This window comes from Macrobrachium nipponense, chromosome 35 (assembly GCF_015104395.2).
Source record: "Macrobrachium nipponense isolate FS-2020 chromosome 35, ASM1510439v2, whole genome shotgun sequence".
In the NCBI taxonomy this organism is placed as follows: Eukaryota; Metazoa; Arthropoda; class Malacostraca; order Decapoda; family Palaemonidae; genus Macrobrachium; species Macrobrachium nipponense.
In genome coordinates, this window is record NC_061096.1 from 35,687,665 (window position 1) to 35,827,389 (window position 139,725).

The 139,725-nt window shown below is 40.7% G+C and overlaps 5 protein-coding genes across 10 annotated transcripts in view; 3 read left to right on the forward strand and 2 right to left on the reverse strand.

The window, feature by feature from the left end:
- Nucleotides 1-14,232: 14,232 nt before the first annotated feature.
- LOC135208613 (venom protease-like) lies at nt 14,233-22,742 on the forward strand. Of its 3 annotated transcripts, XM_064240981.1 has the most exons (5): nt 18,348-19,218; nt 19,456-19,588; nt 20,283-20,423; nt 21,224-21,385; nt 21,719-22,742. In XM_064240981.1, exons 1-5 carry the CDS (start codon nt 19,156-19,158, stop codon nt 22,540-22,542), a joined length of 1,323 nt encoding a protein of 440 aa, XP_064097051.1. In that variant the 5' UTR covers nt 18,348-19,155; the 3' UTR covers nt 22,543-22,742. The 3 variants fall into 3 exon arrangements, with proteins under 3 accessions (XP_064097053.1, XP_064097052.1, XP_064097051.1); XM_064240983.1 differs by lacking the exons at nt 18,348-19,218; nt 19,456-19,588 and adding an exon at nt 14,233-14,306; XM_064240982.1 differs by lacking the exon at nt 21,224-21,385 and having other exon boundaries at nt 18,347-19,218.
- A 19,680-nt stretch (nt 22,743-42,422) lies between these two features.
- On the reverse strand, nt 42,423-56,992 carry LOC135208611 (protein CutA homolog). 4 transcript variants are annotated; one of them, XM_064240978.1, is made up of 6 exons: nt 56,909-56,992; nt 46,988-47,142; nt 45,154-45,213; nt 44,568-44,613; nt 44,257-44,349; nt 42,423-42,508 (listed from the first exon to the last, which is right to left on the reverse strand). In XM_064240978.1, exons 2-6 carry the CDS (start codon nt 47,131-47,133, stop codon nt 42,437-42,439), a joined length of 417 nt encoding a protein of 138 aa, XP_064097048.1. In that variant the 5' UTR covers nt 47,134-47,142; nt 56,909-56,992; the 3' UTR covers nt 42,423-42,436. The 4 variants fall into 4 exon arrangements, with proteins under 4 accessions (XP_064097048.1, XP_064097050.1, XP_064097049.1 ...); XM_064240980.1 differs by lacking the exon at nt 56,909-56,992 and adding an exon at nt 56,794-56,902; XM_064240979.1 differs by lacking the exon at nt 56,909-56,992 and adding an exon at nt 56,788-56,902.
- A 5,940-nt stretch (nt 56,993-62,932) lies between these two features.
- On the reverse strand, nt 62,933-121,416 carry LOC135208614 (splicing factor U2AF 50 kDa subunit-like). The gene is made up of 10 exons (XM_064240984.1): nt 121,115-121,416; nt 114,718-114,829; nt 114,434-114,585; nt 113,815-114,095; nt 79,440-79,530; nt 78,405-78,506; nt 76,742-76,830; nt 65,189-65,311; nt 63,664-63,843; nt 62,933-63,436 (listed from the first exon to the last, which is right to left on the reverse strand). Exons 1-10 carry the CDS (start codon nt 121,149-121,151, stop codon nt 63,161-63,163), a joined length of 1,443 nt encoding a protein of 480 aa, XP_064097054.1. The 5' UTR covers nt 121,152-121,416; the 3' UTR covers nt 62,933-63,160.
- A 1,668-nt stretch (nt 121,417-123,084) lies between these two features.
- On the forward strand, nt 123,085-131,218 carry LOC135208615 (cleavage and polyadenylation specificity factor subunit 4-like). The gene is made up of 6 exons (XM_064240986.1): nt 123,085-123,336; nt 124,397-124,600; nt 125,259-125,448; nt 125,557-125,707; nt 128,068-128,181; nt 130,996-131,218. Exons 1-6 carry the CDS (start codon nt 123,234-123,236, stop codon nt 131,065-131,067), a joined length of 834 nt encoding a protein of 277 aa, XP_064097056.1. The 5' UTR covers nt 123,085-123,233; the 3' UTR covers nt 131,068-131,218.
- A 4,465-nt stretch (nt 131,219-135,683) lies between these two features.
- The window catches only part of LOC135208616 (GTP-binding protein 2-like), a 34,526-nt gene continuing 30,484 nt past the window's right edge, over nt 135,684-139,725 (forward strand). The window contains exon 1 of the mRNA XM_064240988.1: nt 135,684-135,875. The gene's annotated coding sequence lies outside the window, so the exon portion shown is untranslated. The remainder of the gene's footprint in view (nt 135,876-139,725) is intronic.

Genomic DNA, 139,725 nt, shown 5'->3' on the forward strand with positions numbered 1-139,725 from the left:
TTAGGGTTTCTGCTCGAAGTGTTTATTGTTTTTGCTTAGCTGCTGCTGACCCTGTTTTCGTTCGAAGTTGTTTAGTGTTTTTTGTTTATCGCTGTTGACTCTTGCTTTGTTCAGTTTGTAACAGTTCGCGCTCCGACCCAGATATTCAATGCTCGCGATCTCTTGGGTTAAGGAATTTTTCTTGTTTCGATAACGGTTTTAACAACAGGCACGGATGTTTCTATATCTTTTAGTCTAATTAGTGGTTCTTTGCAGTATGGTGCGGGATTGCGGGATAATGCGTCAGCTATGATAATTGCTTTCCCAGGTAGATATCTTATCTTGGCTCCAAAGACCTGAATGATCATTTGTCACCGAGTTCCTTCCTTTTGGACTGTGATTAAAGCCTTTGAAAAAATCGGTAAAGGACTCATGTTCAGTAAGGACTTTATCAGGATAGCCATAGATTATGAACTTAAAATGTACTAGTGAGTTAAAGATACCTAGCCCTTCCTTGCCTATTACTGCATATTTACTTTCAGAGGGCTTTAGTTTACGTGAATAAAAAAGCTATAGGAAAGAACTGTTTATCATATTACTGAAGTAGTACCCCTCTTACCCCTTGGTCTGAGGCGTCTGTTGCAATAAAAAAAAATTCCTTATTTAAATCAGGGATTTTTAAGTTAGGTGAGCTGCATTATTCCGCTTTAAGATATCGAACGCCTGTTGATGCCTTTTAGACCATAATAAATCTACACTCTTCTTTGTAAGATCTGTTAAAGGAGCTGTCATGATTGAAGAGTTACATATTTACATACGATTGTAATACCCACTACAGCGCCAAAGTGCTGTATCCCCCTTTACGTTAATAGGTACCGGAAAGTTATGAATAGCCGACACCTTATCATGGACTACTTTAAGACCTTGACTAGACACATAAAACGTAAATAAACATGTTCGGTTTTTTAAAAACTCATATTTAGATATTTTGCTCTGAGATTATTTGTCTTTGGCTCTCTGTAGCAACTAGCTCTGGTTACTAATTCACTATAGTATTTTCTTTATTGAGTTGATATTATTGCTGTTTACTTCATATTAATATTTGAAATTTTTGTAAATCATTTATTTATCATACAAAAAAAAACATACATCTATGTAAGAGAGAGAGAATTATTATTTTTATTGTGATATTTAATCATCTTGAACATACTAATACAGTATTAATCAATATTGATATTTGAAAATTAGTAAATAATTTTTTGTATCATAAAAAATTTTGTCATGAAGATAACATAAAAATACACTAATTAATTAATATTTATCGTCGGAAAAAAACACGAATAGGCGAATTTCCCTCAAATAATGGGTAGATACGGTCCAGAGAAAAATCTGCGAATACGGGGATTGACTGTACATACATATATGTAATACGTAATACTACCGAACTTGTGCGAATTCATAGGCATGCAAACTTTAAAACTGGAACTTCACTAATTGTCATAGATGAGTTTTTCCACATGCAAAAAATTTCCGAATCCTCAAGAAACCCTGAAAAAGTATATATTTATGCAAAAAAAGTTTTATGTTACTTATAAGTTTTCAAGATTGTATATGTAAGTTGAATAACATTAAATAATAAAAATAATATAATCTCTCTCTCTCTCTCTCTCTCAAATAGTATATATCCTTTAATGAATAAAAAACAGCAAAATATAAGTGAAACATTATTTTACTTATAGAATCCACTTACACTATGCTTGACTTCATGTAAAAACCACAGTTTCTCCTCTCTCTCAAACAATGTACATATCCTTTAATAAAAAACAAAAGCAAAATATCAATGAAACATTATTTCACTTACAGAATCCATTTATACTGTGCATAGACTTGCTTGTAAAAACCAGTTCTATATATATATATATATATATATATATATATATATATATATATATATATATATATATATGTGTGTGTGTGTGTGTGTGTGTGTGTGTGTGTATATATATATATATATATATATATATATATTATATATATATATATATATATATATATATATATATATATATATATATAGTGTGTGTGTGTGTGTGTGTGTGTGAATATATATGTTTGTGCATAATTCATCAAAAAACCACCAAACCATACAAAATCAGAAAAATTGATTAGTACACAGAAAATGGAAACTTGGTTGTGGATGGAACATCATTCTTTGTAACAAACGAGTTTAAATATGATTTGTAACAGCATGTCTACGTGACATAGAGGTACAGTGGCTCTTGGGACAGTCATTGATTGTTTGAACTTTTCCTCAGTGCCACATTTGTTTTAAATTTAAAATAACCAACTAATAGCTCCGCATAAAATCCCTTTAGTTTATTGCCATGGATATGAGAAATTGATGATTGGTTTGTGGATCTTATAAAGGAATCCTATGTTTTCTACTCTGATTAGAGAAATTGTTGGCTTTGGAACTTTGTAAATCATCTGTTTCCTGTATACGTGTATATATATGTTATAATATATGTATATATATATATATATATATATATAGATATATATATATATATATATATATATTTTAGGGCTGTTGCCTTGTATGATAAGGCGCCCTATGAGGTAATGTTAGACTTGCAATAATCTTACGCTAAGTCGGTTGGTATTGCACTTCCATATTCAATGGAGTGTCTTGGGGTTTGTAGATCACTACGAAGTCGGTATTATCTTCTTTGGTTATGAAGTCGATGTGTTTAAACTCATGATGATTCAGTGAGGCGGTGAGGATCTAGTAGAAACCACGAAGTACAAAAATACTTATATTCTCTGAATTTACATGGTGAAGATCAGGTATGATTGTACAAGTCTTCTAATGACGATAGCTTGATCGCTTCTGCCAATGATGATGGCTAATTCTGTTCTCTCTACATGATAGAGCTTAGGTAAAGAGGTACAGGTCTTCTAATGACGATAGCTAACTCTCTTCTGCCTCTACTACCATCTCCGTTACCAGTCATAAAGGAACAGACAGTAGCTTGAACATATGAACATACAATCAGATGACATAGTTACATACGAACACACAATCAAAATGAGGCACGGCTACAGATCACGTAGGCCGTTTGAATTATAGGTCGCGGTAGTTGTCTCAAGCAGGGAACTTGGACTAAAGTTTATAAACAATTGAATGACTACAGGTGACGGCATGTTATCTTAGCCTACTTTATTGTATACGCCATCTTTAGCGTCTCTAGTCTGATCACATTCCTGCAAGCAATCTGGTTGACCTCTTTAGTTTTAGTCTTTTATATATATGGGACTAACATTCCATATTTTTATTATGTAAACACTTACATTAGCTCGAGTCAGCTACCAAACTAAAAAAACTACTGAAATGTTACTCAAACTTGACTTGCATTTGACTTATAGGAGGTGTGATACAGACACTATGTGAATATATATATATATATATATATATATATATATATATATATATATATTATATATATATATATAAGTAAATAAATAAACAAAAAATTCATGGTGTACATGAATTGATTCAAGTAATAAAATACAAAACAATGATATTGGTAAAATAATAGTGATCACGTGATATATAATGATACAGTTTTTTCACTTCATCTCATTAAGATACATATGCTACAGAAAATACTAATGTACTCTGACAATTGCATAGAATGAAGATTAACATGATAAAAATCATATTTTAACTGATAAAAATTTCATATATGAATTGATAAAATTATTAATGTTTATGCTGATTGATTCGTTGATTTTTATGCTAAATGTTATATATCTGATTCATTAATCCATATACTAACTCATATATAACTGCAGATATTGGTAAGATAAAAGGTAACAGATTGATTATAGGCTACCTATTTGTTTATACATATGTATAGGTGGATTCATATAATTATGATTAATATATGGGCACACTTTAAATAGATTCCTATTGCGTACACGCAAAGATATATTTCGATTCTGTTATTTATGATCATTTATATATAGATTCCTAGTGCGTACACGCAAAAAATATATTTCGATTCTGTTATTTATGATCATTTATATATATAGGATACATGACCGAGGTTATACTACTTCACATTCAACTAGCTTTCGAACAACTTTTCGTCCATTACACAGTTCCAGACAACCACCTATAGCCAAATGAAACAGCCAATTTCAATGGTTAAAACAAGGGGAAAATTTGCCTGGGCGGGTCCAACGTTCTATTTTGCGCTCATACTTATTCTCTGCATCCTAAGCTACACGATTACGTTCGCGATGAATAAAATCATCCCCAGCATGAGTCCTTCGCCAGCAAAGTAGAGTTGAATATCCTTCGGGTCGTAATTTGTCGGAAGTATGTCCCTTTTGTAGTCGATTTCCGACAGCCGCCGGAGCGTTCCGCATTAAAACAAGATTAACGACGAGATACGGTGTCGGTCAAAGAAGTCCATGATGGTGCTTATTCCTTTCACATTGTAGGCGGTTTGTTTACTTCGGACTGCCCGTCATCCGCAGCGACGAACGATTTTTTTAAGTTGCGATGTGAACTCTCGTACTGCAGGATACTGTAACAGGTTCCATTAATCAGCCTGCAAGTGAAATTATACTTGTCACAAGGGCAAAGTAAATTCAGACGACATCCAAATACAGGGGAGGGGAGAGAGCCATTAAGACCAGACTTAACCCACATGAATTCGCTGATTTTTTATGGAATTCAAAGGAGCAGCTGTACAAACTTTTTTATCCATGCATTAACAATGAGTGAACCTATCCAGTGGTCTCATGAGGACTGTAAAAATATCCATAAATTAATAAAAAAATAATAAAAAAAAACAGATATCAATACGAATCCCAAGGAAAATTCGATATTAATGGTAGTAAGTACTAAGACAAAGAAGTGGAAACGGAGCTATTTGTAAGATTGCCAGGCAACATAAGAGTCAAAGAGAATATTAATCATGATTCTGTATTTCTCTATGCTAACTGAAATTAAGTTGTGATAAAATCTGATCCTATGTGCCCCTAACAAAAGTTTCATATTCAATTTTCTCGCGCGCATCCTCTGAGGTTAATTTTTAAACTTTATTAATAGGCTAGAGATGCAACGAAAGAACCCACTATGTAACTAATTTCTATATAAACTTTGGGTTTTTTCAAGAAAATGTGACATTTTTCCCATGATGTGATTTACTTGGATTGTAATAAGCTATTTTGCAAGTAAATTTTTTTATATAAATGTCTTGATACTTCTAAATGTCTGTTTACCAATGTCATAAACTAAATTATCGACTCTAATTGTCTATGAGGTTCAGATAAAATTAATTCATTTTGTTGTTATAGAAATTCTGTTTGCTTATTTTATTTATTCATTTTAAAATGATTGCGATTCCTTAACCAAGTTTGCATTGCAATGCGGATAAGAATAGATTATGGCTATGTATGTCATCATGTGAAGTTCATGAGCTAAGCATTCCTCTCTCCAGTCAATCTGCTTCGCAAGCGGAGACGGCACACACAGATGAAGCCTGTGTAAGCAGATTATTGAGGTTAAAAGGAACAAATGCTGATACGGCAATGATGACGTCGTCACTTGGCAGGAGATTGCTCTCAGCCAGCTAAGAGTTACGTTACTTGCTGTAATAAATACGACTTTAGGATAAATTTTTTTTGTTTTTTGTTTTTTAATAGTCGACCCACACGAAAAGAATGTCTGAAAAAAAAACAGTACCAAAATTGAACAATATATTAGTTTCATGTTGGATATCTGCATGATTGTAAATAAATGTAATACTGTTAAATTAGATATTCCTTATTCAAACTAATGAAAAGGGTTTCCATACAAATTTTATATATACTATTTGCCCTGTATAAGATTCATATAGGATTATTCCATAGATAACATTTTCACTTCTAGACTTCTGACTTTAAAATCTCTTTTATTTTATTTTATTTTATTTATTTTATTTATTTATTTATTTTTTTGACTACGAATATAAATCACCGGGACAGACAATATGTCAGTAGGTTTTGATATGTGTTTGAACTTTTAGCTTATTTGTCATTACTAAAGCGTTAAGTTAGAGTTCAAATCTTTACGCATATATATTTGGATATTTAATTAACCTATGGTTACGTTTTTGCTTATTGATTTTATCGTGATTCCTTTTTTGTTATAATTTGTAACCCTTCCGACTTCTTACGGAGTGTATTATATTGACTCCACTTGCATCCATATTTATTTTATTTTTTATATTTATTTATTTATATATTTATATATATTTGATAAATTAATGGTAGGCTTGAATATGTGGAAAAGTGTTTCTAGCGGCGTACCATATAAGGCTACTTGCGGTATCATTTCTACAGATACGAGATATGAATGATAAAGGTATTTAAAACCGCGAGAACCGCTATAATCCATTCGGATCCAAAATCACGAGTTGTAACTCGTAAGACATTGACACTTTCTTATTTATCTCTTATTCTACCAAATCGATTGACTCTTGGCGATAAAAATATATTATTGGTTTTCTTAATGGATAGGAATTCACACAACGTGTTAAGGAGATTATTATTGATTTACACCACCCGAGTCAGATTATCATGTGTTGAATTCCATGTTTACTGATTTAGCACTCATAAATATTCCTAACGCACTCAATTGCGGTGTTTGTTTTTAGTGCTATTAATTCTATACGTGTCAAGGAACTATTAACACTAAGAAGTGTTATTCCCTCTGTCAGACTCGTAATTCTGTTAATAATTCTACGTATATTCTTTCAAGGATTGATTTGGCACAGGATAGGCCCCTAAACTGACAGGTGTCTTATTGTATCCCTTGTTTTCATGACACGTGTTACAATTAGTTATGTGTTTTTTTATATCTGTAAGCATTGTAGGCCAGTAAAATAGTGATTTGGCTTTCTGTGACATAATAGGGAACCCTGGATGACGGAATGCAACCAGTTTAGGACGATTGGTATGAAAGAGATTATTACTACTACCTGGTCGTTAGTCATCTGCTGTGTTCTTCGGGTTTCCTCGTTACGGACCCACATATAATATTACATTGATTACATTATTCTGATACACATACTTTAAATATACTTTTGCTTTAGGGTTTCTGCTCGAAGTGTTTATTGTTTTTGCTTAGCTGCTGCTGACCCTGTTTTCGTTCGAAGTGTTTATTGTTTTGTTTATCGCTGTTGACTCTTGCTTTGTTCAGTTTGTAACAGTTCGGCGCTCCGACCCAGATATTCAATGCTCGCGATCTCTTGGGTTAAGGAATTTTCTTGTTTCGATACGGTTTTAACAACAGGCACGGATGTTTCTATATCTTTTAGTCTAATTAGTGGTTCTTTGCAGTATGGTGCGGGATTGCGGGATACAATGCGTCAGCTATGATAATTGCTTTTCCCAGGTAGATATCTTATCTTGGCTCCAAAGACCTGAATGATCATTTGTCACCGAGTTCCTTTTGGACTGTGATTAAAGCCTTTGAAAAACTCGGTAAAGGACTCATGTTCAGTAAGGACTTTATCAGGATAGCCATAGATTATGAACTTAAAATGTACTAGTGAGTTAAAGATACCTAGCCCTTCCTTGCCTATTACTGCATATTTACTTTCAGAGGGCTTTAGTTTACGTGAATAAAAAGCTATAGGAAAGAACTGTTTATCATATTACTGAAGTAGTACCCTCTTACCCCTTGGTCTGAGGCGTCTGTTGCAATAAAAAAAAATTCCTTATTTAAATCAGGGATTTTTAAGTTAGGTGAGCTGCATTATTCCGCTTTTAAGATATCGAACGCCTGTTGATGCCTTTTTAGACCATAATAAATCTACACTCTTCTTTGTAAGATCTGTTAAAGGAGCTGTCATGATTGAAGAGTTACATATTTACATACGATTGTAATACCCACTACAGCGCCAAAGTGCTGTATCCCCCTTTTACGTTAACAGGTACCGAAAGTTATGAATAGCCGACACCTTATCATGGACTACTTTAAGACCTTGACTAGACACATAAAACCTAAATAAACATGTTCGGTTTTTAAAAACTCACATTTAGATATTTTACTCTGAGATTATTTGTCTTTGTCTCTGTAGCACTAGCTCTGGTTTATGTGAATGTACTTCTAAGGTATTAGAAAAGATTATAAGACCAACCATATAAGCATGTAGGGTATCCCCTAAAAGTCTCCAAACACTATATTGTAATTGGGGCGCAACGTAAGCCGGAGGCATACGTAAAAAATTGATAATGTCCCCTGAGTGTGCTGAAAACGGTGTATGGAGTACAATCACTTAGGTAATGTATCAGGTAAAAGCTTTTAAGTAAGTCCAAGCTGGTGAAAAATTTATTCTAACCTAACAGAGATAAGATGTCGTCGGTACATGGCACTGGAAACTATCGGGAGTCGTTTCCTTGTTTAAGCGACAGAAATGTACGCAGATACGCCAAGTCCGATCTTTTATGGCATGACGTTTTTGAGTGGGAAAATTATATGGGCTATTTGATTTCCTAATGGCTCCTATTACTAACATATTTCAACTTCGTCATTTATCTCTATTTTGAAATTGCATTGAGAGTCTATACGAAGGTACGTATATAGCTTTATGTTTGTCCTTAGACCGTATTTTGTGTTAAATTACATCCATTTTTTTTTTTTTTCCCAGAGATCACTCCGCTAGTGGAGAAAACTTCGTGGTATTCAGATAAAAGATAAAAAAAAGTTTCTGCTGAATCACCTCTGCTTGAATGACTTTACGGATATTACTTTAGATAGAGTATAAGGGAGATTCATCTACGACTGATTGGGCGTGATTAAAAATTAGCAACAATAAAAAATGCGATATTTATAACTTCCGTATCCACGATATGTATACGTTTGTGGATCACTAGATTTAACTTGTTGCTGCTAGTCAACCGTGTCTAGGGCTTTGTTCGCGGAAATCGTTACATTTCAGAGTGTCGGGAAGGATTAAGATTTCATTTCCCAGCAAGGTCTTTTTACACGCACTAAGACATTCGAGGGTGCATGCTTCTCGAGATTTTGCGTGCAAACTGCGACTGCGGTTGTGGGAGAATTCTGTTGGGTCATTTGAACAATGTTACGATTTATGAGACAAATGTATAGTTCCTCTATATAAGTTATTATTTGATTAACTGTCTCTTTTTTGTTCAAACGGATTTTAATATGTTTGAAGGTTTATGGGATTTTCCTTTGATAAACACGCCTTATTTTGCAGGATGTAAGATAATATTTTGTATACCCCTAGATGGATCTTACAATTACACTAGATACAGATCAATGTTTTTTATAACTATAGAGGTATCTGTAAGCGCTCGCTTATCCGGACTTCTCATTAGGGAAGTTCGAAAAACAGACGGTGAGTCCGTAAATAAAGGATATTACGTGGACTAAAGGCATAAAACAAGATATTCTAATTTTTACGGCGCGTACAGTCGGGCTTAACCCACCAGTATTTATAATAACTTAATGTATTAAAAAAAACGAAAACCTGCTCTGATTACTTGATACGGTAGTGTGATTCATAGGAAAAATCCTTTTTAATTCAAAAAGATATTGGCATGTAAGATTCAACATCGCTTTTCCCCACTCTGCTAGAGTCGCTTATTGTGTGGAATTTGCTATGCTTTGAACACTTCGGCAGCTTTGACTGACCTTGACCGTCTGACTATATGACACAGTAACCGAGTTTGCTTTGTTTGATTCTGATATTTAGGGCTACTGTTTACCATCGGCAATGTATTATGTGTTTTTAGCATTCTGTTGTTGGTTACGGATAAAGCAACGAACGTATGAATGACGAACTATTAGGAACTGAGCGATTACTATTAAGACAAGTTATCTCTACTGCGTTCAATAATAACTGTTTGTACTTGCTGTTGTTTACTTCATTCTTTGCTAAAATTTGAAATAGTGAAGATATCCTGGTCAGCGCATTTAGCCTAATGAAAGTTTTTTTTACAGACATGTTATTCCTTGCAATCCAGCCGTATTTTTAAAGTTAAGTTGAGTCATTGAGGTTCGATATTTTATATAACTCAAAAAACTCAAGGCTAAAACTGCGATTGGGACTTGCAAAGGAGCATTTATTGTCATGACCCGAAATAGTGTTACCTCTAATTTATCTAGATTTGTATGGGTGTTCCACTTGTTTTTGTGTGTTTTCTAATCGCTACGGTGCCTAACGACCCTATCCATGCATCTGTATAAATACAGACGTCCACTGCGTAAACGCATATTCACTGTTTAATATGATTTGTTACGTAAGGGATTAATAATCACCCAAAATGATAAAATTAACATAGTATATGATTATGATATTTCAGTAGAACTTCTGGAAACAGACACTCAAAGATAAAAACTCGCAGTAGCGAAATCTCAATGATGTAGATAATTTCTGTAAAAAGTAAGATTAAGAATGTCTCGTAACTTCAGCCACAGGAATAACGAATTCGACCTGCAAAGGAAACACTCAGTTACTCCAAATGAATAAAAAATTGTACTTAGCTTGCTTTTGTGGGAAGTCACGGTGTTCCAATAACGATGTGCCCTTGGCCCTCCTCTTTAGCGGATGACCTGGTTTGGCTTGAGTTTTCCCCGTGCGCGTTGTTTCGATGATTCGACCCTTGAAGATCCGATGCTGCAGACGCGTTCGGTTTGTTTCTTGAAGTGCCGGAAACGCTCACTAACGATGTTTTCTTGAATGATTCTAATGAGAGACGAAGCTTGCGTTGCCGTAGGAAAAAGGACACGTCGGGTTTGTTTCTTGAAGTTATTCACTAAACGATGAGACTAAGTTGCTTGAAGAATCTGTTGCTTTCGTCGTCGTTGAAGAGTTCTTATATGATACTTCATTATTCTGGTTTTTCTTCGGAGAAGTTGTAGAGTTCTTCTGGTCCACTGCCACCACTTTTAGGGCTGTTGCCTTGAATAATAAGGCGCCCTATGAGGTAATGTTAGACTTGCGATAATCTTACGCTAAGTCGGTTGGTATTGCACTTCCATATTCAATGGAGTGTCTTGGGGTTTGTAGATCACTTACGAAGTCGGTATTATCTTCTTTGGTTATGAAGTCGATGTGTTAAACTCATGATGATTCAGTGAGGAGGTGAGGATCTAGTAGAAACCACGAAGTACAAAAATACTTATATTCTCTGAATTTACATGGTGAAGATCAGGTATGATTGTACAAGTCTTCTAATGACGATAGCTTGATCGCTTCTGCCAATGATGATGGCTAATTCTATTCTCTCTACATGATAGAGCTTAGGTAAAGAGGTACAGGTCTTCTAATGACGATAGCTAACTCTCTTCTGCCTCTACTACCATCTCCGTTACCAGTCATAAAGGAACAGACAGTAGCTTGAACATATGAACATACAATCAGATGACATAGTTACATACGAACACACAATCAAAATGAGACACGCTACAGATCACGTAGGCCGTTTGAATTATAGGTCGCGGTAGTTGTCTCAAGCAGGGAGCTTGGACTAAAGTTTATAAACAATTGAATGACTACAGGTGACGGCATGTTATCTTAGCCTACTTTATTGTATACGTCATCTTTAGCGTCTCTAGTCTGATCACATTCCTGCAAGCAATCTGGTTGACCTCTTTAGTTTTAGTCTTTTATATATATGGACTAACATTCCATATTTTTATTATGTAAACACTTACATATATATATATATATATATATATATATATATATATATATATATATATGTATGTATGTATGAGTGGTACCTCGACATACGAAAGGCTCAACTTACGAAAAATTCGAGTTACAAAAGCAAATATGAAGATTTTTTTGGCTCTACATACGAAAATAGTTCAAGTTACGAAAGGTTGTTGCTGTAAAGTCCCGAGATTCGCCCGGACCACTGAGAACAATTTTAAAACTCACACGCCGCCAACTGAGTAGACTCGCCACTTCCTCCCACTCTCCCATTGGTTCCTGATGCTAGTCAGTGCCATAAGATCCTGCTCTCCTATTGGTCAGCATCCACCCCATGTGCTCTGTGTATTCTATTGGTAAAAGGATGCTGTAAATTGAAAAACTTATTTATACAATACATTTAATAAAAAAAAAACATTAGGTAAAGATAGAGTAAAGAATAGAAATGAATGGTTATTGTACTGTTTGGTAGTTTCAGTAGTTGAAGAGAGAGAATGAAAATTTGATTACTGTACGTACTGTGTGCTAGGTGAAAGTGGTTGCGTGGCGATTGTTCGGTACTCGTAACTGCTGAATGTAAACAGAAGGTTGGAAGCTTTTTTTGTTTTTGTTTGATTGTTTATTATAGTTAATGGTTACTTAATAATTATTTGAAATGAGTACATGCAATACATTTAATTTAAAAAATTGTGAATTAGATATCATAATATATGAAATAAATCAGACTGCTATCATCGAAGCCAACAAATATTTTCTAGAATTCTTCTTCTGTTTTAATATTATGTTTCATTATAGCTGTCAGTAACTCGGTATCTCCATTAGGTAAAGATAGAATAAAGAATAGAAATGAATGGTTATTATACTGTTTGGTAGTTTCATTAGTTGAAGAGAATTAATGAAAATTTATGACTTACTGTGTGCTAGGAAAAGTGGTTGCTTGGCAATCATTCGGTACTTGTAAGTGCTGAATGTAAACAAAAGGTTGGAATTCTTTTTTTTTTTGTTATAGTTAATGATTAATTAATAATAATTTGAAATGAGTACATAATGATTATTTATACATTTTATTGGCATATTCTAAGCTTTTAGCTTCTTATGTTTAGATGTCAGAATCATAGACTAGGCTACAGTAGCAACTGCTAACATGGGCTAGGCTTATTGCTAAGGGATATATGCTAAAGTCCTAATAAATGCAGTAAAAATGGGGTTGAACATTACATGCAGTTGAATATTACTCAAGTATGTACAGTATTTTGCCTTTTTGGAGTCATATTTCTTGCATCGGATCGGCGTCGTAACCCTAGAACATGTGTTGTAAGCCTGGAAATATAATTTACTGGGGTGTTTTTGTGGGGCTTGGAACGAATTAGGCAATTTACATGTAAAATGATGCGTTTCAAGATACAAAAAGCTCATGTTACGAAGGCTGCCTCGGAACGGATTAATTTTGTGTATGTCGAGGTACCACTATATAAATATATATTATATATATATATATTATATATATATATATATATATATAATATATATAGATATATTTATATATATATATACACAGTGAACTCCCTGTATTTGTGTTCTCTGGATCCGTGGATTCATGCATTCACGGATTTCTCTCTGGAAAATTTTCACCTATTCATTCGTGGAAAATTCGCCTTTTAGTGGTATTTTTTCTATGAGAAATATCCACAAATCCCCTTTTTTTTTATCATCATAAAATGCACTCTTTGTGATGAAACTATTTAAAAAACTAAGTATGTAAAATTTTAGTGGGTTTTTGTGGAGTTTAAACTAAAAGAAAGTAGTCTGTTTTAAGAGTTTTTATAAGGGTTCCAACTATTCGCATCTAACTATTCGCGGAGGTGTCTGGTACGCATTCCCATGAATACGGGACCAACTATATAAACTATATATATATATATATATATATATATATATATATATATATATATATATATATATATATATATATATATATATATATATATATATATATCTATATATATATATATATATATATATCTATATATATATATATATATATACGTATATATATATATCTAGTAGAATCTACTTGTCATTTTTACCAGATACCTTAATAATTGTAATATCCACAATGCCCTCTTAACTTCTCAGATTATTTGCTCTTTTATGGATATGCTTGCCACTACAAAGCCTTGAGAATCAACCAAAGAAATATGAAGAAATCATGATGTCTGGTAGTGGGAAACAAACTTACGATACCATAATCACGACAAGGTTACCCTGCCGACCTTATTATCATTATTATTATTTATTCACAATCTAGCATAAAACTGTTTTTGTAAGTGTGACAGCACCTCAAGTACAAACGACGAACTAGGCGATCTTTTCAACTTGAAGTCAAGCATCTGTACAAACGTCATCATGAGGAGGCGGAGCTTTCTCATTCACTTGGCCAATCAGAGAGCACGAAGCAGCGAAGCACGAAGATTAATTATTGTGCTAAATTTATTGAGGTAAGTCCAATAAATAAGTAGTTATCAGTGTCGAAGGGTGGATTTGTCGTTATTAGATGTTGCTGCAAATTCTGGTAATCACAAGGTAGGTCCTATAAGTCAGTGTTCCTGTTAGTAACCAAAATCCTTCTGAGTAATTACATTTGTGTAATGAAATTATAGATCAATAGCATGAGGATACTGATATTATAGGCTTTTCTTTTTTTTTCCTTATTTTCTGTAATGTAATTATAGATCAATAGCATGAGGCTAATTAATATTATAGGGATTTTGTTAAGAAATTCAGTCTCGTGAGGAACAATCTGTTATAAAAAAAATCCACAATTATTTATTAAAGTATATTACTATGTAAAGAAACATAGACTTTCGAACATCTGAACCGTGTTTTAACCTCTTCACTGATGAGGAACACCGCTCAGGTGTTCGAAAGTCTTGATTTCTTTACATAGTAATATACTTAATTATGTAATTGCGGATTTTTTTATAACATTGTAGGTATTTCTTTTTTTCCTTATTTTTTGTTTAGGGACAAGAGATTTATTATTAGAGTAGGCAGGGTCTTATTTATTGTGTAAATAGGTGCAGTCTTTATATAGGCCTACCTCCGTCCAAATGCGGACTTTTCACACGGACTTTTGTTCGTTTCGTTAATGTATTCATGAAGGTGTAAAAATTTGGTATTCGTTGGGCATTTTCTTTGTTGCCCTAGGCCTATAATTCATTTATTTCAATCTTAATAAGAACCCTTTCAACAACAGTTTTGTTTGATATTAATACCAACTGAAGATCAGTCTTTGCCCTATCAGTGGAAAAGGAGATAAATCCTAAATAGGACATTCTAAAGTGCCTTACTGACTCTCCTTACTATCTATCATTCTGCTACACAAATGTGCATACAAAAATAAATAAAGCCACATAATTTCAAATCACTTCTTTTAGCAATCCGTTTATCCTAGACATCATGAAGCAGACAAGTAAGATCTAAATTGAGTTTAATTCTTTACCTTATGAGTGACCTGAAGATATTATTATTATTTATTTATTTATTTATTTATTTATTTATTTTTATTTATTTTTGCTCTATCACAGTCCTCCAATTCGACTGGGTGGTATTTATAGTGTGGGGTTCCGGGTTGCATCCTGCCTCCTTAGGAGTCCATCACTTTTCTTACTATGTGTGCCGTTTCTAGGATCACACTCTTCTGCATGAGGCCCGGAGCTACTTCAGCCTCTAGTTTTTCTAGATTCCTTTTCAGGGATCTTGGGATCGTGCCTAGTGCTCCTATGATTATGGGTATGATTTCCACTGGCATATCCCATATCCTTCTTATTTCTATTTTCAGATCTTGATACTTATCCATTTTTTCCCTCTCTTTCTCTTCAACTCTGGTGTCCCATGGTATTGCGACATCAATGAGTGATACTTTCTTCTTGACTTTGTCAATCAACGTCACATCTGGTCTGTTTGCACGTATCACCCTATCCGTCCTGATACCATAGTCCCAGAAGATCTTTGCGTGATCGTTTTCTATCACTCCCTCAGGTTGGTGCTCGCACCACTTATTACTGCAAGATAGCTGATGTTTCTTGCACAGGCTCCAGTGGAGGGCTTTTGCCACTGAATCATGCCTCTTTTTGTACTGGTTCTGTGCAAGTGCTGGGCATTCGCTTGCTATGTGGTTTATGGTTTCATTTTTCGTATTGCACTTCCTACATATGGGAGAGATGTTATTTCCGTCTATCGTTCTTTGAACACATCTGGTTCTTAGGGCCTGATCTTGTGCCGCTGTTATCATTCCTTCAGTTTCCTTCTTTAGCTCTCCCCTCTGTAGCCACTGCCATGTGTCATCGCTGGCTAGTTCTTTAGTGTGTCTCATGTATTGTCCGTGCATTGGTTTGTTGGGCCAGTCCTCTGTTCTGTCTGTCATTCTCCTGTCTCTGTATATTTCTGGGTCTTCGTCTACTTTTATTAGTCCTTCTTCCCATGCACTCTTTAGCCACTCGTCTTCACTGGTTTTCAGATATTGCCCCAGTGCTCTGTTCTCGGTGTTGACGCAGTCCTCTATACTTAGTAGTCCTCTCCCTCCTTCCTTTCGTGTTATGTATAGTCTGTCCGTATTTGCTCTTGGGTGTAGTGCTTTGTGTATTGTCATATGTTTCCTGGTTTTCTGATCTATGCTGCGGAGTTCTGCCTTCGTCCATTCCACTATTCCTGCGCTGTATCTGATTACTGGCACTGCCCATGTGTTTATGGCTTTTATCATATTTCCTCCATTGAGTTTTGACTTGAGTATCGCCTTGAGTCTCTGCATATATTCTTTCCTGATCGTGTCCTTCATCTCTTGGTGTTTTATATCCCCTCCTTCCATTATTCCCAGGTATTTGTATCCTGTCTCATCTATGTGTTTGATGTTGCTTCCATCTGGTAGCTTTATCCCTTCAGTTCTCGTTACTTTGCCTTTTTGTATGTTGACTAAGGCGCATTTTCTATTCCAAACTCCATCCTGATGTCCCCAGATACAATCCTTACAGTCTGGATTAGGGTATCTATTTCCTTGATGCTCTTACCATACAGCTTGATGTCGTCCATGAACATCAGATGGTTGATTCTGTTGCCTCTTTTCTTGAGTTGGTACCCGGCATCCATCTTCTGTAGTACTTTTGTCATGGGAATCATGGCTACTACGAAGAGTAGTGGGGACAGTGAGTCGCCCTGGAAGATCCCTCTCCTTATATTAACCTCTGCTAATCTTATTCCAGAGCTTGTAAGTATTGTATTCCAGTTGCGCATTGTATTTTTGAGGAAGCTGATGGTGTTTTCCTCTGCCCCATATATTTTCAGGCATTCTATTATTATTATTATTATTATTATTATTATTATAGTGTCTAGTTATGTATGATCCCTCTGTGTTCTCAAAACCACTGTTTCACTTTCATTGTACAGTGTGCTGCAAATGATGCCATTATTAATCAAATTACTGAGCAGTATTAAAGCACTTTTACTGTCTTATAATTGTGAACTATTCGTTGTCAATTTATGTAGTATGTAATTTTTATTATTATATATGAATACTGTATATGATGGTGTCAAGTTGAAAAAAAATTATCAGTTTGAATATAATGGTACATTTTTTTTTATACTCTCGTAATCTATACGTTTGTACTGTACCTATTATATCTTCCGTGGATCTGTAGATGACCTTGAGCCAAACCCACGCATGATAGTGAGAGTGCGGTCACCATTTAGCACAGTGTGCCACGCAGAAAGACGTGAATCTATTTCAGCACATGTGCACCTGTGAAATATTATATATATATTATATATATATTATATTATTAATATTATATATATATACGTATATATATATATATCTATATATTATTATATATATATATATATATATACGATTAATATAGATATATACTATATATATATAATATATATACATTATATACATATATATGTATTTATGTATGTATGTATGAACAGCAAAGGCACAGGAAAATCTGACATTTGTGAAGAGCTTTAGCAAACGAATGATAATAATGAGAGTTCTTCCTAAACTTAACGAAATCTCGTCGCTTTATGAAATATTATGGAAAGTAAAGTTTCATTACTGTTAACTGGTGTAGGTACTAACTAGGAAGTAATATTATGTATATATATATATATATATATATATATATATAGATATATATATATATATACACACACACAATATATAATATATATATATATATATATATATATATATATATATATATATATATATATAATAATGCGGAAATGGCAGAAAACAGATAGACTTAGGATCAGGTGTCATTTTTCTGATCGATATGACCAGGTTATCATTTCACCAGGCGAGAAATAATCAATCACTCATGGTGTACGTGATTTTGTTGGTCAGTAATTTTTCTCCGGTGATCTCTCTCTTTTTTTCGTATTTCTTTATTCTTCCCGCGACTGGAGCTACTTTCACTCAGAGGGGAATGTTTATTATATATATATATATATATATATATATATATATATATATATATATATATATATATATATATATATATTGTATGTCTATATATGGAAAAATAATTTGTCCAGCCATGGTCTTCGGTAAGTAGGTTAGCTAGAGTTGAACAATAATGCTCTCATTATTCTGTAGATGACACGAGGTATCTTACTCTATGATGAAAAAGGCTTCGTATCATATGATATTTTCCCAAATTGTAAGTAGAGAACCACCGTCAACTGTAAGCCTATGAACTAAGTATTCTCTGAGGAAATAACTTTTCCAGCCATTCAGTATGCGTCTTTGCGACGCTTTGCTGTCGGTTTGTGCGCTTGTATTATATTCTCCCTTAGAAATGTTACATAATAATAATAATAAAAACTGCTAAAGGTTCCACGTGTTGATTATGCTACCTACGCAATCGATACGTGTGACGGGTCTCCTATTGAGTGAAGCCGGTCACGTTCCTGATCAGCGCACATGGTAATCAGTTTTGACAATATATTTCCCGTAGTAAGTGATATACGGTAATGGTAGCTTTTGTAGAACAGGTGCACAACACCTGCTGGAAGTGAAGTAAATCATTCTTCAGATATACCGGATATCTAGATAAATACCGTTACGGTAACTTAACTCACTCTACGGTTAATGTACTTGCTCTGAAGTGCCAGTTTCACTCTGCTTGCTGCTTACAGTGCGGTGCAAGACGAGACTCTCCGCATCCTTCACAAGGCACTCGATTTGAAGTCCTGAAATAAGCTCAAAACCCGAGAGAGGTTGCGGATAGAATAACGACTTATTTTCCCAACTTTTTGGTAGAATTTTAACTATCCATTGCTCGTTAAAATTCTGTATAAATATTAATCTTTACAAAGACAGGCGTACAAGAAATTATCTTGGTAAAGTTCATTAGCGCAGAATCTACTAATGAAGTTTTTTACGATTTTATCATTAGTAGCAACGTTGGCTGTTGCGCGGGTCTCTTCACAGGTAAAGAACGTCATTTTCTTCAACTCTGCAACTATTTGTTGTTTAGATACCATCTCCTGAAATAACGTCGGATATACTATGTGTGTGTGTTTTTTTTTTTTTTTTCTTTCTTTTAACTGAAACTTGTTTTCCATGCGTTCAGATCTTGTAAACAACTTCCTCACAGTTAGAGTTCGACAAAGGAAACTTACATGAAAGGACTATCATCTCAGTAGTCTCATAATCTTCTCTCTGCAGAACTTGCAATGCAAGAGGAGAGGAGGTGCTTGCGTTGTCCAGAGATCTGTACTACAGAGAAGCTGCAGAAAGCTTCCTTATGACTGCGGGAACACGACTGCCATTTGCTGCCGGAATACCAAGAAATATAGAGGTTCAGTGAGAAAACCTGCTACCATTTTATTAGTTTCATAAGATTAGTTCACTGGCGTCGCTGTCGCGAAATATATATGTAAGCATACAAACATTCGTGGTCTAGAGGCTGCTACGTGAACCTTGCCAGCCGGAAAGACCAAGTTGCCTTTGTGTGGTGCACTGTAGATGTTACTAAAATGGAAGTCATTATTTGTCTTGTTACACCAATATATAATTTTAACTATAGACGTTTCCAGGGCGAATGAGTAAAAAAAATTATTTAGATATATGACACGTGCAATCAATATACTGGGTTAATGAAAGCATTTTTCATTCGTATACCTCTTAACATATTCATAGTGATTTTATTATTTCACTCATTCGGATGTACGAAATGCGCAAAAATAATTAAAAAGGAAGAATTTCCAATTAAGAGTAGAAAGTCACCTAAAGTAGATGAATATAAAACCAGACATACATACATATTGCTATATATATATATATATATATATATATATATATATATATATATATTATACACACACACACACATATATATTATATATTCTATATATATATATATATATATATATACATATATATATATATATATATATATATATTATATATATATATCTATATCTATATATATATATATATCTATATATATATATATATAATTCTTGTTATTAAATCACGATCCGGATCCTCAGGAGAAAGAAGAAAGTGTAAAAGATCGCCAAAATGCTTAAAGGAAAGTGGCACCTGCCTGCAATGGATGGACGTCAGCACCTGCACCACAGTCACCGTAGATAATCTCTGTCGTGGGAAGTCCTGCACCTGTTGCCTCGGAGGTATTTCTTTAAGTGATATTACCCCTTCTGTCTTTTTGTTGTTAGATTTTTTTAGTTTAAAGATGCAGCTTTTTTAACTTTTAACAGCGAGGACTTATTTATGTAGGAAATCACTAAACCAAATGTAGGTACCATTTTTAAATGTAGACTGTTGCATTTTTTTTTTTTTTTAGTTTAAATTTAACTGTAAACAGTTAGTTAGTTATAATTTTTAATTCTTGATAGTTTGTGCCTTATCCGTTTTTCTTTGTAGATTTAAACCAGGCAAAGGGGTCATACATCTATCTCATTTCTTCACTAAATTAGGGAAACAGTTTGTAGTTTACCATCTACTTCATTTCTTTCTTGTTTTATACTATATACCAGTAATTCTTAGGCTTATAGCGGTACCTACAGGCAGACTTAGAAAGATGTAGTGTTACTGAAAAAGGCTTTGCAAAGAAAACCACAAAGATTGTCTAATCCTCTTAGGAAGAAACTGAAAATACGTAGAAACTTCTTAATAACTGTTTCTTTTATATATAAATATAATATCTAGGTATACTGCTGTGGCCTGTGAGACATATCCATGGGACTTTCTATGGACTTTCACCTTAGATCTGTAAGGTGAAGGTAGGGTCACACACTGCAAGTTTTCTCAAAATGTTAGCATTTTTTTCCTCGTGAGCTGAGGAATATTCCAACGATTAGTCAAACTTTCCACTCTTAAAAAAGCCCAACGTCCTACTGATGTTTTGTCTATATGAAAGAGAGAGAGAGGGGGAATGCTTGCAGATATAAAACGACTCCTCTTCTTTTAGACAACAGACAGTGTGGAAGCTCTGCGAGCTGCACACAACAAGGGGGCTTTTGTACAAAGAAGAATAAGAGAAATAAATATTGCTCTCTGGGAACCGTTGACGAGACCTTATGTTCTGGTAAAAAATGTGTATGCTGTATTGTCAAGTCGCCAGGAACACTAGGTCGGTACCTGGTGAAGTAATTGTTTTTTAATGTTAGTTTTGTTGGCAGAAGTCATTTCAATACTGTCCGTCTCATGTTATCACTTTCGTTAATATGAACATTTCCATAGACCCAATGCAAAGCACATCTAGACCGAGATATGTAGATAAACATAATGAATATAAATAACTCCATGTCCTCATATTTTGTAAATACACGAAAGAAGGTGGGATAAGATAATGTGTTAGATAATAATTGTATTCATCTGTCGGAAAGTATAAGATGCTTTATGAACTAAGTGCGTCGCATTAGTGCAAACCATTCTCTAACTACTTGTGCATTATTCACTGCAGCACCGGCTCCGACTACCGACTGCTCATGTGGGCGGGCTAATGAAGGTGTGCGTATTGTCGGTGGTGAGGACGTTTCTACCCCGAACAAATATCCATGGATGGTAGGCCTCAAGTTTTCGGATGGGTTTAATGGGTACTCGTGTGGTGCAACCCTAATCAATAATCGTTACGCCCTTACAGCTGCTCACTGCCTTTACGATCCTATCTCCAGTAAACCCGTTAAAGCTAAGGAGATGCAGGTGGGCCTAGCCGACCATCAACAACTCTCAACGAACGATGACATTCCTGGAGTTACTAGACTCGTCAAAGTAGACAGCTATATCGTTCATCCGGAATACAGTATCAAAGGTTATGGAGAAGACATTGCTCTAGTCAAACTGAAAGAACCCGTAGATCTCACAGCCTACAAAGAGATCAAGCCAGCGTGTCTGCCAAAGGATGACAGCAACACTTACGAAGGATATAATGGTATTGTAGCGGGATGGGGAGTGCAGGATTACAATGATGGGTCTTCGTACCCGGATGTTCTCATGGAGGTCAGTGTCCCTATCTTGGACACTAAATGCAATGGTTATAACCCCTCATTTAAAATCACCAAGAAGATGATGTGTGCGGGGTATAAAAAAGGTGGTAAAGATGCTTGTAGTGGAGACTCGGGTGGACCCATGGTCGTGAATGAAAATGGCATCTACACTTTAGTAGGAATTGTTTCCCTTGGAGAGGGATGTGCCGAGCCAAACGCGCCAGGTATATACACAAGGGTCTCCAAATATCTGGACTGGATTGCTCAAAATACAAATGATGCCAGCTATTGCTCTCTGTAAGGATAATCACTGATGGCGGGAGAATTCTGTGTAGTCTTGGGACAGTTTCCTCAGGGCACTAGAATTAGTTTCTTTCTCTTTATTCCTTCAATTGTAATAATGATAATGGTTATTTTTGGTGTACATTTGATGTTGTCATTGATAAGAAAGCATTAGGCATAGCTTTACTTTGATCAATAAAACTGAATTATTAATCTTGATATTCCTTTATTTGCGTTTAAGCATTTACCAAAACCATAAAAATTTAAATATTTATATAAAGGCGCTATTTACATCAAATTCTTTATTTTTATAAGGGCTGTGTTTGTAGAAAGCTCTTTCAATCAGGCTGAACTGTACAATAAGCATATAGCTAGTAGTGAAAAAGCAACAGCTACCTATTAGAATGGAAACATAACTTAGTTTTACTTTCTATCAAAGGCAAGCTTGGAGAAATTAGCATAACAGCTAATTTCCTATATCTGTTTGAGAGTAAGATTAATGATCTTGCCTACCCAAGAGATCCCATCTCCATTTTTGTTTTGATTGTATCATCACTTTTACTCATTTACCAAACGACTCTTACAATCAAACGTAAGGGCACCTTTGAATTTTGTCCACCTGCTCAGCATTTCAAGTGACCTCCAGCCCTCGACCTTAAAGTTGGGTAGTTGAACTGTGAACTATCCCTTAGATAAGGATTTCATCTGATCTGTGATGTGGACGGAGAACTATAGCATGATAAGCCCTTGTCCATAGATCCTATGTCTTTTATGTCTCACTTTGATGTTTGTGATAATGGTAATCAAAATAATAAATTGGTCTGGAGCCTGGGCCAGTCACTCAATCAGTCATACACAAGGATAATGGATGTGAAGTCTGAGAACACTGGCACCATGATGCAGAGGAAGAGCGATCAGTGCACATCGAAGTCTCCGGGTGTTATAGGGAAAAGAGATAATTATTTTTTTAGTAACAGTTATAGCTATGCACGTATCTGGAATTTGAGGTACATGTGTGGGGAAAAATAAAAATTGGTCTGTACCATGGGTATGGTTTGTGGGGTTTTCATGCAGTACCTATTTGTTTGTACAAAGCATTTGCCCTACTAGGTCTGTTTTTGGTTTCCACCATAGGCTGTCTAGCATACCTACATGGGTTAACCAGTGGGACACTACTGTTTTGGGGTGGGGGGCAGATGAATCCCTAAACATGAATTGTACCCGTTTAAATGGTAAAAACTGCTTAAATCATGAGACAAGTGTTTAGGCAAATAGTAGCTACTTGCATAAAACTTTTCCTCAGACTCCCAATGCAATCTGACCTAGTGTACCAAAAGTAGCCTAATAAAGTAAAATTCGGGAATGCATTGTAGTCTAACCTAATGTAGGGCACCAACTTTACCATACTGAGGTGACAACTTGACTTTGAACACCACTGGTAAAGAAAAATTCCTTATTCACCATAATATGACAATTTGTCCAAAATTGCATTTTTCCTAACTATACAAACCTGAGGTCCTTTTACAATAGGAAGGTACTAGCGGCAGCTGGATAGGTCGTAAGCTTTCGAACAAGGGGTTCGGTAGTTAACTGCTTGTCCGACAGGCGCGCGCGCGCGACTGGTAGGTAAACAAATCACTTTTGCTTTTGGCCCAAGCAAAAACTGCAGAGTGAGGGGTGGCATGAGGTGGGGCTATGTGTAAAAGGACCTCAGGTTTGTATAGTTAGGAAAAATGCAATTTTGGACAAATTGTCATTTGTTCCGACACGGCATACAAACCTTCGGTCCTTTTACAATAGGAAGACTCACTTCTTGGTGGGTGGAATCTGAGTCTTTTGTGAACAGACTGGTGTTCGCCCAACCTTGGAAGCCTCCCTGGTCGTAAGAGCGAGGGAGGGATCCAAGCCTCTGTCCGATTGATCGGGGTGTGCACCGCAGGATCAATGGTCAGACCTCTGGACCAAGTACTAAGAGAAGGACAAGCGTATCTCTTCGTACCAGCAAACAAGAACAAGTTCCTATTTGCAAGAGGCAACAACGTTATGGTTTGTCTCTTGTTGGCATCCACTTCCCCCCCCTTGTAGGAGGAAGTGGTGGATATTCGCTCCCATCCCTAGTGAAAGGGTATGATGGGGCTCTGTCGAGTAAGCTCACCGGCATCTCGGTCCTTATCCAGCAAGGTGATGACCGTATCCCTCTACCCACAGGGTAGAGGGGGAGAAAAAGATAGGAAGAGAAGCCAGTCACTCTCTCATTCACTTATCTATTCTTACAGTCACACTAGGACTCGATGCTGTTCAGCCTGCTAGGGTCTGGGTTAGCTAGACAACGTGTTGAGCAGCCACCACGGGTCCTAAGGAAAACGATCCAAGGACCTGTGGGCAATATCCAAAAGGTAGAAGGAGGTGCCAGTGGTCTGGTTGTCCCCTGCCTTCAGTACCTGCGCCACGGAGAAGTTCTTGTGTAACTCGAGGGAGTGTACTTCTAGGTCATCTTGGTGCTGACGAAGTCTTCAACACTCCGCCTGGGATGTCGAGTTTCTTCAGAAAGCGCGGTCGCGCTTTCACAGGACAAAGCAGCATCTCCTTCGCATCAAAGGCGGTGAAGTCCATTAGGGAGGGGACTGTGAAGGACTCTAACCGATCGTCAGGGAACCGAAGGGTTCAGAGTCTTCGCTACGAATTCGGTACGAAATCGAGCGTCACGAATCCCCATCCCCTGGATGCTTGACTTCGCAGGCAAAGTCATGCAACTACCTCAGAGGAAAAGAAGGGAATTGTCGTATGACCTATCCCTCTTCTTCGACTTCGTGGGGATGTCCTGTACCCATACTGGTCTATCCGTCTGCAGCGAAGTTGTTGTTCTCGGTAGTGGATAGGACACCGACACTCAATGGTGGGTGTCGATGGTATGGGTACTGTGACAAGCCGTTAGGACGAAGAAAAGATTGTTATGGAACAACCGAACTAAGTCCACAGCGAAGTTCGTAACAGACTTGGGCGCTCTGACAGCTGCCTACTGACTGCGTTCGGTAGGAGGCAAGTTGTCCAAGCACCCGAGCAAGTCACGTGACCTTCGCCTTAACAGGGTTATGCCAAGAGACTAAACAAATAATTTGTTCGTCACCGATGCCCAGAAGGCAGGTGATGACTCTCTTAAGGCATGTGCCCAACAGGCGAAAGTCAATTGCCTTCTAGAGACCGAGGTCCTTGATGGCAAGATATCTCATAGTTATAGTTGATTCTTCGAGGGTAAGGAGAAACAACACTATGTGACGTTGAAGACGAAGGTGTACAGAAAATGCAACCTACGTCTTCACAGCTGAACCGAGAGAAGGATTCTCAAGATTCTGAACCTGTGCTACAAAGACTGAGAACGCTAACCGCTATTGATTGCTGTCCGGTGAGGATCGTAGTTGCAATAAAAGCGGAGCGCTTCCAGTAATGAAGACAGGGAACTACTGCCTGAAGAACTGCTTCTCATGGGCTGAACATTTGGAAGTAGAGCTGTCAGGTCGGAGAGTAGGCGATGTCTTCTGACATATCTGTATTCGGGGCGAGCAATGAAAATTGCACACCTACGAATACGAGATATTTTGAAGACAAACTCAGATGTCTGCAAAAATCATTCGCATTATCGCAGTGCGATGCAGCGGTTGACTAGTACAGACTTCTGTTACCGTGCGGTAAACAGAAAGATGAAAGAGTCCAAGAGATATCTCTGTTGAAAATTCTCGCAATGTCGAAGGCGATGAAATCGAGCGTCACAGCAGTAGATGGTCCTTCATTATTGCGAGAATCCCCGTTAATCAGAGACCTAAGTCCATGATTGTTGGGCAGAGATACGGTTCGGTAGTCAATCCAACCAGGGGAGAGAGAGACGTAACCGACCGTGCATCTCCGAGACCTAGCTGATACTGAGCCGCTATCAGGCAGTTCAATACGCAGTAGCTCTCGGTGACTCGTCATCCTGAGTTGCCAGGTAATCCATTATTCCACGAAGGAATGCGTTCGGCTAGAACCATCGAGCATAAAGAATACGCTCGAGCAATTATATTTAACCGAAACGGATTTCGGTAAATACAAAAGCTGATTTGGTGTTGTCATGACAATACCAAGTATCTAAAATCGAAACTGATAACTGCTGGGAGGTTGCAGGCAACCCCGAGTTGCAGTTCAATTAAGATACAATTCGTCTCGGTCACAAACCGTAGAGTTAACTACGGTATGCGCCTACCCCACGGACAATTCAACTGTTAAAGAATCATGTCGCGAGGGTAATATACGTAGTATATTTGTAGGTTCTGTACCACGACCTCCATCCTAAATTCTTTTCCCCTCGAGGAAAGAGAATAAGGATTGGAGATCGACCGCCGTTCGTTCTCTAGTCAAGAGAGTGAAGGAGAAGTCTTTCCCAAAGGAAAGCTTCAATGGTGAACAGAATACCGAAGACGATAGTTCAAGCCAAACTGGAAGTTCCCGTCCGTTCTTCTCTATTCCAGGTTAAGGCGCCTACTGTGAGATACTCTTCTTTCAGCAGCGGTCTTCTTCCAAATGCTAGAATTACAGGAATTCGAGCATAAGCGAGGTTCCCGATTATCGTGTAACAATTATCGGGGATTCTCGCTCACTTTGGACCGTGGTCTCGCCTAAGTGTTTGGAGATCATAAAAAACTCGAACACTCTGAGTGCGCTAGAAATTCCGTAGAATTCTAAGCACTCTGCGAAACCCCCCACCGAATTCGTCAGACGATATCGGCTGGTGGTCCTCTCGATTCCCGTAGAAATCGAGAAAGGGGCAGGATCCCTCCTCAATGACCGGTGGGGCTTACGTCAGGTAGGACCCGAAGGTCCCCCCGGTAGCGCAGCCCCTAACGTGGGATCTTACAGGGAAATCTCTGTAGGATCCCTCCCCTTTCCCTCGTAGCCGTAAGGAGAGAGGAATGGGGGAGGAATTGGATACTGGCTCGCCTTCCAGCGGATCTAGCAGTTGGAGAAGAAAAGGAGCAGCCATCGCCTTACGGCGATGGCCTCTCAGAGCCTGGGAAAACGTATCGTCAGGAGAAAACGTTTTCCCGAGGAGGGTTACGAACTCATACTGTAGGTACGTGTCTGCCGCCACTGTGAACGTCGTCTGGGTGGGGCTGATCGACACCTGACAGGAGAGAGCCGATACCGCTCCGACTCATTCCAGTCCTCGTCGAGGTCGAAACCTCAGGAGGACCGAAGGGGTATTTAAATACGGTGTCCGAAGACACGTATATAAAACGCCTCTGTCGCAGTAGAGGAGGTGAAGTAGCTTGTTCGACCGTCCAGAACTGAGAGCCTTCTTGTCCGGAGACGAGAGACTACCTGGTTCAACACAGTCGGCAAGCTCCGATCGCGGCAGACCCACCGTCGATTTGGGTTCCCTCTCGGGCCCCAAAACGACTCGAGCCGAGACGTGGCTCTGCTGGTGGGAGCGGCGATCCTTCCCCGAGGTCATTGTGCTGACGAATCAGCGCCGTAACCTCGGCAAAGTTCCTCTGGATCTCGGAAGTCACAGCATCTTAGAGTGGGACCCGTTAAGCCCTTCGAACAAGAGCATATTCCGAGAACCTTCCTCCTAAGAAGGGGGAACAGCGACAGCCCTCTCGGTCTTTTCCCCATCCACTTGCGCATACCGTCCTGGCTGGTCCAAGAACCGTGCCTGGCACTAGGGCACTGTGGTGGGATCATGAGGGGCGCACCCCTCACGATCACTCCTCAATACCTCGCTAAACCTCCCGGTTGGGTAACCCGAGGAGGTTGAAGGTACGGGAGAGGCAGACCTGACGCTCCCTCTTTGCTCGCTGGCAGAACCAGCAGGCTTTGAGGGCTGCAGGCGATCGTCAACCCGCGGTGGCGATCGAGCTGCAGGCCTGGTCGAACCGTCTCGCTGTGGAGAACGGCTGGACTGAGACACAGCGGCCCCGATCTCGAGTGTCAGAAGAGCTGGTGCTGGTTGCCGTACCCGGTCGCTTTCTGTGAGAGCGACGGTCAGGCGACCTGCAGGCTCCACTGTCACAGTGAGACCGGTGCTTGTCCTCACGGCACGTCACGTCGCTGGTTCCAGCCGTGGCTGGCACCGGCGAACGGGAGGACCTCTTCCCAGCCTCAGCCCGTGGTCGGTCGTGGACCGTCACGTCCCCGGGTAGCCAGCTGTTCGCCGCGAGAGTGAGAGCTGGTCTGGTGAGAGTCGCATGAGCGGCTGTCACCAGTCTTCCGCCCCGTGCCGTGAACCTGACGCTGAGCGGACTCAGAGGTCTGGTTCCTGGCTGCACGGTCGCTGGTAGGCGACCGTACACTCGGTACCTCCCGCGAATCGAGAGGCCGAGACTGGACCCTGATGCAGTGGCAGAACCACTGACACCAGGCGAGGAAGTACCGGTGTTAGCCGGTACCCCTCTGGTCCCCGTAGTCTTCTTCCTTGCGGAAAAAGAGAGGGCGGGCCCCGCTCCCGAAGGAGCAGGAGGACCAGCGGAGGAACCCTCCCGTCCCACCGAGTGAGACGGGTCCCGAGAAGCTCCCGAGGGAGAACTTCTTAGGAGGGAGGAGGCAACCTTCTTCTTCCTCGGCTGTGAAGCTTAGAAGTCGAAGGGGAAGAGAGGCGCAGCCGACGACGATGAAGAAGATGAAGACGACGACGACGACACCTTCCTCCTCTTCTTCGTCAGCTTCCTCAGGACAGACGTAAGATCTGCTATCCAGGGCGGAGCCGGGGCTGCTGTAGCCGAAGCCACAGGGCCCGGACGCACCTGTACAGACAGACCAAAGTCTGGGGTAGTACCACACGAACAGGGACGACGACAGCAGGTATGGGCATCTCAGGAACAGCAGGCACAGCCAGCACAGCATCGGTAGGGACAGCCAGCGCAGCAACGGCAGGGACAGCCAGCGCAGCAACGGCAGGGACAGCCAGCGCAGCAACTGCATGGACAGTCAGCCCAGAATCGGCAGGTACGGCAGGCAGCACCGGAAACACAGGAAGTGGAGCAGCAGCCAGCAACATCCTGGTACCGGCGGCAGGTCCAGGGGCGCGCTCTAGGGCAGCGGAAGTGTGGTCGCTGCAGCGCGGCAACCACGAGCGCGGCGGCACGCCCCCCTCTCGGTACGGCGAACGGCACTTCACAGCGCTGTAGGCAAGACTGTTACCACGTGAGGCGAGTACACCAGGTGAGGAGGGACGTCGTCACCTGGTTGCGTGGTCACCACTCCATGGGTGACCGCAGTAGGCCCAGACAAGAACCGCAGCCCCTGGACACTAGCACGCCCTGCAAATGGAAGGACGCCCATACCTCACCAAGGTCCACCCTCGTGGCAGTAGCACCTGCGGAAATAACAGTAGTAGCGATTAGTGGGGGGGAAGTCCCCTCGCGCGGGGGGGTGAGCCCTCTCCGAACGAGTGGAAGACCCCTAATACAATTGTACATCGGGCACCGAGCGCCCTCCCCCGCGCTCGACGGATCGGGCGAGGAGAAGAACGCCGATAACCTCCCCCCCCCAAGGGGAAGAGCCATCTGTGGGAACTGAGCGGGGGGGGGGTTCTCGTTCCCCACCCCCGCACAGTACCCATGTACCCAACAACAATATAAGAGCCCGAGAGCAATCGTGCCATCGGCCCGAATGCAAGGGCATAAGGATCAATTCCCTGACTGAGCGGAACTTGAACCAAATAAATATTGATGCAATCAATAATAAGGAATAAAATGAAAAAGCATCTTGCAAAACGATTCACTTCACAATGAATAAGGGCTCGGATCGAGCGCATTTGCGCCCTCGGTACCGAGCGCAAGGGTGAAAGGATTCATTCCTTACCTTTATGGATCAAGGTTTCTGGAAACCTTGATCCATAATGAATTGATGCAATCAACAAATATATGAAATGAAAAGATACTGCGCTTGCGATTCACTTCATACAAATAAAAAGGGGAAGGATCAATTCCCGGGAATAGCGGAAACATTGATCCCAGTAAACAATGCAATCTCAATAAAAAATGAAAATGAAAAAGAACTGCACTTGCGATTTCACTTCATTCAAAATAAAAAGGGGGAAGGATCAATTTCCGGGTAAGCTCGGAAACTGATCCAAAATGAGTATTGCTACAATCAAAATAATATATGAAAATGAAAAAGAATACTGTACTTGCGATTCCACTTCCATACTGAATAAGTTTCCGTGCCGAGCGCATTCGTTCGGCAACGGGCATACAGGTCAAAAAAATTAAAAAAATATAAATGAAAAGAGCAATTACTTCGATTTCATCTACACCTTCCAACCCAATATACGCTCGGAGCGAGCGCTCCCGCCCTCGGCACCGAGCATACACAATACGAGGATCATTTCTGGGAAAATGAATTCCCGCACTTACGCCCTTCAGTCCCGGCACTCGGGTAATCGGAGGGCGTGGTGAAACCAAGATCCTTTAATTCACAATTGAATTCAATGAAATGATTGTACTTACAATTCAGTTTCACTAGATAAATAGAAAAAGAAAAACACAATCATGCGAAAGCAACGACGATGAAGCGGGCAGAGAGCGATGATACACGTCCACACGCCAGCAGGCCGAAAGCAAAAGTGATTTGTTTACCTACCAGTCGCGCCGCGCGCGTGCCTGTCGGACAAGCAGTTAACTACCGACCCCTTGTTCGAAAGCTTACGACCTATCCAGCTGCCGCTAGTACCTTCCTATTGTAAAAGGACCGAAGGTTTGTATGCCGTGTCGGAACAAATTGAAAGCTTTCCTTCATTTATTGAAATCAGCCTTGTGAGTGTATGTTATTAACTTCAAAAAAACCAGCCCAACTCATCAGCTTTAGGCTAGATCCACCCAGTTGTTAAAAAACTAAAATGTTAAACTGCTAAATATGCATTAAAATAGCCTAGTTTATTGGTTCTTGAATGATGATTAAATATATTGGTCTTTACCTAGTTCATTAAGCTCCAGGTATGGATGTATGGTACCAAGTTCATCCACTAAACCTGTGATGCTATGCTTTGCATGCAAGTTGAGAAAGGTGTAGCAGCCAATGAAAAAGGAGTGTGGGAGCAGGGCGTCTTTGGTTGGCTGAGCTGTTGGTGACTGGCTTGTTGGGAATGAAATACATTATGTAGGATTTTCATGTATTAGGATAGCAGAAGTGAAGGGATGGATCAAGTTTGTTTTGCGATGGTTCTGTCGTGTGGTAGGGATGAGGGATGTTAGGTCATGTAGAAATACTGGAAGATGATAGGTTATTGAAAAGTGTACAGTTTGATAGTTTTGTGAAGGGGAGACCTAGAAAAGATTGGATTGATGATGTGAAAAAGGTATTGGTAAGAGTCATGGTAGCCCATTTGGTTTTGCCAGGACTTAAGTGTGGTAGTCCTGAGTTTGAGTTCAAGTCCAGTTTATATAACATGATATTGTTATGATACAATAAAGTTTTATACATACTTACCTGGCAGATATATACTTAGCTATTTAACTCCGTCGTCCGACAGAAATTCGAATTTCGCGCACACGCTACCTGTAGGTCAGGTGATCTACTTACCTGCCGCCCTGGGTGGCAGGACTAGGAACCATCCCCATGTTCTATCATATTTTTCTATACCGCCTGTCTCCTGAGGGGAGGTAGGGTGGGTATAATTTTGTATATATCGTGCCAGGTAAGTATGTATAAAACTTTATTGTATCATAACAATATCATTTTTGTACATTTAACTTACCTGTCAGATATATACTTAGCTGATTCACACCATTGGAGGTGGGAAAGAGACAGCTAAATATAGAATCAAACAGGAATCACAACTATCGTTGTAGGTAATATACTAAATAAAACCTTGGTTCCTACCTGTTTTAGACTGAAGACTTCATGAATACAATCCAGGAGTCTAGACAGTCTCAAGAGCCTCAGCGAGATATTGATCTATGGCTAAGAGTTCTTGTGGTTCTGCCAAAGGGGGTCTTACCCGCTTACTTGGTAGATCCTGGAAGGACTACGTCAATGGGTGCTTATCCACTTAACTTGACAAGACCTTATACAAGGAGCACAACATCGATCCCGATCACCTCAACCTATCCATGTTAGTTCTAAGATTGCAAGAAGTTATCCCCTAACCTCTTGCAAACGACCACAAACTCGAAACACAACCATTCGTACAGTAAAGTCAAAAATAAAAATAAAATTTAAAAAAAATGTTTGTACAATCTAGTCAGTAAGACGTCTCTTGATTCCCCCCCACTGATCCAAGCTCGGATCCGCTCCGGAGTGCGCCAGCAAGCATACTAATCAGCAGAAAAAACCAACAACTCGTCTCACAAGGTAGATCTATGTACTATCAAAATTTTGAACAAATACAAATTTTTCTAAGGATCGTTATGTGCTCCCAGCCCCAGCACTGTAATCGGCTGATACAAAAAGGACCAGAGAGAAAGACTTTTCATATGTTACTTTACGTCCTTGAGATAGTGCGATGCGAACACTGAATTACACCTCCAGTAAGTCGCATCCAACAATGTCTTTTAAAGACATGTTCTTCTGAAATACTAATGAAGTGCTACCGCTCTAACCTCATGAGCCTTCACTCGGAGAGTCCTGAAAGAGTCTTCAGTGCAGTCATTATGAGCATCCGTAATAATGCTCCTCACAAAGAATGCTAATGCATTTTTTGACATGGGTCTACTAGGATCCCTAACTGCGCACACAGGCTTTGTTTACATCCGTTAGTTCATTCTTCTTCTTTAAATAGAACTTCAAAGCTCTAACCGGACATAAAGATCTTTCTAATTCCTCTCCTACTAGATTTGAAAGTCCTTTAACTTCAAAACTCTTTGGCCAGGGTTTAGAGGGGTTCTCGTTCTTGGCCAGAAACAGAGTTGGCTGGAAAGAACAATAATTGCCCGCATCACTCTTAAATCCTACTCGAGAATCTAGAGCGTGTATTTCACTAATTCTCTTCGCAGTCGCTAACGACAACAAAAAATACATTTTTTTTTGGGGCTCGTTAGATCTCTAAACGACGCGTTGAGAGGAGGTTCAAATCTACTAGATGATAGAAATCTCAAAACTACATCTAGGTTCCAGTTCGGAAGTGCAGGAGGAAAAGGTTTTTGAGGTTTCAAAAGATCTAATAAGATCGTGGAGGTCTTTATCTTCTGCAATTCTCAACCTCTGTTTCGAAATACGGCCGAAAGCATACTTCGATAACCTTTAATGGTAGAAACTGATAATTTTGATTCTTCCCTAAGGAAAATCAAGAAATCAGCTATGTTGGTCACAGAGGTATCGGAAGAGGACAGTTTATTCTTCTTACACCATCTTCTAAATACATCCCATTTTGATTGGTAGACCCGAATAGTTGAAGATCTCCGGGCTCTAGCAATTGCTTTTGAAGCTTTGCTTGAAAAGCCTCTCGCTCTGACAAGTCTTTCGATAGTCGAAAGGCAGTCAGAGCGAGAGCGGGGAGGTTTTGATGGTACCGCTCGAAATGGGGTTTGTTGTTTGAGAAGATCTCTCCTGTGTGGAAGAGATCTTGGGAAGTCCCACTGTCCATTCCTGTACCTCTGTGAACCAATCTTGAGACGGCCAAAAGGGAGCGATGAGTGTTAGTCTCGTCCCTCTTGATGCCGCAAACTTTCTTAACACTACTCCTAACATTTTGAAGGGGGGAAAGGCGTAGGCATCTATGCCTGACCAGTCCAGTAGCATGGCGTCCACCGCTATCGCTCTCGGGTCTTCCACTAAGGAGCAAAAGTTCTCTATCCTTCTGGATAGGTAGGTGGCGAATAGGTCTATATGTGGACTGCCCCACAGGGACCACAGAGCTTGACACACCTGAATGTGAAGGGTCCATTCTGTGGGGAGAACTTGGTTTAACCTGCTTAGCCTGTCTGCTCTGATGTTCTTCTCTCCTTTCACGAATCTTGTGAGAAGAGTCACTTTCTTTTCTTTTGCCCAATACAACAGCTCTTTTGTTATATGGAACAGAGAAAGAGAGTGAGTTCCCCCTTGTTTCTTGATATAGGCCAACGCTGTGGTGTTGTCCGAGTTGACCTGTACCACTTGACCTAACACCTGTGTCTCGAAGGCTTTTAGAGCTAGAACGAACGGCATAAAGTTCTTTGGAGTTTATATGCCAGTCTAGCTGATCCTTCCTCCATTGGCCTGATATTTCTTTTGTCCCTAGAGTCGCTCCCCATCCCTTCTCTGAAGCGTCTGAGAACAAGATTAGGTTTGGGTTCCGAACTTCTAGAGACAAGCCCTCGTTCTTTTCTAAGGGAAAAATCCACCACTTCAGATGATTTCTTTACTTCCAGAGGAATACTGAAAGTGTCCGAAAGCTGTCCGTTCTTCCAACTCCAAATTCTTCTTAAGAAGAATTGAAGAGGGCGAAGGTGGAGTCTTCCTAGCGAAATGAACTGTTCTAGTGAGGAAAGGGTTCCCAGAAGACTTAACCACTCCCTCACCGAACTCCGTTCTTTCTCTAGAAGCTCGAGATTTTTTGTAATCCCCGAGCAATCCTTTCCTGGGACGGAAAAGCCCGAAAACCCCGAGAATCCATCCGAATCCCCAAATAGACTAAGTTCTGACTGGATCATCTGCGATTTCTCGAGGTTCACGAGTAATCCTAACGTCTTTGCTAGGTTCAAAGTAGAACTGTAGGTCCTCCAAACAACCCCGTTTCTCTACTTGGCCCGGATTAGCCACATCGTCGAGATACATTGAGATGTGAACCCTTCTAAATGAAGCCATTTGGGCCACGTTCCGCATCAGATACGTAAATACCTGGAGGGGTCGGTCGATAGGCCGAAGCACAAGGCCCATGAATTGGAGATTTTGTCTTGAACAACAAATCTTAGATATTTTCTTGACGATGGGTGAATCGGAACATGAAAGTAAGCATCCTGAAGGTCCAGGGATACCATCCAATCTCCCTGACGTAGGGAAGACAGAACTGAAGCTGAAGTCTCCATGGAGAACTTCTTTTTCTCCACGTACCTGTTCAGGACGATTACATCTAGGCGGTCTCCATCCCCCCGAAGCCTTTGGAACCAAGAAAAGGCGGTTGTAAAACCCCGGGGAGAAAGGATCTTGCACTAGCTCTAATTGCATTCTTGTCCCTCATCGACACCACCGTCTGAAGTAGAGTCTCGTTCAGTCCAGGGTCCTTGTAACTCGTCGACAAATCCTTTGGAGATGTTGCCAAAGGAGGTCTGTCTACGAAGGGAATGATGTACCCCTTCTGTAGGACAGACAGAGTCCAGGGATCTGCTTCTCTTACGGACCCAGGCATCCAGAAAGTATTGAAGTCTGGCCCCTACCTGTGCTTGGAGGACATGGCTGCTATTTGCTCTTTTTAAAAGAGCGGAAGGAAGAAACCTCCCTCGCTTGTCGAAGGGTCTTCTCTCCGAAGTTGATCGAGGTTGAAGGGGCTCCACGAAAGGGCACCACTGGAGTCCGAGCCACCTTCTTCTGAGTCTTAACTGCAGGTCTACTTTTCTTTGTAGATTGTACAAGAGGTCCTGCGTAGCCTTTTCCGACAAGATCTCGCCAAACATCCTTCACTAAAGATGAAGGAAACAGATGTTCTGACCGAGGTGCGAATAATAGAGCGGACCTCTGAGAAGGGGAAACTCTTTCGTCAGAAAGGAACTGTAAAGAGATCTTTTTCTTTTTAACATTCCAGATGCCAAAAAGAGCCGCTAACTCACCAGAACCCAATCTTGCACATCCTTATCCATGCAAGATAGGACACTGTGCAAAGTTTCTGGATCTAGAAAAATCTGGCTCACTCGTCTTCTTAGCCAGCACCCCCCAAGAGACCATCCAAGAAGTTGAACACCTCTAAGACGTGAAAAATTCCCTTAAGGTGCTGATCTAATTCCGACATACTCCATGACGCCTTTGCTGAATTGAGAGACTGTCTTCTCACAGACTCTACAAGACTCGAGAAATCTGAATCTGCCGATGAAGGAGCATCATCCCATCGCCTCTTCTGTCTTATACCAAATGCCTCTTTTCCCGTCAGTTTGGAGGGAGGAGAGCAATAAACCGTTCTCAAAGTTTCCTTTTTAGATAAAAGCCACGAATCTAAGACTGGAGGGCTTTCTTCATAGAGATCGCCGGTTTCATCTTTAAGAAAGCCGAGGATTTCGGGGTTTTTGTGCTCGAAAACAGAGATCTCGGCGAAGGAGGAGCTGCAGGACTAAGAGAATCCGCAAACTCCTCTAGAAGTAACGAGGCTAAAACTTTATAATTGGAAAGTCCCTCGTTAGTTGAAACTTCTTCCTCAGAATCTTCCAGTTCCAGGTTAGAAGGAGATCGCTCTTTCCTGACTGATTCTCTATCAGGAGAAGCCGCTCCCGTGGGAGGCGTCCTGCTTCTTGCTGGCGTCAACCGCTTAGGAGCCGTCGATCGCGCTTGCCTGACGACTCTCTCCTGAGAGGCGTCCTGCTTCTTGTTGACGTCTCGCGCCTCGAAGCGTCCTTGGCTCTTGCCTCGGCCTCGCTCCTGGGAGGCGTCATGCTTCTTGGCTGGGCGTCAACCGCTTTTTGGAGCGTCCTGACGCTTGCCTGACGACTCTCTCCTGAGAGGTGTCCTGCTTTTTGTTGACGTCTCGCGCCTCGTAGCGTCCTGGCTCTTGCCTGGAGCCTCGCTCCTGGGAGGCGTCCTGCTTCTGGTTGGCGTGACGCGCCTATCTTGACGCGCGAGCCTGGCTGACGTTTCACGTCTCGCAAACTCGACGCTCTTGTCTGGCGTCTCGTGCCTGCGTTTGACAGGAGAACGGATCCTGCTCGGCCTATGCAAGGCTGATGAATCCGATTCCAAATCAGAGGAAGACAAAATACTATGGCGAGTCTGAAACCTTGATAGCCTAGACTTCTTAATAGGCAGGAAATCGTCTTTCCTTCTGGGAGGGTCTTTATACAGAACTCCCACAAGAGAAGTGATGGAATCCTGCATAGTGCGAAGGATTCTTTAGTCTCTTCATTATTGTCTACCCTCGGTTGTTTAATTACTGGATGGTCCTCCTCTTGAAAACGCTCAGGACTAGAAGTAATCCTGGTTCATCCAAACGTCTTTTTTTTAAGGGGGCGAGAAAGATCCGCCGATCTCCACCCTCTTTTAGGTGAGGAATTCTCCGAGGAGGAGAAACACTCACGCAGAACGCTTTTTTCTGTAACGTTCTCTGGCATTCTGTGGCGATACAGAAAATGCCGAAGGGACGTCTGACTGTTGGGGATCCTCCACAACCTCCTTACGGCTTTCGACATTCCTTCTCCTCTGGGCTTGGGACCTTGAAAGAGGTCTAGGCCTGGGAGCGTTGTGAAGACAACCAGACGCCCCCTCCACTGCACTGGGGACACTTATATCACTATCCACAGCACTATAATCACACTGCTTACCTTCATAGGCCGCCGCCATTTTGGTTTCCTTTTCCGAAGGGCGGCTTTAAGATTCGCTATCTCAGATGCCGAATCTGTGTGTTCTAATAAAGGAGCAGGTACATTAGATGGGGCAGTAAAAGGAGAAGAGGGTATAATATTACTAATAACCCCGCTAGAACTAGATAAAGGTTTGGAAGAAGACCTCCTCACCCTGTTTCTTTCTAACTTCTTCACGTATGAGGTTAGAGATTTCCATTCTTCCTCACTCAAATCCTTGCATTCATTACAAGTATTACCAAAAGAACATTCATACATCCTGCATTTCTTGCAAATAGTATGAGGTCAATCGATGCCTTCGGCATCCTAACTTTACAACCCACATTCACACACATTCCTCACCACATTTCCAGAATCAGACATCATGTTGAACAATCCAAATCAAATTCCAAAAACGGTCCACAATCGCGTATGCCAGTACATCAATGCAAATACGTCACCGAGAAGTCCAAACGAAGATCAATTGCGATGCAAAATACGAATCCAGCGAGATACCCACAACGATGTTGCCAGTATGGCCGACAGAAAAAATATGATAGAACATGGGGATGGTTCCTAGTCCTGGCGCCACCCAGCGGCAGGTAAGTAGATCACCTGACTTACAGGTAGCGTGTGCGCGAAATTCGAATTTCTGTCGGACGACGGAGTCAAATAGCTAAGTATATATCTGACAGGTAAGTTAAATGTATAAAATTTATAATTGGAAAGTCCCTCGTTAGTTGAAACTTCTTCCTCAGAAATCTCTTCCAGTTCCAGGTTAGAAGGAGATCGCTCTTTCCTGACTGATTCTCTATCAGGAGAAGCCGCTCCCGTGGGAGGCGTCCTGCTTCTTGCTGGCGTCAACCGCTTAGGAGCGTCCTCGCGCTTGCCTGACGACTCTCTCCTGAGAGGCGTCCTGCTTCTTGTTGACGTCTCGCGCCTCGAAGCGTCCTTGCTCTTGCCTCGTGCCTCGCTCCTGGGAGGCGTCATGCTTCTGGCTGGCGTCAACCGCTTTGGAGCGTACCTGACGCTTGCCTGACGACTCTCTCCTGAGAGGTGTCCTGCTTTTGTTGACGTCTCGCGCCTCGTAGCGTCCTGGCTCTTGCCTGGAGCCTCGCTCCTGGGAGGCGTCCTTCTTCTGTTGGCTTGACGCGCCTATCTTGACGCTCGCGCCTGGCTGACGTTTCACGTCTCGCAAACTCGACGCTCTTGTCTGGCGTCTCGTGCCTGCGTTTGACAGGAGAACTGGATCCTGCTCGGCCTATGCAAGGCTGATGAATCCGATTCCAAATCAGAGGAAGACAAAAATACTATGGCGAGTCTGAACCCTCGATAGCCTAGACTTCTTAATAGGCAGGAAATCGTCTTTCCTTCTGGAGGGGTCTTTATCAGAACTCCCACAAGAGAAGTGATGGAATCCTGCATAGTGCGAAGGATTCTTTTAGTCTCTTCATTATTGTCTACCCTCGGTTGTTTAATTACTGGATGGTCCTCCTCTTGAAAACGCTCAGGACTAGAAGTAATCCTGGTTCATCCAAACGTCTTTTAAGGGGGCGAGAAAGATCCGCCGATCTCCACCCTCTTTTAGCGGTGAGGAATTCTCCGAGAGAGAAACACTCGAGCAGAACGCTTTTTCTGTAACGTTCTCTGGCATTCTTTGGCGATACAGAAAATGCCGAAGGGACGTCTGACTGTTGGGGATCCTCCACAACCTCCTTACGGCTTTCGACATTCCTTCTCCTCTGGGCTTGGGACCTTGAAAGAGGTCTAGGCCTGGGAGCGTTGTGAAGACAACCAGACGCCCCCTCCACTGCACTGGGGACACTTATATCACTATCCACAGCACTATAATCACACTGCTTACCTTCATAGGCCGCCATTTTGGTTTCCATTTTCCGAAGGGTGGCTTTAAGATTCGCTATCTCAGATGCCGAATCTGTGTGTTCTAATAAAGGAGCAGGTACATTAGATGGGCGCAGTGAAAAGGAGAAGAGGTATAATATTACTAATAACCCCGCTAGAACTAGATAAAGGTTTGGAAGAAGACCTCCTCACCCTGTTTCTTTCTAACTTCTTCACGTATGAGGTTAGAGATTTCCATTCTTCCTCACTCAAATCCTTGCATTCATTACAAGTATTACCAAAAGAACATTCATACATCCTGCATTTCTTGCAAATAGTATGAGGATCAATCGATGGCTTTCGGCCTCTCCTCAACTTTACAAACCCACATTCCACCACACATTTCAACCAAATTCAAGAATCAGACATCATGTTGAACAATCCAAATCAAATTCCAAAAACGGTCCACAATCGCGTATGCCAGTACAATCAATGCAAATACGTCACCGAGAAGTCCAAACGAAGATCAATTGCGATGCAAAATACGAATCAGCCGGAGATACCCACAACGATGTTGGCTAGTATGGCCGACAGAAAAAATATGATAGAACATGGGGATGGTTCCTAGTCCTGCCACCCAGCGGCAGGTAAGTAGATCACCTGACCTACAGGTAGCGTCTGCGCGCGAAATTCGAATTTTCGTTTTCTGTCGGACGACGAGTTAAATAGCTAAGTATATATCTGACAGGTAAGTTAAATGTATAAAAATGATAGATTTTACTGGGAAAAAAGGTCTTCTGGTCCTTTTTAGCTAGGAGGTGGGAATTTTGGGGAAACCATATGTCTACCTGCAGACATGTGGCTTGGGTGGGAGGGAGGAACTTGGCCTTAAAGAAGTGTGAGAATGCACACAATGAAGGTGGATGACACAGTTTATATAGGGGGTTTGTTGTGAAGTGTACATATCTATATTATAATTTTCTCAAGCACCTTCAATTACACTAACTATCACTTCTATCTGTATTTTTAATCATTTCTAGGGGGAGGGGAAGGTTATTAAAGCTATATGCCGAAGTAATTTGTCCTTGGAATATTACTTTAATATTTGAGGTGGTAATTATTATTGTCTCCCCCTCTTATATTAGGATTAAATCTAAAGACAGTTCATTGTATTACTGACCCAACTCTCGCCTCAGCTTTGACCTTTTCCTCTCCACCATTAGGTACAGGGTGGCTTCTCCCTCTCTCTTTAGATCAGTTCCATTGAGCTGGAGGAAGAATTCCTCTTCCTTTTAGGCAGTCTCATGACATCTGACAGACCATCTCTCCCCACTTCTACTTTACAAAAATTTGTAACCCTTAAATTACAATGTAGCTTAGTTTCATTCATTTTGCTGCAAAACATTGCAATTCTCCACTTGCTTCCATTTGTCCCAACTCTGAAAACTTCACTCTTAAGGCTGTTTATGTTTTTATATCCTAAAACCATAACTAATATTGGCCTTTGCATTTATGAAAAAGTATACATACTTTTAAAGATGTATGCATTATGTTTTTAAACCTGAGGCAAGGTTGCTTTAGCATCATGCTTCATTCTACTCCATTTTCGTTGGAGTCTTTGATTAAATATTTCACCCTATTTTTCATAGGCATTTAAGTGTGTCACCCAACCATATACTATACATTATTGTCTGTTAATAATTTTGCCATTTATATAGATCTTCAAATCGATCTTAAAAGTCCAACAGTGCAACTAATTCACATGATATTCCAATTGCATCGGTAACCAATGCCTCATGTTTAAAAAAGTAGACATAAACAGCACTTTGTATTAATTTTCCCTAGTTACATTAAGCTGTAAGGTAATCATCATTATCATGTGCTTAAACCATATCTTTCTTAACTCAAAATCTGAATTTTCAGTTTTTGTAAATGTGTAACAACTTCAAAAGTCTAGGGAAAACCAATTTAAAAAAAAAAAATTTTTAATCAAGTGACATTTATATATAAATACTGTTTGGTTGAAAGAGTAAATTATCATCCTTCAAATGGTGTGATATCCTACTCTCAAAAATACCATAAACATGTTTTTCAGTACTGTAGACAAAAATTTTTTTAAAGACAATACTGTACAATGGTATATAAAAAGATGGAAAATTGTTCAATGATTTACATACTACAATTCATTTCCCAAGAGATTTTTCTGGGAACAATAATGTCTAGGTAAATATTTACCTCTAAAACTTCATTAAATGGGGGAAAAAATGGAAGCAATACATACATATTTAAGCACTAGTCTTTCCATGTAATTATAAGATATCACAAGAATGGAAAGAAACTATTAAGGTAACACTTCAAGGTTTAAACTAGTACAGTGCTCAAGTATTATGCAAGATGGACATTGGGAAAGAACACAGTACTTCGACACCTAGATTATTCATAAGACTCAAATAATTAACAAATCATTTAAATCAGTGAATGTTAAGGGAAATACAGAGGTTTATAACCAAAAGCATGACAAACATATACTTTCCTTTCATACCTAAGAGAATCAGATATCAAACCTGGTGGCATCACAAGTTTTTAGCAGCTTTTATAAATGTAACAGGTCACTCTCAAAACAAAGAAAAAATGTTCGATAGTTTAATCAGATGACTTTTTCTCTGGTACAATTTCACTAATCCAGTCAAGATATGGCTGATTACCTTGTGCAATCTGAAAAGAATTAATGTATCATTACAAAACAATCATTATATCTGCTATAATGCTATATTGAACCAATAAGGCATTCCCTGTGATCCATATTTTCATTTACCAATTTATAACATTACATAATCTCCAAAAACACAATTGCCATATTCTCCAATAAATGGGGCAAGATTTTTTCTGCAAAATCAGTGAAAATAACCTTTTGCCATTTATGGTCAAGCCAGTGTTAGGTCTAGCCTTAGAAGAGAGTTGCTGATAAACTATCAAACACCACCTCTAATAAATTTATTTCATAATCACTTTACTGTGTTTGTATAACATTAAATACCATTAGTATCTTTGATATACAGAAAAGGATTTATGTCAACTAAACCCCAAATAAGTCTGGGGCCAAACGTACATTTACATAAACCTAAAAAAAACATTTGAAACTAAAAAGCAGGGCATTGTCAGCAAAAAGAAACCATCTGAAACTTTAAACAAAACATTCAATTACCTTGCAAGTAACTGAACAGCATGTGAAACGGTACCAGGGAAAATACACAGAGTAATGGAGTAGCATAACCCTACTGTCTGTATCTGAGTTCATGCATAAAATTAGGCTCGATGACAGACTAATCACAAGTATGGTACTATATACAATGATTGCCAAGAGCACAAGCATTAAGGGCATATGCTCCCAACAGCTTGGGAATCACCCTTATCAGGAAATGGGACTGCAGCAAACACTGGCAGTAGCTGCATAGGCTGCAACAGGAACAGAGATACGTACTGTGGTACCGAGCTGCTTCAAAGAGCATCAGTAAACTGGGCACAGTATGCACCCTACACGAGAATGACACGGATAATGGAATTTGGTTGCAGAAGGCACCATGCAGCATTGTTAGGTGGACAACAGGCTAGGCCAGACACTGGTAAGTTTCCTGGAATTCTTCTTATTTGGTATCGGAAAGAACAACACTGGACACAGGTTAAGCCAAGCATATGCTGCTCCCAAAAAAGGATGCAGTTGTACTGGACACAGAAAGCCAAGCACTTGAAAACAGACACCACAGGAGCACAACACTTCTGAACAGGATTGCCACACCTTATACTACTAAATTCCCTCAGTGGTGTAAAGAGTTACAGTGAGAGTTACTGCCCATAGAAAGTTCCAGCCATAATTCACAAGCAAACCTGAAGCCGTTCCACTGCCCAAAAGACCAAGCTGCAAAATGACTGGACCCAATGAATGAATGAACAAGGATGGTAATAATTGGTCCCAATGAATGAATTCCAAGGATGGTCGAGTACAGATTGTGCAGACACAGCAGACAGAGTGATAGGCAGACTACTAACACTGATAGGGTATAAAGATACAGGCCTCAGCATCCTTGCTCTCTTTTGACCACATACACTACCATCTGTTAGATTTCATGTCTATTTTTTGCAGGCTTCAGTCCATCCACTTGATTCACTCCACTGACCTTGACGGTCACAGTGTTGGCCGTTTTCCAATTTAGATATTCTGACACAACATATTGTATTATGGCAAGTAACCAAAAGAGAAGCCATAATTAAAACTAAGAGTCAAGAGGAGGGAGCACAAGTAAAAAATAATAGACATAGAGATTTGAGAGATTTGGGGGTATTATCCCATTTGTGGAGATATTTCATCCAGAGGGATATTACCAAAAAATAAGAGATACGTACTCTGTTTTCAAAAGAAAATTACAAAAATTGTGGAAAAACCATTTAACTAGTACCATACTTACAGGACTTGATATAACTTCACACACATCATATGGGTGATTTTCTTTTACAAATTTTGTCAGCTCTTCTAATCTAGATGTTCTTGTCTTGATCATCTGAGAGAAATATAAGAGAATAATAATTATTCTTGTTCTAATGAAGGCTGAAAAAATGAGAGATAAGAATGAATAACTACAAAGAATTGTATATAAATATCAACATTGAAGTAAAACTACCTTATGGTCTAAAGTACTGAAATAACCTAATCCTCTGGGTACACCTAAGTGCATACACAGATGACATTAATACAGGTACTATCTTAAATGTAGCTCACCATTAAAACCTCAGGATCCTCATTAATTTCTTCCTTCCATTCATATCTGTAAAAGAAAAATCAGCTCTTTCAATACTACTATTGTTATTACTCAAAATGATTCAGCATCCACATGGAACAACAGAATAAAATGCTATATGCACATATATGGTAACGAGAAAAAGGATAGAAGAAAGTAAGAGAGGAATTTCAAAGAAATAGATACTTATGCTATGAAAAAGACACAAGAACTACCCGTAAATAATTAATTCCAGCAAAATTTGAAATGTGTTGGAAAATGGGAGCCCTGTAACCAAAAGTAACATATACAAAAAAATTTAGTTCCAGAACATACCACAAGGTGCATTCTAAGTGGTAATAACCTGCAATTTTTCTTTTGAATTGAGACAGTATCTAGTGATCATGGGGATCACATATGAGGGTTAATTGCAGTGTAAATAATGGGTTAGTTGTAAAACAGTTTCATATGATCACTGATATTTGGCAAAGCAAATGTTTCTGCCACTTGGTAAGAATTCTGAATGATATTATCAAGATCAGCTACATAAAAAAAAAAACAAGAGTAACAAAATCATCTAGTACTTACACAGATACAATGTTTGGGATGATATTAACACAAGCTGCCAACTTGTTTTTAACAAGGCCCCTGCAATTAAGATGAAAACATTAAAATACACACCATAGAACTACAGCACCAAACTACAAAAGGGTACATTGTAATACCCAAAATAAAGGCACTTAAATTGCAATTGTTTCTAGCATCCAATATGATTGCCATTTATCTTACAACTCTATAAAGTGGGGGAGATTATCACAATGTAGCATCAAATTTATTGTCTTGACGCATTCAGTTTATAGAGGTTTGTCTAATTTTTTCATGTTCATTATGTCAGCCAATCGGGGGTGTATAATCTGGCCAAAGGACAGTATGCACTTGTTTTACAAGGGTAGGAATAAAGTACTTGAAGGTTTTGTGCAGAGACCTTTCACTGTGACCATGTGTAGGTGCCTGCCTCTACATGTGATATGGGCTGACAAAAAAAATAATAAATAAAAAATTGAAGTAGAGTAACTGTACAAGCCAAACAAAGTGGAATCAATAACTTTTAACCCCCGCAAGACGCGGTAAATTTGAATGGCGGGTGGTACGTACGTAGCTAAAACTGATACACTGATCCGCAAGGCTGAACCTTTCTATATGAAATGGACACCTTTTAAATTGTATTATTCCCTTCTCTATATTTTTTCTAAATTTTCCTTTATTATCCAAAATTTGGTCAATATTCTCAGCGTTAGTGAAGACAAATTTTGTATCCTAATTTCATAAATTACTGCTTGATCAATTTACGTAAACTCAATGCTATAATATTCCAAATTTACTTGTCATTCAGGGGAAAGCAAAAGCAGATGGATATACAACATTTTTAGAACATTTTTAGAGTATAATTCATAACTACTCAACACACTGGAACTCAACTCAAAACACCTCTGAACGTATGTGAAATATGCCTTGTTCAGTAACACAGCACAAACAAGTATTGGTATATGTACGTATATGAACGTGAGTGCATGCACATGTTCATTTATATATCTTCATGTGATACAGTATACTAAACAAAAGGAAAAATATATATACATCCGTAAGTCGGTACTTACTCTTAGTTCTTATGATATGAAGCAAAGCACAAAGCCCAACATCACATTTTTGGCATTCCCAAGTAGAGTGTACGTTTTTATTCAATATCAGCATGTAATAATTACGAAAAATAAGAATTATGATAAAGATTATCACTTGAAACCAAGACGCCAACCATGATATCTCAACGTTCATTCGAAAAAATATTAGCTTTTGCTACGAATTCACTTATACGATACACAAATTATTCCATTACCGGTAATTCCTGTTATCACTTAAAACTTGTATTATCATTCTATCATGTCTTTATCCCATATTAACCTGTAATAATTATAAAAATAATGATAAAAGATAGTAGTTATCGAGAGCCGGTCATGGAACACTCAAAAGTATTGATACGGCATCATAGAGCACGTTACTGGTGTAAGAAATCTGTCTCTGAAAGTATTGGCACACGGTTCAAATCGGGCCACTAAAGTGCCTCAGCTTTGGGAGTTGGAAAGCCTCGTCTTTTGGGGGTTAACTACTATGCTGTGATAATAATTTAATAGTTTTGCCTTTATACAGCATAAATGTATAGTCCTATACAGAAACGTGTTCTAAATACAACATGCTGTTAAATATAAGTGAGGGTAAACATGATACAACAACAACCGGTTATATTGTTACACTAGACAAACAAAAATATCTACTTACAAATCCTTCGTAGAACCTAACCTATTGAAAGTGAAGGCCATCTTACACTTTACATGTTTATGAAAACAAATCTAAAGAGAAGTCTTACCCAGCAATTTTCTTGGCAACTTCTGTATTTGGTGCAGTAACAAATGCCATGGAGTGAGTCCCTGAAACATATGAAGAGGAAGAAGCCATGCTGGAGAGAAGTCTTCGAGTCACAGAAAATACCAAGGGTACAAAGACACCAACCATAAATAATACCTGTAAGTAGAAGAGGCTGATTTACAATTTTTTTTTTTTGTCAGCTGTCAATCATTTTTTTAATGGTAATGCATTTGGAACCAGAAAATCCATCAAAGAACAATGACAGGCTGATTGACTGATACAACAAAATTATCCTTAAATGTAAAGATTAATCATCAGCCTAGGATTCCATCCCAAACTATTTATTGTCCTGAAAGATGCAGTCTGGTTTGCAGAAGCCTAGGAATTTGATCATTTCTTTGTTTACCTCCCATGATTCCTTGTTTATTCTGCCTACACTTGTATTGTGCAGTGTTCATGATGCTTTACCTGTCACTTCCTCCTTTCTATTTGTAAATGAGACATCAGAGAACCAACTTATGGAATTATTTAACTGCAACAGAAGTTCTGGTAACTTTTCCTTACAAAAAGTAAACTAGGTTACTCTATAAATACATCCAGGCTGGTTTCCTACACAATACACTATCCCTTCAAAATGTTACCCGACAAGGATCTTTTAATTTTGTGTTAAAGGAATTTTTGTGCTTCTGGATTAAAATTTTCTTAATAGTTAAATGCTTTCCACAATAAAGGTTTTTCTTTAGGACTTAAAAACCCATACTGAAGGCTATCTGTACCACATATGAGGGGATTTTCAGTTCTTATTTTCTTCTAGCAATGCAACTGAGTGGGACTAGCTGATCCAGTCTTGGCCACTTGTTGATCCAGCCTCCAAAAAAGTACTTTAACACCTCCTGACACCGGAGATGGGCACCAGTCATGAGTCATCGGTGGTGGGAGCGACACCATGAGACCTCTACTCTTCTTTCAAAGTAAGCAAAGTACTTTTTCAGAGGGTGGATCAACAAGCGGGCAAGACTGGATCAGCTAGTCCACTCGGTTGTTTCCCCTATACTATAAAAGTTATAATGTAGTAAGTCAGTTAAGAAAATACCAGAATGGGTTTCCCCTTAGCATAAAGGTCTCACAGGAGGCCTACACAACTACCCTCCATCCGACTAATGGTGTTTCTTATAATGTAGTAAGTCAGTTAAGAAAATACCAGAATGGGTTCCCCTTAGCATAAAGGTCTCACAGGCCTACACACTACCTCCATCCAATAAGTGTTTCTTAATAATGTAGGTAAGAACTGTTCATATTTCATCATGACTAAACGATTAGCCTAAATGGTATGGTTATTGTACATAGGTCATCATGGTTCAAACATCCCAATTCCATCACCATCATTTGAATAAGAAAAAAATTCATAGGGTAAAAAACTGCATGGTACAGGGGTGGACCATGTACGATCAATGTGTACAACCCCAAAAAATGACAATTTGTCGAAAATTGCATTTTTCCTAACTATACAAACCTGAGGTCCTTTAACAATAGGAAGTAGCTAGCGGCAGCTGGAACGGTCGTAAGCTTCGAACAAGGGGAGAACGGTAGTTAACTGCTTGTCCGACAGTCGCCGCGCCGCGCGACTGGGAGGTAAACAAATCACTTTTGCTTTTGGCCCATGACAAAATACGCAGAGTGAGGGGTGGCATGAGGAGGGACTATATGTAAAGGACCTCAGGTTTGTATAGTAGGAAAAATGCAATTTTCGACAAATTGTCATTTGTTCCGATACGTAATACAAACCATCGGTCCTTTAACAATAGGAAGACTCACTTCTTGGTGGGAGGAATCTGAGTCTTTTGATGAACAGACTGGTGTTCGTCCATCCCTGGAATGCCTCCCTGGTCGTAAGAGCGAGGGAGGGATCCAAGCCTCTGTCCGATTGATCGGGGTGTGCACCGCAGGATCAATGGTCAGACCTCTGGGCCGAGTACTAAAGAGAGAGGCAAGCGTATCTCTTCGTACCCAGCAAGCAAGAACTTGTTCCTGTTTGCAAGAGGCAACATAAAGTATGGGTTTGTCCTCAAGGCTGGCATCCACTTCCTCCCCTTGTTGGAGGAAGTGGTGGATGATACGCTCCTATCCCTAGTGAAAGGGATAGGATGGGGCTCTGTGAGTAGCTCACCTGCATCTTGTCCTTATCCAGCAGGTGGGGTGACGACCGTGTCACTCTAACCCAGGTAGAGGGGAAAGAAAAAAAGATGGGAAGAGGAGCCAGTCACACTCTCATTCACCATCCATTCTTACGGTCACACCAGGACTCGATGCTGTTCAGCCTGCGAGGGTCTGGGTTCGCTACACAAAGTGTTGAGCAGCCACCACGGGTCACCCAAGGAAAAAGATCCAAGGACCTGTTGGGCAATATCCCGAAGGTAGAAGGAAGGGCATTGGTCTGGTTGGACCAGACCCTGCCTTCAGTACCTGCGCCAAGGAGAAGTTCTTGTGGACAAGGCAGCATCTCCTTCGCATCGAAGGCGGTGAAGTCCATTGGGAGGGAGGGGATTGTGAACGACTCGAACCAATCGTCAGGGACCGAAGGGTTCTGAGTCTTCGCTACGAAGTTCGGTACGAAATCGAGCGTCACGGATCCCCATCCCCTGGGTGCCTGACTTCGCAGGAGAAGTCATGCAGTTCCTCAGAGGAAAAGAAGGAAATAGTCGCATGACCTATCCCTCTTCTCTACTTCGGTGATGTCCAGTACCCATACTGGTCTGTCCGTTAGCAACGAAGTCTCTCGCATCCTCCTATCCCCATGCAGCGAAGTTCTCGGTAGTGGATATGGACACCGACACTCCATGGTGGGTGTCAATGGTATGGGTACTGTGACAAGCTATTAAAACGAAGTAATGGTTGCTGTGTAACAACCGAACTAAGTCAACAGCGTAATTCGTAACTGACTCGGGCGCTCTGACAGCTTGCCGACCGACTGCGTTCGGTAGAGGCAAGTTGTCAAAGCATCCGAGTAAGTCACGTGACCTTCGCCTTTGTTTAAAAGGGTTATGCGAGAGACCAAACCAATGATGTATTTGTTTGTCACCATTGACCGGACAGCGAGGTGATGAGTTCTCTTAAGGCATGTACCCAACAGGCGAAAGTCAATTGCCTTCTAGAGACCGAGGTCCCTGAAGGTAAAACATCTCATGTTTGTTGAATCTCAGCTAAGGAGAAAACCCAAAACAACACTATGTACCGTTGAAGACGAAGGTAGATATTGAATGCAACCTACGTCTTCACATATGAATCGAGAGAAGGATCTCAAGATTCATAACCTGTGCTTACAAATGACTGCAAAACGCTACCCCGCTCTATTTCATTGCTGTCCGGTGAGAAGTCCGTAGTTTGCAATGAAAGCGGGGCGTTCTTCAGTAATGAAAACACAGGTGAAAGCCGCCTGAAGAACTGCTTCTCATGGGCTGACATTTGGAGGTAGAGCTGTCAGGTCGGAGAGTAGGCGATGTCTTCTGACACATCTTGTAATTCGGGTTGAACAATGAACAATTGTACACCTACGAATACGAGATATTTTGAAGACAAACTCAGATGTCTGCAAAATCATTCGCATTATCGCAGTGCGATGCAGCGGAGACTTGTACAGACTTCTGTTACCGTGCGGTAAACAGAAAGATGAAAGAGTCCAAGAGATATCTCTGTTGAAAAATTCTCGCAATGTCGAAGGCGATGGAATCTAGCGTCACCGCAGTAGATGGTCCTTCATTATTGCGAGAATCCCCGTTAATCAGAGACCTAAGTCCATGATTGTTAGGCAGAGATACGGTTCGGTAGTCAATCAAGCAGGGGAGAGAGAGACATACATGACCGTGAATCTCGGAGGCCCAGCTGATACTGAGCTGCTTAATCGGCAGTTCAATACGCAGTGGTTGAGCCTGCTGACTCGTCATCCTGAGTGCCAGGTATCCATTATTCCACGAAGGAATGCGTTCGGCTAGAACTACCGAGCATAAAAGATATGGCTCGGGCAATTATATTTAGGCGAAACGAATTTCGGTAAATATAAAAGTTGAAATGGTGTTGTCGTTGAACAAAACCATAAGTATATAAAATTGAAACTGAAAACTCCTGGGAGGTTGCAGGCAACCCCGAGTTGCAGTTCAATTATATACTTCTCGTCTAAGTCGCAATCCGTAGAATAACTAGGATATGCGCCGACCCCCTCGGACAATTCAACTGCTTAGCAGAATCAGGTCCGCGAGGTTAATATACGTAGTATATTTGTAGGATTCTGAACAACGATCTCCATCCTAAATTCTTTCCTTCAAGAAAACAAAATAAGGATTGGAGATCGACCACCTTCGTTCTCTATCAAAGAGTGAAGGAGAAGTCTTCCTCGAAGGAAAGCTTCAATGGTGAACAGAATACTAAGACGATAGTTCAAGCCAAACTGGATATTCCCCGTCCGATCTCCTCTATTCCAGGTTGGTCGCCTACTGTGAGATAGTTTCTTTCAGCAGCAGTCTTCTTCACAATGCTAGAAATTCCAGAAGGATTCGAGCATAGGCGAGGTTCCCGATTATCGTGTAACATATCGGGTGGGGATTCTCGTCTCGCTCACTTTGGACCGTGGTCTCGCGTAAGTGTTTGAAGATCGTAAAAACTCGAACACTCTGAATGCGCTAGAAATTCCGTAGAATTCTTTAAGCAGTCTGCGAAACCCCCACCGAATTCGTCAAACGATATCGGCTGGTGGTCCTCTCGATTCCCTAGGAAATCGAGAATGGAGCAGGATTCCTCCTCAACGACCGGGGCTTACGTCAGGTAGGACCCGAAGGTCCCCCCGGTAGCGCAGTCCCGAACGTGGATCCTACAAAGAAATCTCTGTAGGATCCTTCCCCTTTCCCTCGTAGCCGTAAGGAGAGAGGGAATGGGGAAGGAATTGGATACTCGCTCGCCTTCCCAGTGGAACTAGCAGTTGGAGAAGAGTAGGAGCAGCCATCGCCTTGCGGCGATGGCCTCTCAGAGTCTGGGAAAACGTATCGTCAGGAGAAAACGTTTTCCCGCGGAGGGTTACGAACTCTCACTGTAGGTAATGGGTCTGCCGCCACTGTGAACGTCGTCTGGGTGGGGCTGATCGACACCTGACAGGAGGAGAGCCGATACCGTCCTCCGACTCATTCCAGTCCTCGTCGAGGTCGAAACCTCTCAGGAGGACCGAAGGAGTATTTAAATACGGTGTCCGAAGACACTAGAAAACGCCGCTGTCGCAGTAGAGGAGGTGGAAGTAGCTTGATCGACCGCCAGAACTGAGAGAGCCTTCTTGTCCGGAGACGAGACACTGGTTCGAGACAGAATCGGCAAGCTCCGATCGCGGCAGACCCACCGTCGGTTTGGGTTCCCCCTCTCGGGCCCCGAAACGACTCGAGCAGAGACGTGGGCTGCTGCTGGTGGTGGGAGCCGGCAATCCTTCCGCAGGGTCATTATGCTGACGAATCAGGCTTAATGACTTCTGCAAATTCCTCTGTATCTCGGGAGTAACCCGCGTCTTGCGGAGTAGGACCGTCCAGTCCCTCCAACAAGAACAGATCCCTAGATACTCCTCCTTCAGGAAGAGGAAGAGCGGTCAGACCCCTGACGGTCGCCTCCAGCTAATTGCGCGTATGTCCTGGTCGGTCCTAGAACCGTGGCCTGGTCCATACGGCGTCATAGCGGGGTCGCGAGCGGCGCACCTCTCGCGATCACTCATAGGTACCTCGCTCCTCCCGGCGTAGCCCGAGGAGGTTGAAGGTACAGGAGAGGCAGACCTGACGCTCCCCCCTAGCTCGCTGGCTAGGACCAGCGTGCTTGGAGGGCTGCTGCTGATCGTCAACCCGCGGTGGCGATCGAGCAGCATGCCTAGCCTTGCCGCTCGCCTTGAGGCGAGAGGCTTGGCTGAGAACGTCGACGCTGATCTCAGCGTCAGGCGAGCTGTTGCTGGTTTACCGTCTCCGCCGCCCGGTCCGATGGGAGCGGCGTCAGGTGACCTGCTAGGCTCGCTGTCACGGTGAGACCGGCGAGCGTCCTCTCGGCGCGTCGAGCCGCTGGTACCAGCCGTGGCTGGTACCGACGGCCGCGGGGACCCCTTCCTCGCCTCAACCCGTTATGGGAGAGGCAGACCTGACGCTCCCCCCACGCTCGCTGCCAGGACCACGTGCGTGGAGGGCTGCTGCTGATCGTCAACCCGCGGTGACGGTCGAGCAGCCAGGCCTAGCCTTACCGCTCGCCTGGGCGATTGGCTCGGCTGAGAACGTCGAGACCGATCTCTAGCGTCAGGCGAGCTGCCGCTGGTCACCGTCTCCGCCCGGTCCCATCGGGAGCGGCGGACGGGTGACCTGCTAGGCTCTGTGTCGCGTCGAGACCGGCCAGCGTCCTCTCGGCGCGTCGAGTCGCTGGTACCAGCCGTGGCTGGTACCGGCGGCCCGCGGGGACTCCTTCCTCGCCTCAACCCGTGGCTGATCAGCGACGTCACGTTAGCCCGAGCAGCCAGTTGATCGCTGCGAGAGCGTCCACTGGCCTGGCGAGAGTCGTGTGCACGACTCTCGCCAGTCTTCTGCTCCGCGCCGCTGTCTTGACGGCGAGCGAGCTCGGGCGTTCAAAAACTTTGGCTGGACGGTCTTCTTGGAAGAGCGTCCACTCGGTGCTTCTCGGCGAACGAGAAGCGGCCGAGACGGAACCTGGTTTAGCGGCAGACCCGCTAGCACCAGGTGAGGACGCACCAGCCGAGGCTGGTGCCCTCTGGTCCCCGTCGACTTCTTCTTTGCAGAAGAAGCGACGGGCCCCGTTCCCGAAGGAACAGGAGGACCAGCAGAAGAGCTCCCCAGCTCGCCTGAGCGAGCCGGGCCCTTAGAAGATCCCGAAGGAGTCTTCTTAGGGGGGAAGGAGGCAACCTTCTTCTTCTTCGGCTGTTTGGCCTTAGAAGTCGAAGGGGAAGGAAGGAGAGGCAGCGGACGACGAAGAGACGACGACGACCTACCTTCTTCCTCTTCCCTCTTCTTCTTCGCCAGGCTCCGCAGGACAGACGTCAGGTCTTTCCATCCGGAGGGAGCCGGGGCAGTTGCCGAAAAGCAACAGGGCCCGACTGCACCTGTCCGGAAAGACCTGAGACTGTGACAGCATCACCAACAGCAGGAACAACAGGAACAGGTCCAGGAACCGCAGGAACATCTGAAAGTGAATGAGCAGCAGGCACCTGATCTGAAAGGGAATGAGCGGCTGGGACAGCAACAGGTACGGCAGGCACGGCAGGTACCACAGGAGAGACAGGCGTCCTGTCGGCAGCTACACCGTCATCCTCGGCACTGGCGGCAGGTCCAGGGGGGTACTCTTTGGGCAGCGGCAGTCCGGGGTCGGCAATACAAAGAACCCAGGTGGCGGTGGCACCGTCCTGATTGGCACGGCAGGAATTGGTTCTGGATTGCAGCCGTGGGTGTTACCGACATGACATTGTGTGTACACCAGGTGCGGTGACATCTCATATGCTGGTGTCGAGATTGTGGTTGTTGTAGTGGTTACCGTATCATGAGTTGACCACTGCCGACCCCGCCAACCGCTGAATCAACCCCTGCAGTCCCAGCGACTCTCACACCTGTCCCAGGTCGTCCTCGCTGATGGCAAACCTGGCGGAAGCAACAGTCGGGTTAATTAGAGGGGCTTCCTCGCGCCTGGGGGGAGAGAAACCCCACCCAGAGCGGACGGAAGACCCCGAGTACAACTGGACGTCCGTTACCAAAGGAGTCACTGGGACTTCCGATGACTTCTTGTGTCCTCGTACAGCACCCACTGCGCCTCTGACGAATGGCAACAAAACGTTACACAGGGCTCGTTGCGGGAGCACTCTCGCCCCCGACAACGAGTACAAACCTCGTGAGGATCTACATCTACATTCAAGGTCGTCTCCCACGGATGTAGCACCTGCGGTAACATAGATTGATTAGTAAGAGGGGTTCCCTCACGCACGGGGGGAAGACATGCCCCACCCGAACGCAAGGAAGCCCCCCACATACAAAATACAATGAAGAAGCTGAGCGGGGGGCAGGAAGGAAGACGAAGAATCGGCTACCAACTTCCTGGCAGACCTTCGCTTCCCCCACCCCCGCACAGCAGTGAAAGTAATGAAAATGAAACAGAATAAAACGGCCCTTGCGATTTCACTTCATAGAACTAAAAGGATCAATTCCGCCCTTAAGAAACGGAAATGATCCCAATAATATATGCATCAATTATAATGAAAATGAAACAGAATACTGCACTTGCATTTCAATTCACAAAGGATCGTAAAAGATCAATTCCCGGGTAAGAACGGAAACTTGATCCAATAATATGATGCTATCAATAAAATATATATGAAAATGAAACAGAATACTGCACTTGCGATTTTCATTCACATAAAAAATCGTAAGGATCAATTCCTTCCCGGGTAAGAACGAAAATTGATCCAGATTAAATTCATGCAATCAATAAATGAAAATGAAAAGAATATTGCAATTGCGAATCCACTTTCATGCATTCTATATACCAAAATTAAAAGTTCGTGCCGAGCGCACTCACACTCTCGGTAACGAACGCACAGGGGCAAAAATATAATGAAAAAAGTACTTACATTTTTCAATTACACCCTTCGCCCAAATACATGACTCGGCGCGAGCGCGCCCGCCCCTCGGCACCGAGACATAATTCAAGGGTTCATAATTAAGTAATGAAAAATGAAAACAGTGTACTTACAGTTTCATTTTCAAGTCAAACAAACCATTAGTAGAAACACAATATAAACAAAGCATACGACGATGAAGCGGGCAGAGAGCGATGACGAACACGTCCTTCACACCCGCGGCCGAAAGCAAAAGTGGTTTGTTTACCTCCCAGTCGCGCGGCGCGCGACTGTCGGACAAGCAGTTAACTACGTTCTCCCCTTGTTCGAAGCTTACGACCGTTCCAGCTGCCGCTAGCTACTTCCTATGTTAAAGGACCGATGGTTTGTATTACGTATCGGAACAAAAGTACATTATAACGCATCCTGACATCGGAGATGGGCATCAGTCGCGACTTCTTGTTGGTGAGAAACGGAGCTAAAGACCTCTACTCTGGTGTCAGGACACGTTATAATGTACTTTTCTTGGGGTTGTACACATTGAACATACATGGTCCACCCCTGTACCATGCGGTTTTTTACCCTATCTAACCAATTTCGGAGTAGAATGCAGAGTATGGGGTCACAAAGTACATGGGGGTGAAGGCCCTCCAAGTAGAGGTTAGGTAAAAGTACCTAGGTAAGTCTGGTTAGGTCATATTCTGACAGTGTCGTCTACTGTGCCACCAACTCCTTACTCAGCATTCACTCCTGGTTAGGTCTGGGCACGCGCCCAAGGTTAGGTTAGGTAAGTTAAATATAGCTAGGAAACAATGAACAATTGATGTCATTGCAAATATTTAATAACGTTGTACTTGATTGTATGTTAGCCTAGGTTAAATATGGCATAATCCTCCCATACTAGTAGTTGTAGCCTAGCTAGGGTCTTCATAAAGAATGCTTACATTAACCTAACAAACTTCTAAGGTCAACAAAATTAAACATAGCATTCGTGGGTTAATGACTAAGTCATCACCTAGCAGAGCTGAGTTGTCATTTTCATTAGAGTAAAATCCTCATTCTCTAAGGTTTAAAACAGGCCACCGTAGCTTCAGACAAGTCTGACATTCCGTGACTTTAAATAGAAAGCAATTAATACCTTCCACTGCATTAATAATGTTTCAATACCACACGTTTTTAACCGTTACAAATTGTTCAGAGTGTAGTGTGGCATTCCTTCTTGATGTATACTACGTGGACAGTAGTTTGTTATTGTTTTCATTTGCCAAAACCATAACTAAATTATAGCGGCAAGTTCATTACCTGTGTTGACGGACTGGGATCCGTTAGACTAGTATTATTATAAAAGACAACTAAACAAAACAGCAGTTAGAGCAAACAGGGTCTTTGCATTATATATATATATATATATATATATATATATATATATATATATATATATATATATATATATATATATATATATATATATATATATATATATATATATATATATATATATATATATATATGTGTGTGTGTGTTGTGTTCACACATTATTTTTCAGTAACCAAACGTATTGAAGTTATATTTTTTGTTATTCGCACTTTTTTTTTATTGGACTGACTGCATAATTTTTTTTTATAATTCTGAAAGTAAAGCTTCGAAAATTGACAACTCAAAGTTAATTCGTATGGATGTAGCAGGGTAATTACATACTTATCCCGTGAATTACTTTTTATTCTTATTCCAAGGTATAAAATGTAGTTTAGCAATTCTACCACCAAACTGTTGATACCATTAGTGAATTTCTTTGGTTGTAGTTTTGTTACCTGTATAACAATAAAACAAAAAACTTATGCGGTATATATATATATATATATATATATATATATATATATATATATATATATATATATATATATATACACAGTGGGTTGTACGAAGAGGTTGCTAAAAGTGAGAATAGATTCTCACAGGGGCTTAAGTTTTAGAACGGGCAGCAGATTAAAAAACCCGAACAGTCAAATATCAGGAACCACTAAATTGTGTAAAATACACATTAATGGTAAGGATTTTACTATTATAGGCCAAATACAAAATGAACGACCTAACAACCTTAGAATCCATTATGATAAAATAGATAGTTCCGTCCTTAAATACGCAATCCTCCTCTGTTCAGTTGTTCATCGCCTAGAGTGCTTGTTTATATAATTTTTTTTACATTCTCTCGGTCACTGCCCATCCTTTGCTAGCTAGGATAAGGTACAGAATACCCTTACTATTCTAGTGTTATTTATTTTTTAACCTTTTTTAATTTATTTTATATATAATTTTTGTATGTTTCTTCTGTAATTTTAAAAATAATTTTAATGTAACTTTACTGTACATAATTTTAGCACTAAGTGTTTTTTTCTGTTTTAAGTTATTAAAAAAAAATTAAATGTTCTACATGCTGATGTTCATTGAATTTTTAAATATTGCGTAATTTTTATGAATTGTGCAGTGCGTAGTTTTAATGTTCCTGTGTTTATCTTTAATAATATAACCTTGAGAATGCGACTATGTGCCGTGAAACGTCGGCAAAATAAATGTACCTGAGTACGATACCTTTCCCTATGGTTCCCCTGAGAGCTGCAGCTCCGTCTTCTAAGGTTACTCATCTTCCAGGTGTGTCGGATTCTAGGTACTAATCTCTTTATAATCCCCATCTGTCAGTTATACGACCTTTCTTGTATTGTATTGTCAATTCCTCATGTTAAAGTCAGTTCATCTGCTTAAAGGACGTTTGAACGTCGAAAGATCTTGTGGATACTCCGTTTTTTTATTCTTCCTCGTGGCTTATACCTTTATTTATGGATTTATCATGTTCCAAACTTTCGTGATTCAGTTATACATACTACTCATACATACATACATACATACTACATACATACATACATACACACACCACACACATATATATATATATATATATATATATATATATATATATATATATATATATATATATATATATATATAATAATGCACTCTCTCTCTCTCTCTCTCTCTCTCTCTCTCTCTCTCTCTCACGGGAACAATAGCGTGTTACAAAATGTAGAGTATATGATTTTAATCGAGTACGTAGTATACCTCTGCTCTGGATTGTGAAAAGCTACTGCAAATATCTTGAAATTTAAATTATTGGTCGAGTTCAGAACATCAACTGCCTGTAATGCAATTTTGGCACATGAAAAAATATCCTCATCAATTGTATGTAGATAAGTATTCCCCTAACTTGCTGTATATTTTGCTGCCGTATATATTTCAACGGTCAAGTTGAATAGTTACTATAAGAACCCTGCTCAAACAAGCCACTCATCCCAAAAATTTCCCGTGAACTTTGTCTTTTCTTTTCTACACCCCATATGCCGGTGAGTGGTTTGAACAGTTGGGAAGAACAGGAGATGCTTTTACAACAAAATGTCCAATGCCATTTCTCTTTTCCAGTTAGTGTCGATGATTTGCCAAAAGGACTATATGAATGACCTTAATACATCGAAAGAACACCGCCATCTTCTCCATGGGAGTCTATTTGGGAACAGGCTTTGGCTGATTCGGACCATGTACTGGCTCATTCGGACCTTTATCCAAGCTTATTCGGACCTTAATCTGATCGGCCGATTCGGACCCTGGGCTATAATTCAAGGTGCTTTCATATTTTTTTTAGTTCCTTGATATTAACGGCATAAACACACATTTTATAGTACATATATACACGACACTATAAACAATGCCGAAAACTTAACTTCAAGTTTACTATTAACTTCAAGTTTACTAATTGTTTTTTTCTTGGGCTATGGCTGATTACTAATGTATGATTGCCCTAATCAAATCTGAAACTGTAAACTAAACTGAAAAAGTATTAAAATACTATAACTCAAAGCAGTAACTTTCGGCAGCGGGGAGACTGATGGACGGACTGACAGAAAATTATGAGAATATGAGGTTACATAAAAATATTAAGTTTATGTAAACTAAGGGTAGTAAAATTAAAATAATTAAACCATTAAAAAGAATTAAAACTCAAAAACAAATACATTAAGATACAAAACTGAGTATGAAAGTAAAATAAAATAACAGGTGTATATAAAACAAAAGGACTAAAGAACACCCTAAAGCAGACGTATGCATACTCTCTCTCTCTCTCTGTGAAAGGCAGCAGAATCGCTGCCGAAAGCTATTTTGAATTTTAGTATCATTGACATTAATGTGGTTATCATTTTTTCTCGTTTTTGCAACTCACCACTGAGTTGCTTATTCTGCATTACATTACATATCATGACCCTTAGGTGCGGGATGGCTACATATCACCCTGCTAGCAAAATAAGGACTGCTAAGCACCAGCAGTTACACATAGTTTATTTTATTTTATTTTTACAAAAACTAGAGAATTGTCATCCTTTTTAAAGGATTATGGACCATCTATATTTAATTTCTCATATTCATAATTTTGTGCATATATATGAAATCTAAAGGGGGTGCAGCAGTTCCAGTGCCTACTGACGAGCCGCCACTGTGTATATATGCATTTACATATTTAGCATTGTTTTATAATATTGTTTCAATGTTTGTAATCCATAATCAATCCAATGTCTATTATCAAAATATATTGGGTAAGCAATGGAAATCCAATCCTCTCACGTTTCTAGGACCATTTATTTCGTACAATCATATTTCTCTAAATTCTTAAATAGTTCATGCAAAAATTAAACTAAAAATAGATCCCAAATTAACCCAAATTCGTCCGAAATAGTTCCATGATTTACACTGGCGCATATATGTGCACATTTCTTCAGTAGCTGAATTTCCTTTCATTATAGTCCTCCCAGTTTCATGAAACGCCCTTGAAGTTCCTTGACAGCTTTCTCTGATGTCTCTTTAATTTGCCCTCTTTAACAAGCTTCACCTGATTCAGTATTTCCTTTGCCTCTAAGTATAGTAAAGATATAAGTGAATAAAATGCGGTTACTTTTTTTTTTTTGCTTTTTTGTTCAGCTTACGATGCCACCCTCCACATCGGTGTTTTCCTAATACTGTGCAACAAACACTGATCAGTTCTCCATTTTCCACACCTGACTCTGCAACCACGTCTGGTCAACATATTCTATAAACTCCCTAAAGCCCGCCAATAACGTTCAGTTAAGCCTGCACAGTCCAATTAATTGTGCAGTTAAAACTGCGCAGGCATAACAACATTAGTGCTTTTTAGTGGTGGGGTTAACTGGCCCAATACACCCACCTTGCCTGAAAGTTCATCAAAGGTTTCCCTAATATCATTGTTATACCTATATTGAATTATTTGTATGGGTCCGAATTAGCCTAAACAATTGTCCGAATCAGCCGAAGCAAATGGTCCGAATTAGCCAAGACTAAGGTCCGAATCTGATCGAATCACATCTTACCCTGCTCCGATGAATTGGCACCAGTGTTAGTGTGGAATAAGTTTGATAGGACAAAGCTTTACAGGACTGCAGCCTTCTCCACCATGGTTATATTGGGGGGGGGGGGGTGGGGGGGAGGCAAACTAGGAAAGATACTGAGAATCCTAACCCCATAACTAGCCCAACCCTGGAATCCTTGGGCAAGCCCTAAAGCTTAGTGTCTCCCTTGAGTTATAAATTAGAATATCCAATTTAGAATCCCTCAGGTCCAACCAATTTAGGATGGTTAACAATCTTAACCTAATTCCAACTGATAGCTTCAAAAATTTACTCCAATTTCGTAATGGTAGGTATCTATATTCAATTGAAGGTAACAGGTTGGGGAGCTTACACCACACAGGTAAGTAAAGTATGGCAGAAAGTTAGAAGAGAGCGAATGAAATGTGTAATAGGAACCAGTTTGGGTCTGATGACCAGGACTGTATTTGTCATGATTGTTATTGGTTGACACAAAGTTTTTGGTTAATCTAAGTAATTGAGACACGCCCGGTATTCAGCGAGGAATTGCAGTTTCCTATAGTACTTTAGTTGCTTATTAACATTAGTTTTTGGGGGCCGGCTGTAATTAACCTCTGAACTCCATATTACAGTAAGGGGGACCCGATGGGAACAGCTTCCCAGAGGATGTCTTGCAGTTGGAACTTCAGAAGTTCAAGCAAAGGCAGTCCCTGTTTATCGGTGGGAGTTCTGTTCCGATGGGCTTGATGACAAGCAAAAATCTCCATTAACGAAAATCAGCGATCTATGATGCCTGTGGGACCGATAACTTGTTTTTGGCACTGACAACCAGTTAACGGCCCATCTGTTATGTAGAATCGGCGCCATAACTATTATCAGCACCAATAACCAGAAACTGGCATATTATGGCGCCGAAAATCACCAATTTTATGGCGCTGGACAAGTGCCATTAATCTAGTAAATGGGTCTGCTGATAATCAGAAACTGCCTTGCATTTAATAAATTATCTATTTGACTATTTTGTCTTTTCTTCCGTATTTATGTACTTGCTTCTTCCTAATGAAAACCATATTCTTTAGAAGCTCGATTCTCAAAGTAAATGGCCCTTCTTAGGTTGTTCCATACGAATAGGTTTTATATACTGAATATGCCATGCTCCTCCTGTTGTCGATTTTAAGATTTTCAGAAGCCCATCATAGAATGTGCTTCATCAAAACATCTCACTTCAACCATACATTATCTCATGTTTCAAGTTCCTTTGTTTTCAAATTTACAGCGGTTTTCGCTTGCTGTTATTTGATATTATTTATGACATGACGGGGTGTTTATAGGTGTAGGTTGGTTTTTTGTCAATTATTTCAAGTTTAGTTGCTTTTTAACTAGTTGCATTTTGGAACCAGTTATTGACTTTATGCAGGATATAGTACTTATATGCACATTACGTATTGGCTTAATTTTATGATAAAATTAGAGGGTTATATTTAATTTCAAAACAAAGTTATGCTCCAATCAAGTCTGCTTATTAAATGAAAACAGCCACAGTAGGACACATACAATACCTACCAGAGTATGTATATTAGTTCTCAAGCCATTTCCATAAAATTACTTCTGGCTACTCCATCCCTTTAGGGATAATGTAAGCATTCCTTTTCCCTTAGTTGGCCAGTTTATATAAATAAGAAACTGGAATGTCATATGACAAAGGTAATGGAAGAATGCAACAAAGGAACCAAAGGGGTTCTCAAACCCCTTAGGCTGTTGCAAGTCCAGAGGCCCATTGGGAGACCTATTATGAGCTTTTAAATTTTGAAACCAGCATTATTAAAGTACAGTTTTTAATATTCCAGTATAAAGCTTATGAATTTTGTACATTTACGTTTACATATGGAATAAATCAAATGAGGCTTAGTGTGTTTTTATTTCCCAGAGAAATTAATACAATTACAATTTCATGGGTTAATTTTAATAAGCAAATGGACAATTACAAATTTCACAAAGCATGATTTGACTTAAATTTTATTTCCAGCACTAAAAGTATGAGTCTACTTTAAGTCCAATCACTCATTGATAACTCCTCTCTGTCTGATATTATTGTGTACAATGGTGGCAAAAGACAAACTAAAATCTTAATTTAAAAATCACGTCGATGGTACCTATCTGGATCAAAGTAAGAGGTCACTACCACTCTATTAGCAAATTTCCTTCCAGTAAGGTTCTGCTGTGCCTTCTGACAATCTAAAACAGAGTTGAATTCAACAAAGACCTTTCCCACACCAGGGACCTCAACCCCCTCTACAGGCCGAGGAATCTCGACAGAACGAACAATGCCATACCGACTACACTCTTCCCGGATATCCTCCTGAATGTCTTCATACTCTTCATCATCTTTAAGTTCTTCTGGTAGTACCTGAAATGAGTTTAAAGAATCTTACAATGCTCTTGGGGAAAACGATTCGTATTCCAGCAGTAAAAAGACAAAAATTACCATTTATGTATAGCTTTAATTCCAAAACTAAAACCTTTATGAATGAAATCCAGAGGTTTTCTGGATATGAAAACACATGTCAAAACATATTGACCCTGAATTTTAATACTATTTTTTTTTCTCTCCATCTCTCCAGGAACCATACTTACCATGTTCATAAGGCATAACACCTCAGTAGCAGGACCTGTACCACTCTGAAGTTGTAAACCTGGTACTTGAATCTGCACAGGAGCTTGTGCCATGGCATTTGCATTCTTAGCACCTACACTAGCTCGTTGTACAACCAGTTTTTTATCACCTAGCTGCATTCCATTCAAGCCATGAATGGCCTGGAAAGAAAAAAAAAAAATTAAAGATAAAATCCATCTAAAATAAGAAGTACTATACTTGGTTCTACATGTGAATTTTCCTGTCAATCTATAGTACATTATAAAAAAATAAGAAACTGTCGGCTGTATCAATACTTTTATATACATACAGGCCTTCTTAACTTAGGGCATTCTTGAACTGTGTCCATCTGCAGTTGTGATCGACAGAATTTTACTGAGCAAATTAAAAACTAAAACTGATATTACAAGGAACCCTTATATCATCAAGAGTTAAAAGTCGATATTAGTTTTTGGTTTTATGGTGCTTTTACATTGCATGGAACCAGTGGTTATTCAGCAACGGGACCAACTGCTTTATGACACTTCCGAACCACGTCGAGAGTGAACTTCTATCACCAGAAATACACATCTCTCACTCCTCAATGGAATGGCCAAGAATCGAACCGCGACCGAGGTGGGACGCCAACACCATACCAACCATGCCACTGAGGCGCTCAGAGTCAGTGTTAACTGATGTAGACCATTCCCGTTTAAGTCATTTTTGGCGCAAAGTCTAATGAAAATTTATGATCTTCAGATCCTGAGAGACAGAAGGCTAGACTGCAGAAAACCCAGACCACCAGTCATAGTCTTCCAAAACAATTTACTTTAAAAAAACATTGGGTTCAAATGCATTTTGCGTTGGTGTTCCTGTATTAACAGTACTTATCTAAAATCTACTAAAACTTCATTCCTCAAAAAAATCAATAGATGCTATTAAGTACTGTAATGCAATCTAGTAATAACTCTAGGTAATAGATAGAGGTTGGGCAGCAAGAGGGAAGATAAGTGGAAATAAGGTTACAAAGTGAAGGCAGCTAGGACTGGATGGGACAAAGTTAAAAACCTTTATTAGTGCCTCCGTACACCGTGCATAATGGACTGATGGCACCAAACCCCTTTTGTGGGGGAATTGTTGATCTGTCCCTAACCTGAGATCTATAAAGAGAACTTTTTAAAGTGTGGTTTTAACTTCAGCCTTCATACGAGTCCGATATGTGCTTTTCGTTTAGTGAATCAAAAAACTGCAATTTGTGCTTTTCATTTAATGAATAAAGAAAACCATACTCATATAAGCTCTCACTTAATTATATACAGTATATGATTAAATTTCACTCCCAATCATATACTCTCTGCACATAAAACAATTTTGTTTTTACTCATATATTTAATTTCAAAATCTGGAATGTTGAATAATGAAATTATTTCAAAACCTTTAATGTTACTTAAATAATGAACTTACTAACTAACTGAGTGGAACCAATTAAGGAACCAAATAATGAAATACAAGACCATACTCACTAACCTGATCTGTAAGACTGACATCAACATATTCACAAAAGGCATAGCCCTTGGACAATCCAGTTGCAGAGTCTTTCACTAAATTAAATGCTCGTAGTTGACCAAAGGACATCAGCAGCTCCTTCACCTGAAATGATTGCACCCACACACACAATATATTAATCAAGTTTTTATTTCACTTAAATTTTTGCTTCCAAATCTAATTCCAAACCAAATTAAAAACAAAATATAAAAAAGTATGAATCTTGGAGAAGTATACAAGTATATATAAAAATAAATACTAAATAGGGGGACAGAGGAAAGTTTGCATTTAGCATAGTAACCACAACTTTCGAGGTATATGATTTTCATCAGCACGATAGCAGATGCATCAAACTTACCGTAGGCGTTTACCTTGATAAGAGGCTTCAGTGGAAAATCATAAAAACTACTATAAATTGCCATAAAAAATCAATGCTAGTTAAAACACAACATATCCTACTTCAGAAAATCTGGAATCATTGCTAAAAACTATCAAGCACCAAATAAGAGAATTTAAGATACAAAAGAGAGAGAGATTGTACACGGGTTTAATACATTAGTTCACCAAAGACACTCCAACGAAGGCAATAAACCACCTGAAAACCTTTCTAGATACACAACATAGCTTGACTTGGATACAAAGCTAAATATCTTTACACTCGGAGGCCTCGCATATATCTTCCTGCCAAATTAAATGCAAAAACAAGACACCAGTAATAGTATATATATATATATATATATATATATATATTATATATATATATATATAATATATATAACAATACTGAGTAAAATGCAAAAACTGCTTCAAGATGTTATCCTTCTAAACACAAAAACAGTGCATTTGAAATAGTACTTTGTAACTATGTTATATGCTTACCTGCTGTATAATTAACACCACCACCTTTTAGGGGTTAAACAGAAATAATCAACGCTAATAATCAATACTGAATATTAGATCCGATTATTTCTTCCAATCAACTCCCTTTCCTACCTACAATTAAAAGTTTCCACTGATGACCAAGTTTAAACATCATGACTTGCAGCATTGATAAATTATCAAGATAATCAGTCATTGTGGACATTAACTCCTACCGATTTGCATCTAAATTCCAGTTATCTTGGTGTCATGATTTAGATAAAAAACTGAATTAAGAATTTCATATAGCACTTCCTAAACTTCGTCCCAACAACTTTTAACACAAACCTTACTTTACATAACTTGCCAGGCACTTAATTCTAGTAGAAAGACGAAGATTAATCAACTGAAAACGTTTTGACTTGTAAAAAGTTAGGAAGATGGGGTTCTTTTAAAAGGAACAATAGCAGTTTAACCAGACCACTGAGTCAAAACACTTGACTATCATAGAATCATAGAAATCGCCTCAAGGATTTGCCTTTGTAAAACTATCAATTGAATTCTTAAAAACTTTGGAAAAAAAAAAATCCCAAAAGACAGTCTAGAGAGAATGTCAATCAATGTATATTACATATTTGTGGACCTTTTTGCTTAACAGGTTCCAACGAAAGTTACTGACGAAATTCTGGTGTAAGGATATTTTACTATAAAATAATGCACGTCGCTTTTTCATATATCATTGGGGTGGACATAGTGGAAGAAATGGTATATTTAGTGTCAAGGAGCTAAAAGTCTAGAAGTTCTGTCAATGAACAACTTTTTAGGACAACATCCCTCTAGTCAAATCATTTTAACACCACATAGTTATGAGATCTGGTTGAAGGAGAAAAGGTGGTGTACCACTCAATCTTGAACTAGATTAACAACACTCATCTTAAAATGCCCCAATACACATGATATATATTTACTCTGAAGTTTGCAAGAGTGATTTTGTAGTAGATCAACAATCTATTGCTTTATATAAAAGAATACTACTACTTTATTTAGTTCAGTCAATTTACTTTTGCTTTTCTTATATAACATGAGCATTCAACTAAGATGCATCAAGACTCAACCTCGGAGTAAGACAATCTGACTTACGGTATTAGGGGGTCTCTTTTTTTTAATTCAACTAAATAATATTTTTAATAAAACAATGACTCTTTTACTCCCAGTATGTTGGTACATGTGCATACAGATGACCCGTGGGGTCTAAGTAGCAAAGATGCATTTTCTATGGTGAGAGCAGCAGCAACAGAACAGAGAAGTCAAGAGGTGGGCAATGAAGGTAAAGTAATGGGTTTGCCCTGAAATCATGATTTCATTTGTAGATGTTTAATAGATGTTTAATAAGTCACTGTATCGTCAATGTAGCTATATGTAACCATACTGGTCTAAAACTAGACCACCACTATAAAGAAATGCCTGAGGAAACAACGATGGCTATTCCTGATACACACAACCTAAACATTCGAGTCAAGCTTCACAGCAAACAACTAACATACAATACGGAGTAGGAATTTAGCAACTTGTAAATAACACCTTCTAAATGAATTATTATTCACAAGATGAACCCTATCCATATGGAACAAGCCCACCGGGGCCAATGATTCAAGCTTCCAAAGTATATGGTGTTCATACAAAATAAGCAACGTAAGGTAATGGGAAATACAGAGAGAGATCAGTTAACAAACAGCAAAGGTAGCAAGGAATCTCTGACTTCACTCCTACAAAAGAATGTTCTATATACCTAAAACTTGAGCTTCTACAAGCAGTCTCTGGTTATCAGCGGGGGTTCCATTCTTGGTGGGATGCTGATAAGTGAAAACTACCATTCACCGAACCTAAGCAATTTATGGCGTTTATGGTGCCAAGTTTCAGTTTATGGCACCGATAACTGGTGAATGGTGCCTCTGTTAGGACTGTTATGGTGCAATAACTATAACTATGATCAGCACCTTAGGGCGCCAATAGCCGAAAATCAATCGGTTATGGCATCATAACTTGCCGTTTTTTTTGGTGCTCAACAAACACCATAAAACTAGATCGCCATTAACTGGGGACTGCCTGAATTCTGCTTTATCCCAAACAGGGGAGAGGAAAAAAATCTAGGAGAACGAATGATCATTCTTGACCTCAAAACAAAGAGGAACAGTGACAAGAGTTGTACAACAATTCTGAAATCTTGTTGAATGGAATTTGAGAAGTATGGTTAACAATTAAAACTCATTTTCTTCTTGACTCACTCCCTAGCTGGAGTCTGTAAAAACAAATTAAAGTACAAACAATAAATCCCAGGTTTGGTATGGGTATGGGTGACTTTACTAGAAATTTTGCGACAAATACTAAAGGAAAAGCCATCTTAAAAAGAAAACTGGCATGACAAGCTTGAAAAAAGCTCCAAATGAAAAGCCATCTTAAAAGGAAAACTGGCAAGACAAGCTTGAAAAAAGCTCCATATGTATTCATCATCACGCTCTTTTAAAATCAAAAGATGATGAATCATTAAATACTTTAAACAAACTGTTGAGTTCATTTATTTAGCCAAGGATGAAAAGTGAATAAAACTAAGGAATTAAAAGTCAACAGAAAATTGTGATCGAAAGGAGCCGATATACAAAAGTAGACCAGTCAGCTGATGAGAACCTGGCAGAACCATTTCCATACGTTCCTACCTATCAGGATTAACAGATTGTCGTCGTCTTTACACTAGGATTGAGTGTCTACACTGGGAGTCATGTAGAAGAAATGGGTTTGTGATGGAAGTTCCTACAAAGAAATTTAAAAAGACCACAGTCTTGTGAATGAGGGAAAGTTGAACAGTTACATGTACAAAGAGACCAAAGGGGAATGGATGGGAAATAAAAAGGCATAAAACATTGTCACTGCGGTCCAGAGACTGCAACCCTTTGATACTATCTATCATGTGATGGGCATGGAACATAAGCACTATCCTTCTCTGTATTCTTGAAAGTTAATACCTCACTAGACATTTATGCAAAAGAAAATGCATCACCCGAATTGTGATACTGCAAAATGCTATGTTCAAAAATTGTTAATAAAAAAAGGTACTGTGTACTATCAGAAGGAAAATATTCTTGGTGTTAAAATAAAAAAATAAAAATATCGGCTACTCCCTACAGTTCAACTCTTACTTGCTAAATGAAGCACAATAACCAATAAATGATTTTTAACTAAATGGTATTAAGAGCATGTCAATGTTCAAACAACACATTTAACATAAAACAGAAAATTCATGCAGTTGGAATACCATGCTAAAATATATAATCTAATTATAAGCAAGTTTATAAAAAAGGAATATTCCAAAAAAACATTCAAGAAAGTTGAATTAAGCAGTTCTCAAAATTTGACAGAAGGCAGATCCTATCTAAGAGCCTAAGCTATCACATGAAACTGTGATCTCATCCACACTATAACAGTGTTGTCAATTTATCCAATATCATCTGGAGAAAGGAAGTGTACAACATTAAGTAAAAATACACATCACTCAGAAACATGAAAATTTAAATTCAACTAAAGTCTTTTCACAGGAAAGTCCTATATACTAATAACAGAAACCAGTTTAAATATGTAAAATTCTCAATTTATGCTGGGAACAGTGACCCTGACTGCAAAGCAACAGATATAACTGGGAAGTTTGGTAATAACATATGTAAATAAAATTGTAAATTTAAAACCCTTCAGTACTAGAATTTTCAAGTTTAAACAAAGTAAGGAATCTGGCTGATTTTTGTTATTGGCATTTTCAGTATCAAGTGACTAGCAGAAATAAGACAAAAGCTGGTATATGTAGATGGTTATACATATCCCACTCCAGTTTTATTTTTTTATTTTACTGGATGACACAGCTTGCTATGTGATATGTCAGCAATCATGCAAGATATATTATGTTACATCAGGCAACAGATGACAAAGACGGAGTTCTGCCTGTATGCAAAAACCCTAACTTAAACTAAACCATCAACCCACAATTTTTGGTATAAGAACGTAACCAAAATCCTAATGCTAGAAATATTAGGATTTGAATGAATCCCGAAAAAAAAAACTATTAGGATTTGAATGAATCCCGAAAAAAAACTAATCTATTGTGTTTGACTCGGAAACAATAAGTCAAGCAACAATTATGCTAACTTTAAACTGAAAAAAAATTCATCAATTAAACAACTGTTCTTATGACTAATTCAACATATTTCATTACAAATTACCAACTACAGATAAAGGTACTTTAACATATTCTAACCCTAAGGAGCTATTGTACCCCCAAGAACTTTTTCCATTCAACATATAAATTTAATACTCAATGGGTTGCTCTAAACTTTTACAGACACATGAGAGCCAAAGATTATACAAAGAATAAAAACTCTAGACCAACAATCAGAAATAAATGAATGAATTATGAAATGAGCCAAGCACGTGGGTACTTCCAGACATTCAGCTCTCAGGAGGGAGTGGAGTTGTTGCAGATAAAAAGACAAGAAATATTGATAAAGTATAAAAGATATAGAGGTGAAACTGGGAAAACCCAATATTGTGGTAAGAATTCACAACTGAGGGACTGGACAGTAAAATGGAAGGAAGGACGTAGGAATGGATGTAAAAGACTAAACAACTAGTTCAGCTGGGGGCCAAAGGGTGGTACAAATACCACCCAGTTATGCCTACTAGTGTACTTTGTGGTATGCCCTAATGACACTGAACCTCTTAAGACCCTTTGAAAATTATCTTATAACTACCAAGTACCACATTCACTGCCATAGTCTTATTTTTTTTACATATAAAATAAAGATCCTCTCAAGACATACCAATCAAATAGATATGTATGGATACAGTATACGCCCTTTCTAGATAAGTCTGCTCAAGACTAGCAATCAGCTTTTGAACAAGAAAATACTTTCATTATAAGACAAGTTGAGTTCAATTATTTAGTTTCTGCTAGTTCATTTCAAGCATGCTAAAATTTTTTTTTTCAACTACCGAGATGCACTGCCTTACTTAATTAAAAATATTTACAAAGTATAGCTAAAACTAATTTCCAAGGGGGAAGTGGAGGAGGAGGATGAATTGTAATGATCTGCATACTACGACAAAATTTCTGCATTGGATGGTTACTCATTTTGAGAAGAAAGAAGAAGAAGAAGAAGAAGAAGAAGAAGAAGAAGAAGAAGAAGAAGAAGAAGAAGTAAGAAGAAGAAGAAGAAGAAGAAGAAGAAAAAAAAAAAAAGTGCCAGCCCCGAACTCTGCCTACAAACCTAGCTGCCCTCTGCAAGCACATTACTCTAAATAATTATATTTATTTACACCAGCAGTTAAATGAATGTGGTAGTATTGTCAAAAATTACCCCAACCCAATGAGGAACCATGAATGATTCATCTTTGCCAGCAGTTAAGTGAAGATGGCATAATATAGATCAAACAGACGGGCTACCAACCTTTGGTCAAGAAACAAGGACACATCAACAGGACCACATCTGGCAGAACTACAGGGAAATTTTTCTGCAGATTTCCCTAGTTTTGAGACAGGCTTTCTGTGACTGGTACCCAGACAAAACAGACGGTGGCTGCCTTCCAACATTGAGGCAGATGAGGTTGAAAGGTTAAGATCCAGAACAAAACACTGAGTATAAGCTTCTCCAGGGATACTTAAATGTTCATTTCTTATGAAAGGTGGACTTAACTTTAGGATGTCTCCAAGTTTAACTGTAGCTTTAAAGACCAACACAATGCCAGAAGGATAGTTAGATGCCAAGACTACCCAGTCACCGAAGTAGTACCAGAGATGAAGACCTAGACTATATGCATAAGCAGCCACAGACATCAAAGTCCTGGGGAAGACCTACAGGGTTGTGTAAAAGAGTGATGCAGAGGGCCCAGAACTTAAAAACGCCAGTCTCTGCCATATGAAGACCACTGAATAAGGATGTAAAAGTATGCTTCCCACAAGTCCACAGAAGTAAGGAAAATTCCCTTGTGTTCATACCTCCAGATATCTATGACTGGTCTCCAAACTGTCTTCACTATTCCCTTCTCCAACACAAGTCATTTTTTCATCTACATCAAGCCTCTTGGAGTTGGATAAGTATGGTATAAAATCTACAAAGAAATTCAGCAGTGGCAGTCAGGCATTGAAGAAAGGAAGATGATAACCATCTTGAAGAACTTGACTGTAGATACAACAGCGCATTTTGACGATAAAATGCCTGAGAAGGTATCTGCAGATATCTTGTGAGCATGATGCTTGTAAGCTCCCTTTGGAAATGAAGAAACCACTACTCAACAGTCTTATTATCAACCCCTGGGGATTTTAAAATGTGAATCTTACCTAATAAGGACATACGGAGCTGCAATCATGCTCACTCCACTGAGCTTTCACAAGTACACTGGAGCATAACGAAAGTCACTACTACAAATCTGCACAAATCCAACAGCAGAAAATGTCACAAAATGAGCAAAAATTCCTAAAACTAAGAATGATAGGAGTATAAACCTTAAAGAGGGTGAACAATTACAAGAACAAAAGAAGCACAGCAGTAAACTATACTAAGAAACAAAAATGGAACACTAACAGTAACCCTTTACTGAGAAAAGGCAAGAGAAACTGCTGTGTAATACCTAAAAATTACAATTCTGAATTCTTAAAACTGAAACTTAATCCAGAGGAATTTCCAAGAATCTTATAAAAGATATATAGCGACAATTGGTAACAAGCAACCTGAGGGATAACTAGAAATAAAAGACTAATCAAGTCTCAATTCACTACAAGCTAATGCCAGAATGATGGAAAAGTAAAATGTATAGTAGTGAATGGATGAATGACTGAAATCTATGGCATATCACACTAATGCAAAAAATGCTAGTCATAGAAGAGGGCCTCGGAATAAGTCTTCTAATAAATGAACCAAGAGGATGAAAGGAGTGGGGGCTACTTTCTGAATTTAACAAGTTTGTACAATTGGAGATCTGTTTGGGACTATTTATATGCATTACTAATGAGAGATCATACTTATCCACAATAACTTTTGTGTAAATTATACATAGCTAATAATCTGCATTAATGATACAACAAAGTATCAGTAACTAATAGGTACTTTTAATGCCCAACATTACTTACAATCTGCAATGCACAGGTCAAAATGTAATACTTTTAAGCATTTTTAATTAGGATTAAAAATTTAATTGGCGACTTTAACAAATGATAATGCAGACAAAAAATTATATTAAAACATTTAACAAATTGACTATAAGAAAAATTATTTGCAAGTGGAACCTCAGAAAATCAACATCATACTATCCAATATATTTAAAACAGCACTTCGTAAGATTTTTAACTCGCAATTTTAGGAAGAGCCATTCAACTCTGATCCTAAGTACACAATATTCAACTACGAATATGGGTCATTCATTGATAGAAGAGAAAAGATTTAGGAAAGGATGATGATGACAGTCAAGTAGAACCTAGACGAAAAGTAAGTGTTCAAGTCTCATAAAATAAACACACTAGTGTAAGCTACATGAAAACCCCAACCAGTGTGAAGAACCATGGGCATGGGACTGGCTACCCAAGCCAAAAAACCAGTAGTAGAAGTCTGGTTAGAATAGCAATGGGTGACCTTAAGCCCCTAAAAGCCAACAATATGAATGAGAATGAGTGAGTGTACAACCCTCAAAACCTTTTCCTCTGGTGAAATGACAATAAATATCCGATGACAATGACAATAAATATCCAATGACAATGTTGTATTTAACAAATCTTACTAAGCAGTTTTCATTAGCACAACTTGAGTTTCCAACCCTGTTCAAGCAAGATAAGGATTAATTCACGGATCAAGATTTAAACCTCTATTTATGTGGAACAGAGATAAAAATTATCATGTAAATCTAAGACTATATTCTAAAAGCAGATTACACCTCAACAGCCATTAGTTTAAGCAGATACATTTTGCTACATTAACATGCAAAATTCCTAATATATATATATAAAAAAAATCAAATTTTGGGGAAATTCAATTTCAAAATTCTGGCTTACGATGAACTATGTAACTCACATGAAACCTACCTGTAAACACCTAAATTTCATCCCATCTGACAATATACTGGCCAATCTTGACTCAAAGAAATCAAAATTCCGTGGACAATCTCGGAAGTCTGGCAACAATTGACCAAAGACAAGTTGGGCAGAACTTACCTATCTATCTCCCACCCGGAACCTCGACCCTAAAAAATTTGTTGCGCCAATTTACGACCAAAAGACTGGAACTTGCCTTGGTCAGGACGGTTCATTATGATATGGATAGTGAGGCAGGCTTTATCATGGGCAGTACAAATGGGCCTCTTAGGGCATTCAACCACGAACCCTTCGCTAGGGGAAACAAACGGGGGAAGAAAGCAAAAAGACATGATCAGTATATTTGGTTTCTCAATGATTGGTGGTTGCACACTTAATCACTTAATAAAATTCAAGAATATTGGCATTCGTATGTTGAAACTAAGGCCCATGAGTAACCCCCTGTAAAGAGTCTGAAAGAGAACCCTGAAAGAAAACCCTGAAAGAATGCAGCTCTGAAAAAGAACTCTGCAAGAAAACTGGAAAAAGGGCATAACATAGCTGGATACATGTCCAAAATCAATTTTTTCTCAATCATACCAAGGCTTCTTAATTTTGGCTAATAGGCTTCTTTGGAGAGTATTTAGCTGGTATTCTGCATCAAAATGAAGTCTTAATTCGATTTGTTTGGATAAAAATAAAACTACTAATCAATCAACCCCTTTACGTTAGTACTTCTATCTTTACGGTAAACCCATTTTATGCTTCCTGTAGATTTGGTACAGGGTTGCTTGAGGGTTAAAATTATATTCTTGAGAGCCCTAAATTTAGCCTTGTGATTTTTATAATTCTATAGCTATGTGAACAAGAAATGTGGGCAGTAGTGATAATGTCATAGCCGAGTTGCATCTGCTTTCCGCACATGGTGGTTTGGTGGAAGTTGGTAGTAGTCGACCGCATCTAAACTGTGCTGGCTGACCTGTGTGTGAGTGCCTGCAAAAGATGTGCCGATGTCGGGCCATCCTCACTTGAACTGAACCAACCTGACCTGCCAGTTTTAAACCAAAGATTCTATACAAAAGATAAGAAACCAACTAGATAACCAGAAACAATCTATATCCTGTAAGAAATGGCTGTCAAATACCAAGTAATACCAAAAGAACTGACCAAGATTGGTGTGTTTAGTAGAAACTCATTTTACCATATGCAAGTTTCTAAATATTGCTATTAACACCACAAGACAGGAGCTAAATTCCAAAACTTTCAACTTCTGGACAAAAAAGCACTGCAATTAAATAACTTTTCTGGAACACATTACAGCGCATGAGTGTATTTCCAGTAAGTTAGCTGGGCAAACTCATCAAGCTGAACAAATACTATACTATCATCAACTCTCTTGACAAAAATAGTTTTAAAAACAATTAAAGTTTTAGGAGATGTAGTCAAAGCCAAAGCCTTTTCAGTCACATCTACCTTTAAGAAAGGTTATCAGTTCTGGGTAAGTGAATTTGTATCAGCGAATACCAAACAAATTATTAACACCCATCATAGTAAGCACACCTTTTAGCTATGAATTCGAAAAAGTACTTATCCTTCCCCCCTATATATATACTATTTTCAAAACTAAGCCTTTTTCCCTATCAGTACAAATCTACTAAACATATTTCTGGTGTTACTTTCTTATCTTTTATAAATATTGATACCTACAAAAAAAAAAAAATTCAGCAAACCAAATACCAAAGACATCTTTTCTTACCCACTTTCACCTGCACCATTCCTGTCTGCAAGAAGTTTAGACTTGGCTCCCACAGCTGAACAAACTTTAGTAAAAAAAAAATAAATAAAAATGGGCACCACTATTGACCAGGTGGTGCAAGTTCAAAAGAGTAATGCAAAGATGCATATTGTTTTGTTCTAAAATTTAAAGCTGCCTGGTTCACCTTCAGCTGAAAATCAAAACAGATACTGACAAGAAAAAAAAATTTCTGAGACAAATGAAAGATTAGGAATTACTTAGGTCTCTCCTAAGCCATGTGCCTCAAAAATTTTGTCTTCTTTTTCAAAGTGTAAACTTACCTTCCACAAATCACCTTTAAATCATTGTACATACGAACTTATATATAAATTTATGTAAGGAAAATCACATCCTCTGATTTCTACAAAACAAATTAACTGTCAACTAAAGTGTTACTAATGTCTTAATTTTATATTCACAATTGTCAGTGTCAAAAAAAAGTTTATTCATCTCATTGGTCAATCCTTGTGAAAACATAACCAATCAAGGTCTCCTTTCGTACCACATCTTAAAAAAAAAAAAAAAAGAAATGGCAATGAAGAAATCGTCCTCAGTAAAGTACTCTAAAATGCAAAATACAATTTCATAAGTACAAAAATTATAAAAATAAGTATACTGTAGTCTATAAATAAAACACCTACAGAGAAATTACTAAAATAGCTAATAGTACCATTTCTGATGTCTGAGCTGCAGACTGGCCCTTAAAGAGAGCTTCCTTCTTTCCTCTTTGTAAAAAATGAGAGGAAGAGTTGTACTGGCAAACACAAGACTAACGACATACCTGGTCTTCGTTGAGATAATTTGGAAGGCCTCCAATAAAGATCTTGTGAGGAGAATCAGGCACTACTGTTGACACCACACCTGCAATGACTGAAGGAGTAGAAACAATTACATAGTGATTAAATCAAATGAAATTCTGGATCAATGCTTTGTTCTTTTTCACAACCCCATCAGACATGGATGGTACAATGAATTTTGGAAAAAGCTATGACCTCATCTTTATATACTTGTATATACATGTATGAAAAGTGAACATGACAATAATACTTCCTGAGAACCAATGCATTTGTGCCAAGGAATCGATACAAGCAGAAAACTAAATAAATCCTACAAGATGTTGAGGGCTATTTTTGACTGTGATGATTCGACATTTTACAACACCCCATCATTAGATAAAATTAATATCTTCAATAGAAGTGTTGTAGCATCATATTACTTCCATAAAGAAAGCTTCATATCAAGTACACTTAAATAGTGAAATACCATTCACATTAAAATTTCAGATATGGAAACTAAAAAGAAAAAAAAATGACAATGGAATCATAAGTGCTTAGTATCAAAACCCCACATTTTCCATCAAGAGTTCCCTTCAAGAATTTTTTATCATTATATAAAGGATTAGTTTATCCAGACCTCTGAGCCTAAAAAAGCTTTTCCCGGGCTGGTAGAAAATTAAAAAGAGAAATCCATTCTACTCTCTCCCTTTTTTCTTTTGTAAACCAAGCCTGACGTCGCCCCTATTTTTCCAACTACATTACAGACATTTTCAAAAAATACAGCATCTTCCTAGCTACAACACTTCACATGTTAAGAGATCTGCATTTAAAATTCAATCACACAATTACTTGCATTCTGGTTACTCTTTTCAACTGGCTATCCAACTTCAAAGATTTTCTTTCTCATATTTTACCAATAGTACGTACACACACAACTAGCATATAAAGATAACCATAAACAACAATACCCAAAAACTATAAGAATTTCAGCCACTGGACAATCATTTAAAAATGCAAAGGAAATTGGAATAAAAGAAACCACTAAGCATGGCTTGTATCACTACCCTTCAACAATCTCTTAAGGGTACGTACTACTGTATTCCAGTTTCAACTTTGAACTTTTCTAAGGGTACTTTCTTCTCCATTTCTATTTCCTCAACAGAACGCAAAGTACTAAAACCTTTATAACTTTCAGGCACTCCTTTATATAACCGTAAAAAAAAAAAAAAAAAAAAAAAAAAACAAAAAAAAAAAAAAAAAAAAAAAAAAAAAAAAAAAAAAAAAAAAATATCATGCAAATGCTAAAGTTAAGTTACAATCCTTCCACACACCTAATCTGAATTGCTCATAATTCTAATAAAACCTCGTACGCCAAAAAGAAAATATCACGAACACCTTGGTCTCTTAAAAATGTTGTATTTCAAAATATTCACAGGTATAAACACAAAATACTAAGCATAAGAAAAAAGAATAATCTGGAACACACACGGAAATATTCTGTAAATTTTCTCAGTACCATCAACCACCACAGCTATCATCAACCTTTTAGCCATGTTCTACTACCCTTAAAGTAAACAACCCATTGCAAGACTCTTATACAGAGTTTTGTTGCAGGTAATGAGAGAATTTACAGGCACATCCGGTGGATTCCCCCTTCGCGTTTCATACCTGGGATCTGAGATGTCGTACCTGGCATGGTTAATGTGGGATGCTCAGACATGCCGGGCATTGGCTGATAATCGTGTGGTCGTCGAATTTTGAGAGACTGACCTTAAGAGTAAAAATCGACACTTCAATACCGGTAAAAAGTAAATACAACGTAAATGATTTTATGTGCCACCAAACTACTACATCTAGTCTTGAAACAGCAACAATGGGTAATTGTACTGTTATCTACTCTACTCAAATCTAATCTGCGAAAAGAATCAAGATCAGCCAATTTGATTATCCTAATATTGTATGATGGGCTGAACACCTTTACATCCTTCAATTACTTCATCATACTACCGAGAATCGGTAATTAGTGCAACTTTCCATATCACTGCCAAATTGCTTATTTAGCAAGTATGAAAAAGAAAAGCCTACATAACCATACTATGTCCATGGAACAAAACCTGTCACACTAATGTCTGTTATATATATAAAAAATCTCACTGTCTGTTATATATAGAAAAAATCTCACTAATATATTTATGTATATATAAAAAAAAAACACACACATTAATCTGAAACTAATGATTCCACAAGCTAATAATTAATTTCAGTAACTAACTGTTTTCTGTCTTTTCCTTTTGCAGTATTTTCATCCAATGCAGAACTAAGTTTAAATTTGTTTGCAATTTCAAATTGTATTTACTTGCAAGATAAGATCCATGGGTTGGTAGCAAACTATATGGCTTGACACACTGGACCAATTTACAAACAGAATGATAATATAAATTTAAGTATTTTAACAATCACAACTTTGACATGTTTGGCACAAAATAACTAGAAGCTGTTCTCCTACATAAATATGAATGTTTTCTCAAATATCCAATATCTCTACAAAAAGAAAATTATATTCTTCCAAACCTAAAACAAACAAATTCTCTGGCAGTAACTATTAAATAGACAATGTAGAGGCACAATTTAGGTTGAGACTTCTGTAAATTCATGATTCTCCAAAAACTCCATTTGACAGAAGTCCCACATTATTTTACAAACCTTTGAAATTTATACCATCGAATGCTATGGCTTGAGTTGTTTCATCAATAGAACGAAACTCTAAGAAAGCAAAATTCTTGTCCAGATTCACCTGCAAAAGAAAAGGGCAAGAATAAAGTTTGTATTCATTACAGCATTTAAAATGAAAGACAAATAATAAATTGTATCTCATACCAAAATACACACATCAATTCCAATACAATAATGCTCTGTACATAAAATAAATTGAGACAAAATGAATTCTACAGATGACGACAGTTAGGCAGCAGGGGTTCAAATGCGCCTAGATGTATTTTCAGGGTTTCTTAAAAACATGTAAACACACTGTCGAGATATGGCAACACACACACACAATATATATACATCCTTAAATCCACAGAAGAGTGAAAAACTGTGGACTTGGAACAAGTACTTTAGTAGTATATTCTACTTTTTCAAGTTCACTGACTATAATAGAAGTTAGCAGACCTTTATATACAAAAACAGAAAGAGGGTGGGGTTACAGTTTGTTAATCTGGCCTGCGTGTTCTTTAAGCAAAAGAGACAAGGAGAGAGGATCAAGGGACAATCCAGAATGGATTCCTTTAGCGGCGATCTTTGACCTTGCACATTATCAACGAATTATCCCAGTTAACAGCATGGCCTGTCTTAAGCCAATGAACTGCAACGCCATTATTCGTGAAGCCTCTTGATATAGCATAATGATTAACTTTTGGGAGAAATCTCCACAATAACATCTTGCTGCCAGAAATCCATACAAATTTCAAGACATGAATGTTTCTCTTTTTCAATGCTTCAATAACAGCAACAATTCCATGTTAGTTCATTCATTTTGCCCATTTAATTAGTTGAGGTTTCAAGGTTTACTACATCAGTAGCCTATATATAAGCAAACCTAACAAAGCACACAAGTTAAGAAACCATTTATAGTTAAGGGCGTTCAACATGCTGATACAATGTGCTCTTTCCTGAGTGCTCATTTACAACACTGATTCTCACAATCTAAGAAGTGAAGTAAACATCTAAAGAGATGTACATATTACTATATAAAGTTTTCTCTTGGTTCTTCCTCAAACTTAGCAACTTCAACCTTTCTTGCCAGGAACTCCCTGGTGGATTAAAAAGAATATATTTACTTTCAAGTTGCTAAATTTGTTCCGAAACTTGCCACAGTAAATGAACAATTCAATTTGCTATTTAAGAAAAAAATCATACCTAATCTTTACGAGAAATTAAATCTAAAACATTAAACAAATTGTGAGTTCTAAGTTCTAACACTGATTATGTGAGTAATGGAGCTACACTATAATCTTATTATACAGTAACAATCATTTTATCCACTTCTCATACTAGACTCAAAATGGTGCAGTACAATCTAATCACCCACACTGAATCAAATCTACTATAAATGTGACAAAACAATTCTTCAGAACAAATCAAATTAAATCACTGTTATAAAACAATTCTATCATGCTCAACTCATTAATCCTATGTGCCTCATTTCCCTAACATGGAAGACCCTGTTTTAGTAAAAGATGAAAGGGCAAGAGCTCCAACTGGCAAAGCAGCCAGAAAAGGAAAGGAAATTAGGTAATAAAGAATAAACCATGGAAGAGAAATGACAAAATATAGTTTAATAAAAAAAATTATTTAAAATGAATAAAGCAGGTACTCTATGAGGCAACACTCATGTCTGCCTGCTAAACTAAAAAGCATCTGTGCCAAATTTGATACCCTGAAGCTCTAACAATGCTACCACACAATATGCATACATTCCACAATTTAGTCACCTGAGGAATAAAACTTATGGAACTGTGTGGTTTTGAACCTCTCAAAATAGAACCAATAAAACTAAATTCAGGCAGTCGCCAGGTTACAACAGGTTCAGCTTTCAAATATATTCATAAAAAATCATGGTTTACAACTCATGTTCTGTGGTTACGATGCTTATGATGGAAGAAATATAGATCGAAAACAGCATAATAAAAATTTGGAAGCTTTTCTGAGGAAAAACTCAATAAAAATGCAGGTTACAGTCTTCCAGACACCCAAAGGATTAAAAATGATATTGTTATGTTACAATAAAGTTTCATACATACTTACCTGGCAGATATATACATAGCTAAGACTCCGTCGTCCCCGACAGAAATTCAATTTCGCGCCACTCGCTACAGGTAGGTCAGGTGATCTACCGGCCTGCCCTGGGTGGGCAGGACTAGGAACCTATCCCCGTTTTCTATCATATTTTCTCTCTTCCACCTGTCTCCTGCGGGGAGGCTGGGTGGGCCTTTAATTGTATATATCTGCCAGGTAAGTATGTATGAAAACTTTATTGTAACATAACAATATCATTTCATACAATCAACTTACCTGTCAGATATATACATAGCTGATTGGCACCCTTCGGTGGAGGGTAAGAGACAGCTTCTATATGGAATAGGACATTAAACAACATATGTTGTAGGTATAAATAAAACCTTTGGTTCTACCTGATAGGTGGTAGACTTCGTGGTGTTTGCCCAGTAGTCTGCATCACCTCAAGAAACTTTAGCGAGATATATGATCTATGGCCAAGAGTTTCTTGTGGGTCTGCCGATGGGGTCTTATCCGCTTACTCGGCAGAGCCTAAAAGGACTTTGTCAATGGGTGCTGATCCACTTATATGACAATACACCTTATGAAGGAGCACACAACCAATCCCGACCACCTGATCCTAACCATATGTTAGAACTAAGGATTGTTCCGAGTTATCCCCCCCGAACTCGTTCCAAACAACCGTAACTCAAAACCACTACGCACACATACATAATTTTCCAAAAAAAAAATTTTTATACTCAACTAATTGGATATGACAAGAATTTCTCTTACTGAACAACATAGACGGCCGCCCGTGCTAGCCTAAGTCCTCCATTGTTCGAAGAGACTCTTGACCATATCCAAAAAGAAGAAAGTATATACATTTAAGGATTGGTGTCTGCTCCCGTACCCAGAATCGTATCCGCCGATACGAAAGGACCTAGAGAAAAACATTTCTCATATGTACACACCACGTCTTTCAAGTAATGAGATGCAAAAACTGAGTTGCATCTCCAAAATGTCGTATCTATGATGTTTTTTAAGCGACATATTCTTATGAAACGAGAGAGACGTCGCTATAGCTCTCACTTCATGAGCTTTTACTCTCAACAGTTGTAACTGTTCGTCAGGACAGGCCTTATGAGCGTCTGTAATGACGTTTCTTACAAAGAATGCCAGCGCATTCTTGGACATCAGTCTTGTGGGGTCTTTTACCGCGCACCAAAGACCTTGTCTAGAGCCTCCCATTTGATGTTTTCTCTGAAGGTAGAACTTCAGAGCTCTAACAGGGCATAGAGACCTCTCTGCTTCTCTGCCTACGAGACTCGACATGCCTTTGACTTCGAATGACTTAGGCCAGAGGGATTCGATGGAGATTCTCCGTTTTTTTCGCTAAAACAGGGTCTTCCAAACCGAGCAAATCGCTGAGTCTCCCTTGAATCCCTACTTTATCCTGCAGAGCATGCAATTCACTAATTCTCTTTGCCGTAGCTAAAGATATAGGAATAGGCATTTTCGGGTAATGTCTCTAAACGATGCCCGATGAGGAGGTTCGAATCTTTCCGATGACAGATACTTTAGGACCACGTCTAGGTTCCAGTTCGGAGGTACTGGTTCCTTAGTTCTTTGACTTTGAAGTCTCAAAAGACCTTTATGTTTTTTTTTTTTTTTTTTTTTTTAGATCGTGGAGATCTTATTATCTGCCAGATCTAAACCTCTGTTCCTGAATACAGCCGAGAGCATACTTCTGTATCCCTTTATTGTGGATACGGCTAGATGAGATTTTTCTCTCAGGAATAGCAGGAAATCAGCAATTTCCGCTATAGAGGTAGTGGAGGAGGACAACTTCTTGGATCTACACCACCTTCTAAATACCTCCCACTTTGATTGTATACTTTCGTAGTGGAGGTTCTGCGTGCTCTCGCGATCGCGCTTGCCACTTCGCGAGAAAAGCCTCTCGCTCTGACAAGTCTTTCGATAGTCGAAAGGCAGTCAGAGCGAGAGCGGGGAGGTTTTGGTGGTACCTCTTGAAGTGGTTGTCTGAGAAGATCCATCCTTCTTGGTAGGGATCTTGGAAAATCTACGATCCACTCTACCACCTTCCGTGAACCATTCCTGGGCCGGCCAAAAGGGGGCTATTACGTCCATCCGTCGTCTCTTTTGACCGCCACAAACTTTCTCATTAACTAACCCCAGGATTTTGAATGGGGGAAAAGCATATACGTCTACTCGAGACCAATTTAGCAGGAAGCGTCTACCCATAAGAGCTCTTGGATCTTCCACGACCGAGCAAAAAACTGGGAGCCTTTTTGAAATGAATGAATGCGAGAGATCCACATGAGGAGTTCCCCACAGAGACCAGAGATCGACACACTTCCTCGTGTAGTGTCCATTCTGTATGAAGGACCTGGTTTCCTCCTGCTGAGCCTGTCCGCCCTCACATTCCTTACTCCCTGTACGAAACCTTGTCAGCAGGGAGATGTTTCTGTGAGACGTCCAAAGTAATATGGTCTCTCGTGAGCTCGTAAAGGAACGAGGAGTGCGTCCCTCCCTGTTTCCGAATGTAGGCAAGTGCGGTGGTGTTGTCCACGTTTACTTGCACTACCTTGTTTGACACCAGAGGTTCTAGGCTCTTCAAGGCCAGATGTACGGCGGAAGAGCTCTTTGCAGTTTATGTGCCAAGACTGTTGCTGGTTCCCGGTGCCTGACACTTCCTCTGAGCCTAATGTCGCTCCCCAACCTCTCTCCGACGCGTCGGAGAACAACACTAGGTCTGGGTTCTGTGTTCTTAGAGAGATCCCTTTGTTCTCTTCCAGAGGGAGCAACCACCACTGTAGGTGTGACTTTATCTCCACTGGAATGGGAAAAACGTCCGACAGTTGTCCGGTTTTCCAGCTCCAAGACCTCTTGAGGAAGAATTGAAGCGGACGTATATGAAGTCTTCCTAGAGGGAAGAATTGTTCTAGCGAGGAAAGCGTCCCCATAAGGCTCAAAACATTCCCTCGCCGACGTTTGTTGCTTCTCTAAGAAGAGAGAGACTATCCGCAAACCTTTTGCGATTCTCTCTTGCGAAGGAAAAACTCGAAAACCCCGAGAATCCATCCCGAATCCCCAGATAGACTAGGTCTTGTCTGGGGGTCAGCTGAGACTTCTCGAGGTTCACAAGCAATCCCAACGCTTTGATTAAATCCAGAGTTAACTTTAGGTCCTCCAAGCACTGTCTCTCCGATCTGGCCCTGATGAGCCAGTCGTCCAGATACATAGAGACATTCACTCCTTTGAGGTGAAGAAACCTCGCCACATTCTTCATCAGGCTTGTGAAGACCTGAGGAGCTGTGGACAGGCCGAAACACAAGGCTCTGAACTGAAAGATCCTTCCCCCCGTCATGAAATGGAGGTACTTCTTCGATGAAGGGTGGATCGGGACGTGAAAGTAGGCGTCCTGGAGATCTAAAGACACCATCCATCTCCCTGTCGTTAATGACGCCATGACTGAAGCAGAAGTCTCCATGGAGAACTTCTCCTTCTGAACAAATTTGTTCAGAGAGCTGACGTCCAGTACTGGTCTCCAGCCTCCCGAGGCTTTCTCCACCAGAAAAAGGCGATTGTAAAACCCCGGGAGTGTTGATCCCGTACCAATTCTATCGCTCTCTTGTCCCACATTTGTTCCACCATCGATCGAAGAGTATCCCTCAGCACAGGATCCTTGTATTTGGCTGATAGTTCCCTTGGTATTGACGTTAGGGGAGGAGTGTTCAGGAAAGGGTACGATATCCCCTCCTTAAGATCGCCAAAGATGACGCGTCTGCATTTATCAGTGTCCAGGCTTCCACAAATCCCAGGAGCCTGCACCTACTGGTGCTTGGAGGAGAGAATCTTCATTTTCCCTTCTTAAAGGGACGAAAAGCAGATCTACCTCTCTTCTTCTGAGCCTTCCTCCTTGTGGAAGGTCTGGAGGTCGGACCACCTCGAAAGGGCTGCACCGTTGTACTGGGTCCCTTTCTTGTCCGATGCAGCAACAGGTTTCTTCTTTCTTGCTGACTGCGTCAGCAGATCCTGAGTTGCCTTCTCAGTTAAAGAATGCGCAATGTCCTTTACTAACTGAGAAGGGAACAAAAAGTCAGATAGAGGCGCATATAGAAGTGCTGCTCTCTGAGCATGTGAGACTGCCTTTGTTAAGAAGGCGCCATATACAGTCCTTTTCTTTAAAAGACCTGCCCCAAACAAAGAGGAGATTTCAAAAGATCCATCCTGTACCGCCTTGTCAATACAGGGGTCCTCGAGTTACGACGTTGATCTCCGTTCTTACGATGCATCGTAACACGAATTTCAGCGTAAGTCGGAACATTGAAAAATACCACATGATTTAATGTAAATACCTATCAATAACAACGGAGAGAACAATTCCTTACCTTTATTAGTTTGATTGGCTTGCACACTGGAGAGGAAGCTGCTTCAAACAATCTTTTCGCCTTCTCCTGAATCACCATAAGGCTGACTGGGATACGCCGTTGATTTTGTTCTTCCCAAAACCAAAGCACCAATAACCTTTCCATTTCAATTATTAGACACTACGCTGCTTAGTTATCACTGTCGCTTTCATAGGAGCAGATCCTTTCACATGTTCACGATGCGCTCCTTATCTTTGATAATGGTAGCAACGGTCGAACGGCTAAGGCCAAGCGGCGGCCAATGTTTGTTGGCGTTTCTCCCTTCTCGGATCGCTTTATAATGTCCACTTTAATTTCCATGGTGATGGCCTTTCTTTTCTTCGATGCACTACCATCAGAAGAGTCCGCCTTGCGCTTGGGAGCCATAACAAAGAGCAAAAAGTTACAAAAACGATACAACACGAGGGAGAGGAGAGCAGTGTAAACAACCAAAATGGCGTATGGACGAGGACTGAGCGTAGCGAAGTCGACGCCGTCCTCTCCCCCACAAAGCGTTATTCTTTCCGCCGTTGCGCCTGGAACTAGTTCGCGTTTGTTTACGTTGCTTACGACGCTAAACCGCGTAAGACGGAACGACGCAAAATATTTTTTATATTTTTATGGGGGCGCGTTCGTAACCACGAAACATCGTAAGTCGAGGACCAGCGTAACCCGAGGACTTACTGTACAAGACAATATGCATAACAGGGCTTCAGGTTCGATTCCTTCCGAATCATGGGCTTTCTTGGACACACCCAACGGGACCAATCTAAGAAGTTAAAAACTTCCAATACACGAAAGAGTCCCTTGAGGAGATGATCCAGTTCCGAAATTCCCCACGTAATCCGTGCAGAATTGAGACTTTGACGCCGTGAACTCAACCAAAGTCAAAAAATCTGTTTCGGTTGTAGAAGGGAGAGCAATACCCATATTCTCTCCCTCTGATACCAAATGCCTCTTTTCCCAGCTAATCTTGCTGGAGGCATGCAGAAGACTGTTCTCACTAAGTCTTTCTTAGACTTCATCCATGAGTCTAAGGAATGTAATGCCCTCTTCATCGATATGGGTGGGTTTCATTTTGAGAAAAGACGAAGGCTTCTTCGTCTTAGCACTGGAAAAGAGCGAGCGCGGAGAAGGAGGAGCGGCAGGCGTCAACCGTCGTCTGTACTCCTCAAGAAGTAGGGTAGTCAACACCTTATAGTTAGACAGACCTTCTCTTCCACTATATTCGTCATCCGAGTTTTCCTCTAACTCGGGATCTACATGCGTCCTCCGATCTCTTTCCGACGTTCTTCTTCCTGAGGAGACAAACTCCTAATAGGAGAGGGGCTAAGGGAATGATAATCCTTCCTTTTCCCCGCTCTAATAGTCTTGGAAGGCGTCACAAGCTCCGGCTTCTCTAGAATTTTAGAAGACGCTTCACGCTTATATGACGCTTCCCGTTCGCCAAGCGTCATGGATGACGTCTTTTGCTGACGTCTCGATGACGCTTCCCGCTTGGAAGACGCTCCGCTCTCCAAAGGCGTCCTACTTGGCGTCATAATATTGGACGGAGCGTCCATGTCTATGTTCCGTTTCCAATGACGCTTCGCGTCTAAAAGACGTCTTACGTCTCTCTGGCGTTACGAAACTCTCGTAAGCACCTGTTCTCGCTCTCGAACTAGACTCTTCTGTAAGACGTTTAGCCGTTTCCCGTCTGTATGACGCTCTCGTTGAACAGGTGAGAGAGGACGAGACTTCTTAATTGGAAGCGTCACGTCCTTCCGACGTGGCGCTAAAACTCCCACTAGAGATGACAGTTGCTCTTGACTTGCCATAATGAATCTTTCTTGACGCTTCTCCCACGTCCAGTGCATGACGTCTTTCGTCATCACTCGGGGGATGAAGAAGGAAAGGGTACTTCCGCGTACACTTCAGGTGACGCTGACGCCACCTTCGCTTCTTGCTAGAAAGACGGAGCGTCATCTGAGAAGCGCTCTGGACTAGAATCTATGTCAGGCTTCATATGACGCTTCAGCGGTCTCGACAAGTTCGATTCCTTCCACCCTCGTTTAGGTGAGGGAGAGGGAGAGGACGAGAAACACTCGCGAAGGACGCTTTTTTCTGTAGCGCCCTTGAGCCGCCTGCCACGAAGCAGAGCTAGCTGAAGGGACGTCTGACCGTTGGGGATTCCCCACAACCTCCTTAAGGCTTTCGACTTTCCTTCTCCTCTGGGCTTGTGAGCTTGGAAGAGGTCTAGGCCTGGAGGGGGGGAGGGAGAGGGTAGCGTCGCCAGGGACGATCAACAAACGCCCCCATCCACAACACTGGGAGGGAAGCTCACTTCACTGTAATGCTCACTTTCACTAGCCTTACCTTTGAAGTCAGCCATCTTGGACTTCATGTCTCTAATTTGTAGCTTCAGATTGGCGATTTCCGATGCCGAATCCGAAAAGCACTCTGAGAATGAGATACATAGGGAGAATCTACATCAGTAGGATTAGAATTATCAGTGAAAGGCTCAATAGGCCTTGAACTCCACACCCTTTCAATCGTCTAATTCTATCCCTCTCTAACTTCTTCAAATAAGAAGTCAAAGTCTTCCACTCTTCGCATTCAAACTCTCGCATTCCTTACAAGTATAATAGCAGAACACTGAAACCCCCTACATTTACGGCATACAGTGTGAGGATCAACCGAAGCTTTCGGTATCCCCACCCTGCAGCCTACATTCACACACATTCTCACACTCACATTAGAATCAGACATACTGAGAAAAATCCAAAAGAGTTATTCAAAAACAGTCCACTGTAGCGAATGCCAAAACAACACGATCCAAATACGTCACCAAAAAGCCGAAAAACGATGATCAAAGGATGAAAAATGAATCTAAGTCAGGAGGTAATAACAACAATGTTGATACACCGGCGACAGAGAAAATATGATAGAAAACGGGGATGGTTCCTAGTCCTGCCACCCAGAAGCAGCGGTGAGATCACCTGACCTACCTGTAGCGAGTGGCGCGAAATTTGAATTTCTGTCGGGGACGACGGAGTCTTAGCTATGTATATATCTGACAGGTAAGTTGATTGTATGAAAAATACCAAATTTGTAACTATTTGTATTTTTTCATAACTAACAAACTGAGGTCTTAACATTAGGATTTACTAGCGCCAAGCTGGAAACCGGTAGAATTAAAATTACACTTGTGAGATCCAGGGACTAATGGCATCTATACCAGGTCACGGGGCATGTATACCAGAATGCCCACGGCTACCTGTGACCCATCAGTTATATTTCTAACCCAGTTTAGACTGCTAGAGGGGTGGTTCGAGGTGGGCCTTTAACTGTTAAGACTCAGGTTTGTTAGTTATGAAAAATACAAATTATTACAAATTTGGTATTTGTTCATACAGACTTACTATTGGAGGGAGGTAGTCTCTACAACTGACTGGGAGTTTGCCACCCTTATCCTTTCCGAATATATAGGGAAATTCTAAGAGAATGGACAATGAACCTAGGACCAAAGATATAAGCGGATCTATTGGTTTCCTCCCACTGGGTGTAGATACCATTCTACTGTTTACTCTTGTCCCGTTGAGGACTGGAATCAACCCCCTTCACCCCTCTGTTTTACTTATTATCCAGAGGGTGTGTTGCTACTGAAAAGTATATCATCAGCTAAGATAGCTTCACAGTAATGGCTGACCATCTCACCTGCATCTAGTCCGTTCCAGCACATGACGGTACTCGCCTTCATATTGCCCGTAGTTAAAGGAGTTAGGAAGAAAGTAGTAAAGAAAAAAAGACCAGTCATCCCATTCATTCTACCTTTCATACCTTCATCTTAGACTAGACGCAAACTGACCCGCCAGGGGCACTGGATGAACTATATCACTTGTTGGGCCGCCACCACTGGACCCAAGGAAAAGGTGTCCAAGGATCTATGGCAACATCTTTCAAATAAAATGAGGTGAAAGTTGTTTGACGCTTCCACACGCCAGCTTTCAGAATTTTATCCACAGACATGTTCTTCTTAAATGCCAGGGAAGCACTCACACCCCTGATGTCATGAGCTCTAGCTCCCACCTGGCTATCTGACCCTCTGTCTTCTGCAGTATAAGCATCTCTGATCGTCTCCCTTAGCCAAAATGATATTGTATTTTTGGACACTTCCTCTTGTTCCGTCCTGTACTTACGAACAACCTCTGGCACCCCGGCCTGAGGTGCCTTGTTCTCTTTAAGTACTCCCTTAGTGCCCTGACGGGGCACAGGAGCATTTCAGCTTTGTCGTTGTCTACAAAGTCTGCCAAGGAAGGTATGGTAAAGGAGTCGAATCTGCCGTCTACTATTGTTGGATTTTGGGTCTTTGCCACGAATTCTGGGACAAACTCACACACCATTGATCTCCAACCTCTCGAGTGCTTTATGAGATATGAGAGGCCATGTAGCTCCCCCACCCTTTTGGTTGAAGCCAGGGCCAATAAGAAGACTGTCTTCAGGGTCGGCTCCTATCCTGGACTGCCTTAGTGGTTCGTAGGGGGGTTTTGTCAGACTACTCAGTACCTTGGTCAGATCCCAATCTGGGGCTTTTAGCTCCTTTGGTGGGCATGACTGTTCAAAGCTCCTCATCAGCATGGCCACTCCCATGAAGACGATATTTCCACTCCTTTCATTCGTAAGACTGAGGCTGAGCAGCCCTTGTTTACCCCTTCACTGCAGATACAGACATATGTTTTTTCTGTTCTGGAGATATATCGAAAAGTCTGCTAACTGCTGAATAGTGGTACCGAGTGGAGACACGTTCCCTCTACGACACCAATCACAGTATGCTGACCACTTTTCCTTGGTATACTGTCGCAGATGATTTTCTGATATTACCTGCCATCTGAGTTGCTGCTTTCTGCGAAAACCCTCGCTCTCGGAGGAGATACTTGACAGTCTCCACCCGTGAAGCGATAGGACTTCACCGACTGGTGGTACCTCTCCACGTGAGGCTGACACAGAAGGTTGCTCCATGGAGGTAACTCTCTTGGCACATCTACTAGGAGTTCCAGTAGGTCTGGAAACCACTCTGCTTTCGGCCATAACGGGGCTACCAGGGTCATCTTGAGGTTCTGAGACCGCATTACCCTGTTCAGAACCTGACGGATTAGACAAAATGGAGGAAATGCGTACACGTCCAGATTGTCCCAGGGGTGTTGTAGCGCATCTTCTGCTACTGCCTCTGTGTCCGGGACTACTGAACAATACACTTCCAACTTTTTGTTGTACCTGGTTCGCGAATAGGTCTATGATCGGTCCTTCCCACAACATGAGCATCCTGTCCACTACCTGTTGGTGTAGGGACCACTCCGTTCCCAGAATCTGATCATGCGGCTCAACTTGTCGGCCACTATGTTTCTTTTTCCCGGAATATACCTGGCCTTGATGTCTACCAGGTTCTCTATAGCCCACTGGTGAAGTTGAACTGTCATCACATGTAACTGCCGAGAAACTAGGCCTCCTTGCTTGTTTATATAAGCTACTACTGTGGTGTTGTCTGACATCAATACCACTGAGTGTCCCTTTACTCTCTCCCTGAATTCTTGTATAGCCAGGAAAGCTGCTTTCAACTCCAGCACGTTTTATATGGAGTTCTCTGTCCTTGCAACTCCATTTTGCTGACACCATCAACTCCTCCATATGGGCTCCCCAGCCATTTTAGTGACGCATCCGAGAACAGCAAGAGGTCTGGGGAGGATTGTTGAGGGGGACACCCACTGTCAGATTGTCGTCGTCCACCCACCACAGCAAGTCTTTCCTCACTTCTGCCGACAAGGGAATTTGCTCGTACGGGTGATCTACTGTTGGTGACCAAAACTCCTTCATCCTCCATTGTAGGGACCGAAGGTGTAGCCTTCCTTGTGGTACTAGCTTCTCCAGGGAGGTTTCGGATTCCCAGCACCACCTGCCACTGTCTTGCTGGCTGTGTCTGCTTTCCCAGAAAGGCATTCACCACTTGTTTGCATTTCTCTACTCTTTGGTCTGTCGGGAATACTTTGGCTTGTGTTGTGTCTATCACCATTCCCAGATATTCCAAACATTGACTTGGATCCAGCTGCGACTTCTGCTGATTCACCACAAATACCTAGGCTGTGACAAAGCTGCAGGAGGGGGCCGCCCTGTCCCCTGAGTAATTTCTCCCTGGACTTTGCTATCCCAGCCAATCGTCCAGTATCTTATTACCCTGATCCCCTGACATGCGCCCAAACAGCCGACACGAGGGTAAACATCTTGTTAAAAACTTGAGGAGACGTTGTCAATCCGAAAGCACAGGAGGCCTTGAACTCGAAAGCTTTCCCTGCAAGACTGAAGCGGAGAAATTTCCTTGAGGACTGATGGGACTGGTATCTGAAAGTATGCGTCCCTTTAGATCGACTGTCAGCATAAAGTCTCCGATCCCTGGACTTTGCTGTAGAACCGTTTTCTTTTTCGGAGTTTCCATCTTGAAACTGGTTTTCCTTATAAACAGATTTCAGCGTTGACAGGTCTATTACTTCCTCCACTCCCCGTTGGCTTTGGGTACCAGAAAATCCTGCTGTAGAAGCCTTTTGTCGGACTGCATCTTGTTGCACAGCTCCTTTTTCCATCATCTTTCTTCACTTCGTCCCTGCAGAAATTGGGGCCTTCTTGAGATTTGTGGCATAAGTGACGTGGGGGGTTAATGGTTGATCTGTCAGGGGCGGGGTTTACCTCGAACGGAATCAAATACCCGATCCTGAGAACATCCACCACCCCTGCTCTGCCCCTAGTTCCTGCCACACCTTCCCAGTGATTTGCCAGGCAACCCCCCACTGGTGTGGCCGAGTGATGGGAGGGCGCCCATCCTATCTTCTTGAGCCTCTCCCTCTTCCCCTATTGCCCCTTCCTCTGTTTGTTTCTATTGTGAAAGGGCCGATGAGTTATCCTCTTTGGGGAAGAGGGTCTTGTGACTCTATTAGGGATGCTATGTCTCACTGTCTTCTTTCGAGGCATCTGCTGTTGTCTTCCCTACAAAGGAGTAGTTTGACTGTTAGAGGTTTTCCTAACTGCCTGTGCTTGCACCACCTATCGTTAGTGTCCATCCTCCTTCTATCTATCGCCTCTTCCAGTATGACCTCTGGCACAGTAGTTTGCGATTCCAAGATATCCCCATTCCTCATTGCTAACAGGGAATCCAAATCCACATTGCGGCTTAGTCTAGCCAATGCTGCATCTCTCCTCATTAGCAGGATATTTGCAAAACCCAAACTTGGCACTTACGTTTGTCAGGTACGCAATCGCCTTGGACCCTGACTGTAGTAATCTAATGAACAATGGTTCATCCACTACTTTCCTTGTTGCTTCCGAGGATGCAATTTTCGCCACTGCTGTTGACCAAAGGTCTAACCAGGACGCAGCCTGAAAGACAGAGCTGTTGCTTCTAACGTAGACAGCCTCTTGGTACGTCATCGAAGGGCACTCCATTTTTAACCTGATCCAAGGTTAATCCAGGCCTTAACCTTACAACATTAGGGTTCATTTGTCTAGACAGCAAAGGGACCTTCGGTGTCGTATAATATTTTCCTTTGCTTTATCATTGGAGGGGGAATAAATTTAATTGATCTATTAGATCTTAAGGAATTATCCCTCCCCCTGCAATCTTTGCGTTTACGTGTTGCAAGACCGATTCCGCATGACTTGAACAAGGCAATTCATACGACACCTTGGTATCCCTCTTTAGTCCCAACACCATGTCAATTCCAGGAGGAAGCTACTGGCCGGTGTTTCTGTCTTCTCCGAAAGGCTATTGAATTGACGAATCAAATCAATAACCTCTGCATACGAGGCCAGAAACTCTTGGTTTTCTCCTTCCTCCGGCTCTAGTGTACCACTCTCCGTCACGAGAGATGTTGTCTCGCCTCTATCTTCTGACAGAACGGCCCAGAATTCCACGGCCGCCTGCCCCTACGGCCGCGGGTCTCTTTGATCTTTGCTGGCCGCTGTTGGCTCGATCCCAGATAGTCAGCAGGGGAACGAGAATGTCTCACTCTTTCTCTGCTCACGGATCTAGACGATAATCTCGTCTAGATCTCCAGATGAAGGCTCCCTTAAGACGAGAGGTAAGTTCGTCTCTATTAGCATTGGCATCGTTTTCGAGCGTCGGCGAGCCCGGCCTCGGCCTTCTATCCAGACGGACACTGCCTTCCACGAACGTATCCGCCGAGGTTGCCAACTCTCTATTTTTCGTACTTTTTAATAGGAGCCTTATCGTCCTTCGTACGTATTTTTGAACGGCCTTACGGGCGAAACTGGGACCTGCATTCCATCCTCTGCTGCACCTTTCGCCGCCAACGTCGATTTTACCAGAGGTATCGCAGTTTTTGCGATCCGAACTGGCAACTCCGCCTCGGCCGCTAGCTCGCCGGCCGTCACCTCTCTCGCTTGTTCAGACTCTTGCGAACAGCTTCGTCTGCCAACCTTGTGCTTAACAGCCACTGATTTTCCGACCTTCTTGCTGACTTGGAAATGACAGTCTTGGTCCGAAGAAGAGGAAGAATTGATTCTTCTCCTCTTGGCCCGAGGATCCGCTAGGAACTCCTGAATCCTCCTCCAACGCTTGACTGGCGCTCGCCGTGACGTTATCGGACTTAGCGATGACGCCGAACTAGAGGAAGAAGACGAAGAAGGCGAATATCACTTTTTCTTTTTGTCTCTCTTATTCATTCTCTCCTCTATAGGGTGATGTGTTCACGACCCGGACAAGGTCTCGACCCGGACAGTCTTGATTAACCAATGAACGATCGAGCCTAGGATGACGTCAGAGCTATGACGTATGAGGGAAGGCGGTCCTAACTAGACGCCATTTGCAAACCTACCCGCCAACGCTTCGCTTGTAAACAAGGTAAGAATTTCGATTTTAAGAGGTCGCGATCTTAATTTTCGGCATCAGGATATATTGTGCCATGACCACGAATAAGGCGTGATCAACTTGTAATAAGTTTTGTTATGTAATATAGCCATATTGGCATAAAATCAGTGATAATACGGAATGCCTAAACAAGAATGGACTCGCTTCGGGTACCTGCGAAAAAATTTATGCCGTGTTCTCGACTCGGACAGTTTTTGAAATTCATGCAAATTAAGTGTACTGGAAAAACCAATTAAAAAGTGAATGATTGCATAGTTCTTACAACTATAATGTACCATATGTGAGATAAAGCCATGGAAAAAGCTGAAATGGGTGTTTGCCACGGCTAAATATCGAGTGATTTTTCGAAGTGTTTTATTGATGGAAGTGAATTATTTTTAGCATTAATATGTGCCCCATTAGTGTTTACTTCTCCAAATTGAAATATTTAACCTAGGCCAATTGTTTATATTTTTTTTACGAATTTTTAAAAAAATTATGTGCGTGGTCCCAACTCGACAGTGTGCACGTGTTGTCCGAGTCGACAACGGAGTATAAGAAGGATTTTATTTTTTTTTTTAAATGACTCTGTCAATCACTCTCATTTTAACCTATAAAACCAATATTAATATGACAATTTGTCCGAAAATGACAATTTGTCTAAAATTGCATTTTTTCCTAACTATACAAACCTGAGGTCCTTTTACAATAGGAAGGTACTAGCGGCAGCTGGATAGGTCGTAAGCTTTCGAACAAGGGTTCGGTAGTTAACTGCTTGTCCGACAGGCGCGCGCAAGCGCGACTGGGAGGTAAACAAATCACTTTTGCTTTTGGCCCAAGCAAAAACTGCAGAGTGAGGGTGGCCATGAGGTGGGGCTATGTGTAAAAGGACCTCAGTTTGTATAGTTAGGAAAAATGCAATTTTAGACAAATTGTCATTTGTTCCGACACGGCAATACAAACCTTCGGTCCTTTTACAATAGGAAGACTCACTTCTTGGTGGGTGGAATCTGAGTCTTTTGTGAAACACTGGTGTTCGCCCAACCTTGGAAGCCTCCCTGGTCGTAAGAGCGAGGGAGGGATCCAAGCCTCTGTCCGATTGATCGGGGTGTGCACCGCAGGATCAATGGTCAGACCTCTGGACCGAGTACAATGAGAGAGGCAAGCGTATCTCTTCGTACCAGCAATGTAAGAACTTGTTCCTGTACAGGAGCAAAGTTAAAGTCATGGTTTTTGACTCTTGTAGGCATCCCACTTCCCCCCTTGTAGAAGGAAGTGGTGGATATTCTGCTCCCATCCCTCGTGAAAGGGATAGGATGGGGCTCTGTCATATAGCTCACGGCATCTCGTCCTTATCCAGCAGGGTGATGACCGTATCCCTCTACCCACAGGTAGAGGGGTATAGATAGAAAGAGAAGCCAGTCACTTTCTCATCACTATCTATTCATACAGTCACACCAGGACTCGATGCTGTTCAGCCTGCTAGGGTCTGGGTTAGCTAGACGACGTGTGAGCAGCCACCACGGGTCCTAAGGAAACCGATCCAAGGACCTATGGGCAATATCCAAGAGGTATAAGGAAGTTGCCGGTGGTCTGGTTGTACCAGACCCCTGCCTTCCATACCTGCGCCACGGAGAAGTTCTTACGAAACGCCAACGAGGGGCCAATACTTCTGACTTCGTGAGTTCTCGGACGGGACGTACGGATGTCGTCACTACCATCAGCCTCATACGCCCTCCTGAAGACCTCACGCTCGCCAGGACTAACCAATCGTCGAGATACCCCATCAGACATATCCCGTGCGAATGGCCCCAAGCAGACACCAGAGTGAACACTTGCGTGAACACCTGTGGGGCGGTTGAGAGACCAAAGCAACGTGGCCTGAGCTGTACACATCCGTCCGTCGAGGATGAAGCGGAGGTACTTTCCGAAGGACTGATGAATGGGTATTTGTAGATACGCATCCTTCAAGTCCACTGAAAGCATGAAATCGTTCTCCCTGATAGAGTCGAGCACTGAGCGTGCCGTCTCCATCGTGAACCGGGTCTGGCGAACCAACCGGTTCGGGGGAGAGAGATCTATCACTGGGCGCCAGCCTGTCGTAGACTTTTCCACCAGGAAGAGTCGGCTGTAAAGCCCGGTGACTGATCCGTACCGCCATTTCTACAGTTTCTCTTGCTCAGCATGGTCTTGATCTCCTGTCTCAATGCTACGTCCTTCGATGCCCCAGGAACGTACGCCTGCTGATGGACCGGTCCCGGGTCCCAATGGCTGGCCAGGCACCCCCCCCCCCCCACCTTCCGGCAGCAGGTGAGGGGGAATGCCGTCCTTCCACTGTGAACGTCGTCTGGCTGGGCTGATCGAGACCTGACAGGAGAGAGCCGATACCGCTCCGACTCATTCCAGTCCTCGTCGAGGTCGAAACCTCAGGAGGACCGAAGGATATATAAATCGATGTCCGAAGACACGTAGAAACGCCTCTGTCGCAGTAGAGGAGGTGAAGGAGCTTGTTCGACCGTCTAGAACCGAGAGAGCCTTCTTGTCCGGAGACGAGAGACTACCTGGCTCAACCCAGTCGGCAAGCTCCGATCGCGTCAGACCCACCGTCGATTTGGATTCCCTCTCGGGTCCCAAAACGACTCGAGCCGAGACGTGGCTCTGCTGGTGGGAGCGGCGATCCTTCCCCGAGGTCATTGTGCTGACGAATCAGCGCCGTAACTCGGCAAAGTTCCTCTGGATCTCGGAAGTCACAGCATCTTGCAGAGTGGGACCGTTGGAAGAAACCCCTTCGAAAACAAGAGCATATTCCGAGTTCAACCTTCCTCCTAAGGAAGGGGGAACAGCGACAGCCCTCTCAGTCTTTTCCCCATCCACTTGCGCATACGTCCTGGCCGGTCCAAGAACCGTGCCTGGCACGTAGGGCGTCGTGGTGGAATCATGAGGGGGCGCACCCCTCACGATCACTCCTCAATACCTCGCTCCTCCCGGTGTAACCCGAGGAGGTTGAAGGTACGGGAGAGGCAGACCTGACGCTCCCATCGTCGCTCGCTGGCAGAACCCAGCAGGCTTGAGGGCTGCAGGCGATCGTCAAACCCGCGGTGACGATCGAAGCTTGCGGGAGGGCCTGGTCGCACCGTCTCGCTGTGGAGAACGGCTGGACTGAGCACAGCAAGCGATCTCGTGTCGAAAGAGCTGGTGCTGGTTGCCGTTCCCGATCGCTCTCTGTGAGGCGACGGTCAGAGGCGACCTGCAGGGCTCCACTGTCGCAGTGAGACCGGTGCTTGTCCTCACGGCACGTTCACGTCGCTGGTTCCAGCCGTGGCCTGGCACCGGCGAACGGGAAGGACCTCTTAACGGAGGACCTCTTCAGCCTCAGCCCGTGGTCGGTCGTGGACCGTCACGTTCCTCCCCGGGTAGCCAAGCTGGTCGCCGCGGAGAGTGAGAGCTGGTCTGAGGTGAGAGTCGCATGAGCGGCTGTCACCATTCTTCCGCCCCGTGCCGTGAACCTGACGCTGAGCGGACTCAGAGGTCTGGTTTCCTGGCTGCACGGTCCGCTGTAGGCGACCGTACACTCTGGTACCCTCCCGCGAACGAGAGGGCCGAGACGGACCCTGATGCAGTGGCAGAACCACTGACAACCAGGCGAGGAAGTACCGGTGTTAGCCGGTACCCCCGCCCTCTGGTCCCCGTAGTCTTCTTCCTTGCGGAAGAAGAGACGGGCCCCGCGCTCCCGAAGGAGCGGAGGAGGACCAGCGGAAGGAACCCTCCCGTCCCACCGAGGTGAGACGGGTCCCGAGAAGCTCCCGTAGGAAGCTTCTTAGGAGGGAGGAGGCGACCTTCTTCTCCTCGGCTGTAAAGCCTTAGAAGTCGAAGGGGAAGAGGCGGCGGCCGACGACGATGAAGAAGATGAAGACGACGACCACGACACCTTCCTCCTCTTCTTCGTCAGCTTCCTCAGGACAGACGTAAGATCTGCTATCCAGGGCGAGCCGGGGCTGCTGTAGCCGAAGCCACAGGGCCCGGACGCACCTGTACAGACAGACCAAAGTCTGGGGTAGTACCACCACGAACAGGGACGACATCAGCAGGTATGGGCATCTCAGGAACAGCAGGCACGGTCCACACATCATCGGTAGGGACAGCCAGCGCAGCAACGGCAGGAACAGCCAGCGCAGCAACGGCAGGACAGCCAGCGCAGCAACTGCATGGACAGTCAGCCCAGAATCGGCAGGTACGGCAGGCAGCACCGGAAACACAGGAAGTGGAGCAGCAGCCAGCAACATCCTGGTACCGGGCGGCAGGTCCAGGGGCGAGTTCTAGGGCAGCGGAAGTGTGGGTCGCTGCAGCGCGGCAACCACGGAGCGGCGGCGGCACGCCCCCCGTCTCGGTACGGCGAACGGCACTTCACAGCGGCTGTAGCAAGACTGTTACCCAACGTGAGGCGAGTACACCAGGTGAGGAGGGACGTCGTCACCTGGTTGCGTGGTCACCACTCCATGGGTGACCGCAGTAGGCCCAGACATAGAACCGCAGCACCCCTGGACACCAGCACGCTCTGCAATTGGAAGGACGCACCCCATACCTCACCAAGGTCCACCCTCGTGGCAGTAGCACCTGCGGAAATAATAGTAGTTACGATTAATGGGGGGGGGGGGGGAAATCCCCTCGTGCGGGGGTTTTGATCCCTCCCGAACGAGTGGAAGACCCCTAATACAATTGTACATCGGGCACCGAGCGCCCTCCCCCGCGCTCGACGGATCGTGCGAGGAGAAGAACGCCGATAACCTCCCCCCCCCCCCCCCCCCCCAAGGGGAAGAGCCATCTGTGGGAACTGAGCGGGGGGGGTGGGGGGCTCGTTCCCCACCCCCGCACAGTTACCCATGTACCCAACAACAAAATAAGAGCCCTAGAGCAATCGTGCCATCTGCACGAATACAAGGCATAAGGATCAATTCCTGACTGAGCGAACTTGAACCAAAAAATATTGATGCAATCAATAATAAGGAACAAAATGAAAATGCATCTTGCAAAACGATTCACTTCACAATGAATAAGGGCTCGGATCGAGCGCATTTGCGCCCTCGGTACCGAGCGCAAGGGTGAAAGGTTTCATTCCTTACCTTTATGGATCAAGGTTTCTGGAAACCTTGATCCATAATGAATTGATGCAATCAACAAATATATGAAAAATGAAAAGACTACTGCGCTTGCGATTTCACTTCATACAAATAAAAGGGGAAGGATCAATTCCCGTGAATAGCGGAACATTGATCCCAGTCAACAATGCAATCTCAATAAAAAAATGAAAATGAAAAAGAACTGCACTTGCGATTTCACTTCATTCAAAATAAAAAGGGGGAAGGATCAATCTCCGGGTAAGCTCGGAAACTGATCCAAAATGAGTATTGCTACAATAAAAAATAATATATGAAAATGAAAAAAGAATACTGTACTTGCGATCCACTTTCATACTGAATAAGTTTCCGTGCCGAGCGCATTTCGTTCGGCAACGGGCATACAGGTCAAAAAAAATATAAATGAAAAGAGCACTTACTTACGATTTTCATCTACACATTTCCAACCCAATATACGCTCGAGCGAGCGCCTCGCCCTCGGCACCGAGCATACACAATACGAGGATCATTCTGGGAAAATGAATTCCCGCAATTACGCCCTTCAGTCCCGGCACTCGGGTAATTCGGAGGGCGTTGTGAACCAAGATCCTTTAATTCACAATTGCAATCAATGAAATGATTGTACTTACAATTCAGTTTCACTAGATACATAGAAAGAAAAACACAATCATGCGAAAGCAAACGACGATGAAGCGGGCAGAGAGCGATGATACACGTCCACACGCCAGCAGGCCGAAAGCAAAAGTGATTTGTTTACCTCCCAGTCGCGCGCGCGCGCCTGTCGGACAAGCAGTTAACTACCGAACCCCTTGTTCGAAAGCTTACGACCTATCCAGCTGCCGCTAGTACCTTCCTATTGTAAAAGGACCGAAGGTTTGTATGCCGTGTCGGAACAATTGCATTTTTCCTAACTATACAAACCTGAGGTCCTTTAACATAGGAGTAACTAGCGGCAGCTGGGACGGTCGTAAGCTTCGACAAGGGAGAGAACGGTAGTTAACTGCTTGTCCGATCGTGCGCGCGCCCGCGCGCCCGAGAGGTGAGAATCACTTTTGCTTTAGGCCCATGCAAAAAGTTGCAGAGTGAGGGGTGGCATGAGGTGGGACTATATGTAAAGGACCTCAGGTTTGTATAGTTAGGAAAAATGCAATTTTCGACAAATTGTCATTTGTTCCGATACGTAATACAAACCCTCGGTCCTTTAACAATAGGAAGACTCACTTCTTGGTGGGAGGAATCTGAGTCTTTTTGGTGAACAGACTGGTGTTCGTCCAACCCTGGAGTGCCTCCCTGGTCGTAAGAGCAAGGGAGGGATCCAAACCTCTGTCCGATTGATCGGGGTGTGCACCGCAGGATCAATGGTCAGACCTCTGGGCCAAGTACTAAGAGAGAGGCAAGCGTATCTCTTCGTACCAGCAAGCAAGAACTTGTTCCTGTTTGCAAGAGACAATCATAAAATGATGGGTTGTCTCAAGTTGGCATCCACTTCCTCCCCCTTGTTGAGGAAGTGGTGGATATTTACTCCTATCCCTACTGAAAGGGATAGGATGGTGCTCTATTGAGTAGCTCACCTGGCATCTCGTCCTTACCACGCAGGGTGACGACCGTGTCCCTCTACCCAGAGGTAGAGAGGGAAGAAAAAGATGGGAAGAGGAGCCAGTCACACTCTCATTCCTCATCCATTCTTACGGTCACACCAGACTCGATGCTGTTCAGCCTGCGAGGGTCTGGGTTAACTACACAACGTGTTGAGCAACCACCACGGTTCCCAAGGAAAAGATCCAAGGAACTGTGGGCAATATCCTGAAGGTAGAAGGAGGTGCATGCGGTCCGGTTGGACCAGGCGCCTGCTTCATTACCTGCGCCACGGAGAAGTTCTTGCGGAACGCGAGAGAATGATGAGAGGCGTCCACACTCATCCTGGTGTCGAGTTTCTTCAGACAGCTCCGTCGCGCCTTCACAGAGACAAAGCAGCATAGCCTTCGTATCGGAGGCGGTGAGTCCATTAGGGAGGGTATTGTGAAGGACTCGAACCAATCGTCAGTTACCGAAGGGTTCTGAGTCTTCGCTACGAAGATCGGTACGAAATCGAGCGTCACAAATCCCCATCCCTTTGTGCTTGACTTCTCAAGAAGAAGTCATGCAGTTACCTAAGACGAAAAGAAGGGAATAGTCGTATGACCTATCCCTCTTCTTGACTTTGGTTATGTACAGTACTCATACTGACAAGCTATTAAGACGAAGTAAATGATTGCTCTGGAACAACCGAAACTAAGTCCACAGCATAGTTCGTAACTGACTCGGGAGCTCTGACAGCTGCCGACTGACTGGTTCGGAATCAGTAGAGGCAAGTTGTCCAAGCATCCGGGTAAGTCACGTGACCTTCGCCCTTTAAAGTTATGCTTGAGAGACCAAACAAATAAAATATTTGTTAGTCACCGATGCTGGACGGCGCGGCGATGATTCTCTTAATGCATAAGCTCAAAAGGCGAAAGTCAATTGCCTTCAAAAGACCGAGGTCCCTGATGGCAAGAAAATCTCATAGACGTTGAATCTCAGCTTAAGAGAACAACTATGTGACGTTGAAGACGAAGGTAGGCAATGAATGCAACCTACGTCTTCCAGCTGAATCGAGAGAAGGAATCTCAAGATTCTAAACCTGTGCTTACAATGACTGAAAACGCTAACGCCATTTCATTGCTGTCCGTTGTGCAATGAAAGCGGGGCTTTCTTCAGTAATGAAACACAGGGGAGAGCCGCTTGGAAGAACTGCTCTCATGGGCCTGAACGTTTGGAAGTAGAGCTGGCAGGTGTGGGAGTAGGCGATGTTTCAATTTCAAATACATCGCTAATCCGGGGTGAACAATGAACAATTGCACACCTCCGAATACAAGATATTTTGAGGACAAACTCAGATTCCGCAAAAATCATTCGCATTATCGAGATACGATGCAGCAAGAGACTATTACAGAATTCTGTTACCGTGCGGTAAACAGAAAGATGAGAGTCGAATAGATATCTCTTGTTTAAAATTCTCGCAATACCGAAGACGATGAATACTAGGCGTTCACGGCAGTAGATGGTCATTCATGTATGCGAGAATCCCCGTTAATCAGAGACTTAAGTCCGTGATTGTTGGGCAGAGATACGGTTGGTATTCAATCAAAGCAGGTGAGAAAGACATACCAACCATCAATCTCAAAGCGGCAGCTGTACTGAAATGCAGCCTCGGGCAATTCAATACGCAGTAGCTGTCGCCGACTCGTCATCCTTGAGTTGCCAAGTAATCCTTTCCACGAAGGAATGCTTCGGCTAGAACCACCGAGCATAAAAAGATATGCTCGAGCATATATTATGCGAAACGAATTTCGGTAAATATAAAAGCTTAAATGGTGTTGTTGTGGACAACACCATAAGTATATAAAAATTTGAAACTGGAAACTCCTGGGAGGTTTGCAGGCAACCCCGAGTTGCAGTTCATTAGAATACTTTTTCGTCTAAGAAGTCAGGCAATCCGGTAGAATAACCAGGATATGGCGCCTAACCCTCGGACCATTCACCTGCTATAGCAGAATCATGTCGCGAGGTATATACGTATTATATTTGAGGTTCTGAACAACGAATCTCCATCCTAAATTCTTTCCTTCAAGAAAACAAATAAGGATTGGAGATCGACCACCTTCGGTCTCTATCAAAGAGAGTGAAGAAGTCTTCCTCGAAGGAAAGCTTCAATGGTGAACAGAATACTAAGACGATAGTTCAAGCCAAACTGGATATTCCCGTCCGTTCTTCTCTATTCCAGGTTGGTCGCCTATTGTGAGATAGTCTTCTTTCAGCAGCAGTCTTCTTCCTAATGCTAGAAATTCCAGGAATTCGAGCATAGGCGAGGTTCCCGATATCGTGTAACATATCGGGGATTCTCGTCTCGCTCACTTTGGACCGTGGTCTCGCCTAAGTGTTTGGAGATCGTAAGAAACTCTAACACTCTGAATGCGCTAGAAATTCCGTAGAAATCTAAGCAGTCTGCGAAACCCCCACCGAATTCGTCAAACGATATCGGCTGGTGGTCCTCTCGATTCCCGTAGAAATCGAGAATGGGGCAGGATCCCTCCTCAACGACCGGGGGCTTACGTCAGGTAGGACCCGAAGGTCCCCCCCGGTAGCGCAGTCCCCAGCGTGGAATCCTACAGAGAAATCTCTGTAGGATCCCTCCCCTTTCCCTCGTAGCCGTAAGGAGAGAGGGAATGGGGGAGGAATTGGATACTCGCCTCGCCTTCCCAGTGGAAACTAGCAGTTGGAGAAGAGTAGGAGCAGCCATCGCCTTGCGGCGATGGCCTCTCAGAGTCTGGGAAAACGTATCGTCAGGAGAAAACGTTTTCCCCGAGGAGGGTTACGAACTCTCACTGTAGGTAAGGGTCTGCCGCCACTGTGAACGTTAGTCTGGGTGGGGCTGATCGACACCTGACAGGAGAGAGCCGATACCGTCCTCCGACTCATTCCAGTCCTCGTCGAGGTCGAAACCTCTCAGGAGGACCGAAGGAGTATTTAAATACGGTGTCCGAAGACACGTAGAAACGCCGCTGTCGCAGTAGAGGAGGTGGAAGTAGCTTGATCAGACCGGCCAGAACTGAGAGAGCCTTCTTGTCCGGAGACGAGAGACTCTGGTTCAAGACAGAATCGGCAAGCTCCAATCGCGGCAAACCCACCGTCGGTTTGGGTTCCCTCTCGGGCCCCAAAACGACTCGAGCAGAGACATGGGCTCTGCTGGTGGTGGGAGCGGCGATCCTTCCCCCAGGTCGTTGTGCTGACGAATCAGTGCAATAACCTGGGCAAAGTTACTCTGAATCTCGGAAGTTACAGCGTCTTGAGGAGTAGGACCATCCAGTCCCTCCAACAAGAGCAGCTCCCAAGACCCTCCTCCTTCAGAAGAAGGACCAGCAACAGATCCCTGACGGTTGCCTCCAATCACTTGCGCGTACGTCCTGGCTGGTCCTAAGACCATACCTGGCACGTGCGGCGTCGTGACGGGATCGTGAGCGGCGCATCTCTCACGATCACTCCTATATACCTCGCTCTTCCTGGCGTATGCCAAGGAAGTTGAAGGTATCGGAGAGACAGAACTGACGCTACCCCCCCCCCCCCCCCCCCTGACGGCCGCCTCCAATCACCTTGCGCGTACGTCCTGGTTGGTCCTAAGACCATACGTGGCACGTGCGGCGTCGTGACGGGATCGTGAGCGGCGCACCTCTCACGATCACTCCTAGCTACCTCGCTCTTCCCGGTGTAGCCCGAGGAAGTTGAAGGTAGTGGAGAGACAGACCTGACGCTCCCCCCCCCCCCCCCCCGCTCGCTGGCAGGACCAGCGTACGTGGGGGCTGCAGCCGATCACCAACCCGCGGTGGGGATCGATCTGCAGGCCTGGCCGTGCCGCTCACCTGTGGCGAGCGGCTCGACTGGGCACGTCGACCCCGGTCCCGTGCGTCAGACGAGCTGCTGCTGGTCATCGTATCCGCCCGGTCCCTGTGGGAGCGGCGGTCAGGTGACCTGCAGAGCTCACTTTCGCGGTGAGACCGGTGAGCGTCCTCACGGCACGTCAAACCGCTGGTACCAGCCGAGGCTGGTACCGTCGGTCGAGGGGACCTGGGGGACCTCTTCCCAGCCTCAACCCGTGGCCGGTCAGAGACCGTCACATCCACCCGAGGTACCGGCTGGTCGCTGCGAGAGCGGCCGCTGGCCTGGCGAGAGTCACCTGAGCGGCTCTCGACAGTCTTCTGCTCCGTGCCTCGGTCATGACGCTGAGCGAACTCAGGTGTCTTAACTTTGGCTGCACGGTCACCCGAAGGAGACCGTACACTCGGAACTTCTCGCGGACGAGAAACCGAGCCGGTACCTTGGCTTAGCAGTCAGAGCTCTGCCCATAAACCAGGCGAGGGTGTACCAGCGGTAGCCAGCACACCTTGGTCCCCGTCTTCTTCTTCTTCTCAGAAGGGGAGTAACGGGCCCCGTTCCCGAAGGAACAGGAGGACCAGCACAAGAACCCCCCCTCCTCACACCGGAGTGTGACGAGCCCTTCGAAGTTCCCGAAGGAGTCTTCTTAGGGGGAAAACCCCGGTTACCAGCTGGTCGCTGCGAGAGCGGCCGCTGGCCTGGCGAGAGACACCTGAGCGGTTCTCGCCAGCCTTCTGCTCCGTGCCGTGGTCTTGGCGCCGAGCGAACTCTGGCGCCGAAACTTGGCTGCACGGTCTCCCGAGGGAGAGCGTACACTCGGGATCTCCCGCGAACGAGAGACCGAGCCGGAACCTGGCGTAGCGGCTAGCACCAGGCGAGGAAGTACCAGAGCTAACCGATACTCCTCTAGTTCCCCGTCTATTCTCTTCCTTACGGAAGGGAAGACGGGCCCCCCCCGCTCCCGAAGGAGCAGGAGGAAACCAGCAGAAGGACCCCCCGTCCCACCGAGGTGGGACGGGCCCTTAGAAGTTCCCGAAGGAGACTTCTTAGGGGGGAGAGGCAGCCTTCTTCTTCTTCGGCTTATGGGCCTTAGAAGTCGAAGGGGAAGAGGCAGCAGCAGACGAAGACGAAGATGACACCTTCCTCTTCTTCGTCAGCTCACGCAGGACAGTCGTCAGGTCCTCCCCATCCAGGCCGGAGTCGGGCCTATTGCCGAAGCAACACGGCCCGACTGCACCTGTCCAGAAGGACCTGGGACTGGGGAAGACACGCCATGGGCAGGACAGCATGGACAGGCGCAGGAACCAGGAGCGACAGGAACAGCAACCAGCTCAGGAGCGGCAGGAACAGCGGCAGCGGTAAACACAGAAGGGACAGCCAAGCCAGTAGCGGGAACCACATCAGCGACAGGTACGGCAGGCCCAGCCATCGCCTCGTAGAATCATCGGCAGCCAGCGGGAACCTGGTACTGGCGGCCGGTCTAGGGGCGAGCTGCTGGAACAGCGGAAGTCTGGGGCAGGCCACACGAAGAAAACACAGGCGGCGGCGGCATACCCCTCCTCGGTACGGCGGCAACCGGCCCTAGAAGCGGCAGACGGCGTCACCGACACAGCCTGGGGAGTGTAGACCAGCGGGGGTTAGCAGCATAAGCGGCCGTGAAGGTTGTAGTGGAGACCACTCCAAGGTCACCGCCCCAGACCTCGCTAGACGCTGCAGCAGATCGTGGATGCTAGGCACGCCCTGCAGCCGCAGTGGCCCATACCTGTCCAAGGTCGTCTCCCACGGATGTAGCACCTGCGGTAGCACAGACAGATTAGTAAGAGGGGTTCCCTCACGCACGGGGGGGAGACATGCCCACCCCGAACGCAAGGAAGACCCCCCCCAAATACAAAATACAACGAAGAAGCTGAGTGGGGGCAGGAAGGAAGACGAAGAATCGGATACCAAGGGAGTCGCGGGAGAGCTTTCCGACGACTTCCTGGCAGACCTTCGCTTCCCCTACCCCCGCACAGCAATGAAAAGTAATATGAAAATGAAACAGAATACTGCCCTTGCGATTCACTTCATAGAACTTAAAGGGGAAAAGATCAATTCCCGGGTAAGAACTGGAAACTTGATTCCAAACTAAAATTGATGCTATCATAAAATAAAATAATATGAAAATGAAACAGATACTGGTCACCTTTGACGATTTCACTCACAGAAAATAATCGTAAGGATCAAGTTCCCGGGTAAGAGCGAAATTGATCCAAATTACATTATGCAAATAAATAAATGAAAATGAAAGAATACTGCATTGCGAATCCACTTTCATTGCATTTTATCATACAAAATTAAAAGGCTCGTGCCGAGCGCAATCACGCTCTCGGTAACGAACGCACAGGGCAAAAATATAATGAAAAAAGTACTTACATTTTTCAATTACACACTTTCGCCCAAATACATGACTCGGCGCGAGCGTCGGCACCGAGACATAATTCAAGGGTTCAATTCATGAAAAGAGGAAATCGCCGCATCTACAGCGATAGCTCCATGTTGGTTCATATTAAGTAATGAAAATGAAAACAGTGTACTTACAGTTTCATTTTCAAGTCAAACAAACCATTAGTAGAAAACACAATATAAACAAAGCATACGACGATGAAGCGGGCAGAGAGCGATGACGAACACGTCCTTCACACCCGCGGCCGAAAGCAAAAGTGATTCTTCACCTCTCGGGCGCGCGGTAGCGCGCGGGAGGCGCAGCCACGATTCGACAAGCAGTTAACTACCGTTCGTCCCTTGTTCGAAGCTTACGACCGTCCCAGCTGCCGCTAGTTACCTTCCTATTGTTAAAGGACCGAGGGGTTTTGTAATTACGTTATCGGAACAAACTATATATTAACTCTTATAAAATTATTGATGGTTTAAAATAATTAAATATGGGTGATTGCCAAAGTCAAAGATAGAGTCAGTTTTGAGCTATTTTTTTTTTTGCAAACTAATTTTTTTTAGAATTAATATGTGCCCCCCAATAGTGTTTAGTCTTCCAAATTGAAATATTTAACCTAGGCCAATTTTTTAATTTTTAAGAAATTTTTTTAAAATGCAGGTCCGTGTTCTCGACTCGGACAGGTTTGTCCGGGTCGAGAACACGGAGGTATAAGAAGGATTTTATTTTTTTTTTTTAAATGACTCTGTCAATCACTCTCATTTTAACCTAAAACCAATATTAATACTATATATTAACTCTTATAAAATTATTGATGGTTTAAAATAATTAAATAAGGGTGATTGCCAAAGTCAAAGATAGAGTCAGTTTTGAGCTATTTTTTTTGTGCAAACTAATTTTTTTTAGAATTAATATGTGCCCCCCAATAGTGTTTAGTCTTTCAAATTGAAATATTTAACCTAGGCCAATTTTTTAATTTTTAAGAAATTTTTTTAAAATGCAGGTCCGTGTTCTCGACTCGGACAGGTTTGTCCGGGTCGAGAACACGGAGGTATAAGAAGGATTTTATTTTTTTTTTTAAATGACTCTGTCAATCACTCTCATTTTAACCTAAAACCAATATTAATACTATATATTAACTCTTATAAAATTATTGATGGTTTAAAATAATTAAATATGGGTGATTGCCAAAGTCAAAGATAGAGTCAGTTTTGAGCTATTTTTTTTGTGCAAACTAATTTTTTTTAGTATCAATATGTGCCCCCCAATATTGTTTAGTCTTCCAAATTGAAATATTTAACCTAGGCCAATTCATTATGTCTCTAATGCCATTTATCTCTTTCAGATCCTTCGTGCCTCGCAGCCATGCCTCGCAACTACCAGCCCAAGAACATCCTAACCACGGACTGGACCAACTTGGAGAAGGCATTTAATCACCGCGTTGAGACAGGCTGTAGCATCCGCACTGCTAGCAACCTTTTTGGAGTGAAACCTTCGACTCTTGGGGTAAGCTTGAATAAATCTAAGCCCTCTTAAATTGTAATTTATATGGTAGGCAGGCCTAGGCTAGCCAAAGAACTTACCTTTTATTTCAGGCCTATGGGTAAGAACTTTTACTTTCCATTTAGCCTATAGGGCCTATGCTCCCCACTTTACCTTTGTTTGTTTTATTTTTTCAGATGCTTTCACTCGGTCCCTCAAGGAGAGTGATGGGAGGACGTTCGTGCCAAAGCAGCAGAACGTCAAGAAGGTTTTCACCGATGCGCAGGAACTCTTCATCGAGGAATACTCGATAAAGATTGCGCGCATGTTCTACGGCCTGCCGACGAGAGCTTTCAGGAGGATGGTCCTGAAGTATGCAGAGGCTGTTGGAAGCCCGGCTATTCCTGATGTCTGGAGGAGGGAAGGTATGGCCACCCGTGACTGGTATTACGGGTATATGTTCCGTCATCCAAAGCTTGCACTGAAGGCTCCGGAGGGCATGTCACTTTCGCGCGCGATAGCTTTCAACCGCGTAAACGTTGAGTCTTCTTCAAGGCTTACGTGGAAGCGTCGAGCGACACAGTTTCATGCCAGCCAGGTATCTTCAACTTGGATGAGAGTGGCTTGTCCACTGTGATGAAGCCATGTAAGGTTGTTTGCGAGAGAGGTCGTCCTGTTGCTTCGCAGGTTGCTCGGGAGAGAGGCAATCATATGACTTTCATGGGGATTGTTAATGCTGCAGGGCATGGTTTCCCTCCAGTGTTTATCATCGCACGAAAGAAGATGAATGCTGATTTTCAGAGAGGGACTACTCCTGGAACCACAGTGCTCTTGCAGGCTAACGGTTGGATGGACCATGAGCGTTTCGTGCAGACACTCGAGCATCTCCATAAGGTGTCTTATTCTTCAGTGGAGAATAAGATACTGCTGATAATGGACAATGCAGTGTGTCACATGAGCATTCGTGCAGTTGAGTATGCGATACAGCATGGCATCGTAATTGTCACGCTGCCACCTCATACTACAGCCAAACTCCAGCCATTAGATGTAAGTGTCTTTGGCCCCTTCAAGTCTGTCCTGCGATCAATTCAGGACGATTTCAAGCTCTCAAACCCTCACGTGCCCATTACGGAACATATGTTGCCAGAGATGGCGTGCAAGGCCTGGGACAAGGTTTGTAATGTCACCAACATCACCAATGGGTTTCGCGCTACTGGCATCTTTCCCGTCAACCGCAACATCTTTCCAGATGATGCGTTTCTTGGGGCAGAAGTCACAGAGCAGGCCCCTCCTGATGATGATGATGATGATTTGCCACAAACTCTTGCCGCACCCTTGACACCATGTTCATCGGAGCCTGACCAACCTCAGCCTGGACCATCTCGGAATAGGTAGGATGTCACCAGCCTTCTCTGCTTCAGCGGCTAGCACTCCTGAAGCAGACCCCCAAAACCCACCGGGAACTCCCCCCCCCCCGGCCCCCCCCCCCGGACTTCCCCCCTTTTTTTCCCCAAACTCCAACACCTCCGTTCATCTCCTTCAAACCATTGGACGTCACTCCCGAAGCTGTGCAGCCCTACCCGAAGGCTCACCTCCCCGCCCTCCTGCCAGAGGGCGCAAGAAGATCCGCGCCTGCATCCTGACTGAGGATGAGGAGGCTCTTGGCCAGCTGCGGGAGAAGGAGGAGAAGAAAGCAGTCAGAGAGGAGAAGAAGCGGAGGTTGGAGGAGAAGAAGAGAGAGCAGGAGGCACGACAGGCAGCAAAGAGGAGGAGGTCTGAGGCAGTTGAGACGAGCAGCAGTGATGAGGAGGCTGCCGACAATCCTGCACTGTGTGACGACTCATCTGAATATTCAGATGAGTTCGCAGAAGACCTGAGCATGATGCTGCCTCCTATCCTTTCGTCCAGAAGGAGCCAGAGGTGAGGGACTTTTTTTTAATATTCAAAATTTGTAGCCTATCCTCCTAGCCTAGATTAGTTCATCTATTGCATAAGCAAGTCTAAAAGAAAATTTCTATTTAATTGTCAAATTTAGTAGCCTAGCTGAATGGCCTTTGATTCCCCAGTGCTTGGTTTTAAAGCCAAATTCCTTATTCATTCATTCCATATTAATTCTTTTTTTTCATTTTTTTAAAGCCAAATTCCTTATTCATTCATTCCATATTAATTCTTTTTTTTCATTTTTTTTTTCCCCCAGGTGGGTGACTTTGTCCTGGTCCAGCTTGTCTTCCAGAAGAAGAGGTCTGAGGACCTTGTCCACTTTGTGGGCAAGGTCATTTCCCTGGAGACAGACGGCCGGCTGGAGTTGGACTTCTTGAGGATATAAAGTCGCCCTTGCTGAAGGACACCTTCCACTTCCCATGCCATCGGGTATGTCGACAGTGTCAACCGCAGCAGGGTGTTGGGGGTCCTTACAGTCAGCACGGGGACCACCCAACGACAAGCAAAGCTCATCAAGGTCCTCCCTCCCTTGAGGGGCTTTAATATGCATTAGTTTAGTAATTAGTTTAGTCATTAGTTTTTATACAGTTTTTATACATATATATTTTTTTATTACATTGAGATTTTGCTACCATATTTTTTTATTAAATTGAGATTTTGCTACCAATTGTTTTATTCCACCTTTCAGTGTCATGTTCTGGATGTTCTTAGTTAAAAAACAATATAAAACATTGGTGTAAGTGTGTTTTTGTTTTGGGTGGACCAAAACATCCGTCCGGGTTGAGACACCCCCTCCCCCCCCGGGTCGTGAACACCACGGTCTCGACCCGGACAGAGAATTCTGGATTTTAAAAACGGCTGTAAAACCAATACTATGATATCTACAGATATGAAACTCATAACATAAGATGGGGAATTAGTTAAGCTTTCTTTTAAGCACAAAATCTCTCCTGTAGCTCTATAATTTTTTTTTTATGAATATTATTCATTTTACTGTCCGGGTCGTGAACACATCACCCTATCCTGTAATTTCTGCATTACAGTTTGCATTGACGGGTCAGAAGGCGTATTAGCGTCTGGGTGCATCGAAAAAGGCCGAGAATCGGTCTGTGACGTCATCACGCCTGCCATCTCAAGAGTGGGACGTATGTTGTGACGTCATCCCTCTCGTAGGGAGAGACTGAGAGGTTTCTGCTGGCAACCGCACGTTTGCTGCCAAACTACCTCCCACGTTCTGCATCGCTGTAAATACTGAGTGGGATGGTGAAGCCGCGGCATTAATTCCCCAATCCCATAAATTGCAAGCCCGGGGATGAGGAAACATTCAGCGCTGCCGGACCCTGCTGGAACCGTGACGTCATATAATGCGCAAGCAGACCATCCAAGGTTGGTACGCCTGGTAGGCCTAGCGCTGACCACGTACCATCTAACCTATGCGCTTGAGAAGCAGGAGCCTGGAACAAAGATGGCGGATCTCCCCCTCTACTTGCTGGGAACAAAGGAGAGTGCAAATTATTCATAAAATTACCCAAGGCCCCTCCTGACGTTTCCGATACAGAACCGCTAGGAGAAACCGAAGGGGTATGAGACAATTCAAAAGCAGGTGGAGAAACATATGGAGCAGCCTGGTTTATTACCGATACAAAAGAAGCCGGTAAGGTTTGGTCATCCAAAGATGGCGTCACCCCCTTTCTTTTGTATTGGCTTTTCCCATAGAACTTCTCCCACTGTTCCACCGACCAACCGCGACAAACAGAACACGGATTAGTAACCGTACATACGTTTTCCCTGCACCTACTACACGTTGGATGAGGATCCGTCGACACCGAAGTTAGGAACCTAGAACAAGGGAAGCCACTGACTCCTGGGCATTTCCTTTGTCTCCTCTTCGAAGCGGTAGACGATCCCGATGTTGAGGCAAAATTCTCCATCATACCACGTATCCACTCTTACCACACTGATCACACTTGGAGAAAGAAAAGGAATGAAAAATAAAAAATGAAATGGATAAAGAACGGGCAAACTGAAAAACCGGCTTTAAATGAGATAGACAGTAACACGTCTTATCTTAAAGGCGGTAGGAAAATAACTGATGGGTCACAGGTAGCCGTGGGCATTCTGGGTATACATGCCCCGTGACCTGGTATAGATGCCATTAGTCCCTGGATCTCACAAGTGTAATTTTAATTCTACCGGTTTCCAGCTTGGCGCTAGTAAATCCTAATGTTAAGACCGAAGGTTTGTTTCGTGTATGAACAATTAAAAGTATGGTTATCTAAGGTTTTCTTGTGCTTTTCAATGTCTTGGCTTACAATGTGGCGTAGGAATTGAACTACTAACGTAAACTGGGGACTGCCAGTACTATGTTAAAATTAAATGAATACCTACAAATGTGGTACATGGTATAGTCAGATCTCAATGCAAAAATGATCAAAATGACAAAATGTCTTAAATGATCAAAATTACAAAATGTCATACAGAGCTTGCATGAGCCAACAATATAGTTATTGTAGGAGCCTTACAACTAATTCACAATATTTACCTGGCAAGCCAAAACAGGGTTTCCAGCAGCTTGTGCAAGACCAGCTAAATGCATCTGTTGGTTGAAAAATTCCATCATTTCCTCTTCAGTCACACCAAACGGTATGTTACCCACATAAAGACGTCTAGCCTGTCTTGTTATAGTTGACCCTACAACAGGAACTGGTGCAACCTGTGCTACTTCTGGCAAAGAGGGTACTGCTGTTGGTACTGCTGCTGACATCTGTCCAGTAGGGGGGGCAATCAACGGCACAGTGACATTTGAAGGAATCTGTCCAGCAGCTGAAACACATTCATTCATATTAGAAAGCTGCATACCTGTAATATTCTACAGTTATTTGCCTACCATACTCTACAATAAATCATACGTACAAATGCAATGGTTAATGATATACAACCTCATAGATGAAGTTTATTCTACATGAGCAATGATTGGCAAACTGTATGAGCAAGCACTGTGCACAAGCTAAAAAATATATAGATAAATTATTCAATTTTGTATACCTTTCCAGTATATTTTCTGTTGTAACTGGCAAACTTTTAATGAATATAGTAATAAACCAGTTTCATACTTCAGATTTGTAAATACTCTCAACAAGCAATCAAAACTAAAATCTTACCTTGCATGGCTTTGTACTGAATTGGTGTTATGTGTTCAAAGCCCGGTGGAGGTTTGTCCCAGTATAGTGAAGGCTTCTTTCTGCGATTTTTTCTCCTACTCTCCCGGGAGCGAGATCGTGATCTTGAACGGCCTCTGGATCGTGATCTTGTTCTGAAATAGAAGTTATTCTATGTCTAAATTGCTTTAAAAATCTAACGAAATTGCACAAAACAAACATCCCCTGACAGGATCCTTCAAAATAAATTTAAAAAATATTCTAGGTAGTGATAATCTTAATCTCACCTGCGCTTGCGTCGGTCACGTGATCTGGATCTGCTCCGTTTCTTTCTATCTCTGTCCTTATCCCGATCACGCTCTTTATCCTTATCATTTCGATCTTTCTTATCTTCGCGATCTGTAACAAAATTTTGCATGTGCTTTAAACTATAAGACAAGTACTCTGAAACTGTAATCATCATTTATATAGTAATCAATATTGATACATAAATTCAAGAAAAATTATATTAAGTGAAGGAATGGAATAGAATGTAAAATTTAGACCAAAGGCCCATTGCCAGGACCTGAGGTCATTCTGCAATTAAAGGAAAACTGAGAGTAAAAAGGTATTAAAGGTGTAACAAGAGGAAAACCTTACAGGTGCACAAGTAAAATGGAAAAAAGATAATATAAAGGGATGTAGGTTGAAAGAAATTAAAGGGATTGCTGTTCAGGACCAAATGGACACTGCGAAGAGACTCAAGTAATGCCCAGCGTGCACTGCATCAAGTGAAAGAATGAAACTTAACTTTAACATTAAAAGATACTTCCAGCATGGAATTAAATGAGTGGGCCAGAAAAACATGAAAAAAATTAACCCTAAGATAGACAAAAATGAGATTACAGGCTAAGCATAAAAGTCACGTTGGGGTGGTTCAGATGAGCAAACCCTGCCAACCCACATTAGGAATCAGAACTCTCGGAGGGCAGACGAGAAAACCCCCTGCTAACCCACATAAGGAACCACAACTCTTGGATAGCATTGTCTTCATTTTATAAATTTGTGTAATTGTTACTGTTGACATTTATGAGCAATGTATTTTGACTGATTAACCCTTAATGGATGGGCATCATCGTACGAGTATCTATAACAGGTTTCAAGTGATGGATGGGGTAACTCATAAGACTATTAATATTACCCACCATACAATTTTCATTAATTTAGCTGGAAAGATGTTCATAACACTTCAATGGTTGTAAACAGTCACTTTCAACTTCCCTTGGAAGATGGAAGAAAATTTTTAGCATTTTTTATTCCTACGCTGTGCATTTGCATATCTATCTCTTTTCATTGATGTGTTTTTTTTTTCTCTTAAAATCTTAAAGTCTGCCAAGTCTGGGGGTGCGCTTAATGTGTGTTTAGCCTGTCCCTTAAGGGTTTAGTTTTAAATCTGCTATGGTCATGTACTCCTTTTCAATATTCGTCAAAAAATACCTTTGTGCAGCTCTCTCCTTTATATTTACACCAACTGCCAATGAATACTTTTTCCCAATGATCAATTAACTAAGCACTGAACGAACTACCTAAACACCAAAGTGATGTGCATTACTCCTTCATATATTGTACCCAAATTGTAAACATCACTATTGTATGTAGAGTGAACTTGGTCAAGAGGGTGTTTGGAGGGTGAAACTGTCCTGCCAAAAATGCAAATAGGCATTCGGACCTGCCTGTGATTCTTTAATAGAAGACTTCGTACAAGGAACATATCTAATGATAATTGAGAGCATTTTCTGACTAGGGGGACACACCGCAGTGGATCCATAGTCATTGCATGGATCAGCCTTATTCACTCTATATTTAATTGGTAAAGCAAGAATACAATTACATTTTTAAGCATACCATTCAAAAGATAGAAGTTTCTTCATCATAATGTGATATATGAAAGCACCACACAAACTAAAATAAGCATGTGACGCTCTTAGTAAAATATGTTTTCAAGGCAGTTTTGAAATCCAATATGGCAGCTATCGTCAGGGTGGCCGGTCTAACCACAGACAATCCACCATCTTTCCAGCAATCACCTGAACAATGTTAGCGTATATATGTAACGTTTATTGATCTTACTCAACATTGCAGTTGTAATCAGCACAATAAAACAACATTTTGTTGCCTATATTATTGAAAGTATGAAACTTTTTATTCCAGGGGTCATGGTTTCAACTGATCTCATTTTTACCTTGTAATCAGTGGTTTTATCCTTACTGCCATCACAACTGAAACTCCACAGTGCTTATTTGACTGTAATTATACACATTTTGGTCTTAATTCACTCCAAATTGCACTATACCACGTTGCTGTTCCTGGTTCCTAAGCACTCACTCTACAAACACAGTTATGAGCAGCAGACGACTACACTGTTTAAGAGGTGCAAAGCTTTATTCCCTTAATTGTTTACTTTACTCATTATTTAGTTGAACTTTACTTTGCTACTTCAAAATGTTTATTTAATTCATGTCTTTTATCCCTTTTTTGCAACTATATTAACCCGAAAAATTACAGATATTTCCAAAGAAGATACAATCCAATGTTTCTAACCTTGTCGTACATCTGGCTGCCGAAAACCATCGCGGAGCAGACGACGGATTAGTATTTACAATTGTAATTTTTTTTTTTTTTGCTAGCACTTTTCATTGATTCAAGTCTATTTTAGTACTTTGATTTTTTTTTAAATAACTGTATGCCAGAAATAAATGTAACCTTTAATGTTTGCAAGCAAAGAATGGCAAAATCATCATTGCCACATTAGTGGAGCTTCACACATACGCCGAAGCATTATTATAAACTGTTTCCCTGATTTCTAGTAGTCATAGTAATGCAATAATGATAAAATTGCTTTAATATTAATGTATATATACTTCAAATAAATAGGCTAATTTCACTAATTTCCACATTTTGTGTAAGTCTTATACCAAGTTTGGAGGGTGAGCACATACCAATTGGCAACAGTGAATTCCATGTGAAATAAAATGCACGATGAAATGTTGAATTATAATTCAAGCAATCAACATATCATTATGAATCAAAATTCAGAGGCAGTGCAAGCACGTTTTTGGGCAATAACACTGTAACGAACAATCATAACAGAACAAGATTTTGCTTTAGTGTATTACACCCAGTGCCGTAATTTATAAGGGTATCATGAATCACTAATTGAAAAGAATAAAGACACTTGTCCCTGTACCCAGAGGCAAAAACTCCATTAGCCAGAATTGGATACGAACAACGTAAAAAGCTCCGCCTCCCTTCTCCCCCCACCTCCACTCACTGCCACCCCTGTCCTTCTTCCTTCCCTCACCTTCCCTTCTCTCTCTCAGAAAGTTGTTTCAGTTTAAACTTATTTTGTATGATGTTTCTATCTATCTAATAATATACATTGTTGTATATATCTAACAATTCTCTCTCTCTCTGTGTTGTAGTAGTAGTGGTGGTAAATGGTTATTAGAGTGAGAGATATGTGAATGTATGGCAAAGCAGTAAAACAAAAGAGACTATGATTTATGGTAAAGCGACTGTTACATGTGCATCACTAATGAATGTCCGGTAGAAAGGCTCAATTTTTATTTGTTAACACAAAGTAACTATAACCAGTTACCTATTCCAACCAATCTGAAGGCAATTGGTGACTTTTTCATGGCTAAAAAGTTGAAAAGTTGCATGACAAACGAATTTCTGCAACCGTGCCGACAGTTAAGTTCCGTGGTGGCCATATCTTCTTCACCTTCGTAATACAAGTACCATGTATATTGCTGATACACTGAGTCCACATGAGGATTACGAAGAAGGTAACCAACCACAAGTATAACAGTCGCTTTACCATAAATCACAGTGTCTATCATTTACTGCTCCACCATACATTCAGATATCTCTCACTCTAATTACCATATACAGTAGGCACCACTACCACAGAGAGAGAGAGATGAGTGGATCACTGTATAAATATATCAGTAATAGGCAGGTAACAACTGAGTGAATCGTTAGATATATCCACCAATGTAAACTACTATTAGATAGATCTACCTAGAAAAATCATAGAAAATAAGTTTCAACTGAAGCAACTTTTAGAGAAAGAAAAGGGAAGGTGAAGGAAGGAAGAAGGACAGGAGTGGCGGTGGAGGGGGGGGGGGGGGAGGGGGAGGGTAGGTGGAGCTTTTTACTGCTGTGTTTGTATCCATTTCTGGATAATGGAGTTTTTGTCTTTTGATACAAGGACAAGTGTCGTTATTCTTCACGATACCCTTATAAATTACAGCGCTGGGTGTAATACACTATAGCAAAAACTTGTTCTGATATGAGATTTTGTTACAGATATATTGCCAAAAATCGTGCTTGCACTGTCTCTGAAACCCATAGTAGGTATGCTGCTTAGTTGTCAATCAAGTTTTTTGTAATCAAGTATTTTTTACAAGCTAGCTATTGTATAAATTTGTATTTTTCTATATGCTCCTCAATGCTAACTTTCCTCTTTTAACGACTTTCTGGTCATTGCAAATTTGGCCCCATTAATTTCTTATGGTGCAAAAACAGACAAGAGGCCCAGGAAGCGAAAGCGATTGCGTCACACTACGGCGGTAATCTGGCAGTAAAACTTCTTCATATATCCAAAAAGTAAATAATAAAGATATGTGATATGTGCATTGCGATTATAAAAATTACATGAATAGCTGATGACAATCTGCATGAATAACTGTTAAACTGTTCTACAAGAAAGTTGAATATAGCAATTCATTTACAATTGGTACAAAAGTCAAGATGTTGTGACGTCATAATACAGGACTTAAAATAACGTTCTAATTCCAAAAAATAATTACTTAAATTTGAGTCAGAATCGAGTTACTTTTTCAAAAACAAATATTTTCAAATTAATCATCATAAATATGTAAAATATTGACGCTTTACTATTTATTTAAAAAATTATCAAATTGTACGCTTCGTCGTCGTCTTCTACCAAAACAGTTGTTTACTAACAAACAAGCCGGTAAGGGACCGTTTTCCGATTGTTGTGATGAAAGTGCCCCAGCGTCTGTGGGTACGAGTGGTGTGCGGATTTATCACAGGAAATGGTTAGTTTATTAACACAAGCGACTCCGTAAACATCGAGATGGCGTCAATCTTCTAAATATTTCGAGTTGTAAGTAAAAATGTTGAATGCGTTTTAGTGAGATTTCCACTGCCGCGGACACCCTTTTCACTACCCTCTGTTTAAATCTTAAAATTTGGTCTTAATTTCTAACTGGAGAAAATACTTACTTCGAAAGGAGAGTAGAGTTCTTTAGCTCCGTTTCTCACCAACAAGAAGTCGCGACTGATGCCCATCTCCGATGTCAGGACGTGTTATAATGTACTTTTTTTGGGATTGTTTACGTTGATCGTACACGGTCCACTCCTGTACCCTGCGGTTTTTTACCCTAGTAAACAATTAAGGGAATAAAGCTTTGCACCTCATATTCACTGTTGTCGTCTGCTGCTCATAACTGTTTGTGAGTGAATCAAGACCAAAATGTGTATAATTACAATCAAATAAGCACTGTGGAGTTTCAGTTAAGATGGCAGTAAAGATAAAACCACCGACTACGAGGTAATAAATGAATTCAGTTCAAACCATAACCCCAGGAATAAGTTTCATACTTTCACTAATATAGGTAAAAAAATGTTGTTTTATTGTGCTGAATACAACTGCAATCTTCAGTAAGATCGATAAAAGTTACATAGTATACACTCTAACATTGTTCAAATGAGAGCTGGGAAGGCTGGGAAAGATGGTGGCTTGTCTGTGGTTAGAACGGCCAGTCACACGATTGCCGCCATATTGGATTTCATAGAGCTCACATGCTTATTTTAGTTCGTATGGAGCTTTCATATATCACATTATGTTGACGAAACTTCAATCTTTTGAATGGTACGCTTAAAGTTGTAATTGTATTCTTGTTTGACCAATTAAATATCGTGTGGATAAGGCCTGGCCAAGCGATAACGATGGTTCGTCTGCGGTTGTTTACCCTAGTATAAGAAACAGCAATTCCTAAGAAACACCAACCGTGTGTCTATTACTTAGATTAACCAACCGATTAATCAAAATGTTTAAAATATCCAATACTTCATACAACGCTTTTCAAAATTCCCCAAAACCTCAATGAAGCCTAAGGCTTGGGGTTCAGCAGCTGTCGAATCTTCGAGTTGGCATAAGGTCTTGCCTGCCTTAATTTTTGCTACGGTTTATTGGGTCCACGTTTCAATACCTACGATGTGTTAACTGTGCAAGCCTCTAAACCAATGGAATAGAAGACGACAATTATAGAGTCGGCCTGACTCCTAGGGTACCTTTAACCGTTGTTCCGGAGATTAAAGTAGCCCGCCAGGAGGTACCTACCTAGGTAGTAGTACCTAGCTAGGTACCTACTTTAGCTCATAGACTTTCTGCATTTGCCATAATCACTATTTTACAAGGGATGAGAAATCCGGCTCTCTATTACTTAGATAAACCCGGTATTTATTCCGACATATGAAAAGGTTTTTCGAAAGCCGACTAAATGATGTGGCTTGCCGTTGTTTTCGGCCACCCGGGTTGCCAAGCGGAAAGGTCGCTTACTTGTCAAGTTATTTCCGATTAAATGCCAGTCTGATGGTTTTACAAAAGCTTACCTTTTTCAGACTTCTCCTTGTCGCGATCCTCACCCATTTTGCTTGTATTTAATAGGACTCAAGTAGTCTTAAAGCGCCGAAACGAATACGGAATGCGACTTCGTGTCAAAGGGCGTTTCGGCCGTGGTCCAACATGGCGACTCGATCAACGTACACACACCAAGGGGACGCAGCGCGGCAGCTGCGGCACAGTCGCACTTTTACTTCTATGCTGACAAAAACGAAAAATAAAATCTACACTATGGCGCTAGGTCAAATTTTCAATTTAATTTTATTATGTTATTTTCCAGATTTTCTCAAATCCATTTTATCGAGCGTTTGCAATGTGTGCTTAACAAACGTAGCACCGAAGTTCAACGACGCATTACTTTCATAAATGTGTACGAAAATGCTTCTGGAAAATTCTTGTCTAAATCGGACTCTTATACATTTTCCCGATAATTAGCGTTAAAAATCCCGTTCAATTTTTATTATCAAGAAATATAATTGCTGAAGAACAAGTTTCCAGCAAAGGACAAATCTAGAAAATCAAATGGCTTGTTCTCTGGAGCTGGATTAAATTCCAACTTTATGGCCCTGTCCACATTCATCCCATGTTATGGCCTGTTTCTCATAAATCCAATGCTGGTGCCTATTTTTCATTAATGTAATTATTGAAATGTAAGACAAGCATAATGTGTACCAAGAAAATTTTTCTGTAAATCTCATTTGATTATTAAACATAAACTCATTGTGATCACAGGAAGAAAATATACTTGGAGGATTCGGTAAATATATGATTTATTTTGAATTGTTCCATCGGCTGAGCAATGCAAGGCTCTCGTTCTCTTAATTTTTTTTCTTTTCTTCAAACTGAAGTTCCTTGTATATCATAAATTCCTTTAAAAAGTTTTGCTATTTTATTTAGGATATCTTTGTTTTGCGTTCAGAAATGGTAAAACTATTCAGGTTCATTCTTATGCATGTTCTCACATAGTTTTCCTTCTTTGCTAATTAATATTCGACGCTTCGGCATTCTTGAGTTGTGAAAAGTTAGCATTTTTCTGTTTTATTTATTCTACGGCACTCTATTCCATTTTATGTTTCACTTACATAGATTAGTATTACACAGCATGTAGAACAGCAATTGGAATAGTCTGTTCTCTCTTTCTCAAGATAAAATTACTTTATACAGAATTAGCCATTAATAATTTTTTCTTTCTTTGTGGCATCTATTTTACAATGAATATTTTCTTGTAAAGAGTAGGCTCCCTATTATATCAACGGGATTTATGTTTACTTCTTGCTCCTTACTACATTTTCTTACCTTCACATGTAGTAGCTACCGTCAATGCTTACCTCACCTTTGCGCATTGCCTATTCTTGTAATACTTCAGATCGTTATTTATTTTCTCTTGTCCAGTTTCTTTTCCATATTTCTTTGAAAGCCTTTCCATTGTCTCCACTACCTTCCTCTTCGCCGTTAATGTTCCGGTCTGGCAAAGTAAGGATAATAAGAGTGTCTTCTTTACTTGTTTCTTAAATCATTTATTTCTCCGTCCTAAATTTCTCTAATTATATTTTGTTTAAATCTTTAAATGACGTAGTACGTCTCCATACTTTCCATTTCTTTTTTTCTCCTCGAAGATTCTTGTTTTATTTTCTTAAATTATTGACTGTGTTATTGCAACTTATAAAAACTAATTATATAACATTTTATGCATTCCTGGTGAGAGGAAATTCTTTACTTATTTTGACACTTCCAATATACAACCATGGGCACAGCAAAACACGACCTTACTAATCATCTCTCTTTTACAAGAAGAAGAATAGGTTCCAATAATATTTTGTAATTTGACAGTATTCATCAAAATAATAAAATATTATTCATATAGTACTTCCAAAGTAAATATTCATTACCTAATAATCATTATTTATTTTCTATGGTAATTGACATTGCTGAAACTAAAATACTCTCAATTAAGATTTCGGTAGACTTGGGTCTCTGATCATAAGGGAGTTATGTTAGTAAATAAACAAAACATCTGCAGATATTTCTCTTAGGGTTCTTTATTAGTAGCGATCGTATTTACGTTCAGTATCGCTTGAAAGTACGACTTTACTATCTAACAACAGAACAATGGAGATTCTTGTGGCGAATGTGGATAATATTACGTTTGATATTGAAAATCAACTCGAAGAACAGATAGGAGCTCAGATGCTTCCTTTCCCAGGAATGGATAGTAAGTTCTACTACTACTACTATTTCGTTCAACCAAGCCCTGGTCGAAGGTATTTTAACCTTTCACTTCGTATATCTTAATTATGACCTAAGATTTAGCCAAAATCATATTAAATTACATATCTTAGTCATAGCTTTTACTAATCGGCCAACGCAAGTAGGCTACCCTGATACCAATCGCCTCTGGAACTTAGGTAAGGTAGAGCTAGGTAGGTAGGTTATACTACCTAATCGAAGTTGATTACCTATATAATAAACCGCAGCCTACAAGACTGCCTTATCTTTAACAATAAGTTGCTTGACCTAATTTAATTTATTCCTTCCCTGGTGACCTCTAACTTGACCACAGATTTTGGACTTTCCATTGGTCAGGTAAGTTTGGTTTTGATGCCATACTACCTAGGCTAGGTACTCTAACCAAGCCTTGAAGCTAACCACTACCTAGGCTAGATTGTCAGAATTTCTCTTATTTTTTGAAGTAATTTTGAGACATTAGGTACCTAGTAGGCTACTACCTAGGCTAGGTAGCTACTAGTACCTACCTAGGTAGTCATGATAGGCTAGTTAGGTAAAGGTAACATCTGTTCCTTGAAACAGCTAGGTACAGATTTGTTTTTTATAAGTGAGTGCATTTTATTTTGAATCTAGTATGTGGAATATTATATGTATGATCTGTATTTGGTTGTCTGAATGGATAGACAAAAGAACGCTGCTAATTGGTAGCTATTTCAGAGTTTGGGGATTCTATTTTTAGTCATTCATAAAATCAGATTGTGCAATCAGGGCCATTTTATGTATGCTTAGTTCCACTTTAAAGTCAGGAATATTATTTTCTATATGTTTTTGTTTTTTCCTGGAAAACTATTAGGTTTTATTTATAGGTATGTTTTTTTCATGGATTGCATTTCATCATATTCCCATCATGATTGAATTTAAATTTTGATGACAGCATTGTTGATAGCCTTTAATGAAATAAAAAATATTACCCTGTTTTAACATTTTAAACCAAATATTTGTTTCATACTACAGCTATCACCCAATATTTATTTTTTTTTTCCCAGAATCTGTAGCTGCTGTATGTACATTCTATCTCCGTGGAAGCTGCAACAAGAGTGTCAATTGTCCTTTCCGCCATGTGCGGGGAGATCGTACAGTGGTTTGCAAACATTGGCTTCGTGGTTTGTGCAAGAAGGGTGACCAATGTGAATTTCTTCATGAATACGACATGTCTAAAATGCCAGAGTGTTACTTTTATTCCAGATTTAGTAAGTACTTGAAAAACTAGTTTGCCAGCAGAATGTTGTCAGTTTTTACCAAGGCTCCTTTATAGTTAGATAGGTAGAGCACTTGTTCCTGATATACCTAGTTGTATCTATTGTCTTCATGCACACCTCTCACATTCATTTTGTTTTTGTTTGCATTTTTTTTTTAGTCAGTTGATTTTATATATGTAACTTACTAAGCAATTACTACTTATAGCTAAAAGTTTCCTACCATGAAGCTTTCAGCTATATGTGATTGCTTGGTAAGTATATGTAAAATGTAATTTTATTATAAAATCTCATAATTATCAGAGGAATAGTGGTATTATGGTAAGAACCTGAGACATTGTATTTATGTGCAAGGCAGGAGACAACTGTGGATACAAAACAGCTACAGGTACCACTTGATTTGAAGTGAAGATAGAAGATAAACAGTGGTAATTCAAAGAAAACAAATGCGCTTACAAAGACTGATACAGCAATATTTGTGGAATTTTGTAGAGACATGCATAAACTTCCAAGTGGGATACTATACAAGTGTTTGAGGGATCTTTGTGTCTGGAAAGATGTAGACCAGAGGATTAGGCAGATGTTAACTGATTGGGTATGATTCAACAACTTTTTTATAGCTTGTGTTTATTAATTAAATTTTTATTTGCAGATGCCTGTCATAATAAGGAGTGCCCCTTCTTGCATATAAATCCAGATTTGAGAATAAAAGATTGTCCATGGTATGACAGAGGCTTTTGTCGCCATGGCCCTCAGTGCAGGAATCGCCACGTTCGCCGTGTTTTGTGTATGAACTACTTTTCTGGATTTTGCCCTGATGGTCCAAATTGCAAATTCATGCAGTAAGTGTTTATGTATTGAGTTCTTAATAATTAATGCAGAATCACTTCCATATTTTAGTGTAACCTCTATATATAACAGACTGTTAATTATCTTTCTCACTTTTTCAGTCCCAGATTTGAGCTGCCCCAGGTTATGGAAGAGAGAACTACTTCAGGAAAGAATAGAGAGATAACCTGTCACTACTGTGGAGAAGCTGGCCATAAAGCTTCACACTGTCCAAAGTCAAATCCTGAACTCAGAGAGCAAAATGCTATTATTGTAAGTCTGAAGGAAATTCTTTGTATTGTGAGTTTTGTGGTATTCATTCAACAACGTTAACTTGCGTTGCATGTCAGTTATGCTTTTAGATCTATTACCTGATATATAATTGTTAGATGTACATGTAAAGCATAGACCAACTACCTAATGTAATTGACTAACTTACTAGATTTATTTTGGTACAAAAACCCATCACTGTATGAAGGCCACTAGGTATGTCAGCCTCCTTTCCAGATAAACCCAGAAGAAGAATCTAGTATTGTCACCTGCATGTTCCTACGCCTTTTTGTTGTCAGAAAAAGCCATACTGACCAGACTTTTTGACTCGGCTCCCTCTGCTCTTCAGAATTTTGTCAGATAATTTTTTGTAAATAATATCTGCCTTAAATATTGTCACGACATATTTTCAATGGTGGTAGGACCTCAGTCTGTAATAATGATAGACTTAAACAGTGACTCGATAGACCTTCATTGATGGAAGGAACTCCGCAACACTTGGATAGGAGTTTGTAACACTTGGATAGGAGTTTTACTGGCATTCTCTCCCTTGAGATATGTTTTGCAAAAGTAGCAAGTTAAATATGGGGCATGGGTCACACCTACTGGATGGATAATCAAGCAATCAAAAATGTTAAATCTCATCTTTGTAGGCCTCCAAGCATTTGTCCTGTTGATTAGGACAGCAACAAATGTGATGAGCAATAGCTCAACAACAGTTGCATAGTTAAGAAATCAGGACAGCTTACATTTTGAGACTTCCTGTTTTCTGGCAGTGGACATCTTTGTGTGGGGAAGAGGCAAAGGAGGTTTTTTTTTTTTTTCTGTTGTTAAGCCTTGCTCTGGGTCTGTGGGCATATCATTGATAGGTCTGCTGTGATGGATTGAATCCACAAACTTCTCATATGTAGTACTGTTTAACCCAACCAGACCAACCATCTTTTTAAGATAACAGGTGTTACAGAATCCCCAAGCCTCCTGGACTTGAAGAAGACAGTGATAATTTGTTTTGGCTGCAGTTTTTTTTTTTTTTTTTTTTTTTTTTTTTAAAATGGAGATACATTCACAGGAATCTCGCAACCTGGAAGAAACTTCTCAAGTACCTGCACTCCTATAGTTCCTTTTTCTTCCATCACAAGGAATAAAGGAGACTTTCTGATTGTTCGTTGAGGGCTGTTCTGGGGATTTTCCTCTCCTTAGAGTAGAGGTAGAAGCAAGCTATTAAAAAGTCTTTTGCTACCTATTTATTCTGAGATCCTACCCTAGTTTGTCAGATGATGAAGCAGAACAAGTTCACAGAATCAGATCTCTCTCTTCTTCTCTTGGTTTTTAGCATTAATCTGAATTTGTCTTGCATTTTTAATGAGGTACCTGGGAGTTCCTTTCCTCCTTTGTTACTTTTTACTTTTGCAACAGATCATTGTTGCCTTTTTGGTTAGATGTTAGAAATTCATCATTCTCCACTCTATTTTATAAGCTATCTTCATCATTCATGGCAACTGTAAGAGATTTCGACTTCTTGGGGTATTAACCTTTAAATATCATGTCGATTGTAAAAGTTCTTACTCATCAGGAAGTACCTTTGACATATAAGGGGTGAAACCTTCACTGAACAAATCTGTGAGCTACCAGAGCCTTAATTTTTTAACTCATCCCAGTTCCCAAGTGCTCTCCTGGATGTTACGTACAGGTTTATGCAACCACTCTGGTGCATTCAACACCCTGTCCCCCTGCCCAAATAGCAATTCAGGTATATCATGATTGTGGGGATCTGGTAAGACAGGGCTTTATAATACCAAGTAAGCTTTTTCATACAAACCCATCTGTCAACGAAAGAGTGCCCTCCTCCCACCCTAATGAATCTTACTATGTCATGTATAGTTCACATGGAAAGTTGATTGAAGGGTACATAAAGGTCCCGGTGATACATACATTATGTGACTACCTTATATTTTTGTCTTTTAGATCAGTGGAACATGGGGAGCATTTGGGACTGCAAACATAGGCCTATTAATTATATGATTGATGTATTTGTACATAAAAAACCTGTGTTAAAAAGTGTAGTACAGTAATTCCATTGAATGTTGGGGTCCTTCTTCTCTTCTATTCCAGTTGGATGTAAGCAAACAAAAGTGGTTTGGAAAGAGGAAGTAGCTTATACTCCCATTTGAAAGGATACCTCCTCCCCTCTGGAACATAAGATTTTTCATTATACCTAAATTCTTAATCTCTTACCCTAGAAAGGCCAGGACAGTTTGTATTTTACAAAACATATTTTGTACAGCAGTTTAATTTCTTTTATAGTCATAATGTAATTCATACATCTTATTGTTTGATTATCATATTTTAAATTCCTTCCACAGAGTCTTGCTTCTGGAGGTCCAAAAACACAAGGAGGCAAAGAAAATGCTGGTCCTATACCTCTGCCACATCATCTTAATGATAACAACAGATTAGAAAACATAGTTTGCTTTAAGGTAATGTATTTGAGTGATTTAGTAGAATCTTTTATTTCATCTGATAGTTGTAGAGTCTGGATAACAAACACTAAGGATTTGAGATTTCTGTTAGAAAAAGAATGCTTGGTATCAGGATATGTTTACAGAATAACATAGGATAGTTTGTTTGTAACATACTTCCCTATTAAATATTTTTAGCACCAGGTAAACTGCTTTGCAAAGGAGTATGCTTAAAAACTCATGATTGACTTTTAAGTATTTACTGTACACATAATTACACTAGAAGTTTGTTCACACCCAAACCCTCACTTGTAATTTAACACATTTGTAACCTTCCACAAATCCTTGACACTCCATCTCTGAATGGTGGCGGATTGTTTGCCAGTGTGAATTGATTATCTTTCTTATATGTTTGAGGATTTCTTTCTTTTATTTACATCTGTCTTTTGCTAGTGCATTAAACTTGAAAGTTTAGGTGAATTACAGGTGATTATTCCTTAGACAGCCAAAAATTTTGTATTCGATTTTATTATTTTATTATACTAATGCTAACTTTATGTAGCAAACTTATTTTCTTGTTCTCTAGTGCAGTTTGATATTTGATGAGTGGTAATTTTATACGACAAATAGAAGTGCTGTCCTAGTAATGAGGAATATGCTCCCTAGCTCCTTTCAGAGCTTGTGATTTTTTTTTCATTTTAATGTTTTGTAGCTTTAGAACTTGTGTACATTTTCACTTAATTTTTCGTACCAGGCATGGGCACCTGCACATAAGGGCAAGAGGAGGCACTTGTCTTCCCTGAAATCCTGGAAAAAATTTATATATATATATATTACATTTAACTACAGCACTGTTTTCCTTTCATTTTACAATATATTTTTTCAGTTTAATTAAATTAAAGGTATCATTATTATGTATTGTAAAAGATTTGTATACAGTATATAACTACATTGTTCTTGGCAGAAATATTTGAATTCAGCTGAACGTTATATGGAACTATTGAAAAAAGTCAATGTAACATTGTAATATTGGCTTCGCAATGCCACTGCATATAATATAATATATAATATAATATATATATATATATATATATATATATATATATATATATATATATATATATATATACATATATATGTATATATGTATGTATGTATGTATATATATATATATATGCATATATATATAATGTATGTATGTATATGTATGTATATATATATATATATATATATATATATATATATATATATATATATATATATGTGTGTGTGTGTATGTATATGTTATATATATATGTGTATATATATATATGTATATATATATATGTATATATATATATATAGTATATATATATATATATACATATATATACGTATATATATATACGTATATATCGTATATATATATATATATATATATATATATATATATATATATATATATATATATATATGTATATATATAATTTGCCCCCTCTTGGAAAATATGCTGCGGGCACCCATGGTAGTACCAGGATACAAACCTATTTCTTTTATGCATATGCCTTCAACAAACCTGGTTCCGTCACTAAAGCTTCTTTACAAGCTTCAAGGCAGGTAGGCGATGAGTGTGAGTACTGCACTCTCACCTGCCTTTTTTGGGGGGGACTGTTTTCAAGTCAAGATGTCTACTGTTGCTGGTGTGATAAAAAAACTCAACCTGGCCGTGAAGCTTTCAGTATAATGCTTTTGTATGTTATGTAACTGTACTCTGAATAACTATGAATCAAAGTCCCATATGATGTCTGTACATATTGGATGTTGCACACAGTGAGAATCTCACTGTATTTATACCAATATGTAAAACCTTTGGCCAAACTTACTGAACTAGATTGTGACCATAAAACATTAGATAGAATATGTAGGACAAATTCGGATGCCTTTACATCATAGGACTAATAATCATGGTTTTTCTGTTAAGATTAGATATGATTGTCAAGGTGAGGTACAAGGAATTGCAGAACCTCTAGGAATACCAGCTGTTGGTATGTTTGCCATCAGCCTCAACAGTTGGCTCCCAAATTGGTGTTTCCAGATCATAGTCATAGGCATGGAGATGTATGTTTTTCCTCCTTTCTTTTGAACCTGGGTAGTTCTGGACAAACTAGTCATCATAAGATGTTGTAATGACCTTAATAGCACAATAATGACCACAAGATGCCAGGTTTCATGATTTTATGAACTTCCTAATGGACCTTCTCAGAGCTCTAACATCCCCAGACAAGCTAGTGTGGCAACCCCACTTCTGTTGTTTGTTGTCCAACAAAAATCTACAACCTTTTTGAGGTTCTTAAGCAACATCTTGAGAAAGGATTTTAAATTAAGTTGCAGAGGCTATCACTGCTCTGAGAAGTAGTTAGCAACCAGTGAAGGAAAAACTTAATGAAAAACAGACCTGATATAAATGAATGAAATTGACTTAATAGATGCAGAATACAATGGATGCACTCTAGATGAAAAAAGAAAAATGAATAATAAAAATAAGAGCAGAATGGAGCATGGAGGGAAATTACAGGCCTTAACATATCTCAAAAGTTTGTGAAAGGCTGTGATCAGTGAAGAAGTTTGCAGACAAGAATGAGACTGACTGGGTTCCTGGTTGAACCATATGCACATGAATTAACCTGCTGAGAGGACCATATCATCTAATGCTGTGGATTGAAGTCTATTGGTTGTGCATATGTGAAAGTAATGGATTTGTGTGGGAACAAATGATATTGTATATAGTTCCTAAGTAATGGGTTTTTTTGAATTAGGCTAAGCTGACTCTACCCAATTTTTCTTCTGTTCCAGTGTGGTCAACAAGGACATTTTGCCAACAGATGTACTAAAGGACAGTTTGCTTTCCTGAGTTCCACTAACTGAGTGTCAAATATTTTTATAGAAAATATTTATGCTTTTCTATGGAGTGAAAGAGGATGCTTGTGGAAAGTGATTGTGTCTCAAAATCTGTAATATATGTTATTATATTGTTTTGGTTTTTCCATTAGAATGGACCAATAAATTTTAAAATCTTTGCAGTGTTTTATTATGCCAAAGTTCCTCTGCATGCTGTACCTAGTTTGAAAGATGCCAAAGATATCAAGCCTTCATATCACAATTTAGGTATAATTAGCTGTTGAAATGAAGCTCATGCTATATCACGATAAAGAAATATGATCAGAAAAGAATGTTTCCAAAATGAAGTATAATGTCAATTTGTGTGATGCAGCCCATCAATTTAGATTTGCCAATCCTGTGGTCAGCAGTTCCTTGGATACACTCCAGAGGTAGAAAAGAACAGTTCACCTGAGTATCCTGAGTAGCACCTTAAGTTGCTTAGTAGAAGACAGGTTATCCATGATTGTAAATTAAGCAAGGAACACTGCTGCTTTTGCTACTGCAGTTCATTAATTTTATTCTCATTTTTTTCATAATTTTCATTATTTCAATCTTTTTGTCCATTGGGCTTTTAATAATTTTCTCATGTTCTTGGTTTTGGTTTAATTCTTTCCAATCTCTTAGGTGCTTATAGTGAGTACCCTATTTTCTTGTATCAACTGGGAGTGCTGTAAGCTGCTTGTAATCATTCTGGCCTTTATAAGTACACCTGGCAATCTTTGAACTACTTTTATTATGATTAGTGACTGCTTCACTTGGAATTTTGTATTTCCAGGATTTCTATATTTCTTTTGGTTTGAGCATGTAGTATATAAGGTCTAACCTTTATTTTAAAGCTAACAATCTTTCCAGTGTTGGTAAGCGTCAAATGGACACAAAATTCATTGCCCTTGCTTTACTTTGCTTTTGTATATTTTGCTTGTCAGTATCAATGGATTTACTATGCCTTATGTGTTCCACTGTTTTTTGAGCAGTGTATGACTGGATTACTATTAATTTTCTTTTTCATATGGCAGTCTCGCTTTTCTTTCTTGAGATTTCATGGTTACTTATATTGGTAAATGCATTGAGAACCTTGAAGCTGCAGTTCCTCACCTGACTTATGATTTAGAATCCTTGTCATCTGATAATTATCCATCTAAAATACCCATGAATACATATGTATATACTGGTTCGAAGATAAAAACAAATAAACAAGGTTAACAAAAAACGTTTACTAAAAATTATCCCTCATTACAAGCACAACATTCAATAACTTCATTACAAAGACATTTTATCAAACATTCTGTTTAAAGAACCTGAGAGCAAGAAGGTAATATGCTAGCTTTTTGACAGGATCTTATCCAAATAATAACATATGAAGGCAATAATCTTATAGTAATTAAGTCAAGTAAAACTTCTTCGGTTGGCAAAATTAAATCATATGTAATTCGTTGCTCATTTTTGCTTACCACACTAGAAAAATAAAGATAATACATTATTTCCAATATAAATTAATGTCTTAAAGGAATGAGAAAACAGTTAAAACTGGTAAAAATCATCTAGTTGTCTTGAAGTTAGACCAGAAAAGTGGGGCTCTTCTCCAGCCAGGTTCTCAGGATCCATATGATGTAAGTGTAGGCACAAATGCTGTGGACCTGGAAATGCCCCTTTCTTTAGATTTTGGAGTGGAGTGTCTAGGATTTACAGAGGACCATAAGGACCATAAATCATAGGTGAACAATCTATCAGTGAATAAATAAATATCGTAATATTTTATGGATGTAAAGATGAGTCAAGAGAGCATCTGCTATTTTATGTTAAGAAAAGAGATCTTGAATGGAATAAGGAGTGTCTAATGTTTGTATATGACAGGTGGTGATTGTTGAGAGACGCTGTAAATACTGGTGAACCAGTTTGAAAGAGGCAGAAGTTAGATGTGCTAAACTAAGTTTATGAGTGTAATGAGAAATCCAGAAGATGGAGCAAAGAATGTTAGCGTGAATGATAGAAAACTGGAACTGATAGATTTATATAGGTATTTGTCAGAAAATGTATGAGAGAAAACATAAAGACAGATTATAGGAAGCATGGGAGGTAGCGAGACCTCTGTTGAAGGTCAATAAAAGAAGTTTGAAGCTGTTGATATCAAGTGATCGTGTTGTACAATAGCTAGTCACTGGTTGAGCGGTTAATGTCCAAACATTCTACCTAGAGGTTGAAGGTTTGTGCCAACCGTGAAAATCACTAGTTTTCTGAAACAAAAAGTAAAAAGGGTTGAAAGGCTAAGAAATAGATATGAAGTAGATGTAGTGGAAAGTTAGCACTGTTAAAAACATGGATCAGAGTATCTCAAGATGGTTTGGCTGCAAACAGAGGAAAAAAAAGAAGTCAGTGGAAAGAATTTGTAGCTAGAAAGTTTTGGAAAAAGTAGAAACCATGACAATGTTGGAAACTGGAGAATATAATAGTCACTAGCATAGAAGGACCTTAATAGATGGGTGTGTTAGCAAGATGGTGGGTGACGCTGTGCATGTTTTCTGCATGGGAGTTTTTTAAGTTCTTTAATTCAGCACTTAAGGGAAATTATATATATATATATATATATATATATATATATATATATATATATATATATTATATATATATATATTTAACATTAAGCCATTTTTCATAACATGGGTTGGCTCCAGAGAAAAGACAATGCAAAGATTGCTTGCTTCGTACACTAAAGACTCATTAGCAGCACATCAAAGTCCCCAACCCACCCACCGTACCAGTCGCTTCCTGGATATTAAGACATTTCTCTTTCCCGGACTTATGTCTGTCTTTCTTTCCTCATTCACATCCTTTTGGCTACGCTAACCTTTATATCACGTAAATGCCCACCCACATTTCTTATCCTCATAAATGTTCTCATGTTACTGTATAAAATCAGTTATCTCAGGATCTTCAGCCTTTCTCTTTCATTCACATTCAACAGCTTCACTTCCCTTCCCTAAAAGAGAGTTGGATCAACACATTTCAGATATTGGTACCTAAAATCCCCCAGGGTAAATTCGACCCCCATTCCAAGTGTATCTTATGTGCAGACTGTTACCCTTTTTGATACACCAGTTTTGTGGCTATCCTTCTTCATCTTACTATAAAACACACACACACACGCACACAAACACACACACACACACACACACACACACACACACACACACACACACATATATATAATATATATATATATATATATATATATATATTCAGGTTGAAGAGGTAAAGGCATGTCTTTCACAAGTATCGTTTATTACGCCAACGTTTCACATCACATGATGCATCCTCAAGGCTGGAAATTATATACTATGAATATTAAAACATCACTCACTCATAAAAAATCTAAAAAAAGCACAAAAAATATTTGACATTTACAAATAGAAACAATTAAAACGAGAGTTAGAAAGTGACTAAGAAGGCTAAGAGAAAATAAACATAAGACAGATTAATAAAACGAACATGGAGTAAACAAACAGGCAGTTATGCTAAACACAGTTGTGTGGAACAGGTAGTTATGCATCATGCGATGTGAAACGTTGGCGTAATAAACGATACTTGTGAAAGACATGCCTCTTCAACCTGGATGTTGGTCTGGTCTTCTACCCCTAGTGATTCCTTTCTATTAATATATACGATATAATAAAAATATATATATATCTATATATATATCATATATATATATGAATATATATTATAAGATAGATATAATATATATATATATATATATATATATATATATATATATATATATATATATATTCCCTTTATTCTGGTATTGCATTCGTAAATCGGCAACATATTGCATGCAATCATTATTACAATATAATTTTTTGTATCAAATGAATATGCTTTGGTGATTCAAATTCAAATTCAAATTCAAAAAGTTTATTGATATACATGAAGTGGAGTGTAGCAGCATGCTGCTATACTCACCTACAAAATTCAAAAGATTTCAGGCAAATATCATAATAAATACGTAAATAAAAAAAAACAGTAATGAAAAGAAAATATTTTACATGAGAAGAACTTTAACCCAATTTATACAAAAGCAAATGCCAAGCTATAATGCAAATTTTATAAAAATTAAATGTTTATATACTAAAGCAAATTTCCAATAGGCAAAAGCCATACAAAACAAATATAACAAAAGTAAATGTTATATAAAAAGAAAAATGTTAAGAATAGGTACAAAAAATCAAGTTATACAAAATCCTACCAAAGGACAGGCAAATGACTCACAATTATCGTTTCCCGTTAATTTTATTTAAACTAGCGGAACACAATGCTTCGCAATATTACATCAGCCTATATTCCGATTTACTGTACGTACTGGAGCTTCGGGAATTCCCTACGTCGACTGCCAGATGTCGCTATTTAAAACTATATCTACCTTTCCGCGTTCTTCCATATCGTAATCTTGTCATAAAGTTTTACCAAAAGACATATCCTCTAACGTAACACAATGGGAGTTTTAGTCCACCGAAAATTAATATAAAAATAATCGTCCGTAACCCTCTTTCGTCATGTTAGCCAAACGATCGAATCTAAATATATATTCCCGCTCAGCGCGTTTACGTAGCTACACCAGTGAATCGGACAGCACCCGAGAACGGAAGAACGAATTCATTCCAGTATCAGGACATATCATGCAAAGAAGTAACCATGGTGTGATTACTGTAGTGATAAAGTGCTCTTCTACAGCTTTACAATTCGAGTACAAAAATGTCCTAAGATAGAACTGGTTTGCTCAAAAACAGGAAATTTTAGTAAGTTTTGACAAGTTTTCAGCATTTTCTTACTTTTTTTTGTATATGCACAGTGAAGGAAAAGTCTGCCTCTTACTCTTAATTAGTTTTGTCGTTGGTATGATAATCTTGATGGTGAGAGAGAGAGAGAGAGAGAGAGAGAGAGAGAGAGAGAGAGAGAGAGAGAGAGAGAGAGAGAGAGGTTGGAGGTGCATTTATAACATGGAGATAGCAAAGTGAATAGAAAGTGCTTCTTTGTATTTGGGTATTTTTATTTTCCGGGAAGGTAGAACTTCCGTAAAAGTCCCAGAGAGTACCTTCAAGCAGGGTGTTGAGTCGGAAGATTGATTGATATTTATCAAGTTAGTGTATATACTACCTCTCATGACGTTTGACTTGGGTAATCGATACGACACCATTTAGAAGTATTGAGAATGTCAGATACTTTAAAATTTTAGATAGCCTTTTGCCTGTGTAACATACTGCAGGCCAATAACCCGATAACGGAAGAGTCTACCTCATAATATATTTTATTATCTATATAATTATTTTTAAAGTATTCTTTTCGCGCCTTGTTTTCTCATTTTATAAGTATATTACACTTAATTTGGAATGGTTTATTAATATTATTATTATTATTTAGTTTCAGTTTTGCTAACGAGTTTTTAAAATGTTATAGGTCTATTTCCAGCCTTTTGGTAGGAAAGGTTTGAGTCTTTGGTTGCTTCAAATCAGATTTCCTAGATTAGGTCTAAAGGTTTAGAATGTTTTAAAATCTAAAGTAGTTTTTTGTTTTGAGTAATGCACCATAAACGTCATTAGCAGCAAATCCAGCAACAATAGTTGTGGTGTAGACAATCAATAGACCCAATTTTAATTCGGTAATAAACCGAAGATTTCATGCAACCAGACGAGACGCGAATCGCATTATGTTGACCAAAGGTGGACGACAGGCTTGTCGTAATGTTACCAAATAAGCGTATAACAGATAAGAAAGATTTCTACCAAGTAAGGAAGCCTGGAATGGTATCATGACGTGTCGAGAGAAACCGCAGGAATGTTGCTCTTGCGCAAATGATTTGGATCATCGATTTGTTTCATCGTATTTCTCGATGTCTTTTTTTTTTTCTTTTTTTCTCCCGCGTGACCATCGGACAACTTTTTTTTTCCCATGATTTTTTAAATTTAACGCACACGCACACACACACACACACTATAAATGACTTGTCTTTTTATCTTCTTGAAAATCTGCTCATGGAACTCAGAGGTCTATACCACAACAAAATTACAATTTTCCGCAAACTACAGAAAATGCCTCAAAAGAATTTCTAGAACCATAAATTCCAATTAGTTCTTACAAATGTATGAATGACAGATGAAAGTAGACCTATTGAAACATTATTTATTTTATCTGAATTTAGAAAAATACAAGGTTCATCTTTATTTATTATTACAATCCCATGCCAGCCATTCTATACGGGTATATAATGTTGGTTATATTTACATTTGTATATATATATATATATATATATATATATATATATATATATATATATATTAAGTGAAATGTCTAGTGTTCTGGAAGTTTGATTATAAATTGCTAAATGACAAATGTGACAGTGAGTATTGTCTTATTTTTCTCATGAGTTCGGAGTAACGGTCAATTCTTTACAAATACATTCAGCCTTCCCAGTGACGTTTAAGGCAAGGTAAATGTGCTTCTGTTGCATTGGATGTTCATAATAGGTGCATGTAAGCTTGTATGTAAATATACGTTGTCTATTGGCAATGTGTAGAATAATGAAGTTCCTCTTGCCATTCGTGATTTTTGTATTCTAAACAACATTTCCCAGAAAGATTATGTTGTTTTTGTGGTCTATTCTTCGTGACTGCACTTCCTGATACGTGCATTGTTAATCAGCTGGACTGAGCGTTAGTTTTTAATCAATTGAAGATATTTGTCAACTCCCACTTTTGCAATGGTATCGGTAGACTTCAAAACTTGGTTGCCACGTCCTTTTTTAAACGTATCGGTTCTCCATTCTAAGCGTAAATTACCGATATTTGTAGCTAATAGCCTAATACTCTGTTTTAAACGGTCGTTCATCCGTGGAATCTGTTTTAAGGTGGGACGAACACATTTTCTGGCATCTTTTAGCATCTTGCCTTCCGAGTTTGCGCAAAGAAAACCTGAGTCGCGCATGTTCATCTTCTTGCAGACAAAGATGGGCATCTTTTGTTTACGCGGGAAGAATGAAGGTGAAAGTTTTCTAATACCTTCCCCTAATAGACAGATATTCGAATTACATCTACAACAAGTATCCTTTTATTATGATTATAATATATTCTAGGAACGAAATTTTTCTCTAATGACATGTGTATAGGTGTAAGCACTGAAAACAAATGCTAGGTTTATGATCAGTGCGCTACCGTGCTGTAGTTATAATTTCATCTGGAATATAATGTTTAAAATTGTAAACATGTAAATGAAATGAATTACTCAGTAAATGTTCGGCTAAATGCTTATAAATGTTGCCGTTAACTTTTGAGTTAACGCAGCATTTAACAACAAATAATACAGTGATACATTCCATCAATACTAAAGGATGTGTATATCAAATCCATGTAAGTCGTGTGACAATTTTGGTTATGGTTATATTAGAAAATCATTGGAAAAGAGAAAAAAGCAGCATAAAATGTATCACATACATGAGCAAACAGAATTGTTTTCCCTGACACACACACACACACACACACACACACACACACACACACACACACACACATATATATATATATATATATATATAATATATATATATATATATACTATATATATGTTGCACCGGTCACTTTTTTACCAGATATGCATGTAATTATAACTATAGTACCCTCTTAACTTCTCGAATTCCTCACTTTCTGTTTGGCTGTGCTTGTCACTACAAAGCCTGAGATCCAAATGATATTAATAATTATATGAGGAAATTATAACATCCGGAGTAGGATTCGAACCTGCACCTGGAGGTCAGGTTGGTAACTTACCTCTTCATGATACTCCGGATGTAGGTTCGAATCCTTCTTAGGGAGGTCAGAATTCCTTCACATTCTTGCTTTGGATCTCAAGCTTTGCAGTGACAAGTACGTATCTTACCCCCTCCCCCATTTCTCATAATAAAGCGAAGAATTCTGAAGTTAAGGTTGTCCTATGGATACTATATTATGTGCGCGCGCGCGCGTGTGTGTGCGCGCGCGACGTGAAAGGAAAACGGACAATTTTCAAGAAAGAGAGAGTTACATAACTGAAACTGCTTTGTCTTGAACGATGTACTTTCCTTCGAGTGGCGGAATTGCCACCGTTCGGTTTCTCCTTATTTTATTGTTTGAAACTATTGATGTAAAAATATTTTCAATAAATTTTAGGCGAACCACAGATTAATCTTTGTTTTACTGTTATATTCATTGTATGTTTCTGTTAAGCCTTGTATATCGCCTATAAAAATAATTGATATTTAGAAACATGACAAATTTTCGCAGCGTATCTTGCTGTAACCGTCTGTGTATTGCTACGCGCCATACGCTTCTCTCAACCTCTCAACCTATGCAGGCTTCAACCGACTCGTAACGGTCTGTAAGCAGGTGCCGATCCTTCGCTTATAACAAACAATTGAACGTCATGTGGCGTGATTTTCTCTCTCTCATGAGCAAACACTTTTACAGACGAAATTTCCTCATTCACGTTATATTGAATGACATTCCATGATGTTTTTGTAACAACTCGTGGTTAGATTAAACGATATTAGTGTTTAAGTATCTTGCAGCAAACTCAAACATTCGATTTCAAACAAACAAACGCACACGGAGAGTCACATAC

Bases quoted from the DNA above. Each gene is read 5' to 3' on its own strand.
- LOC135208614 (XM_064240984.1), bottom strand. From the start codon at position 121,151: ATGGGTGAGGATCGCGACAAGGAGAAGTCTGAAAAAG. The intron at 114,096-114,433 runs GTAAGATTTTAG...AATGTGTTTCAG, and splicing joins TCAGTACAAAGCCATGCAAG to CTGCTGGACAGATTCCTTCA. The intron at 78,507-79,439 runs GTTTGTAAAATA...TTTACTCTTAAG, and splicing joins CGATGGTATAAATTTCAAAG to GTCAGTCTCTCAAAATTCGA.
- LOC135208615 (XM_064240986.1), top strand. From the start codon at position 123,234: ATGGAGATTCTTGTGGCGAATGTGGATAATATTACGTTTGATATTGAA. The intron at 123,337-124,396 runs GTAAGTTCTACT...TTTTTTTCCCAG, and splicing joins TCCTTTCCCAGGAATGGATA to AATCTGTAGCTGCTGTATGT. The intron at 125,708-128,067 runs GTAAGTCTGAAG...TTCCTTCCACAG, and splicing joins GAGAGCAAAATGCTATTATT to AGTCTTGCTTCTGGAGGTCC.
- LOC135208613 (XM_064240981.1), top strand. From the start codon at position 19,156: ATGAAGTTTTTTACGATTTTATCATTAGTAGCAACGTTGGCTGTTGCG. The intron at 19,589-20,282 runs GTTCAGTGAGAA...CCGGATCCTCAG, and splicing joins GAATACCAAGAAATATAGAG to GAGAAAGAAGAAAGTGTAAA. The intron at 20,424-21,223 runs GTATTTCTTTAA...CTCTTCTTTTAG, and splicing joins CTGCACCTGTTGCCTCGGAG to ACAACAGACAGTGTGGAAGC.
- LOC135208611 (XM_064240977.1), bottom strand. The intron at 45,214-46,987 runs GTAAGACTTCTC...TCTTAATTGCAG, and splicing joins GTTGCCAAGAAAATTGCTGG to GGGCCTTGTTAAAAACAAGT. The intron at 42,509-44,256 runs GTAAGTATGGTA...AATTCTTTTCAG, and splicing joins GTGAAGTTATATCAAGTCCT to ATTGCACAAGGTAATCAGCC.